This window comes from Pan paniscus, chromosome 18 (genome assembly GCF_029289425.2).
Source record: "Pan paniscus chromosome 18, NHGRI_mPanPan1-v2.0_pri, whole genome shotgun sequence".
NCBI lineage: Eukaryota > Metazoa > Chordata > Mammalia > Primates > Hominidae > Pan > Pan paniscus.
This window is the reverse complement of record NC_073267.2, coordinates 64,902,375-65,046,553: the sequence shown is the minus strand read 5'-3', so window position 1 is coordinate 65,046,553 and position 144,179 is coordinate 64,902,375. Positions and strand designations below refer to the sequence as shown.

Below are 144,179 nucleotides of genomic sequence, written 5' to 3'. Positions count from 1 at the left end.
AACCCTTAAAATACTTCAGAAAGTATTTAGTAATGCAGTTTTTAGAGTCCTTTTTTTTGGAGATTTTTAAAATTAATTTATTTATTAATTTTATTATACTTTAAGTCCTAGGGTACATGTGTACAACATGCAGGTTTGTTACATATGTAAACATGTGCCATGTTGGTGTGCTGGACCCATTAACTCATCATTTACATTAGGTATTTCTCTTAATGCTGTCCCTCCCCCCTCCCCCCACCCCACCACAGGCCCCAGTGTGTGATGTTCCCCGCCCTGTGTCCAAGTGTTCTCATTGTTCAATTCCCACCTATGAGTGAGAACATGCGGTGTTTGGTTTTCTGTCCTTGCGATAGTTTGCTCAGAATGATGGTTTCCAGCCTCATCCATGTCCCTACAAAGGACATGAACTCATCCTTTATATGGCTGCATAATATTCCATGGTGTACACATGCCACATTTTCTTAATCCAGTCTGTCACTAATGAAACAGCATCCCTTCCTTACACCTTATACAAAAATTAATTCAAGATGGATTAATGACTTAAATGTTAGACCTAAAACTATAAAAACCCTAGGAGAAAACCTAGGCAATACCATCCAGGACATAGGCATGGGCAAGGACTTCATGACTAAAACACCAAAAGCAATGGCAACAAAAGCCAAAATAGACAAACAGGATCTAATTAAACTAAAGAGCTTCTGCACAGCAAAAGAAACTACCATCAGAGTGAACAGGCAACCTACAGAATGGGAGAAAATTTTTGCAATCTACCCATCTAACAAAGGGCTAATATCCAGAATCTACAAAGAACTTAAGCAAATTTACAAGAAAAAATCAAACAACCCCATCAAAAAGTGGGCAAAGGATATGAACAGACACTTCTCAAAAGAAGACATTTATGCAGCCAACAGACACGTGAAAAAATAATCATCATCACGGGTCATCAGAGAAATGTGAATCAAAACCATAATGTTTTAGTACCAGTACCATGCTGTATTGGTTACTGTAGCCTTGTAGTATAGTTTGAAGTCAGGTAGCGTGGTGCCTCCAGATTTGTTCTTTTTGCTTAGGATTGTCGTGGCAATGCGGGCTCTTTTTTGGTTCCATATGAACTTTAAAGTAGTTTTTTTCCAATTCTGTGAAGAAAGTCATTGTTAGCTTGATGGGGATGGTATTGAATCTATAAATTATCTTGGGCAGTATGGCCATTTTCACGATATTGATTCTTCCTATCCATGAGCATGGAATGTTCTTCCATTTGTTTGTGTCCTCTTTTACTTCATTGAGCAGTGGTTTGTAGTTCTCCCTGAAGAGGTCCTTCACATCCCTTGTAAGTTGGATTCCTAGGTATTTTATTCTCTTTGAAGCAATTATGAATGGGAGTTCACTCATGATTTGGCTCTCTGTTTGTCTGTTGTTGGTGTATAGGAATGCTTGCGATTTCTGCACATTGATTTTGTATCCTCAGGCTTTGCTGAAGTTGCTTATCAGCTTAAGGAGATTTGGGGTTGAGACAACGGGGTTTTCTAAATATACAATCAAGTCATCTGCAAAAAGGGACAATTTGACTTCCTGTTTTCCTAATTGAATACCCTTTATTTCTTTCTCCTGCCTGATTGCCCTGGCCAGAACTTCCAACACTGTGTTGAATAGGAGTGGCAAGAGAGGGCATCCCTGTCTTGTGCTAGTTTTCAAAGGGAATGCTTCCAGTGTTTGCCCATTCAGTATGATATTGGCTGTGGGTTTGTCATAAATAGCTCTTATTATTTTGAGATATGTCCCATCAATACCTAATTTATTGAGAGTTTTTAGCATTAAGGGCTGTTGAATTTTGTTGAAGCCCTTTTCTGCATCTATTGAGATAATCATGTGGTTTTTGTCTTTGGTTCTGTTTATGTGATGGATTACATTTATTGATTTGCATGTGTTGAATCAGCCTTGCATCCCAGGGATGAAGCCAACTTGATCATGGTGGATAAGCTTTTTGATTGCTTCTGGATTCGATTTTCCAGTATTTTATTGAGGATTTTCACATCAGTGTTCATCAGGGATATTGGTCTAAAATTCTCTTTTTTTGTTGTGTCTCTGCCATGCTTTGATATCAGGATGATGTCGGCCTCATAAAATGAGTTAGGGAGGATTCCCTCTTTATCTATTGATTGGAATAGTTTCAGAAGGAATGGTACCAGCTGCTCTTTGTACCTCTGGTAGAATTCTGCTTTGAATCCGTCTGGTCCTGGACTTTTTTTGGTTGCTAGGCTATCAATTATTGCCTCAATTTCAGAGCCTGTTATTGGTCTATTCAGAGATTCAGCTTCTTCCTGGTTTAGTCTTGGAAGGGTGTATGTGTTGAGGAATTTATCCATTTCTTCTAGATTTTCTAGTTTATTTGCATAGAGGTGTTTATAGTATTCTCTGATGGTAGTTTGTATTTCTGTGGGATCGGTGGTGATATCCCCTTTATCATTTTTTATTGCGTCTATTTGATTCTTCTCTGTTTTCTTCTTTATTAGTCTTGCTAGTGGTCTATCAATTTTGTTGATCTTTTCAAAAAACCATCTACTGGATTCATCAATTTTTTGAAGGGTTTTTTGTGTCTCTATTTCCTTCAGCTCTGCTCTGATCTTAGTTATTTCTTGCCTTCTGCTAGCTTTTGAATGTGTTTGCTCTTGCTTCTCTAGTTCTTTTAATTGTGATGTTAGGGTGTCAATTTTAGATCTTTCCTGCTTTCTCCTGTGGGCATTTAGTGCTATAAATTTCCCTCTACACACTCACTGCTTTAAATGTGTCCCAGAGATTCTGGTATGTTGTGTCTTTGTTCTCATTGGTTTCAAAGAACATCTTTATTTCTGCCTTCATTTTGTTATTTACCCAGTAGTCATTCAGGAGCAGGTTGTTCAGTTTCCATGTAGTTGTGTGGTTTTGAGTGAGTTTGTTAATCTTGAGTTCTAATTTGATTGTACTGTGTTCTGAGAGACAGTTTGTTGTGATTTCTGTTCTTTTACATTTGCTGAGGAATGTTTTACTTCTAACTATGTGGTCAATTTTGGAATAAGTGCGATGTGGTGCTGAGAAGAATGTATATTCTGTTGATTTGGGGTAGAGAGTTCTGTAGATGTCTATTAGGTCTGCTTGGTGCAGAGCTGAGTTCAAGTCCTGGATATCCTTGTTATCCAGGACTGTTATTCAGTATACTGCACACAGTAGACTGAACTGTGTGCAGTACTTAGACCACCAAGCCTCCCTGGATCTTTCCCTTGCTTGTATGTAGCTAATGCAAGCTTCCAGACTCAGTTTGGATTTTGCTTCTTTTAGGAAAACATTACAGGCCTCTCTCACAAGGCCAGACTTAGTAAAAACTAACTATTTTTCTGAAGCACTCAGGGCTTATTTTAAATTATAAATGACCTGAATTCTAAGGATCCCCAAAAGAAACAGATTGAACAGTCAAGTTAAGATAATTTGTGGAGGATTTCAAAAAGGGTCTACTTCATAAAGATGTGTGCAAGATACAGGGAAACCATATAGGATACAGTACTCTGGGACTAGTAACAGTGAAGGCTATTACTACCTTTAGGCCAGAAGGAGGAAGTGGAGGAAGTGGTTATGAGAATTCTGATAGGATAGTCACATTTCGTTTCCTTGAAATGAGTTGTGATCTTCAACAAAGGGATGTAGTCAGCATAAGAACACTCTAGGGAGAAAGTTAGGGTGATAAATATTCTGACTTCATCCTCTTTCCAACCTCTGATCTCCTGCTAGGTCTCCGCATTTGCTGAAACCAATAGGATGTAAGACAGCAAGGAAAATATTGCCTAAATAGCCTCCCAAGACTGAAAGCAGGCTGAGTATAATGGCAGATTACATATAGAGAAACAATAATAAAAATGACAGCCAACTTCGTATGCAAAACAATAGAAGCCAGAAGACAATGGAAATGGTATATTTAAAGTAGTGCCAAAAAGCCCTGTCGATCCAGAATTTTATAGTTAGTAAAACTGTGTTTCAAAACCAACGATTGAATAAAGAAATTTTCAAATCAACAAAGACAGAGACTTTTTCACAAGCAGAACTGCATTACAAAAAATGTCAAATGAAGTTCTGGAGGCTGAAGGGAAATGACACTAGATGGTGACTCAGATCTATAGGAAGGAATAAAGAACATGGGTAATAGTAAATAACTGGATAAATATAAAAGTCTGCATTTATTTTTTCCTCTAAATTTATTTAAAAGAGATATGACTTATTTTATTTTACTGAAGAAAAAACTAATCTGCTTATTGGCAACATAGTATTTGGGAAAACTTCAGGTTTAGAAACTCTAAGGACAAAGAAGAGTGGGCACTAATGTGCAAATGGAATGCCAGGCCAATATCCAAGTGGAAAAGTAGATCCCTTAATGATGGACTGAAATGCAGAGACCCACACTGATCTCAAGGCAGTTATGATTTCCAAATTAAACAACAAGTATATGACATATGATTCTTTACAGCAAAAATTATGAAGAGTTGCTACACTTGTAATAATGTAGGTATATACGTGATAACAATTGCACAAATAATAGGAGTTGTAAATGGAACTATAATGTTGAGAGTTCCTATATTTTACATGAAGTATTGCAATACTGAGAAGATTTTGATAAGTTGTATAATGTAAGCCCTACAGCAATCACCAAAGAATAATACAAAGAGGTACTGTTAAAAATCCAATGGATGAGTTAAAATGAATCTTAAAAGCTATTTGTTTAATCTAAATAAAGAAAAATATATAAGAAAGAAAAGATGGCAAAATGGTAGACCTAAATCCAACTGTATCAATAATTATAATAAATGTAAATAAACTAAGCACTCAAAGTAAAAGGCAGAGAATGTCAATACTGGATACAAAAGCAAGACCTACTTATAGGATATCTAGAAAAGATATTCTTTAAATATACAGACATAAATAGGTTGAAAGTAAATGGTTTTGTGTGTTGGGGTCTAGTGCAGGAGCTCAGTCTAAAACAATGGACTCCCACAAATTTTATTTAACATTTCCTAAATAGGCAATTAAAATTTATACATTTTTCTCTAAGCACTACTTTCATTGCTTTCCACAAATTTTGTATTCGCATTATCATTCAGTTTCAAATATTTTCTAATTCCTCTTTTAATTTTCTCTTTGACTTTTGGCTTACTTAGCAGTCAATTATTTAGTTGTAGAATAGTTGGAGTCACTTGTGCTAAGCGCCACATAATTAAACTGAAATGTTAAGGAAGCAGGAAAATCTCCAAACAGACCGGTTATTTCTAAAAATAGGAGATTCACAGCAACCAAACAGAAAGCCCAGTTAACCTGAGCTGGTATGATAATGAAATCCCCTGCTTTAACCTTTCCAAGGAAAGTAGCCTGTAAGTAACCTGATTTTTACCAATTTGACTTTTGTACTGCTCTGTTTCTTTGTTCTCACTCAACCTACTTTATAAAAATAACCATTCAGCCACGTCCAACAGAGCACTTTTCTATTTTTTTTTTTAATAAATGTGGTGCTTCCTGATTCAGGAATCACTAATAAAAGACAGTTAGATCTTTAAACTCAATTCGTTGAAATTTTGTTTTTGGCAGAAAAGAAATAATGCTTAAAATCAATTATCTTAGAATCCATGTTAAGTAGCTAGAAAAAAATATGAGCAAATGAAAACCAAAACTTGAAGAAAGGTAATAAGAAAGATAAGAACACAAATCAATTGAAAAGAAAATAAGCAACAGTTATAATTAATAAAGTATAAGATATGCTTTATCAATGTTAGCAATAAGAGAGAGGCTATCACTTAGATTCTGCAGATATCAAAGGAATAATACAGGAATATTATGAGCAACTATATTGCAATAAAATAAAAAACTTGGATGAAATAAACAAATTCCTCGAAAATCACAACCTATAAAATTAAAAATAGTGACACCATCAAATGTTGGTAAGACTGTAGAGTGATCAGGGCTCTTATCCATTGCTGATGGGAATTTAAATTGCTAAAGCTATTTTAGTTTCTTATAAAGCTAAACCTACAGTCACTTAATGACCTATCAATATTTCTAGATATTTGCTCTAGAGAAGTATAAATGTAGGCCCACAAAAACACATGCACCCAACACAGGAGTGCCCAGGTTCACAAAGCAAGTTCTTAGAGACCCATAAAGAGACTTAGACTACCACACAATAATAAGTTGGTACTGGCAGTATTAGATAGATCATCGAGGCAGAAAATTAATAAAGATATTCAGGTCCTGAACTCAACATTGGACCCAATGGATCTGATAGACCTCTACAGAACCCTCCATGCAAAAACAACAGAATACACATTCTTCTCATCACCACATGGCACATACTCTAATATCAACCACACTATCAGATATAAAACAATCCTCAACAAATACAAAAAAAATGAAATCATACCAAACACACTGTCAGACCACAGCACAATAAAAATAGAAATCAAGAATTTAAAAATCAGTCAAAATTATTCAGTTACATAGAAATTAAACAACCCACTCCTAAATGACTGCAGGGTAAATAATGAAATTAAGGGAGAAATCAAGACGAAACTAATGAGAACAAAGATACAACATACCAGAATCTCTGGGACACAGCAACGCAGTATTAAGAGGAAAATTTAGGCCGGGCATGGTGGCTCACACCTGTAATCCCAGCACTTTGGGAGGCCAAGGTAGGTGGATCATGAGGTCAGGAGATCGACACCATCCTGGCCAACATGGTGAAACACCATCTCTACTAAAAACACAAAAATTAGCTGGGTGCGGTGGTGTGCACCTGTAGTCCCAGCTACCCCGGAGGCTGAGGCAGGAGAATCGCTTGAACCCAAGAGGCAGAGGTTGCAGTGAGCCAAGATCACACCAATACACTCCATCCTGGGTAACAGAGTGAGACTCCATCTCAAGAAAAAAAAAAAAGGAAAATTTATAGCACTAAATGCCCACATCAAAAAGTTAGAAAGACCTCAAATTAACAACCTAACATTACCATTACAACTAAAAGAAATAGAGAAAGAAGATCAAACCCACCCCAAAGCTAGCAGAAGACAAGAAAACCAAAATCAGAGCTGAACTGAAAGAGACCGAGACACGAAACACCATTTAGAAGATACACAAGTCCAGGAGTTTGTTTTTGGGAAAACAAAATAATAAGATAGATAGGCTGACAGCTAGGCTAATAAAGAGAAAAAGAAGATCCAAATAAACACAATCAGAAATGACAGAGGGGAATATTATCAATGACCCCACAGAAATGCAAACAATCATCAGAGACTACTATGAACACCTCTATGCACACAAACTAGAAACCCTAGAAGAGATGGATAAATTTTTGGACACATACATCCTCCCAAAACTGAACCATGAAGAAACGGATTCCCTAAACAAGTCAATAATGAGCTCTGAAATGGAATCAGTAATAAATAGCCTACCAACCAAAAAAAGCCCAAGACCAGAGAGATTCACTGCTGAATTCTACCAGATGTACAAAGAAGAGTGGGTACCATTCCTACTGAAACTATTCAAACAAATTGAGGAGCAGGGATTCCTCCCCAACTCATTCTATGAGGCCAACATCATCCTAATACCAAAACCTGGCAGAGACACAAGAAAAAAAAAGAAAATTTCAAGCCAATATCCTTGATGAACATCGATGCAAAAATCCTCAACAAAATACTAGCAAACTGAATCTGGCAGCACATCAAAAAGTGAATCCACAACAATCAAGTAGGCTTTATCCCTGGGATGCAAGGTTGGTTCAACATATGCAAATCAATAAATGTGATTCATCATATAAACAAAACTAAGGACAAAAATTACAAGACAATTTCAATAGATTCAGAAAAGACTTTCAATAAAATTCAACATTTCTTCATGTTATAAGCCCTTAATACAATAGATATTGAAGGAACATACCTCAAAATAATAGAGCCATGTATGACAAATCCACAGCCAACATCATACTGAATGAACAAAGGCTGGAAGCATTCCCCTGAAGAACTGGCAGAAGACAAGAATGTCCTCTCTCACCACTCCTATTCAACATAGTATTGGAAATCCTGGCCAGAGCAATCAGGCAAGAGAAAGAAAGAAAAGCCAAGCAAATAGGATGAGAGGAAGTCAAACTATCCCTGTTTGCTGATAACATAATTCTATATATAGAAAACCCCATAGCCTTGGCCCAAAAGTTCCTTCAGCTAATAAACAACTTCAGCAAAGTTTCAGGATACAAAATCAACATACAAAAATTCCTATACACCAACAGCAGCCAAGCTGAGAGCCAAATCAGAAACACAATCCCATTTGCAATTGCAACAAAATGCATAAAATACCTAGGAATACAGCTAGCTGGAGACGTGAAAGATCTCTACAATGAGAATTACAAAACACTGCTCAAAGAAATCAGAGATGACACAAACAAATGGAAAAACATTTAATGCTCATGGATCAAAATAATCAATGTCATTAAAATGGCCACACTGTCCAAAGCAATATACAAATTTAATATTATTCCTATCAAACTTCAATGACATTCTTCACAGAATAAGATAAAGCTATTCTAAAATTCTTATGAAACCAACAAAAGAGCACGAATAGCCAAGGCAATCATCAACAAAAAGGACAAAACTGGAGGCACATTACCTGACTTCAAAGTATGCTGCAAGACTACAGTAATCAAAACAACATGGCACTGGTACAAAAATAGACACATAGACTAACGGAACAGAGTAGGGAGCCCAGAAATAAAGCCACACACCTACAACCATCTGATCTGTGACAAAGCTGACAAAAACAAAAGCTGACAGGGAAAGGACTCCGTATTCAATAAATGATGCTGGGATAACTGGCTAGCCATATGTAGAAGATTGGAAATGGACCCCTTCCTTCCACCATATACAAAAATCAATGCTAGGTGGATTAAAGACTTAAATGTAAAACCCAAAACTATAAAAACCCTGTAAGATAAGAAGTTAGGTAATACTGTCTGGACATAGGAACTGGTGAAGATTTCATGATGAAAATGCCTAAAGCAATCACAAAAAAGCAACAATTGACAAATGAGATACAATTAACTTAAGAGCTTCTGCCCAGCAAAGGAAACTATGAACAGAGCAAACAGACAACCTACAGAATAGTGGAAAATATTTGCAAACTATGCATCTGACAAAGGTCTAATACCCAGCATCTATAAGGAACTTAAACAACTTTACAAGAAAAAAAACAAGCAACCCCATTAAAAAGTGAGCAAAGGAAATGAACAGACACTTCTCAAAAGAAGACATACATGCAGCCAACAAGCATATGAAAAAAAGTTCAACATCACTGATCATTAGAGAAATGCAAATCAAAATCACAATGAGATACCATCTCACACCAGTCAGAATGGCTATTATTAAAAAGTCAAAAAATAACAGAAACTGACAAAGTTGCAGAGAAAAATGAATACTCGTACACTGTTGATAGGAGTGTAAATTAGTTCAGCCATTGTGGAAAGCGGTGTAGCAATTCCTCAAAGATCTAAAAACAGTGCTACCATTCAACCCAGCAATCCCATTACTATGTGTATACCCAAAGGAATGTAAATCATACCATAAAGACATGCACGTGTATGTTCATTGCAGCACTATTCACAATAGCAAAGACTATCAATGGTAGATGGGATAATGAAAATGTGGTACACATACAACATGGAATACTATGCAGCCATAGAAAAGAATGAGATCATGTCCTCTGCAGGAAAATTAATGGAGCTGAAAGCCATCGTCCTTGGCAAATTAACGCAGGAACAGAAAACCAAATACCACACGTTCTCACGTATAAGTGGGAGCTAAATGATGAGAACATATGGACACAAAGAGGGGAACAACAGACCTGGGACCTACTTCAGGGTGGAGGACAGAAGGGGTAGAGGATCAGAAAAAATAACTATTGGCTACTAGGTTTAGTACCTGAGTGACGGAGTAATCTGTACAACAAACCCCAGTGACACAAGTTTACCTATATAATAAACCTACACATGTACCCCTGAACCTAAAATAAAAATTAAAAGAAAGCACTTGTACATGAATGTTCAAAGCAGATTCTCTGAATACTCTTATTCATAATAGTAAAAACTCAAAACAATTCAAATATCTATCATTACGAAAACAGATAAACAAACTGAGATATATTCGTACAATATAATCCTACTCTGCAATAGTATTCATCAACATAGGTGAATCTCATAGATAATGCAAAGGAAGCTGGATACCAAAGGGTGCATATTTTATGTACTTAAAGCATATACTGTATAATTTCATTTACATGAATTTCTAGAACAGGCAAAGCTAATTTGTGGTGACAGAAATTAAAACAGTAGTTGTCTCCGTGGTGATGAGGATTATTAGCTGTAAATAGACTTTAGGGAACTTTTTGAAATAAGAGTGTGGTTTACATGAGTGTTTCCAGATATATTTTTGCATTCCAATGTTTACATATTTTAATTAAAATAACTATAAAAATAACAATAAAAATGCATGAACAAACTTTTCTCAAATAGTCAGAAACTTTATAATATTCCCTCTTCTTTGTGTATTTCCATTTCACAAGTTTTTGCTTTAAAATCTTTTATTGATCACCCTATCACAATATTCTTAGTTTTTGTGTAAATTAAGGCCATAAGCATTAAAACATCTTCTGTATTGAATGTGTTGAATGGAATGTATTATATATTTTAGTACTATCAAATACAAAAGCAAACTTTCATTGGAAGTGCATCTCTTTATGAGATGAGCAGGATTTCTTTCTGATTAGTTCATGCATCTGTTCATGAATATTACTTATTGCTAAAAGGTCATGATTTATCATCAGTATTATTCCTATTTTCATTTTGATAGATAAAGCCCTGAAAAAATCATTTGAATATATAAGAGATGGGAATGGAAGAGTGTGTTATAAAAAATTTATTTGAATTACATTTATTTGCCAAAAATCATATAGTGATCAATTATCACAGATTATTTGTAATTATTCACCAGCTCATGAGTTGATTGATCCTCCTCCAATTTTGTTGAAAACAATGAAAACCACCTGATTTACAAAAGTATTTGTTACCCAATTATTTACCGATTATATTTTCCCACCTGTCACTATTTCAAATTGTTCCTTTGTTTCATGCTCAGGAAATTCTGACACCCCAGGGTAAAATATGATCTTAAGATTCAGAATACATGAGAAATATAACTTTTTCTCTGTAAAATATAGGAAATGTAAATGTAAAACGGGTCTCCTTTAAAGCAAAGCAGATTAATTTTAAGAGATCATTCACCTTCTTATCTCTCTACCTCAACAAACTATATTACTGTGAGTTTCATGAATAAACATTGCTTGTTCCTGAATATTTTGTTTCATCTGAAGAGTGTGTTTCATAGTGTTGGCTTATGATTTTAAAAAAATATTTCTCAATATGTAGTAGTGCCCGTTTTTAGATACTTAAAGTTGTTTTTCTCTTAATTCATTTTTCTAGAAGTTTTAAAAACTCATCTTTTTATTTTGAGATAACTATAGATTCACAAGCAGTTGTAAAAAATAACACAGAGAGATCCTGTGTATCCTTTATCCAGTTTCTCCAGTGGTAACATCTTGCAAAACTACAGTACAATATTACAACCAGATGACATTGATATAGTCAAGATACAACACATTTCCATCACCAGGAGGGAGGAGTCCTCATTTTGTTTGTTATAGCCACTGCCGCTTCCCACCCCTCCCATCCACACTACCCACTGTAGTCTCTGGAAACCACTAATTGGTTCTCCGTTTCTGTAATTTTGTCATTTCAATAATGTTATGTAAGTGGAATCACACAATATGTAACTTTGGGGGATTGGTTGTTTTCACTTGGCATACTTCTCTGGAGGAGATTAAGTATGGTTTAAGGGGGGTCTGTATGGGTGCCAAGGAGTGGAGTTGTGATGATTAATTTTATGTGTCAACTTGGCTAGGTCGAGGTATTCAAATGTTTGGTCAAACACCAGTGTGATGTAGCTGTAAGGACATTTTTTAGAGAAGATTAACATTTAAATCAGTAGACTTTGAGTAAAGCAGATTACCCTCGACAATGTGGGTAAGCCTGATTCAATCACTTGAAGGCCTGAGAAAAAAGACTGAGGTCCCCCAAAGAACAGGGAATTCTGCTTCCAGGTTGTCTTTGGACTCCAGCTGCAACATTAACTGTCCACTGGGTCTCCTTGCCAGCCAACACTGCAGATCTGGGACTTGCCAGCCTCCACAATTATGTGAGACCGTTTCTTAAAAGCTCTCTCTCTCTTTTCATGTATCTATCTATCGATCTTCCTATTGATCCACTTATCTATTGGCTTTAACTCATCATATATATATACATGTATATATGTATATATACATATATACATGTATATATATACATGTGTATATATACATATATGTATATATACACATATATATACATATATGTATATATGTGTATATGTACATGTATGTATATATACATGTATGTATGTATGTATGTATATACATGTATGTATGTATGTATATACATGTATGTATGTGTATATATACATATATGTATATATACATGTATGTATGTATATATACACATATATGTATATATACATGTATTATGTATATATACAATATACATGTATATATACATGTATTATGTATATATATACAATATACATGTGTATATATACATGTATTATGTATATATATACAATATACATGTATATATATACATGTATTATGTATATATATACACAATATACATGTATATATATACATGTATTATGTATATATATACACAATATACATGTATATATATACATGTATTATGTATATATATACACAATATACATGTATATATATACATGTATTATGTATATATGTATATATATACATTATACATATATATACATGTATTATGTATATATACATGTATATACATATATACATATATACATATGTACACACACACATATACATATACATATACATATATATTTTTGTATCTTTCCCACATGTTATTTTGATGTGTTTTGGGGGTTTTTGGTAAATTGCCATGGAATTCTAACTTGGCTAAATTTTAGAGTGTTTCTTGGTGCTTCAGCATGTGGTCAAATTTCATGTATGCTTGAGAACATATATTCTATAATCGTTGGGTGCAAAATTCTATGTATTCTGTGTATGTTCATTAGTTCCAGCTTATTAATTAACTTGTTCTAGTATTTTACAATCTTACTAATTACTGTCTGCTTTATCTATCAATTACTGACAGAAAGGTATTAAAATCTTTCTCTGTGATTACGGACTCTTCATTTTCCTTAATTGTCACTTTTTCTTTGAATATATTTGATGTTAGATCATTAGATGCCTGTAAGTTTAGAATTATGGTATCTTCCTAGAGAATTATACCTTTTACCATCATATAATGACTTCTCTTTATCCCTCCTAATGTCTTTGAAGTTTACTTATTTTAATATAAACTTTACTTTTTGCATGGTATATCTTTCTCTCCTTGGATATTCAGCTTCTCTTTTCCTTTTTTTTTAAGTTTTTTTTTCTTCTATTATTATACTTTAAGTTTTAGGGTACATGTGCACATTGTGCAGGTTAGTTACATATGTATACATGTGCCATGCTGGTGCGCTGCACCCACTAACTTGTCATCTAGCATTAGGTATATCTCCCAATGCTATCCCTCCCCCCTCCCCCCACCCCACAACAGTCCCCAGAGTGTGATGTTCCCCTTCCTGTGTCCATGTGATCTCATTGTTCAATTCCCACCTATGAGTGAGATTATGCGGTGTTTGGTTTTTTGTTCTTGCGATAGTTTACTAAGAATGATGATTTCCAATTTCATCCATGTCCCTACAAAGGACATGAATTCATCACTTTTTATGGCTGCATAGTATTCCATGGTGTATATGTGCCACATTTTCTTAATCCAGTCTATCATTGTTGGACATTTGGGTTGGTTCCAAGTCTTTGCTATTGTGAATAATGCCGCAATAAACATATGTGTGCATGTGTCTTTATAGCAGCATGATTTATAGTCCTTTGGGTATATACCCAGTAATGGGATGGCTGGGTCAAATGGTATTACTAGTTCTAGATCCCTGAGGAATCGCCACACTGACTTCCACAATGGTTGAACTAGTTTACAGTCCCACCAACAGTGTAAAAGTGTTCCTATTTCTCCACATCCTCTCCAGCACCTGTTGTTTCCTGACTTTTTAATGATTGCCATTCTAACTGGTGTGAGATGGTATCTCATTGTGGTTTTGATTTGCATTTCTCTGATGGCCAGTGATGATGAGCATTTTTTCATGTGTTTTTTGGCTGCATAAATGTCTCCTTTTGAGAAGTGTCTGTTCATGTCCTTCGCCCACTTTTTGATGGGGTTGTTGGTTTTTTTCTTGTAAATTTGTTTGAGTTCATTGTAGATTCTGGATATTAGCCCTTTGTCAGATGAGTAGGCTGCGAAAATTTTCTCCCATTTTGTAGGTTGCCTGTTCACTCTGATGGTAGTTTCTTTTGCTGTGCAGAAGCTCTTTAGTTTAATTAGATCGCATTTGTCAATTTTGGCTTTTGTTGCCATTGCTTTTGGTGTTTCAGACATGAAGTCCTTGCCCATGCCTATGTCCTGAATGGTAATGCCTAGGTTTTCTTCTAGGGTTTTTATGGTTTTAGGTCTAATGTTTAAGTCTTTAATCCATCTTGAATTGATTTTTGTATAAGGTGTAAGGAAGGGATCCAGTTTCAGCTTTCTACATATGGCTAGCCAATTTTCCCAGCACCATTTATTTAAATAGGGAATCCTTTCCCCATTGCTTGTTTTTCTCAGGTTTGTCAAAGATCAGATAGTTGTAGATATGCGGTGTTATTTCTGAGGGCTCTGTTCTGTTCCATTGATCTATATCTCTGTTTTGGTACCAGTACCATGCTGTTTTGGTTACTGTAGCCTTGTAGTATAGTTTGAAGTCAGGTAGTGTGATGCCTCCAGCTTTGTTCTTTTGGCTTAGGATTGACTTGGCGATGCGGGCTCTTTTTTGGTTCCATATGAACTTTAAAGTAGTTTTTTCCAATTCTGTGAAGAAAGTCATTGGTAGCTTGATGGGGATGGCATTGAATCTGTAAATTACCTTGGGCAGTATGGCCATTTTCATGATATTGATTCTTCCTACCCATGAGCATGGAATGTTCTTCCATTTGTTTGTATCCTCTTTCACTTCCTTTAGCAGTGGTTTGTAGTTCTCCTTGAACAGGTCCTTCACATCCCTTGTAAGTTGGATTCCTAGGTATTTTATTCTCTTTGAAGCAATTGTGAATGGGAGTTCACTCATGATTTGGCTCTCTGTTTGTCTGTTGTTGGTGTATAAGAATGCTTGTGATTTTTGTACATTGATTTTGTATCCTGAGACTTTGCTGAAGTTGCTTACCAGCTTAAGGAGGTTTTGGGCTGAGACAATGGGGTTTTCTAGCTATACAATCATGTCATCTGCAAACAGGGACAATTTGACTTCCTCTTTTCCTAATTGAATACCCTTTATTTCCTTTTCCTGCCTAATTGCCCTGGCCAGAACTTCCAACACTATGTTGAATAGGAGTGGTGAGAGAGGGCATCCCTGTCTTGTGCCAGTTTTCAAAGGGAATGCTTCCAGTTTTTGTCCATTCAGTATGATATTGGCTGTGGGTTTGTCATAGATAGCTCTTATTATTTTGAAATACATCCCATCAATACCTAATTTATTGAGAGTTTTTAGCATAAAGCGTTGTTGAATTTTGTCAAAGGCCTTTTCTGCATCTAATGAGATAATCATGTGGTTTTTGTCTTTGGCTCTGTTTATAGGCTGGATTACATTTATTGATTTGCGTATATTGAACCAGCCTTGCATCCCAGGGATGAAGCCCACTTGATCATGGTGGATAAGCTTTTTGATGTGCTGCTGGATTCGGTTTGCCAGCATTTTATTGAGGATTTTTGCATCAATGTTCATCAAGGATATTGGTCTAAAATTCTCTTTTTTGGTTGTGTCTCTGCCCGGCTTTGGTATCAGAATGATGCTGGCCTCATAAAATGAGTTAGGGAGGATTCCCTCTTTTTCTATTGATTGGAATAGTTTCAGAAGGAATGGTACCAGTTCCTCCTTGTACCTCTGGTAGAATTCGGCTGTGAATCCGTCTGGTCCTGGACTCTTTTTTGGTGGTAAGCTATTGATTATTGCCACAACTTCAGCTCCTCTTATTGGTCTATTCAGAGATTCAACTTCTTCCTGGTTTAGTCTTGGGAGAGTGTATGTGTCAAGGAATTTATCCATTTCTTCTAGATTTTCTAGTTTATTTGTGTAGAGGTGTTTGTAGTATTCTCTGATGGTAGTTTGTATTTCTGTGGGATCGGTGGTGATATCCCCTTTATCATTTTTTATTGCATCTATTTGATTCTTCTCTCTTTTTTTCTTTATTAGTCTTGCTAGTGGTCTATTTTGTTGATCCTTTCAAGAAACCAGCTCCTGGATTCACTAATTTTTTGAAGGGTTTTTTGTGTCTCTATTTCCTTCAGTTCTGCTCTGATTTTAGTTATTTCTTGCCTTCTGCTAGCTTTTGAATGTGTTTGCTCTTGCTTCTCTAGTTCTTTTAATTGTGATATTAGGGTGTCAGTGTTGGATCTTTCCTGCTTTCTCTTGTGGGCATTTAGTGCTATAAATTTCCCTCTACACACTGCTTTGAATGCGTCCCAGAGATTCTGGTATGTTGTGTCTTTGTTGTCGTTGGTTTCAAAGAACATCTTTATTTCTGCCTTCATTTCGTTATGTACCCAGTAGTCATTCAGGAGCAGGTTGTTCAGTTTCCATGTAGTTGAGCGGTTTTGAGTGAGATTCTTAATCCTGAGTTCTAGTTTGATTGCACTGTGGTCTGAGAGATAGTTTGTTATAATTTCTGTTCTTTTACATTTGCTGAGGAGAGCTTTACTTCCAAGTATGTGGTCAGTTTTGGAATAGGTGTTGTGTGGTGCTGAAAAAAATGTATATTCTGTTGATTTGGGGTGGAGAGTTCTGTAGATGTCTATTAGGTCCACTTGGTGCAGAGCTGAGTTCAATTCCTGGGTATCCTTGTTGACTTTCTGTCTCATTGATCGGTCTAATATTGACAGTGGGGTGTTAAAGTCTCCCATTATTAATGTGTGGGAGTCTAAGTCTCTTTGTAGATCACTCAGGACTTGCTTTATGAATCTGGGTGCTCCTGTGTTGGGTGCATGTATATATTTAGGATACTTAGGTCTTCTTGTTGAATTGATCCCTTAACCATTATGTAATGGCCTTCTTTGTCTCTTTTGATCTTTGTTGGTTTAAAGTCTGTTTTATCAGAGACTAGGATTGCAACCCCTGCCTTTTTTTGTTTTCCATTTGCTTGGTAGATTTTCCTCCATCCTTTTATTTGGAGCCTATGTCTGTCTCTGCACCTGAGATGGGTTTCCTGAATACAGCACACTGATGGGTGTTGACTCTTTATCCAATTTGCCAGTCTGTGTCTTTTAATTGGAGCATTTAGTCCATTTACATTTAAAGTTAATATTGTTATTTGTGAATTTGATCCTGTCATTATGATGTTAGTTGGTTATTTTGCTCGTTCGTTGACGCAGTTTCTTCCTAGTCTCGATGGTCTTTACATTTTGGCATGATTTTGCAGCGGTTGGTACCTGTTGTTCCTTTCCATGTTTAGCGCTTCCTTCAGGAGCTCTTTTAGGGCAGGCCTGGTGGTGACAAAATCTCTCAGCATTTGCTTGTCTGTAAAGTATTTTATTTCTCCTTCACTTATGAAGCTTAGTTTGGCTGGATATGAAATTCTGGGTTGAAAATTCTTTTCTTTAAGAATGTTGAATATTGGCCCCCACTCTCTTCTGGCTTGTAGCGTTTCTGCCGAGAAATCTGCTGTTAGTCTGATGGGCTTCCCTTTGAGGGTAACCCGACCTTTCTCTCTGGCTGCCCTTAACATTTTTTCCTTCATTTCAACTTTGGTGAATCTGACAATTATGTGTCTTGGAGTTGCTCTTCTCGAGGAGTATCTTTGTGGTGTTCTCTGTATTTCCTGAATCTGAACGTTGGCCTGCCTTGCTAGATTGGGGAAGTTCTCCTGGATAATATCCTGCAGAGTGTTTTCCAACTTGGTTCCATTCTCCCCGTCACTTTCAGGTACACCAATCAGACATAGATTTGGTCTTTTCACATAGTCCCATATTTCTTGGAGGCTTTGCTCATTTCTTTTTATTCTTTTTTCTCTAAACTTCCCTTCTCACTTTATTTCATTCATTTCATCTTCCATCGCTGATACCCTTTCTTCCAGTTGATTGCATCGGCTCCTGAGGCTTCTGCGTTCTTCAAGTAGTTCTCGAGCCTTGGTTTTCAGCTCCATCGGCTCCTTTAAGCACTTCTCTGTATTGGTTATTCTAGTTATACATTCTTCTAAATTTTTTTGAAAGTTTTCAACTTCTTTGCCTTTGGCTTGAATGTCCTCCTGTAGCTCAGAGTAATTTGATCATCTGAAGCCTTCTTCTCTCAGCTCGTCAAAGTCATTCTCTGTCCAGCTTTGTTCCATTGCTGGTGAGGAACTGCGTTCCTTTGGAGGAGGAGAGGCACTCTGCTTTTTAGAGTTTCCAGTTTTTCTGTTCTGTTTTTTCCCCATCTTTGTGGTTTTATCTACTTTTGGTCTTTGATGATGGTGATGTACAGATGGGTTTTTGGTGTGGATGTCCTTTCTGTTTGTTAGTTTTCCTTCTAACAGACAGGACCCTCAGCTGCAGCTCTGTTGGAGTACCCTGCCGTGTGAGGTGTCAGTGTGCCCCTGTTGGGGGTGCCTCCCAGTTAGGCTGCTCAGGGGTCAGGGGTCAGGCACCCACTTGAGGAGGCAGTCTGCCCCTTCTCAGATCTCCAGCTGCCTACTGGGAGAACCACTGCTCTCTTCAAAGCTGTCAGACAGGGACATTTAAGTCTGCAGAGGTTACTGCTGTCTTTTTGTTTGTCTGTGCCCTGCCCTCAGAGGTGGAGCCTACAGAGGCAGGCAGGCCTCCTTGAGCTGTGGTGGGCTCCACCCAGTTCGAGCTTCCCGGCTGCTTTGTTTACCTAAGCAAGCCTGGGCAATGGCGGGCGCCCCTCCCCCAGCCTTGCTGCCGCCTTGCAGTTTGATCTCAGACTGCTGTGCTAGCAATCAGCGAGACTCTGTGGGCGTAGGACCCTCCGAGCCAGGTGCAGGACACAATCTCCTGGTGCGCCGTTTTTTAAGCCCGTCAGAAAAGCGCAGTATTCGGGTGGGAGTGACCAGATCTTCCAGATGCTGTCTGTCACCCCTTTCTTTGACTAGGAAAGGGAACTCTCTGACCCTCTGCGCTTCCCGAGTGAGGCAATGCCTCGCCCTGCTTCAGCTCACGCACGGTGCGCGCACCCACTGACCTGCGCCCACTGTCTGGCACTCCCTAGTGAGATGAACCCGGTACCTCAGATGGAAATGCAGAAATGACCCATCTTCTGCGTCGCTCACGCTGGGAGCTGTAGACCAGAGCTGTTCCTATTCGGCCATCTTGGCTCCTCCCCCTCTTTTCCTTTTTTTTAACATTTATTTTAGTTTCAGAGTACATCTATAGATAAATTGCGTGTCACAGGGTTTTGGTCCCTATACCATTTCATCACCGAGGTAATAAGCATAGTATCCAAAAGGCAGTTTTTTTTTAATTCTTACCTTCCTACCACGCTCCATGCCCAAGTAGGCCCCAGTATCTATTGTTCCTTTCTTTGTGCCCATGTGTACTCAGTGTTTAGCTCCCACTTATAAATGGGAACATGTGGTATTTGGTTTTCTGCTTCTGCATTAGTTCGCTAGGATAATGACCATCCATGTTGCTGGAAAGGATGTTATTTTGCTCCTTCCTATGGCTGCATAGTATTCCATGGTGTATATACACCACATTTTCTTTATGCAGTCTACTGGATAATCAATTTAGGTTGATTCCTTTTCTTTGCTATTGTGAATAGTGCTGAAGTGAACATACATGCACTTGTGTGTTTATGGCAGAACAATTTATATTCCTTTGGGTACATACCCAATAATGAAATTGCTGGGTCAAATGGTAGTTCTGTTTTAAATTCTTTGAGAAATCACTAAATTGCTTTCCACAGTGGCTGAACTAATGTATGTTTCCACTAGCAGTGTATACGCATTCCCTTTTCTCTGCAGCCTTGCCAACATCTGTTACTTTTTGACTTTATTGATAGCCATTCTGACTGGTATGAGATGGTATCTCACCGTGGTTTTTATTTGCATTTCTCTAATGATTTGCGATGTTGAACATTTTTTCATATGCTTGTTGGCTGTGTGTATGTCTTTTTTTGAAAAGTGCCTATTCATGTTCTTTGCCATTTTTAATAGAGTTTTTTTATTTTTTCTTGTAAATTTAAGATTCTTATAGATTCTGGATATTAGACCTTTGTCAGATGCAGAGTTTGAAAATATTTTCTCCCAGTCTGTGGGTTGTCTGTTTATTGATAGTTTCTTTTGCTGTGCAGAAGCTCTTTAACTAGGTCCCATTTGTCAATTTTTGTTTTTGTTTAAATTGCCTTTGGTATCTTTGTCATAAAATCTTTAAGAGGGCCTATATGTAGAATGGTATTTTTCTAGGTTTTCTTTAAGGGTTTTTACAGTTTTAGGTTTTACATTTAAGCCATTAACCCATCTTGAGTTAATTTTGTATATGGTGTAAAGAAGGGGTCCTATTTTAGTCTTCTGGATATGGCTAGCCAGTCATTTCATCAACCATTTATTGAATAGGGAATCCTTTCCCCATTGCTTGTTTTAGTTGACTTTGTCGAAAATCAGGTGGTTGTGGTGTATGGCTTTATTTCTGTGCTCTCTACTCTGTTTCATTGGTCTATGTGTCTGTTTTTGTACCAGTACCATGCTGTTTTGGTTACTCTAGCCTTGTAGTACAGTTTGAAATTGGGTAATGTGTTGCCTCCAGCTTTGTTCTTTTGGCTTAGGATTGCTTTGGCTATTTGGGCTCTTTTTTTCTGGTTCTATAAAAATTGCAGAAGTTTATTTTCTAATTCTGTGAAGAACATCATTGGTAGTTTAATAAGAATAGCACTGAATCTGCAAATTACTTTGGGCAGTATGGCTATTTTAACAACATTGATTCTTCCTATTTATGAGCATGGAATGTTTTTCCATTTGTTTGTGTCTATTTGCTGTGTCATCTCTGGTTTCTTTGAGTAGGGTTTTGTAGTTCTCGTAGAGAGATTTCACCTCCCTGGCTAGCTAAGCATTGTTTCTTTTTTTGTGGCTATTGTGAATGGGGTTGTGTTCTTGATTTGGCACTCAGCTTCAACATTATTGGTGTATAGAAATGCTACTGTTTTTCGCACATTAATTTTGTATGCAGAAACTTGGCTGAAGTTGTTTATCAGATCTGGGAGATTTGGGGTAGAGACAATCAGGTTTCCTAGGTTTAAAATCACATTGTCTACAAACACAGATAGTTTGACTTCCTCTCTTCCTATTTGCATGCCTTTTATTTCTTTCTATTGCCTGATTGCTCTGGCTAAGACTTCCAGTACTATGTTGAATAGGAATGGTGACAGTAGGAATCCTTGTCTTGTTTCAGTTCTTAAGGGGAATGCTTCAGCTTCTGCCCATTCAGTATGATATTGGCTGTAAATGGCTCTTATTATTTTGAGGTACGTTTCTTTAATGCCTAGGTTACTGAGGATTTTTAAATAAAGAAATGCTGAATATTATCAAGAACTTTTTCTGCATCTGTTGAAATGATAATGTGGTTTTGTTTTTATTTCTGTTCATGTGGTGCTTCACATTTATTGATTTGCCTTTGTTGAACCAAATTTGCATCCCAGGGATAAAGCCTACTTGATTGTGGTGGAATAGCTCTTTGATGTACTGCTGAATTCAGTTTGCTGGTGTTTTGTTCAGGATTTTTGCATTTTTATTCATCAAAGATATTGCCTGAAGGTTTCTTTTTTTCCTCTCTTCACCAGACTTTTGTATCAGGATGATGCTGGCCTCATAGAATGCATCAGGGAGGAGTGCCTCCTAATTTTTTTTTAATAGTTTCAGTAGGAATGGTACCAGCTCTTCTTTATATGTCTAGGAGAGTTCGGCTGTGAATCTGTTTTGACCTGAGTTTTTCTGGTTGGTAGGCTTTTTATTACTGATTCAATTTTTGAATTCATTATTGGTCTGTTCAGGATTTCAATTTCTTCTTGGTTCAGTCTTGAGAGGTATGTTTCCAGGAATGTATCCATTTCTTATAGGTTCTCTATATGTGTGCATAGAGGTGTTTGTAATCATCTCTGGTGTTTTTTTGCATTTCTAGGGGTCAATGGTAATGTCCCCTATGTCATTTCTGATTGTGTTTATTTGGATCTTCTTTTCTTTATCAGTCTAGCTAGCAGTCTATCTATCTTATTTATTCTTTCAAAGAACCAATTCTGGTTTCATCAATCTTTTGAATTTTTTTTGTCTCAATTTCATTCAGTTCAGCTTTGATTTTGGTTATTTCTAGTCTTCTGCTAGCTTTGGGGTTGGCTTTCTCTTGTTTTCCTAGTTTCTCAAGATGTGATATTAGGTGGTTAATTTGAGATATTTCTAACTTTTTAATGTGGGTATTTAGTGCTATAAAGTTTCCTCTTAACCCTGCTTTAGCCATGTCCCAGAGATTCTGGTATGGTGTGTCTTTGTTTTCATTAGTTTCAAATAATTTCTTGATTTCTGATTTAATTCCATTGCTTACCCAGAAGTCATCCAGGAGCCGGTTGTTGAATTTCCATGTAATTATAGGGTTTTAAGAAATCCTCTTGATATTGATATCTATTTTTATTATACTGAGAGTGTGGTCGGTATGATTTTATTTTTCTTTGGATATGCTGAGGATTATTTTAGCCTGATTGTGTGGTGGATTTTAGAAGATGTGCTATGTGGTGATGAGAAGAACGTATCCTGTGTTGTTCTGGGGTGGAGAGTTCTGTGGAGGTCTATCAGATCCATTTGGTCCAATGTTGACTTCAGGTCCTGAATATCTTTGTTAATTTTCTGCCTCAATGATCACTATTATGGGGTGTTGAAGTCTCCTATTATTATTGTATGGTTTATCTAAGTCTCTTTTTAGGTCTCTAAGAACTTGTTTTATGAATCCAGATACTCCTGTGTTGGGTGCCTGTATATTTAGGATAGTTGAGTCTTCTTGTTAAGTTGAACCCTTTACCACTACGTAATGCCCTTTCTTGTCTTTTTTTGACCATTGTTGGTTTAAAGTCTGTTTTATCTGAAATTAGAATAGCAACCCCGATTTTTTTTTTTCAATTTGCTTGGTAGGATTTTCTCTATCCCTTTACTTTGAGCCTATTGGTATCATTGCATGTGAGATGGGTCTCTTCAAAACAGTATCCAGTTGGGTCTTGCTTCTTTATCCAACTTGCCACTGTGTGCCTTTTAATTGGGGCATTTGGCGCATTTTCATTCAAGGTTAATATTGATATGTGCAGATTTGATCTTGTCATTATGTTGCCAGCTAGTTATTGTGCAGACTTGATTGTGTAGTTGCTTTATAGTGTCAACGGTCTATGTACTTAAGTGTGTTTTTGTGGTGGCTGGTAATGGTCTTTTGTTTCCATATTTAGCACTCCTCATGTAAGGACTTCTTGTAAGGCATGTCTGGTGGCAACAAATTCTGTTAGCATTTACTTGTCTGAAAAGGATCTTATGTCTCCTTTGCTTACGAAGCTTAGATTGATGGATATAAAATTCTTCATTGGAGTTTCTTTTCTTTAAGAATGCTGAATATAGGCCCACAATCTCTTTTGGCTTATAGGGTTTCTTCTGATATTAAACTTTTCTTATATCTGTTACAAACTGCACAGCACTGGGTTAACTTTAGCTATCTTAATAATTTTGTTTACATATAATCAATTTACATCAGTTTGCTTATTGGTTAATTTGGATTTATTTCAGCCATATTGTTTTTGTGATATTTACCTTGCTTTTTCCATGTTCTTTTCTATTTTATGCACTAGTGGTTGCTTGATTTTTAATAAAATTAAAATTTTAAATTAAAATTCCCAAAATAGTTTCCACATTTCACCTGCTATTTCTATTCTTTTAATGGTTCCCTTAAAATCTTAACACAGATAATTAATAAAATCTAAAGAAATCCATATCTCAATCCTACTCCTGACTAAGGCTTTAAACCTGATCATGGTCCTCTCCTCTTTTATATGTTATGATTGTGTAGTATTTTAGTTCCACTTTGTTACTGATATTTATTCACTGTCCACTGTCTTCTCCTCTTCTTCCTCATATTTCTTTTTCTTTACAGTCAATTTTTAAAAAAAGATTTATCTACCACTTATTTTATTTACCATTCTTCCTTGAATTTTGGTCCTTACATCAGGGTTCATTTTCTTTATTTTTGAAGTATATACTTTAGATATTTCTTGAATAAATTTTCTTTGTTACAAACCTGTTTTTGTTTGCCTGAAAATAGCTTTATTTTACTCTCAATACTTAAAAATTAGCTTAGTAAGATATACAATTCTAGGTCAACAGTTATTTTCTCTCAGCACTTTAAAGATACTATTCCACTGTCTTTTGGCTTCCGTGGTTGCTGCTGACAAATCTAGCAGTGCTACTGACAAGTTTGTTCCTTGGTAAGTAATATATTTACTTCTGGCTGCTTTAAAGAACTTCTGTCTTTTAGTTTCTGCAGTCCACTATGTTGAATTGAGGTACAGATTTCATTTTAAAAATTTCCCTGGGGCTCATTACAGTTCTGAATCCAAGGGATTCATATTTGTTGACTCCAGAATAGCATTATCTATTAGTTCTTCAAACAATGCTTTTTTTCCTCATTCTTACTACTCTCTCCTCAAATTCCAATGAAATGTGTGCCAATTATTCTCACTTTATTGTATTTTTTTACCTTCTTTTCCTCATTTTTCTCTCTTTGCCTCTGTATGCTGCATTCTGGATAGTTTCTTCAAATCTATTATCAGTTTCCTAATTCTTTTGTAAAGCTGTGTCAATATTTACAGTTTAACTCATCTATTTAGTGTAATATATAGTTTTATTTTCTAGATGTTCTATTTCTAGAAGCCTTTTTCAAATAGATCTGGTCTTTTTTATGGTACCATGTTCATTTCTCATAGTTTCATAATTTTCTTAAACAGCCTTTAAAATCTTGCTTTAATTTTTATATTCAACAATTCTATAATCCAAAGATTCTGAGATTTTCCTGATGTTTGTTTGTGCTGACTCTTGCCTTATATCCTTGCATATTTCATAATTTCAGAACTTTGGGTTTGGCTGGGCTTTACTTGGCATTCTATCACATGTTAGGTTGAAAATATATCCTTCCAAAGATTTACATTTCTGTCTAGTTGGTATCCCAGGGAATTCTTAATTCCCAGCGTTGGGGGTTCATAGACCATGTCAGTAATTTTCAAACTTCGAACACATGTGAGGTCAGCTCTACGTTTTAAAATGCTTGGGATGGAGGCAGTGAGGACACTCTGCTTCCACCTATGATGGAATAGCTAGTACTTGGTTAGCCCTCTTGCTATAAAGTATTATTAAAATGAACAAAATATATGAAAACTATTTTCAGACTTTGGACAAGAGGCAATGCAGGACTATGATTCCCAAGAGAAGGAAAACAAATGAGGTGATATAATGACCAGTCTGTTTTATTCTGTCTAGAAAATTTTCTGGACTGTTTTGTAGAGTGCAAGAGCCCAAACAGAACACAGAAGTGTCACTTAGCTAAGGAGACAGAGATTAGAGCCTGAGGAGGCTGAGTTGGTTGGAAAGTGTGGAGTATAGTACTGAGAAAAAGGAAGTTGGTTATAGACAGAGCTACAGACATCTCTATAGGAAACCCCTTAAGTCTTTGGTTAATTATTGTTATGAAATGAATTGTGTCTTCATCTCCCTCATCTAAATACATAGGTTGAAACCCTAGCCCTCAATGTGCCTGTCTGTGAAGACAGGGCCTTTAGAAAGGTAAGTTAAGGTTAAATGAGATCATAAGAGTGGTGGTCTAATGCAATAGGAATGGTGTCTTTATAAGAGAAAGGGATACCAGAGCGCGCGCTCTCTCTCTCTCTCTCCAGACATGTATAGAGAGAAGAGACCATGTGAGGACACATGAGTAGGCAGCTGTCTATAAACCAGAAATCTTATCAGAAACCATCCTTAATAGCATCTTGATCTTGGACTTCTAGCCTCTAGAAGTGTAAGAAAATAAATTCCTGGTTTTTTAAAGCCTCCCAGTCTGTGTTATTTTGTTATGGCAGCCTAAGTAGACTAATATAGCTACTAAGCTGCACATGCTCAGCGAAAGACTCCATGAGGACAGATAAAGAACATCTATTGGAGAAACAAAAAGTACTGAGGAAAGAATATCTACAAAGGAAGCTGTATATTGAATAACTACTGAAGCTCACACAAGGTTAAAACACATTTGATTTTTGAACAGCCAGAACGTAGAGACCTTGTTGAATATACAGGAGATTCAAAAGAGACCCTCAAAAAGGCTACACCTTAGGCATAAGGCTAATGTAATCCTAGAGTAAAGAATACTATGGACTCTTTCTTGTAAAACCTTAAAATAAGCTTAGAAAGAACCAGGCTGCTCTGCAAGTAAATTAACTACCTGGCAGAACAAAACTAGACACCCGATTTAAGGATGACAGCCAAATCTAGACACTTAATAAAGTGACATCCATAATGTCCAGGATATAACACAAAATTATCAGACATGTGAAGAAAAAGGAAATATGACCTATTACTAGGAGGTAAATCAGCGATAGAAATAGAATCAGGAATAACATAGATAGAATAGGAAATAAGAACTTTAAAACTACATATAAATATATTCTAGAAATTTAGGAAATCTGTGAACATAATGAGAGAATAGGAATTCTCATTAGCCAAATAGAAACTGAGAAAAAAACTAAATAAAAATTCAAGAAGCATAAAATGTGGTATCTGAAATGAAACATTTATACTGCAGGAGACACAACTGGTGAACTTGAAGAGCAACAAAAAATATGAAAACCAAAGCATACAGAAAAAGGAAGATGAAAAAAATTAACAAAGACTCAGTGACCTATGGAATAGTCCAAATGGGCTAACATATATGTAATTAGAGGAGAGAAATGAGAAAGATTAGGGGCAGAAAAATTATTTGAAAAAAATAATAGCCGAAAATTTTCCAAATTTCATGAAAACTCTAAACCTACAGATCCAAGCAGTTCAATAAACCCCAGAAGCATAAAGAATATCACACCAAGGCAAATCATAATACAGTTTTTCAAAACTAGTAATAAAGAAAAAAATGTTAGAAGTAGCCTGATGATAAATTACATACAACAGAACTAGGAAGATAATAATTGTTAATTTCTCATCAGAGACAATAGAAAGAAAAAGACAATGAAATCTGTAATGTACTAGAAGGAAAAGAAAATCAACCTAGAATTCTGTATCCATCAAAAATATTCTACAAAAATGAAGCCAAAATAAAGACATATTTAGACAAAATAAAGTTGAGAGAACTTATCGACAGAAGACTTGTGCTACAAGAATTGTTCAAGGAAGGTCCTCATGCTTAAGGAAAATGATGAAAAGTGGAACTATATAAAGAAGAGTGCTAGAAACAGTAAATATGTAGATAAATATAAAATACCTTTCTTTATCAAAGTCTTACTTTCTCTCAACGGTAATTGTTTTTATAACAAAAATAATTAAAGTGTCTTGTGGGGTTTAAAACACATAAATAACATATGACGATAGCAGAAATAAGAAGGTAGAGTAAAATGAAAGTATACTGTTGTAAGGTTCACATGCTATAGGTGAAAAAGTATACTGTTATTTGAAAGTAAACTATATTACATTAAAGATACAGTTTAGATGTGAAAGATATAAGCCTTGGAGCAACCATTAAAAATAGGTAATTATATCTAATAAGCCAAAAGAAAATATAAAATGATAAAATGTCAAAAAAAATGATTAATTCAAAAGAAGTCAGAAAAGGAAGAGAGAGTATCCTAGAACAGATGGAACAAACAGAAAACAAAAAGCAAGATAGTAGACTCTGTATGGTAGTAAACCTAATTGTATCAATAATTACATTAAATGTCGGTGGAGTAACTGCTCCAATTAAAAGACAGAAATTGTCATATAGAATAAAAAAATCAAGGCCTGAATGGGTCATAAAACATTCATTTAAGAGATGCATTTAAAAAATAAGGACACAAGTTAATAGTAAAAGGATGAAAAACTATAAACCATGCAAACACTAATGATAAGAGAGTTGGCATGGTTGGAGTAGCTATGGTAACATTAGGAGTATTACTAGAATTAAAGAGGAATATTTCATAATGATAAAAGGGTCAATTCATCAAGACTATATGAAAATCATAAGTGATTATGAATCTAAGGGCAGGACGTCAAACAAACTGACTGCCAATAAAACCATGGTTGCAGTTGACAATTTCAATATCCCCTTTTCAATAATTATAGAATAAGCAGACAAAAAATCAGTGAGGCTATAGAGGGCTTATATAGCATTACTAACTAACTGAACCTAATTTACCTTTATTGAACATTATGTTCAACAAATGCAGAACACATATTCCTTTCAAATGCACATGGGACATTCAAAAAGACTGTATTAGACTGGGCCATAAAATGAGTTTTGAAACATTTTTTTAATTGAAAGTTTTTTGAAAAATCAGAGATTCTTTCCCCCTGCTCCAACCAAGCACCCAGCCCAAGACAGAAAACTTTCCTCATTGTCTTTCTTTGTCAGAAGATGGATTTTTCCAGTTCATTCTTTTACTGAGCCTCTAACCCTTCATCCGCTTTTTCTCCCATGAGGTCTCAGTTCAACATTCCCACCTTATACAAAAAGCTTGTTTTTGTCTTCCATAGCCAAAAAATACTAAGTCCCTTTGTTACTGAGATTGACAAATGTCTTCAGGACGACTGTAACTTTCAGGCTTTTACACAGTTCTGGTTTTCATCTGCTTTCCACTTTTGGCCATTGAGGAGTTCCCTCAGTATTTTGCATGCTCATCTATGCATTTCAAAATATGTTTGTGATATTGTGTTCAGTATTCTAGGGGTTTCGTGGCCAGCAGGTTCTCAGGTTATCTAGTTCCCATGTTTCTGGAAGTTAAAGCCTGGTTATTTTAAGGGTTCAGGTTACTTTGGCCTAATCAAATATCCCCTCATTTAGAGCCGGGCAGCCTTGGGTTTGAAATCTAGCCTCTGTATTCACCAGTTACGTAACTCTGAGCAAGTGATGAAACTTCTCTGAGCCTTAACTTACATGTGAGTTTTAGAGATCGTAAGTCTGGGTTTTCAAGTTTGTTGTAAGGATTGTCTCTAATCTTACACAATACAAGGCAGAATAAGCAAAAAAGTTAATGTTATCATTATTCATTCATTCATCAAAGATCGAGTGTTTGCTATGTGCCAGACATACCTTCTATGTGCTAGGAATAACAGACAATAAATGTATAAACAAGTAAATAGTTTCATGTAAGTTCAAGTGCAATAACAAACAGGTAGTGGGATTGAGAATGTGTGTAGAAACATAATGGGCATTTCTAATTAGTGACTGGAGTTCCTACTGGATGATGTGACATTTGATTTAAAATCTGAATCAAGATGAAAACGTTCTGAAATTAGATTGTGATGGTTGTACAACTCTGTGAATATAGTAAAAACATTAAAACGTATACCTTAAATGGGTAAATTGTATGTATATGAATTACATCTCAAGTAATTCATGAAGCTGTTTGTTTAAAAGTCTAAATGAAGAAGAGAAAGCCAGATAAAAATCTTGGGGAAAAACACTGTACCTAAGAGAACAGCAGCACAAAACTCTGAGGCTAGAATAGGGCATTAGCCAGTTTGAAGAAAAGATTTGCTGGTAGTTTAGTGAGGGAGAAGATTGGAGACAGTTGAGATTTAGACTGTGGGTAGGAGCCAGACTCAACACCCTATTTAAGGGTGACAGGGCTTTGTAGGCCATGTTGAATATTTTGAATTTTTTCCAAAATGCAATGGGGGCCTTTGAAAAAAAATTAAACAGGAAAAGTGATGTCTGGTTTATGCTTTGAAACAATCACTGTGCTTTCCATAAGGCAGGAGAATTAACAGGATAGAAAAAGCACAAACAGGTAGAAAAGCAAAGGAGATAATTCCACAGTAACTAGAATGAAGTCCTAGGTATCACACTTTTGACTTAGTCCTCCATTCCCTCAAACTCTACTTTATTGATTATATTCTTATTTTGAGAACAGAGGTGTGACTGAAAGGGCCAACGCAGCAGAAGGACCAATAAGAAGTAGAGAATTCATGCTCCACCACTACCCACAAAGGAAAAAATTATTGTAGTATCCTGAAGTTCAAATTGTCTGATTTCCAGTACCTGGACTACTCACAGAAGGTTTTGACATTTTTGGCTGACTGAAAATAGGCCATTCTAAACCGCTTCTGTCTTCCATTTAAAAACTAAGTCAACATTTTATATATATCATTCATCGGTAAGAAAATATATGGCAGAAGTTAAATCTATAAATTCTATAAATCAGGCAGCTGCGTTGTTTTATATAAATGATTAAAAGTATGGCCTTTACAATCAGACAAAATTTGGTTTAAGCTTTGTCATTTAATGAGCGACTTAGAAATAGTTTTAAATTTTGTTAAATAAAATAAGGGACAAACATAACTATTCTTCATTGAGGTTCAAATGAGTTGAACTGTAAATGAGATGCCTATACATCAGTTTGCACAATGACTAATACATGGTAGGCACTCCAAATAGGTAGCCATTATAATTATTATTGCTTATTGTAATAATTGTTGTCTGTTACTTTTACAAAGGAAAAAATATTTTGAAAAGATGAAATCTACTCACCTTTAAAAGACATGAACCTGTTAACTTCATGTAAAATTACCTTCACGTTAAGTTATGGTTAAAATTACCATACTCCATGTAATCTATAATAATAATACCAAATTTTTCCTGTAATAAAAGTAGTTTAAACCCAATTTTAATAATTATAAAATCTTCAGCAGATTTCTCAGTAAGTTTTAGCAAACTATTTCTAATTATGAACTACTATGGAATATTGAGTTGGATTTTTTAATAGATCCCAAATGAAAATCAAATTCATATTGAGAGCTGAATCCAGTTGGGCTTCTGCGTCGGGTGGGGACTTGGAGAACTTTTCTATCTAGCTAGAGGATTGTGAATGCACCAATCAGCATTCTGTAAAAATAGACCAATCAGCACTCTGTAAAATGGACCAATCAGGAGGGCATGAGTGGGGCCAAATAAGGGAATAAAAGCTGGCCACCTGGGCAAGTGGTGGCAACCCGCTGGGGTCCCTTTCCACACTGTGGAGCCTGTGTTGTTTTGCTCTTCACAATAAATCTTGCTGCTGCTCACTCTTTGGGTCCGCACCAACTTTAAGAGCTGTAACACTCACTGCGAGGTCGTGGCTTCATTCTTGAAGTCAGTGAGACCACGAACCCACTGGAGGAACAACCAACTCTGGACGCGCCACCTTTAAGAGCTATAACACTCACAGTGAGATCCGTCGCTTCATTCTTGAAGTCAGCAAGACCAAGAACCCACCAGAAGAAATAAATTCTGGACAAAATATGTTTAATATTAGAAGAATGATTACACATAGCTTGTTACAGATTTCCAAAAAACAGTAGGTACAGTTTTTAAAATTTACGTTCACAGAGAATTTTAATGACATTGGAAAATGTGATGCTGTAAGTGAAAAAGTAGGATATAAAACAGCATATACACATTGTTACTTTGAAAATGTAAGAAACTTTGAAAAAAGATGGAGTAAAATATGTATAAAATTGATAATAGTTGATTTAGGGTGGTAGAAGTAAACATAATTTTTTCTGTTTATATTTTTCTCTATCTTTTAAATTTTGCTAATGTGCATAGATTCTTTTAAAATAATAAGAAAATAATAAAGTTAATACGTTATAAAAAATAGGGACCTGGCTGTTGAAGTGCAATGGAGACAATTTGTTAGAACATGTGGCTTGTTACACAGACGCTTGAGAAGTTTGTTGAGAGAGAACGATTACCTAGAAACAAGAGTTACAGTAAATGGGGTAAAAAGGGCAAAAGTTCTTCAGATTACTATCCTATTTACCAAAGTTTGTGATATGTATTTTGAATATATGTGAAGAGCTTCACTTCTATCAAGCCATAGCACTTGTCACTCTGATATAACAATTTAACATAAAATTGAGTTCATTCATTCAAATGAGCCAAAAAGGAAAAAAATGTAAGTATGTCTACTTTCCCGGGAATGGTCTTGTACCAGTATCTTTCTATTCATGTTAGCATTTTCTATGTAAGAAACAAATACCCAAAGACTTTTGTAGTAGAGAGTCTATCTGTTCCAATATAGTCAATACCCTTCTATTTGAGCATCAATTAGTGGCCTTCAATTAACCACCTTGCATTCGGTAATAGTCTGAAGGGGAGAGTTCTTGATTCTGGGAATCAGAGAGCTTTACTGCTGTGCCTCATGCAGAGAGCAGACCAGATGTCTTCTAAAAGCAAGGCAGTCTCCTTTAAATATGCATTAGAGCTAGCATTACTATCACGCTTAGCCTTCCAGGGCTCTAAAAGCAGTGGCAAAGGAGGACTAAACATACATAATGCAAGCAACTTGGTCTATAAGCAGTCAGTATGTCATTATCCTTCAACAGAACTCTTTCAATTGAATTTTTGTGGTTTAGAGGTTTTAGGATATAATATTTCTCACTTCAAAGAGTTTTTTTATATTACTATATGAAGCCATGGTGCATTTAACTGACTTAATAAAATGTAATTCTTACCTTAAATCTTAAGAGGAGAAAAGCCTCTGTGAAAGAAATCTTTGTTAGCAAGGCATATAAGCAGAGTCGTGGTCTGCAATAATATTGATGATCACGACTTGTGTGTTACTATATAAAATTCAACCAGTCAAAATTCAACATCTTTAAGAATATTGCTACTTTGGGCAAAATTTGAGTTTTTCATTAGAGTAAAATCATTTCTGACATTTCATAAAGTTTAATGCAAACAAAAATGATTAATCATATTCATAAATATGTAAACATATGATATTAAAAGGGTATATTACATTTGAGACAAAATGGCAGAATCAGAATTTTTAATTGCTAAGAATTTTATGTAGCAAGTTTGTTTATTCAGTAACATAATCACAAAATAGAAATATCACATTCACAGAAGTGGAAATAAAGAGCATAAAATATTTTTAAAACAGGAAAGCAATGGGGTCACTTTCAAGAGCCTCAAAGAAAACCTTTAATTTACAATGCTATGCTTTCATGATTAATAGGATTAATGTGTGGTTTTTCTTTGATAAAAGTAGTCATGATTTTTTAGTATTACATACATTCATTGCATATGACAGACACTCTGATAAAAATGTACTGTTCTAATTACTTAATTGTTTTGGCTCATTTAACACCTTGTTTAAATAGCTTTAAGACATATAAGAGGCAAATAATTATATATACTTAAGGATAAAATTTTCAGATATTTAATTATCCAAACACACATTTACCCATTAAATTAGAACACTAACTGCTTAATATGTAAAACTAGTTTGAAATCATGACTCTTGATTAAATACATACTTCAACATCTCTCATGAGACTTCCCAACTTCAAAAATGACTTTTAAAAATTAGCTTGGGGGTGAATCACCAATACATTCAGAAACACGGCCAAAACAAGGAGTTTTATTTCAAAGACTGAATTCAGAAAAATGAACCAACTATTTTTGTACATTATATTAATAAATTGGTTCTTTGTTGAAAACCTCAAACATGAATGATATTAGCAATATGCATGTATGAGACCCATTAAAAATGACAATTCAAAAAAATTACTGCTTAACCTAAAGGAAAAATGTTACTGTTGGATTCCTGCCTGGGGCTTAAATTGTGGTCTTGCATTAATAAAGTACGTTTGTTGATTCCCTAGCTTTGGGTGATACCTTGAAACCTTTTGTGTTTTCTGGGAGATAGTTCACACAAGTTCTAAAATTTGAGAGTCCACTTAACAAAATAAAATTCTCACTTACATGATAATATATTAATTCTAATATTATATAAATAGAACAAATCTGATTCATTTATAGGGCAAGTGCTACATTCTGAACTATCTAACTCAAATTAAATTCAACTCTGTGGCAAACAATTCATTTTCTTATTAGGCAATCAATGTTACCTTCAATAAGGCAATTCCCATTTACCCTTTGGCCATAGCAGTTGTCTTAAAACCAAGTTCTAAACCTGTAGTTCATGTAAAAGGATATGATTTCCTTAGCAAGTAGTTAAGAAAATCTACAATAGGCCAGGAACGGTGGCTCACGCCTGTAATCCCAGCACTTTGGGAGGCTGAGGTGGGTGGATCACCTGAGGTCAGGAGTTCGAAACCAGCCTGGCCAACATGGGAAAACCACATGGCTACTAAAAATACAAAAATTAGTCAGGTGTGGTGGTGGGCACCTGTAATCCCAACTACTCGGGAGTCTGAGGTATGAGAATCACTTGAACCCAGGAGGCAGAAGTTGCAGTGAGCTGAGATTGCACCACTGCACTCCAGCCTGGGTGACAGAGCAAGACTCCATCTCAAAAAACAAAACAAAACAAAAAACTACAATAGAGATGTATGTCAAAGAGAATATAAGTTCTTAAGAAGCTGCGTCTAATTAGTGAAGCTCTCCCTTCCCATATTCAGTGATCCAAGAAACTGAAATTTAAATGGAAAAATGAATCTGTAAAGTTATAGATGTAAAATTCTCAGATTCTTCATTGTTATTTCCCAAGTGGAAAAGGATTAGAAATAATAGAATATTATTGATTTTTAGAGGAAAGTAGATTAAAAAGTGTTTACATTTTTAAAACTTTATACAGTGTTGCTCAATGCTCACCAATAGACCATTGCATTCATTTGTATATGCAAATTAAACTGGAAAATCCATAAAAACATATGTATCACCAGTAAATGAATCAGTAAAGTACAATATAACACAAAAGAAAAAGAAATATTGCTTGATTTTTTCCAATAAAAGCAAGGTTAATAAAAACATTTTTAGTAAGAAAATCTATCATTTTTATTTTAAAAATCTTTCAATTTTAAACATCATTACCAACACATTAAAAGTATTATCAATAAGTGCCTTTACAATTTCAAGCAAAAGCTACTGTGTTTTCCTTATTGGAAATACTGCTTTCAGTCATCTTTTTTGTCTGAGGTACTCTCTTCATGCTTTTCAGGGCTGACTTTATTACTGGCGGTGGAGGGGGTTGTCCGGACTTCTTCTGGTAATGAAAACACATGGCACGTCTGGAGGTCTAGGTATGTTGTAAATATCTTAGCATATTCTGGATGCTTTAAGGCAAAACTTTTAAATTCCTCTAGAGGAGAAAGAAAAAAAATCCAATAAGTTGGGGTGAATCTTCCTTTTGGCATGATGCAGATTAATAAATGACTCTAATAATGCAATTATTACAAAATTCTACTACCCAACACACAAACATTGCTGATGAAAATATAAGTTGTACAACCACTTTGGGAGATAGTTTTTCCATTATCTAGTCAAGTTGAAGATATACATACTCTTTGACCCATTAATTCTACTCTGAGGTATATATCCTAGAGAAATTTGTGCATATTGTGCTCTGAGAGACATGTATGAGAATGTTCACAGCAACATTATTTATAATAGATAAAAAATAAAAACAACTTGGATGTCCATCAACAGTAGAAATGCATAAATAAATTGTGTCATACTCATGGAACATAAGGCCATATGGCAATGAAAATGAATAAACAGCTATGTAGAAACAATGTGGATGAGTCTTAAAGCCATAATGTTTAATGAAAAAAGCAAGATATAAAGTAACACATAATTGTATGAGTCTATTTATATAAAGTCCAAAAACTTAGACAAAACTAAAATTTAATATTTAAAGGTACATACTTTAGGGGTGAACCGTTAAAGTAAAATAAAGCAAGGCAAAAATTCCTTTTTAAGTCAGGATAACAACCCCCTTCTTTAAGAGAGAGGTAGGGGTGTGGTTGGGAAAGGGCACACAGGGGTTTCTGGAATTGTGGAAAAGCTCTATTTCTTGACTTGAATGGTAGTTACACGGGTGTTCACTTTATAAAACTTCATTGTGCTTTATATGTTTTATTTAGTTTTCTGTATTTTTGTTCTTTCTAGCAATTTAAAAAATGTTTAAAAAATTATATTACCCACCACTTTCTATAATTGGTTTTTAAAACCATTTGAGCCCTTAACTCTGGTACAGAAAAATACAGTCTTAAAAAGTTGAGCCTTGATTTATAATCAATAATGGATAGGAAAGTGTACAATATATAATAATCATACCACAAGACCTCCAAGTAGAGGAGTTCTTTTTATCTCAAGTGTTTTAGAAGCTGAGATAGGGCTACAGAAGGCTTACTTAGTTAACTATCAGGACTTGAACCTCAATTGTCCAGTAACCTGGAGTTTCTGAAATATTATTCTGTCTTCTATTTTGAAATCCTTCTATTCTCTTCTTTTGGGTGGATAAAACTTTATTGAGCTTATTACAGCAAAGATAGCATGGTCTTTGGATTAGCTTCCATTTGGCTCTATAATAAAATAATGTTAACTAAATGTCCTATTTCTATACATTTACTTTTAAAAAATCCTCTGATAAGCAAGGGTCTGCTTCATGACACATTAGGCTACCTAACTCTTGAATATAAAAATAGGTCTTAGTCTGCAGTGACCTCTGATCATGCCACTGCACTCCAGCCTGGGCAACAGAGTGAGACCGTATCTCAAAAAAACAAATAAACAAACAGGTCTTAGTGATGAGGAAGTCACCAGATTGAACTGAAATCATTATTTGCAATTGCAATGTTGTTTTGCATTAATAAACCACTTTTTATTTCTAAATCAGGCAAACTACTAACTGTTTTTTTTAACTTCCAAAATAAAGGTTCTTGTTTCTAGGGATACATTATAGAAAAAAATAAAAATAAATGAAGTTTAATCTACATGAGTCTGTTTCAATGACAGAGACACATAGAAGACTTAAGTGACTTTGAAGATAAGTGAGCATGACAGTTGATTTACTGAAACCAAGAACTTTAATTTCAAGACTTGTGCTATGGCCAAAAGATCAAGATCCTCTGCTGGGATGTCAGTGGCATTAAAGAGTAACTCATTGCTGGAAGTCCTGTGATTGACTCTATGTGGAATTTGAGCATTAATTTAGATAATGGAAAACTGAAAATAAAGTAATTTAAGGCAGCAGTCCCCAGCCATTTTGGCACCAGGGACTGGTTTCATGGAAGACAATTTTTCCATGGATGGTAAAGGGGATTGGGGAGATGGTTTCAGGATGAAACTGTTCAACCTCAGATCATCAGGCATTGGATTCTCATAAGGAGCGTGCAACCTAGATCCCTCACATGTGCAGTTCACAATAGGGTTCATGTGCTCCTATGAGAATCTAATGCCTCCACTGATCAGATAGGAGGCGGAGTTCAGGCTCTAATGCTCACTCGCCTGCCACTCACCTCCTGCTGTGTAACTCCGTTCCTAATGGCCACAGATCGGCACCAGTCCATGGCCTAAGGGTTGGGAACCCCTGATTTAAAGGATCACATTTAAACAATCTAAATGGTCAAATTCATGACATTTATCAATATCTACTTTTTAAACAAAATTATACTTAAATACTTCAAACATTCTTGAAAAAAATAGCAGATTTGCCTAATATCGGGAAAGGGGAGATATTCTGTATTCTGCAAAGAAAAAGGTTGAACTCCAAAAAACAAAGCAGATTTCCCTGAAAAATTACTTAGATCAACAGGTTATTATGGCTATCTACAAATCATTTTTAGTATTAGCTTCCATTGAAGTAGTTATTCCAAATAGTTTTTCAAAATTTAGTAGTTTGGAGTGATAGTCTTCCTTATGAAAATAGCCAGAGAAGAATTAGTACACTTGAATTTATGACTCATAAGTTTCATCTCAGTATTTATACTTCCCATTTTATCCTGTTTTTTCAAATGAACTCAATAGATTAAGTGCCCTAGGCATTTAATTACCTAAATGACAGTAATTAAAAACAGAGAGTAAGAGAAGTATGTGATCTACTTTTCCCATCCCATGAAAGTTAACAAGCTGAAACTCTTGAACACCATAAGGAAAGAGTAATTAAAGAGGAGTCTCCATCCAGCCTCAGGGGAAAGACTGGGGAAGATAAGCCAGCTTGACATCCATGACCACATCAAACCCAAGACAGGGAAACAATTATCTTGGTCTCTCCACTGAGGTGTGTTTCTCAACAAGTGCACTGTGAATATAGAGAAGCTTCAGTCCAGTGCAACTTGTTTTGATGGGTGGACTTGAGCCATCAAGAGAAAAGACAGTTACTGATGGATAGACCTGCCACTTTGCCACAAGGTCTTTCTCCATGATAGACCCTAACTCACAGGAGTTGCTAACAAGATGGCATGAGACAAGGAATGTGAAAAGTTACATAGGTCACTAATAGTAAACATCAATAAATCGTTTAGCTACTATTATTGTTGGTGCCTCAGTCCATGTTCCTTTACTATAGTTGCAACCTACTTGGTTTACTTGTTCAGTTTTGCCTGGCCACACTGACAGCAGAGATCACTAAAGTGTAGAGTCAATAGTGCAGGCTCCAAAGCCAAACTGTTTTGGTTTTTGAATTGTGGCTCTGATGTTCTTTAGCTAAATTATCTTAGGTAAGTTACTTAAAGTCTTTGTATCTTAGTAAAATAAGAATAATTAAGAATACCGATTAGATAGGCTTGCTATAAAGATTAAATGGGTTAATATATATAAAATGTTTAGAAGAGTGCCTAGCATATAAGTCCTCAATAATTAGCTATGACTATTATGCCATTACTACTATTATTACTGTGGTCATCATTATTACTATTATGTCTATTATTAATGTAATTAGTTAAGAGAAACAGTACTCTTGAGCATCAGTCCATAGTCTGGATGTCCTCCTTGTAAACTAAGTCAGGAGGCCAGACTGCCTACTCACCATAGGAAATTGAGTCCCCTTGGGCTATTTCCTTGAAGAGACCAGAAACATCAAGGTCAGGCACTCCAAGGGAAGCCTGTAGAATGGTGGAGAACTCTTCCTCCGTTATGTAGCCATCCTCATCAACATCAAACAGCTGAAGAAAATAAAATGTAAGAATTAGCTCCCTCAGGATCATAGTGGTAGGGAATAATCTTGGAAAATAAAAGTCTTTAATAATTCAAACATCTACTGTGGCATGGGCTAGAAATATGTATATTAAGAAAGTATCATCTCTACTACCCTCACAACACCTGTAGCTTGGTGTTTGAGAGAGACAGGATTAAAATAGGAGCTATACCAATGGTCCATAGTACAAAGGGACAGGGGATCTCCATGGGGAACATAATGAATCCTACCCAGAGAGGTCCAAGAAGGCTTCATAGGAGTTGACACTTGAGTTGGGTCTTAGAACATGAAGAGAAGTTCCCAGAATATACAAAGAATGGCAAGTGATTGCCTGGGGCTCCAGTCAGGAGATAGAGACAAACAGGAATTAGATCATGGTGGGTATATAATTCCTCACCAAATCCTGTAGGATTATAATGGGAGTGGAGGTGGTGTGATCCTATGAGAACTGAGAAAACTTTGAGGCAGAGTATGGAGGATGAATTGGGAGCAAGAGGTTGATAAAACCAGAGGCAGGAAAACCAGTTAAGAGTCTGGGTTTGAGAAGCAGGAAGGATAGGAAGGGATAGAATTCATGAAAAGCAAAGACAAGACTTGCATATCAATAAGGGGTCTGTAGTGATGGAAAGGTCAGAAGTAAAAATGGTATCTTCTAGTTTAGGCAACTGGGTGAAAGCTGATTACATTAGCCAAAGTGGGAAAACAGAACAAGTGCCAAATGAGATCAAGAATTAGACCTAGATAGGTTAAATTTGAATCAGGGGTGCCAGGAGTAAAGAAGAGATTCAGAATATCATTTTAGGAAACTGATGAGTCTTGAGATACGAATTTGGGTAAGAATGGAAACTATGGTTATGTTTGAGCTTATCTGTAGAGAATGCACAAAGTAAAGCAAAGTCCTGGGAACAGCAACAGCTGAGGTATGAGTAGTGAAGAGGAACTGACAGAAAAGGCTTAGAAGCAGCAGCCAGATAGGAGAACCAAGAAATCAGAGCATGTATCTTAGAAGCTAAGGGGGTGTGTTCAGGAAAGAGGAAGAGATGCTAACAGTGGTAAGGGCCAACAGAGCAAAATGCCATAGGAAGGCCTAGCAAGAAGCAAAACCGTTTGTTGGATTTGATTATTAGAGGATCCTGATGATTTTAGTAAACAATTTCAGGGGACCAGAAGCCAGATGGTAATGGGAATCAAGAGATGAATAGAAGTGAAAAGCAGAGGCAAGAAATATGGACTCTTCATTTTAAGGAATTATGAAACAAAGGGAAAGAGATAATTGGGGTAGTATCCAAGCACAAAAGAGGTTATTTTAGGAAGGGAGAGACTGAATATGGTTTAGGAGGAGGGGAAAAGGCAGCAGAGTGGGGTAGACTGAAAGTCATGCAGCAAAATAAGGATAACTGATGGATAATTAATATTCCATACTCAAAATCCTCTCCTGGGTCTTAAGAATTTTTAATGATATGAGTACTTACTTTTTATAAGCACTGATCAAAAGTGTTCAAATCACTTTACATGTACTAACTCACTCAACCCTCACAATAGTCTTATGGTAGGTGCCACTGTCAGTCCTATCTTACAGAGGGGAAGGCTGAGGCACAAGGAAGTTAAGTAACTTTTCCCAAGGTCACACCACTTGCAAGTAGTACAGGGGGCATCCAAATCCAGGCAGATAATATCTAGAGTTCCTGATGTTGAGATTTCTACTTCTGACCAAATACAAGATCAAAAACAGAGAAAAACAGGTATTAGATAAGGGGTGATAACCATGAAAAAAATAATAAGCAAATACTGAATCATGTTTTAATGGTCCCTAAAGGGTAGGAGGATAAAAAAGTATAATTTGAAGTTGAGATTTGTTGCCCCAGCAGACAAAGCTCTGGCTTCAAGTCCATTTCTTACCACTCAGTGCCTAGTTAGGGGATACAATAGTTGGAAAGTGAAAAGTGAATCGACATCTGTTTTCACAAACTGTAGACCTCAGGCTCTTCATGCGCCTTGGACTTCAACAGTAATTGCCAGGACTCAGTCATAGCTCCCTCCTCACAAGCTCTAAGCTTTCTTCAGAGGCCTTCCATTTCTAAACAGTTTGTGCCAACTCATCTAAACAGTCTAAATTCTTGCCAGGTTTGGTGCTTTGGTGTCTCTCACTTCTGTATAAGTTCCTTTTACATGGTCCATACTAAAGACTTCTACTTCCTCTATATGTGTCCTTTGCCATAACTCCCCTCTCTAAACTCTTCAATTTCCCTCACTTACTCGTCACTCCCCACTACAAAGTTCCTAGATCTAAGGTAAACCCCATGCATGATCTAGACTCTGGTAGAAAGTTTAACACCTCAGTTTCCTTTGAAATGGGGACTGATATCTCCCCATTGCACAGAATAATGTGGAATCTTAATGAAAACATTCTGTCTTTCCCATCACGCACATGACCCAAGACCAGCTGGACCCTCCCTGAAATGTGCATTATGAACAGAGTCGGAGTTTGCTCATTTTAACTGCAGTGGCCAGGGAGGTTGTAAGGCTGTTCCTGCAGCCAGGACCTCTGAAGCTTCCTGGCTGTGAGTTTTCCCTTGAGTCTACTCCCTAGCCTTACAAATAATTCCACTTTGGCGTCAGTCAGCCAGTCTATCTTATTGCTTGCAAATGAAGAATCTTGACTAATATTCTAACTCTAAGTGTCACTGTGAAGGTGAAATGAGATAAAAGATGGGAAATTAACTGTGAAGTGCTATCCAAATAAAAGTATGTAAAAGAATCCTATATGTAAAAGGATACTACTAAATAAAAAGTATGCAAAAATACTTCCAAAACATAAAACACATTTAAAAAGGAGGGTTAAAAAATAACCAGTGTAAAGCATAATTCTTGTCTTACTGAAAAAGAAAAAAGCTAATTATAGTTTTAAGCCCTCCTTTCTTCCCTTCCCCTTCCCCAAACCAAGGTCTAGGCTAGACAAAAATCTCACAGCTTCTTTCAAATCGTAATTACTGTGATTAAGGGCCAAATTTTATATCAGGTCTTTCATTGGTAAACCAAAAATGACCATTTGCTCAACTAAACTGATAATTACACGTACAATCCCCAAACAGAAACAGAAATATCTAGATCAGAATAAGTTAGCTATGTGTGTAATTTTAGGTTTTATGATGAATAAGTCTGTAAAAGCTGAAGGGTTTAAACTTTGGAAAAAGTCTGGCCCTTGCCTTATGACCATCTGCTAAGCATCAACCATTTAGGTTCTTTATAAGCCTAGCAGTTAACTCAGTTTAAACCAATCTGAAATAAAAAGTAAACTCAGGGGCTCTTCTGTCAATGATAGTGCACATGAAAATTCCTAAGGCTTATCCCAATTGGCCTCTAAGACATAAGAAAGAACTCTTGGAAGAAGAAAGTCTTTCTAGATAATAGAGGGGGAAAAGCCTTCTTGGAATTGCAGGGAGACATTCTTCTCCAAGAAAGTCAGGAAGAGATGAGTAGAAAACAGAAACAGAGAAGGTCTGCAGCTCTCCTGCTGGACAAAAGCAAGGAAACTACGTGGCTGTACAACAAGAGCCAATATACATAGCTTAGCAAGACAAGGAGAGAAATGAAGTTTCTCTTTTACTTGAGAGATGACCTTAGAACTAAAAGGGAGTATCATATTTAAACATACTGATTAGATGAAGCCCCTTTACTCTCAGAACAGAACACACATTTTGGGAATGTATTCTTCCCTCTTGTTTCGCACTTGTAAGTAAATGGTCTTCACAATTCAAACTTTCATCAAGCTCTGTGGGAACCAGGGACATGAATTTTATTCATCTGCTCCCAATTTAGATCCCTGTATTGCTGTGAAAATATATGTGATACTACAGGAAGACATGAGGGGTAGGAACTTGGGACATTTATGATGGTGTTCACCTGACGCCACAATGCCAAAACAAATTTTATTAGAAAAAGTACCACTGAAAATATCACTGACATACAGAATGAGAAAATAACGATAGATCAGAACTTTCCAGAGACTGAATTAGGATGACTAGTGACAGGTGGTGTTTATTTATAAACTTCCCTTTGGGGCTTCAAAATGGGGAAGCTGAAAAGAAATAATTTTTTAAGTTAGCTTGTGAAATCTCCTGCTCTTCAATCTTGATGCTGTTAATTAGGCTACTTCTAGAGACTTTTTGCTTAAATAAATGCTTGTGTTTTCTTTATTCTTAGTAGCAACTGACTTAATCACATTATTGTCCTGTACATGTCACAGCAGATCTATAAAATCACGTAATAGATTCACTGATTTTCAAATAATACACTTAGAGTCAACACTTGTTTACAAGGCAGACCAAGATGCTTTCAATGGGGCTGACAGTACCTTAAATGCCACCTGGATGATCTCCTCTGTGTTGGAAGGGTTGCACAAGACAGCCAGGCCAATCACATACTCTCGGAAGTCAATGCTGCCATCATGGTTCTGTGAAAGGATGGGATAAATCAATTAGGAGGGCCACTAGTGGAATTACTATTAATCCTACTACAAGGTAAAATTCAGGTATGTCTTATAGCTCAACCTCATCATTCACTATTTGGAGAAAAGTCTCACTAAGAAGGAACAGCAAGCAAGTAGCCCAACTATTCCCAAGAAGGAAGAAAAACATATTTTCTGTTCAGCAATAAATATAAACTTTTTATGACTGGGGCCATTTATCATGGCTCTATGGCACCCAGTGTGGGTTCTTGAGCTCAGCTTTGCCATGATGGGAGCCCCTCTGGGAGGCAGGACCTATGAGTTTCATCCTTTGTGGAAGTGAAGTGTTCATTCCACCATTACTGGTGGTCCTGCCATAAAGACCAACACCAAAGGGTCATTAAGGGTCCTAAGGGGTTACTAAGCAATCTTCCACATGTGGAAAATGAAAGAAAAGAAAAAGGGCAATAATCACAGCTACATTTTTTCTTTCTTCCAGGCTTAATCTATAGTAAACCAGGAGCAACTGAAGCAAACTTGGGCAACTTTAATAGCCCTGGGGGACATCACCCCAGAAGATCTTACACTTCTAAGCCGATGAAAATAAAGCATAACTAGTATAATATACCTTAGGAGGCATTTCCTGATGGCAATATAAAGGAAGAAATTGATCATTGTAATTCAGGCTGACTAAATACAGAGTTTTCCCTGTACATTAACTGTTTACCTAGACAGGAGCACTAAGAAGATGAAAATGGAGAGAAGAAAGCTTAGGAGAAAAGGAAGAAAGAGAGAGAGAGATAAAGTAGAAAGTAGGGAGGACTGAAGGAAGAGAGGCCAGACAGAGAACTAAAAAAGAAAGAGGGAGTAGAGGAGAAGGGACAAATGAGATGGAAGTGTTAGAAAAAGATAAAGAGGTGGAGGGAGGGGAGGAGGAGGGAGAAAGAAAGAGAAACTGTAAGTAAGTACTTGATTATAATACCAGGTGTTAGAATTATTTTGGCAGCAAAATTTTCAAGTGATAAATTCCCAGATAAACTATGAACTAGTAACAACAAAGCTAGGGCAGTACTTAATTTGATAGACTAATAATAATATTTGACACAACAAGAGTATGATAATCATCTGTGATGAAGTATCTACGCTTCAATCAAAAGTTTCTTAAAAGCAAGGGCTGTTTCCTTTGTGTAACAATGTATTCTCATTCCGACGCACAGAGAGAGGGGCTAAGAAAACAAAAAACAAAAAACAAAAATACACAACTTTTTCTCATCTACCGTTACCTACTACTCTAGGTTCATAGAACTTTCACTTTAAAACACTAAGGCAAGAATTATTTGCTGGAGTTTCATGGATGAATTTGGGGAAGGAAGGGCTGTGAAGCCCCTGAAATGGTATGCAATTTTTATGACATCTTTCTAGAGAAAAATGTAGCTTTTATTAGCTTCTCAAAGCAACCAAAACTTAAAAAGTTAAGAATCATTTTCACCATATTACTTTATCTTACTGCAGGGCGGAAACTAAAAGGAGTAATAATTTAATCTCATTTTCTCACCAGAGAAGGTAGAAACAGAGGTTTCAAGATTTCCCTAAAGGAACAAGGTTTATTCCTGAAACAAACATTCAGGTCATCTGACTTTCTTTTGTCTGATTACCAGTCTGTCAGAGAGCTGTTTTTGTTTTGTTTTGTTTTTTGTTTTTCCTTTTCTTTAATCAGCTTTATTTGTGTTGATTACATTTACATTCAACCAAATGCATCCATTTTAAATGTACAGTTTGATGTGTTTTTTGGTCTTTGGTTTTTTTAAAGATATGCTCTTACTCTCTTGCCCAGGCCGGAGTGCAGTGGCTATCCATAGGCATGACCATAAGCGCACTACAGGCTTGAACTCCTTGTCTCAAGAGTTCCTTCCACTTCATCCTCCAAAGGAGCTGTAACTACAGGCATGTGCCACCACACCCAGATTAGTTTGATGTGTTTTGACAAATGTATACACCATGGTAACCAGCACCAAAGTCAATATCTACATTTCATCACTCCAGACGTTTCAGAGAAGGCAGAGTATTAAAGGAAATCATTTCCTTCTTTGCCACCACCATTTAATTTTCTTATGCACTCTGGAGGGCTGTTTTTACTGAACCTTAGAGGTTGAGGAGCTTCTTGAACCATGGCTTTATTGCTCAACATAGATACATTTCTTCTGCAATTAGCTTTTTCCACTAAGCAACATAGAAGTCTTAAATAGAAATTCTTAAGAACAGATCCAAGAATGATTTCTGGACACTGAAGTTACTATCATAGATTGTCTGTATAATTGGAAATACCCCTTTGAATTTATGTTGTATCTTTATTGTGAGATATCCAGTTTTTATCTATACTACCAAACCCTATGTGTAACACTTGTCAGGAAGCATCATTACGTCATTTTGCAGATGGAGAAATAGAAATGTGACAAACTCTTAACATTACCACTAGTCACAGAACAAGGTAACATTCTGGACCCCTAATTTCATTAACATACGAGTGGTTTTGAATGACAAAGAATCTTGATGATCACAAGAGAGGGTATATGAATCTTTTCATCCTAGTAATGTGAAGGAAAAAGCAGCATGGAAATTACTCTGAGAGATTATATTATTGGATTAGTAAATCAATATACTGTTAAGATTCCAATTTCAGAATAACAAAATTAAGAACTGGAAGGAATCTTATAAATCATCCATTCAACTTCTTCATTTTACCAATGAAAAAAATGAGACAAAAGTTTCTCTTGAGGTCACAAAACTCACTATTGCCATAGCTGCAATTAAAATTTAGATAATCTGGCTGCTTACTAAAGCAAATAGCTTGATAAAATGTACCCCAAAACAGATAAAAATTATACAGCAAAATATACTATTTTTTTAATTCTTAAATGTCAAATCAGTATCATGATAAGAATTATTGCACAATCTTTGGTTCTTTTCTTTAAAACCTACTGAGGTCCCCAGGAAGAATTATAAACTTAATAAAAAAAAATCCAGACTTGAAGATATTTCAGGGCCACATTTCAAAGGAGACCAGCTCTTTGGAGGGAGGCCGTAATCCCTCCATAACCTGTCCTAATCTGGAGCCTAGAGAAGTCCAGAGTTAGAACTAAGGAGTTACATTGGGTAAGTACAAATAGAAAAGATAATGGTCTCATGGAAACTCCAGACAGTGGGCCCCATCCCTTTCCTGGAAGTCAGCAGGATCAGAAAAGCATGGAAGTGTGTGTGAGGGGAGGTCACTGTGAGCTCATGGCCCCCCAGCACCTTTCATCTGCTTAGTCACACAACACCAGCTTTCAGGGCCAGCAGGAAGCTCTAGGCTACTTGTTCAAATATTGTCCACTTAAAACTCTTGAAAAAATAAGTGGTGATTCTCATGTGTCTGATTCTCAGGTATCAGTTCCTTCCAGTTGTTTCATAGTTGAATTTATTCAACATCTTTATTCATGTGGAATTAGATACTCTTTATAACTTTTTATGTTTAGTAAAATTTAAGGATATGGTTTTGAATACATTTTGCAATGATAAACTCCCAAGAAGAGGGACTATTTTTCTTTCTGATGTTATAACTGAAATATATCATCCCTGTAAATGAGAGATAATCAGTGTTGTCAAAATAATTTTAAAACGTTTACATAAAACAGAATTTACTTGGCAGCAACCAACAGAAAAAAGTCTTCACATCGTCAGAGATACTCTATAAATCCAAAGGAGTATTATTATTAAAATACAGTAAATTCTGAGCTGTACAGAAGAGTACAGGAAGAAGTATTCGATTTAACTGAATATTCTAAGAGCATATTTCTACCCATATACATAATTGAATCAGTTTCTAGGAATAAAATTGTTTTAATATACTTAAATATTTTTAAAAAGCAATTCTGAAGGTTCTTCAAGATCAGTAGACACATTAGATATCCATACTTTGTAAGTGCCTCCACAAATATTTTTTAAGTCCCCACTATATGGGTAGTTGTTTAATACTACTGATAAGATTTTTTAAAATAATTGTTTTTTCAAGACAGGGTCTCCCTATGTCACTCAGGCTGGACCCCCCGGGCTCAAGCGATCCTCCGCCTCAGCCTCCCAAGTAGCAGGGACTACAGGTGTGCGCCAACTTGCCTGGCTAGTTGTGGGGATTTTTTAAATTTTTTTGTTGAAACGGGGTTTTGCCATGTTGCCCAGGCTAGTCTTGAACTACTGGGCTCAAAGCAATCAGCCCACCTCAGCCTCCCAAAGTGCTAAGATTACAGGCATGAGCCACCATGCCTAGCCAGTACTGATAAGGTTTCTGACTGGGGTAGCTAGATAAACCAACTTTTAAAAACACATGCACCGCTACCCAAAAATATTTTTAAAGTGACCTTTAAGATCACATAAAAATTTTGAATGTTTCTGGAAGTTTGCTGTTCATAGTTACAGAGCACATGATTCTTTTTCCTTTTTTATAGGTTATAAAATGTAGTGGATTATATCAAGATAAAGTTACTTTTCAAAATCACATGGGATCTTTTGAAATTTAAAAATGTAGATGTATAATTTCACATATTTTTATCACTGAGTATGATTTTCAATTTACATTGATTAAATTACTTAATGTCAGAAATTTGAGAATAATGGCATGGAGTTATATGAATTATATAAATCTTAGGCTATAAATAGTCTTGCATATAGAGCAGGCAAATTTTTAAAAAGGTGTCAAGTTAAATATTGCTTCTAACATTAAAAATGTGCCTTTAAAACATCAAATATTGAATGAAAACTAAGAAATTCAATCACTTGCTAGGCTATTGGTTCTACACAATGCTAAATATTTGGTTACTTGGAAAAAGTCCAGATTTTTTAGTTCTAGTATCCACTCTGATGTCTGAGGTTACTTATACAAATTCAGAAGAGAAAAGGAGAGAAACTTAGGTAATTTCAGGATGTTTTTCCATGAGCATGCTGGAAGAGAATTGTAAAAGTAGGTAATCCCTCAACTTGAGAAGCAAGGGCAATAATACCACTCCTAGTGTGAGATGATTGTTTTAACTTTTATGAAACATTTACAATAAAGTGAGGAACAAAAATGTGGTTACATTGTTCTTTCCACAACCATCCTATGGAAAGGTTAAATTATAAACCTAATATTCTGAGACTCTAAAAGATGTCTGGCAGCTTTCCCCTTTCTTGGCTACTTTACTACATCCATGCCTAACATATTCCTGGACTTATTCTAAAATAGAGAGATTGTTATTAATGTGTGGTTGCTGGCAGCAGCCTCCTTCTTATGTAACCACACCTGGTCTAAGTAGCACACCAGACCAAGGTTAAATTACAAGTCCCTTGAGGAAAGTGGATGTGATCTCTGTGCTTGGCTCAGTTCAGAATTATATGTGTGTGGTGTTTCATAAATATTGTATGATGGTGATGATGGTGAACACAAAGGTCAAAAGCCAACCTCTCCACATTTCACTGGGGATTTCTAACAGGAAGCTGAGGGATGTTAACAGGCTAGTTACATCATTTCCATAGTTACAACTTTCTTCTAAATGAGTCCAAAGAGGAAGGAAGAATTTATCTGCAAACTCGGGATGACCCTCCAAAGTAGCCTGGGATAGAGACAATGCATTAAAAATCAGAGAAGCAGAATGGGTAGAGACCAATTAAATAGCAGACAGAGGAACCGAGCACTTGCAAATGTAGCCTCTCTAGCTGTGTCTACTGGCACCGGAATTCTGGATTCTGTTTGCTCTGCTATATTAGCCTATTATCAAAATTATAAAGCCAAACCAAGGTCTGTACGCAAGAAAGGCACAACTACCCCAGCTTTTGGGTGGCATTTTCTTGGTATTTCTATCTTCCTTCTCCTGAATGCTGGCAACACTGACTCTCCTGCATGGCCTTAGTTTTGGCTGAGACAGGCTTGAAAAATACTGTGAGGTGGCCCTACTTCAAAGCAATCAAGGCTGTCAACCTTGGCTGATCATTAGAATCACTTGGGGAGCTTTAAACATATTCATCTCTGGGCCCCACCTCTAAAGAGTCTTATTTAACATATTTGGAGACTCAAGTATTAGTATTCCTAAAGAGCTCTCCCAGTGATTCCAAATTGCAGCCAGGGCTGAGAATAATTGCAATAGTCAGCAATATATGTTCTCTATATTGGTTTACATTCCATTTAACTGATTACTGTTCATGTGTTTTTCTTTTTTTTGTTTTTCTTTGTTTGCTGCTTATTTCCTGCCTGTAGTTTTCAAAGGTGAACAAAAGAATTTTCCTTGCTCTAAGGCAGGACAAGACACGACAAGAGCTGGCTGACATCAACAGGGCATGCCTGATTTTGTATGAAGTACGTGTAAGAGCAAACATTTTGATTCATTAAGGCAGCTAGAGACATTTTTGAACTATGAGCATATTGTTTTATTCCTCAATGTCTTTGACTCTCTTTACAAATGTATCAAAACAAAACAAAATTGCTATGTGCTTTTTTTTTACTAAAGAAACAGAATTAAAGAACTTTAGAATTTTAGATAGTAGCTCCATCATTTAAAAAAATGCTACCCTTATATAAAACTGCTTAATTTCATTGTCTGAACCTGTTTCTTTATGGTTAAATAAGTTTCCTAAAAAGCACTTTTCATTTTTTTACATAATGGAAAAACCAGGTATAAAATTACAAGAAAAACAGATTTTGAACCTCTCTCCTCAACTTTTTAAAATGGAAAATGTATCTCCTGAGGGCTTTCTTGATTTATTCTAGGATTAAAAAAATTCATTCTTAACAACAATAACAACAATAATAAAGTTCCTACTCCTTGGAATTTATTCACTAAATAAGCAACACCTTTTAAAATCTACTCCATTAGAACTCTACCCCACAACCTCCCCACCATATATATGCAAGTCCATATAAACCCAAATCTCAAAAAGCTGATATACAAACCACTCAGAACATTTTTCGTGAAATATCTGTTTTAATTCAGCAGTAAAAGGCAGCACATGATCAGAAATATGTAGGGTTGTGAAAGAGCTTGCCAGGAAATGAGAGCTGTTGCACAGGGTATCAGCAACTGTATACAGCTTGGCAAGATTTTCAGTCCTGTCCTCCAGGGAGGATCTTGACTTCTCAGTTCCCACTTCAGGAATACATGGTCAACTGCAGCCATTCTTTGATAGACACTTGAATCAGGCCATCTCTATCTCTATCCAGAGACTTGAAGGCACGAAACATGGCATCCAGGCGGACCAAGCAGCTGATGAAATTGTTAAAATCCATATCTCCATCTTCATTAGCATACCGGCGGACAATCATTTGGTACAGTTGTTCATTTAGCTGGAAGCCTGCGGCCTGCAGAGCTCCCTGCAGCTGAGAACTTCCCAGAGACCCAGAATGGTCCCTGTCATACTGCTTATAAACACACTGCCATTTCTTGATGTTGTTCCACAGATACTTAAATTCTTCAAAGCCCAGCTTACCAGTCGTGTCACTGTCCATGACAGACACAATGCTCCGGCAGGTGTCAAGACTAAAACCGTCAGTCTTCAGATCTTTGTGCTTAGAAAGGACTTTGTTGAGAATATTCATCAGATCAGTGGCACCCACCTCCATGTCTGGTCCAGCCAGCTGTGTAAATTGTTGCCGAAATCGCCTAACTTCCTCACTTTCTGAGGCCTCCACACTGGTGAAATGCTGCTGAGTGGGAGGCGGTTCTGGAGTATACTGAGCTGCTGCAGCCTCACTGATAAAATTCACAATTCCTCCAACTATCCCTCCAATATTTCTTCCTCCTCCTTCTCTTCTCTGACCACCTCCTCCAAAGAGGCCTCCAAGAGCTTCTCCAAGACCTCGATCTGCTCCTTCCAATAGAGCCTTTGCAAGAAACATGCTTTCAGTTTAACAAGCAAATGCAGCAGCAATCTTAGAGATGGTATGAAAAAAGATGAAATGGAGTTCAAGTAGTTTACATGTGGAAGAACTGGCTTTTCTTTACCTGCTTACACTGCACCACGCCCCATGATGTGATGTTTCACATCCTACTGAAGATACCTGAGTTCCATGAGGTCCTAGCACCTGCCATATTTTACAAGGCCTCAATAAAATTGTTTTCACTCTTCCAGATATTTATAAATTATAGTATGTAGGACACCTTAAGATAATAGTTTTAAAGAAAAAATATTAAAGTATGCATTTTTATGTCATTGATTTCTTAGTCCTCTGTCTCAGCACCTAAAAAATGATGTGCATTTTCCTAACAGGAAGAAGGTAAATGATGCAAGGAAATCAAAAATTTCTTTTCTAAGAAATATTTATTGTTAGAATAGAATTGAAGAAATCTTGGGCATTGGAAGAATATTTAATCCTCTTCCTTTAGCAAAGATTCTCAAAATCCAGTAGTCTTAAGAAAAATTTAGAAGGGAGATTTTTAAAATGCAAGGTCCTGAATTTCCACTCCCAGAGATTCTGATTCCATAGGGCTGCTGTGGTGTCTGTGATCGACATTGCTAAAATCTTTTTTGAAGTGTAACATTCATGTAAAAAATGTATCATATAAATCACAAATGGATAGCTCAAAGAATTTCACAGACTGCACACATCTCAGAGGCCTCTTCATACTTCTTTCTAGTTACTTCCGTCTTCCAAGGATAACCACTGTCCTGACATCTAATACCATAGATTTATTTTTGCACCTTAAATAAATTAAATCAGACAGTACAGACTCTTTCATTTATTCCTTTTTCATTATAAAAATGTTAAATGTTTTAAAATTGTGATAAAATACACATGCCATAAAATATACTATTTTAACCATTTTTAAGTATAGAGTTCAGTGGCATTAAGTATATTTGCATTGTGAAACCATCACCACCAGCTATCTTCAGAACTTTTTTCATCTGGCAAAACTGAAGCTGTACCCATTAAAGAATAACTCCCATTCTCCCCTTCCCCCACCCCTGGTAACCATCACTCTATTTTCTAGCTCTATGATTTGACTACTCTGCATGCCTTATATAAGTGGAATCATACAGTATTTGTTCTTTTGTGACTTGCTTATTTCAATGAGCATAATTTCTTCAAGATTCATCCATGTTGTATCATGTGTCAGAATTTCCTTCCTTTCTAATGATGAATAATATTGTATTGCATTAATATACTCATTTTGTTTTTCCATTATCCCATTGGTGAATACTTGGGTTGCCCTTTTGGCTATTGGGAATAATGCTGCTATGAACATGGGTATACAAATATTTGTTTGAGTCTTTGCTTTCAATTCTTTTGGGTATATACCAAGAAGTGGAATTGCTGAATCATATGATAATTCTATTTTTATCTTTTTAAGGAACTACCATACGCTTTTCCTTATTGACTGTACCACTTACATCCCCACCAGCAATACACAAGAGTTCCAATTACTCCATATGCTTGCAAACACTTGTTATTTTCTCTTTTGTTTTGTTTTCTAATAATAGCCATCCTAATGGCTGTAAAGTGGTATAACATTGTAGTTTTGACTTGCATTACCCTAATGATTAATGATGTTGGGCATCTTTTAATGTATTAATACTTACTGACCAAAGAAGATCTTTGGAAAAATGTCTATTTAAATCTTTTGGCCATTTTAAAATCTGGTTATTTGTTGGGTTTCTTGTTGTTGAGTTGCAGGAGTTCTTTAAATATTCTAGATATTAATCCCTTATCAGATATATAATTTGTAAATATTTTCTTTCATTCTGTAGGTTACCTTTCCACTCTGTTGTTAGTGTCCTTTGATGCACAAAAGTTTAAAATTTGTATGTGGTCATATTTATCTATTTTTCTTTGGCTGCCTGTGCTTTTGGCATAATATTCAAGAAATCATTGAGAAATCCAGTGTCATGAAGCTTTTCCTCTGTTTTCACTGAAGAGTTTTATAGTTTCAGCTCTTATGTTTAGATCTTTGATCCATTTTGAGTTAACTTTTGTATATGTGTAAGTTAAGGGTCCAACTTCATTCTTTTGCATGTGGATATATAATTTTCCCAGCACTATTTGTTGAAAAGACTGTCCTTTCCCCATTGAATGGTTTTGGCATTCTTGCTGAAAATCATATGACCATATACACAAGGGTTTCTTCTGGGATCTCTATTCTATTCCATTGGCTTATATGTCTATCTTGAAACCAGTGCTGCACTGTTTTGATTACTGTAGGTTTGAAGTAAGGTTTGAAATGAGGAAATGTCAGGCTTTCAACTTTGTTATTCTTTTTCAAGATTGTTTTGGCTATTCAGTGTCCCTTGAAATTCCCTATGAATTTTAGGATTGATTGTTCTATTTTTGTAAAGAAACATTGGGACTTTGAAAAGGATTGCTTTAAATCTGTAGATCACTGTGGGAAGTACTGACTCTTAATATTGTCTTCTAATCCATAAACATGGAATATCTTTCCATTTATTTGTCTCTTCTTCAATTTCTTTCAGCAGTGCTTTGTAGTTTTCAGTGTACAAGTCTTTAGCTTCCTTCTTGAAGTCTATTCCTAAGTATTTTAATTTTTTCTATGCCATTGTAATGGAATTGTTTTCTTAGTTTCCTTTTCAGAATTGTTCATTGTTGGTGTATAAAATGCAACTGATTTTTGTGTGTTGATTCATATCCTGTAACATTGCTAAGTCCCTTAATTAGTTCTGTGTTTTGTATGTGTGAGGGGTAATCTTTAGGGTTTTCTACAAATAAGATCATATCATTTGTTAACAGAGATAATTTTACTTCTTCCTTTCTATTTCATATGCCTCTCATTTCTTTTTCTTGCCTAACTGTTCTCGCGATGATTTCCAATACCATGTTAGTAGAAGCATGAGAGTGGGCATCCTAGTCTTATTCCTGATCTTAGAGGAAAAGCTTTCAGTCTTTTCATCACTGAACACAATGTTAGCTATCAACTTTTCATATATGGTGTTTATTATGTTGGGGCACTTTCCTTCTAGTTTGTTGTGTGATTTTATCAGGGAAGAGTACTGAATTTTGTCAAATGCATTTTCTGCATCTGTTGAGATGATCATGTGATTTTTCCCCTTCATTCTGAGAATATGCTGTGTTACATTAATTGATTTTCATATATTGAACCATCTTGCATTCCAGGAATAAATCCCACTTGATCATGGTGTATAATACTTTTAATGTGCTGTTGAATTGTGTTTGCTAGTATTTTGTTGATTTTTGCATCCATGTTCATATGGCATATTGGTCTGTAGTTTTCTTCTCTCCAAGTGTTTTTATCTGACTTTGGCCTCATGGAATGAATCAGAAAGTATTCCCTCTTCTTTAATTATTTGGAAGAGTTTGAAAAGAACTGGTGTTAGTTCTTCTTTCAATGTTTGGTGGAATTTTCCAGTGAAGCCAACTGGTCCTGGGCTTTTCTTTGTTGGGAGGTTTTTGGTTACTGATTCAATATCTTTGCTAGTTATAGGTCTATTCATATGTTTTACTTCTTCGTGATTCAGTCTTGGTAGGTTGTGTAGGAATTTGACAATTTCATCTAGCTTATGCAATCTGTTGGCATACAGTTGTTCGTAGTACTCACTCATCATCCTTTTTATTTCTGTAAAATTGGTAGCAATGTCTTCTCTTTCATTTCTGGTTTTATGTGTCTAGCTTTTTCCCCCCTCAACAGTATATTTTTGAGATTTGATTTTATATTTTTAATAAGCATCTTCAGAAGTCAGTCTGTAACAGGTAGCCTGGATAATACTTTGAGAAATCCTACCTTTAATACTAGTTATAGTCAGAGTACAGGTCCTCCAGAGGTTATTGGAAGTTCTACTGGGGAACTTGGGGAAAAGTAGCTAGGACTTAATGATTAAGTCATTATATTACTTAGCATTTGGGGGTCTCAATTTCGAATCTACAAAATGATAATAATAATATCGCCCTTGCTTACTTCAAATGATTCAATCTGATTTATTATGTATCAGGACTTGGGCTCAGTACTTAGGTTACAAAGGTGAATAAAGCAGGATGGCTGTGCTCAAAAATCAAGTAGAACTACAGGAAACTGGTATAATTATAATATGAAGTCTGTGTTCACATTTCTACTATCAATACTAATCTATTATATTTGTATATAATATGTTTTAGTATTTAGGTTTCATTGAATTCCTCTGAAAGATACAAATGTGTTTTAGATAAGGTAAGAAAAATTCAAGAAAAGTTAAGCTAGTTATCCAAGGTTATGCAGCTAGTACACTGTCCTATGATATCAAACAAGTATAGGCACACAAAAAGGGATCAATGAATTCTACTGAGGCAAAGGAAAGGAGAACATTTACCTATAGAAGAGATCATGTGTAGGCCTGACTACAGGCTGAGTCTCAGAGTTCTCCAAATAGATAAGGGATATAAAAGGACAGTCTAGCAAAAACACAGAAGAGCTAAAGGATATGAGGTATTCAAGAGATGGTGAATAGTACAATGAGATGAGACTCTATTGCTAGGAGTGATGAGAGATAAAGGGAGATCAATAAAATGGAATCAGATTGGAAGGGGGTTTGAACTGCTATGTGGCAGAGTCTCTCTCACAAGTAATTGTAGAAACTACTGACAGCTCAAATGTAAAGTCAAAAGGAGATTAGATGTGAAATTACTTTGGAAATTATGTAATTCTAGAACTGAATAATGATTATTCTAGCTATTATTAGGGAGAGAATAGTAGCCAAGGGACATCGCTCTGTCTAGAACATGAGAGCAATGTCCTGTCTTCTGCCACACTGAGTGGTTTGTGTAAAACTTTCCAACAACTGATTTTATTTCTCATAGGCACAATGAAATGGCCTCTGTGAACACCAAAAACCAAATGTCTTCTTTAACTACTCAGCAAAAGTATCACAAAAGAACTGTCTTCCTTTTAGGGAATCACAAGGGGCCATCTGGCTTTAGACAGATTTAAACCCATTCATATAAGCTTCTCTCAGTGAAAATTACATGAACTTTGTTTTTATAATATTGCAAATTAACTTGATAATATCGACTGTCATATAAAATGTGCCTCCTTGTGCCCATCTGAAGTGTTTTTTTGCTGTGGTTTAAATCCAATTCTTCTCATTTATTTTCCGTGAAGATGGAGGGCATTTGGCTAACAGTTGCTCATAAGCCATCATAGAATAAAAGACTATTATTAGATTAACAAGCTTTTTCTCCTCTGGATGATTTAATCCCCTATGGCTATTTATTAGAATATTACTAGCAACCTTAATTGCTGTCTGTGGGAACTCTACCATCCATATCTGCAAAAAAAAAAAAAAAGTATAGGAGGGGAAGAAGCCACATCTGATGGATAATTTAGTCCCAATTTGGGGAACAAAGTTATTAGACTTAAAAAGTACACAATGAGACACAATGTTATTAAAAACATTATTCAAAATAGTCCAAAAATGGAAACAACCTAAATGTTTACCAACTGGCAAATGGATAAGCAAAATACGATATATCCACATAAAAGAATACAATTTGGCAATAAAATGATGACTGATACATGCTACAAGATAGATAAACCTTAAAACATTATGCTAAGTGAAAGAAGCCAGACACAAAAGACATACATTATAGGATTCCATTTATATAAAATGTCCAGAAAAGGCAAATCTATACAGATAGAAAGTTGATTGGTGCTTGCCTAGGGCTAGGGGATAAGTAGGTGACAGGAACTAACAGTTAATGACATAAAAAATCATACTGGGGTGATGGGAATGTTCTAAAACTGCTTGAAAGTTGATGACTGCACAACTTGGTAAATTTACAAAAAAAAATTATTGAATTGTATACTTGGGTGAATTAGGATATGTAAAATATGCCTCAAGAGAATTATTTTTTAAAAATAGTGACAGTTTGTAGTAAAAAAGAATACCAAACTAGGAATTCTAGTCTCAGTCCTGCAATTAACCAGCTGTGTGGCCTTGGGCATGTAACTTCCTCTCTTGAGCTGGCAATCTTCTGCAAAATGAAGAAGGTGGGCAATTTGATACCCAAAGGTCTGTTTAGCTCTACAATTCTGTGAATCTAGATTTGTGACAGCAACATCATTCTTGTATTTAGTTTCCTTCTGGTGCCTACACCTTTTTATGCTATATGTTAATTTAATTTAATCTTTCTTTATCTGGGTCTGGTTCTACAACTTTTAAAGACATGCTCACTTACCCTTATTCCCACTTTGACATATTGTGTGGTGACTGCAACCTATTAAGTATGTTGCTTTCCAAACAGAATTCCAAGGGGAACTGAACCTCGTCTAGAATAACACAGAAGGACTCACAACTCCCACTTTAGATGAAGCCTTTCTGTCAAGTGGGGCCTTCATCTAACTGCAATATGATCTGGACCAGACCTTCCTAATTTGTTGATAAGAATGTCATGTTGGATGAAATCAAAAGCCTTTCTAGAGTCCATACAGATGAAATCTATTTGGTTTTCCTTATCATCTTGGACTGTCACTCTGTCATAGAGGGAAATTAAATTGGTCTGACACAATTTTCTTTTTACAAAGCCTTGTTCTTTACTTCCTTGTGCTCTTGGAGGAGGCCACTAATTACTCCCTTGCTCTAGTTTAAAAAGTTACATTTTAATTTTACAGTCTCCTTTCTGTTTCCTCTGTGCATCTCCCAAGTATACTTGCATTGAGAAGCCAAAAGTAAAGCATATAATTCTCATGTCTAAATGGACATTTTAGTTAACTACACTCAGACATAGAAAATACTGTGATGGACTAAATGGAGGAGCTAAGTGAACCTGAGAATTGAATAGGGAAATACTCAGACATATAGAACCAAACTTTCAAGGCAGCTTATACAACTGAATAGAAAAGTTTATGTGTCACACTCAGAAAGTTGCAGCCTTTTTTTTTTTTTTTCAAATTGTATCATATAAGTTGTGGAATAGACTTCATATAGCAAATCCTGATTAACTGGGATTGGAATCAAAATGGTTCTTTTCATGTGAATTATGAAATACTGTATTACATATAAAACGTTAACTGGAAACTTAAAATATAGAAGACTTTACTGTTTGTTTCCAGTCATTTAAGCCACCTAAGTGCCCTGTCCTAACTCTCAGCATGAGCAGAAAACCTGCACACTACAGCACCCTACATTCTCTAACAGGAAGGGGCAGGCAAGGATGTTTGTTATTATTGGCACTCAAGATTTAACACTTGAACTAATACCAAGAACAAGAACAGGGCAGACAGGAAAAACTTGGAATAAAGAAATACATTCATTCCACATAATGTGAAACAGTAATAAAACATCTACAGAAGTTTACAATAGCTAAGAAGGCTGGATTGCCGAAGTGCTAAAGTATACACAAACTTTTCCTGTCCAGTATTTAAACAAAGTACATAGTAATGCCAGAAGAACTAAGTACTTGTTAGGAGCAGAAATGGGAAAAATCATGACCGTTGTTAAATTTCTTACAGAATGGAAATCATAATCACCTATCTAAATTTTACTAAGGAATAATCTATGATGCACATAATGGTGTTGGTAAAAAGAGAAAGTGAGCTCATGCCAGGCTACAGCTCAGAATTAGAAATCCATTTCCTCACTCTTTTCCTCTCATCTGTGAAGATGAATGATACACCACTACTTACAACTATGGGAGGATAGTAACAAGAGCTAGACAGATTAGTCAATAATAAAGAGTCTTAGTGATCCCTTTAAATCAGATGTAGAATACCCACAAATTAATAACAGTCACTATAAGTCAGACTTATAGTGACTTGTAGTAATCCAGTTCTTAAACCTATGAGCATGCTTTGTTTTCATCAGCTTAGGAAATACAGTAGGGACCAGCGAACTACAGCTGGTGGGTCAAATCCAATCTGGGCCTGTTTTGCAAATACAGTTTTATTGGGACATAGTCATGCTATTCATCTATGTATTTTTATGGCCATTTCTGCTCTATAATAGTGGAGACGAATAGTTGTAACAGACACCATGTGGTCTGCAAAGTCAAAAATATTTTCTATCTGGTCCTTTACAGAAAAAGTTTCCTGACCGAAATATAGCTTTGCTGCTAGTGAGTATGGTGACAGTGTTAGATAGAAAATTAAGATGAATGCATCTTGAGATGTAGTGTGGAAGAGATATGACTTGCTTGTGGTAGGAGGTAAGAGGCAGATAATATGGTATATTGGCAAGTTTGCAAAAAAAATTATGTGCTTACAGAAATATGTGAGAACTGTTTTATAGGTACAGAAGATACCGCTGCCAAGGCAGCACACAACTGCTGAATAACGTGGTGCTGAAGGAGGATGAAATGAACAATGATGCTGTTTGGACATTGCAAGACATTGTTATAACTGTAAAAATGATTGTGCTATAATTACTTCTGATTTAGCCAGTGTAAAAATTTCCTAATCTTGTTAAGTGTCTTTGAATCCCTTCAAGTGTGCTGGCATAACGTCTACTCTTAATCTGAATTATAAACATAAAAAATGTTGAGAAGTCATTGTTTTAAACCATTGTTTAAGCTCTTAGCTCTCACTCATCTGGACATTTAACTAATCCCCAATGAAACTCTGAAGCAGAGAGTTAAGAACACGTTCATGAAAATAAAGAAGCGAAATTAAACCCAAAGATGGAAAGGGTCTTTTTTGTTTTTCAAAGATATGAGACCTTTCCAAAGGAAATTATCCCAAACTAGTGAACTATGCCATGCTTTGGATCATGAATACCACATTTTTGTTGGGCCTTCAAACTGTCTGCCATCAAATATCTGAGAATGTAAAGACATGTTAGAAGGAGCCAATAGCATATTTTTGTAGGATAAATTGAGACAAAAACCATTATGAAGTTTTTGTAGACTAACCAAGAATGCAGGTGGGAAGAAAAAGTAAAGGAATGGTGGAGAGATATTGAGGTTTTCCCTCCGTCCCCCAAATGCCAACCACAACAGCACTAGACTTGAGGAAAGATGAGAAAAGAAAAGAAGAAAGGGGGAAAGGAGGATAAAGTGGGAAGGGAACATGGGAAGGGCTTATGGGAGCATTTTCCACTACAGGAATTTCTAGCTGCTGAAAGAGCAACAGGGACACCTTACCTTTTCTCTTTCCCATCCTTCCTCCCATTGTGTACTTAGTTTAGCAAGATAAACTACCCTGAGAGAAACAAACTATGGAGCTGCTGAAATTTCTTGCCTTTCCCATCAAACTTCCCTCTGCTAAATCACTCACAGAGACTGAGAAAACAAGCCTAGCATGGAAAGTGTGTGTGTGTATAAGGTGTGGCATCAATTGCACAATTCAGCTTCTCAAGACAAAGTAAATCTTCACAGGCACAGACATTCAGGTGTGTTCAGAACAGAAAGAGAGAGAGAGAGAAGAAGACAGAGAGAGAGACAGAGACAGAGAGACAGAGATAGAGGAAGGAAAAAAGGAAAAAGGAAGGAAAGAAAGGTGAAAATGCATTAATCATTAATTCTCCAGACTATTTTCTCTATCTTCCAGTATGTTGGAGATCAAAAGAAAAGTGCTTTGAAGAACAGTTACGGTTTATATCTAAACCTCAGACATATCATACAAAGAAGTAAAACAAACAAACAACATCAAAAAAAACCCCACAATTATAAAATAATATGTCAGCCTACCAAATCAGTTCATGCGAAAATGTGGTAACCAAATAGGCTGCAAAGGCTCACCAGTCTTCCAACTGCCTGGGCCAATTGTTATCTCTAGTCTGAGTTAGTCAATCAGCTAGCTGGCAGTTATTTTAATCTTTGGTTTATATCCCCTTCCCCACTCAAATCTTCCTATAGTTAACAGTGCTGTACAAACAATGAGGGTGTTGGCAGGTATCATCAATCATCAAAAGACAGAAATGGTGTGATAGTAATTCTTTCTCTTTTTTTTTTGAGACGGAGTCTCGCTCTGTCGCCCAGGCTGGAGTGCAGTGGCGCGATCTCGGCTCACTGCAAGCTCCGCCTCCTGGGTTCACGTCATTCTCCTGCCTCAGCCACCAAGCTCACCTAATTTTTTTTGTATTTTTAGTAGAGACGGGGTTTCACCGTGTTAGCCAGGATGGTCTCGATCTCCTGACCTCGTGATCCGCCCGCCTCGGCCTCCCAAAGTGCTGGGATTACAGGCGTGAGCCACCGCGCCCGGTCCTGGTGTCATAACAATTCTGTAACTGCTAGCTATAATAGTTTGACACCTGAAGGACAGGGCAAGCTCTACAGATATTATTTTTAATTTTGATTAAAAATCCTGATGAGCACAATGTCTAAGATATGCTATAAACTTCGTTCTTTGTCCCTGTTTCATGTCCCTTCCTATTTCGCTATCTCCTGTCCTGGTTTGTACATCCCTGCCATATTCTTTCCCGTCACTAGTTTCATATATATATACATTTTATTTAAAATTACCTGCATGGTTTCTAAAACCATAGTGGAAAATGTTATATAAATCTCAGAAATATTAGTAATCATATAAGTAAAAAGGTACCTCTAATTTTCCAACTTGTGCAGTTACATCCAATAATCTACTTGTGGCTGGTGTGGTAACTCATACCTGTAATCCCAGCACTTTGGGAAGTCAAGTTGGGTGGATTACCTGAGGTCAGGAGTTCAAGACCAGCCTGGCCAACATGGTGAAGCCTTGTCTCTAGTAAAAATATAAAAATTAGCCAGGTGTAGGAGCGAATGCCTGTAATCCCAGCTACTTGGGAGGCTGAGGCAGGAGAATCACTTGGACCCAGGAGGCACAGGTTGCAGTGAGCTGAGATCACGCCACTGCACTACAGCCTGGGTGACAGAGTGACATTCAGTCTCAAGAAAAAAACAAATAAACAATAATTTACTTCTTTCTTCCCCTAAATCTTCATTGCACTTTATAGTAGTACTGTTGCAGTCATACATTAGTATTTCATAGATGATGACAGATTATTTGTATGCTGCATGCAAGCCCAGAAGAGAGGTCCAGGCACTACACCTAAAAGAAGGTTGCTTAACAGCATCTTGTTAAAGAATAGTTCATCTATGAGATCACAGAATAAGTCATTAGAAGAATTTAGTGTGCTCTGGGAAAAAAGAAAAAAGCCCTGGTTATTTTGGTCATCAAGCCATGTTTTCTTTACAAACTACTTTTTTTCCCAATAGTAAATATAAAACTGGAACTGTTGCTACACACCAAGATGGATGGAATCTTTAGCCAGCCTATCATTCTCGACTATAACTGGAAACTTTGAACAAAATACAATAAGCAACTACCTCTGGACAAAATACCATAAGAGGAGGATTGGTGAGGAAAGTCAAAACTTGAAGAACAGCTAGTAAGGCTGCGAAACCATGGAGGCCACTTAAAGTAAGACATTATTAAACTGTTAAAAGAAAAGAACAGTCAACTCAGAATTCTACATACAGGCATATCTCATGTTATTGTTCTTTGCTTTACTGCACTTCACAGACAATGTATTTTTTGTAACAATTTGAAGATTTGTAACAACCCTGTATGAGCAAGTCTATCAGTGCCATTTTTCCAACAGTACGTGCTCACTTCATGTCTTCATGTCACGTGTTGATAATTCTCCTAATATTTCAAAAAATTTTATTATTATTATATCTGCTTTGGTGATCTATAATTTGTGATCTTTGATGCTACTATTATAATTGTTTTGGAGCACTACAAACTCTGCCCATGTAAGATGGCAAACTTAATTGATAAATGTGTGTGTTCTGATTGTTCCATGGACTGACTGGCCATTCCCAGTCTTGTTCCCTCTCCTTGGTCCTCCCTGTTCCCTGGACACAGCAATACTGAAATTAGGCCGAGTAATAACACTACGATGGCCTCTAAGTGTTCAGGTGAAATAAATGGTTGCATATTTCTTACTTCACATCAAAAGCTAGAAATGATTAAGCTTAGTGAGGAAGGCATGTCAAAAGCCCAGACAGGCCAAAAGCTAGGTCTCTTGCATCAAACAGCCAAGCTGTGAATGCAAAGGAAAGTTCTTGAAAATTAAAAGTGCTACCCCAGTGAACACACAAATAATAAGAAAGTGAAACAGTCTTATTGCTGTTATGAAGAAAGTTTGAATAGTCTGGATAGAAGGTCAAAGCCACAACATTTTGTTAAGCCAAAGCCTAATCCAGAATAAGGCTCTAACTCTCTTCAATTCTGTGAAGGCTGAGAGAGGTGAGGGAGCTGCAGAAGAAAAGATTGAAGCTAGCAGAGGTTGGTTCATGAGGTTCAAGAAAAGAAGTTGTCTCCATAACATAAAAGTGCAAGGTACGGCAGCAAGTGCTAATGGAGAAGCTGCAGCAAGTTATCCAGAAAATCTAGCTAAGATAATTGATGACAATGCAGATGAAATGGCTTTTTAATGAAAGAAAATGCCATCTATGACTTTCATACCTAGAGAGAAATCAATGCCTGGCTTCAAGGCTTCAAAAGACAGGCTGATCCTTTTGTTAGGGGCTAATACAGTGGGTGGCTTTAAGTTGAAGTCAATGCTCACTTGCCATTCTGAAAATCCAAGGGCCCTTAAATATTATGTTAAATCTACTCTGTCTGTGATCTATAAATGGAACAACAAAGCCTGGATGACTGCACATTTGTTCATAGGATGATTTAAAGATTATTTTAAGAACATTGTTGAGACCTACTGCTCAGGAAAAAAAGATTCCTTTCAAAATATTACTGCTCACTGAGAATGCACCTAGTTACCCAAGAGGTCTGATGGAGATATAGAAATAGGCTAATGTTGTTTTCATGCCTGCTAACACAACATCCATTCTGCCATCCATAGATCAAGGAGTAATTTCAACTTTGAAGCCTTATTAAGAAATGCTATAAGGCTATAGCTGCCATAAGAAATGCTATAAGGCTATAGCTGCCATAGCTAGTGATTCTTCTGGTGGATTTGGGCAAAGCAAATTGAAAACCTTTTGGAAAAGATTCACCATTCTAGAAGCCATTAGGAACATTCATGATTCATAGAAGGAGGTCAAAATATCAATATTAACAGGAGTTTGGAAGAAGCCAATTACAACCCTTATGGATGACTTTGAGGGGCTCAAGACCTCAGTGGAGCAAGTAAATGCAGATGTGGAATTAGCAAGAGAGCTAGAATTAAAAATGGAGGCTGAAGATGTGACTGAGTTGCTGCAATCTCATGATAAAACTTGAATGGATAAGATGCTTCTTATAGATGAGCAAAGAAAGTGGTTTATTGCAATGGAAACTACTCCTGATGAAGATGCTGTGAACATTGTTAAAATGACAACAATTGATTTAGACTGTTACATGAACTTAGTTGATAAAGCAATGACAGGGTTTGAGAGGACTGACAGCAATTTTGAAAGAAGTTCTACTGTGGTAAAATGTTATAAAATAGCATCGAATACTACAAAAATAATTTTTTTTTTGAGATGGAGTTTCGCTCTTGTTGCCCAGCTGGAGTGCAATGGCATGATCTTGGCCCATTGCAACCCCTGCCTCCCAGGCTCAAGCAATTCTCCTGCCTCAGCCTCCCAAGTAGCTGGGATTACAGGCATGTACCACCATGCCCAGCTAATTTTTGTATTTTTAGTTGAGACAGGGTTTCACCATGTTGGTCAAGCTGTTCTCAAATTCCTGACCTCAGGAAATCCACCCACCTTGGCCTCCCAAACTGCTGGGATTACAGGCATGAGCCACTGAACCCAGCCTACAAAGAAATCTTTCATGAAAGGAAGAGTCTATCAATGCAGCAAACTTCATTGTTGTCTTATTTTTTTAAAGTGCCACAACCAGCCCAGCCTTCAGCAACTACCATCCTGATGAGTCAGCAGACATCAACACTGAGGCAAGACAATCCATCAGCAAGAAGATTACAACTTGCTGAAGGCTCAGATGATTGCTCACATTTTTTTAGCAGTGAAGTGTTTCTAAATTAAGGTATACACATTGTTTATTTAGACATAATGCTATTTCATACTCACTAGACTACTGTATATTATAAATAAACTTTTCTATGCACTGGGAAAACAAAAACTGCATATGGCTCACTTTATTGTGATAATCCCTCTATTGCAGTGCTAGAACCAAACCCCAAACATCTCTAAGACCTGCCTGTACAACAAAAATATCCTTCAGAATGAATGCAAAATAAGGTAATTCTCAAATAGGATAAAACAAAGGGTTCTTACTCTTAAGTATTTACCCAAGTAAAATGAAATGAAAACCTACATTTATATAATAACCTATACACAAATTCTTAGAATGACAGCTATAGTCATATTTGCCCCCAACTGTACACAAACCAAATATTCCTCAGCTAGGGAATAGATAAAGTAACTATGGTACATCCATACAATTGAATACTACTCAGCGATGAAAGGGAATTAATTATTGATCTATAAAACACCATGCCTGGATCTCAAATGCATTATACTTGGTGAAAGAAGCCATACTCAAAAAACTATATACTGTATGATTCCATTTATATGACATCTGGAAAAAGATAAACTATATTGATGGAGAACAGATCACTGGCTGCCAGGACTTAAAACTGGGGGAAGGGCTTGACTACAAATGGAATAGCTGCAAGAAAATATATATATATTTTCAACTCCTGTGTATCTTGAATGCAGTGGTAGTTACATGCTTCTGTGCATTTGTTAGAACTCATAGAACTGTAATCAAAAGAGTGCATTTTACTATCAATTTTTTTTCGAGAATAGGGTCTTGCTCTGTTGCTCAGGCTGGAATGCAGTGGCATGATCTTGGCTCATTGCAACCTCTGCCTCCTGGGCTCAAGTGATCTTCCCACCTCAGCCTCCTGAGTAGCTGGGATTACAGGTGTGCACCACTATGCCTGGCTAATTTCTGTATACTATCAATTTTATATATTAAAACACAAATTAAAAAATAGAAAACCTGAAGTTGTGAACAGTTTTCCTAGGGAAACTTTTTGACAATTCAATTATCTAATTGCATGTACTTAAATATTCATAAGCAGCAAACTGTATCCCCAATATAATGGCAAATGGCCAGATTTTAATTAAAATCTTTGTTACAAAATGTCACTTGAAAATAAAAATCTATTTGGTCTTCATACAGGTTTGTGGAAGTCTAAAACCTTCAGAATAAAATTCTAAACACCCATGTCATCAATGTATGAGTTTTGATATAAATTTTAAAGTTCCTGCCAATGATATAAACTCTTCCAGTTCCATACCACAAATGTGGTTATATGGTCACAATATTTATTTCTGACCTGGTATTTAAAATAATAGATACATATATTATATCATATTACACTAAAATAATAGATACATATATGATATGATATGATATATGATATTTTATTATATATGCCAGTATAATAAATGTTACAATACACACACACAATTATTAATATTACTATTAAGGAGAAAAAAACAAAATCATGCAATTAAACCATAGGCTCAGCCTTGATTCTTCTAACACTGACCTATCAAGTTTTTCAAATTGCTTACCATATTGATTTACTCACTGTAGGACTGACAGAGTAAAAATGTGAAAGATTAAATTTTAACATACCCTGTCAAAGAGTGCAAAAAGTTGTCTCAAGACATCTGAAACAGGCAACTTTAAATACTTGGCGAATTCTTCAATTCCAATTCTTCCTCCTTTTGAGGAACTCGCAATAGATGCATATTCATCCAAATGCTTACGAACACCATCCCAATCTAATCTAAACAAACAAAGAATTATAGATACATGTTATTAGCCCTTTACAATTCACATGCACATTTTATGATCATTATTTTACTAATGTATCTGAGAGAAAAATATTTTAAGTGTTAAATTTGTAAAGGAGAATAAAATAGGTACTTAAAAGCACATATTCAACATATATGCAGGCATTTAATCTTTTAAAGGATACTTGTATAACTGGCAATTATCTCAAATATCTCAGGGAAAGAAAAGTATATGAAAAGAAGAACATTGTAGTGGAATAATAAATTATTCATGAGAAGAAAATAAGAAAGCAAATATTTTAAATCTAAACATTACTTAGTGAGTCTATAGTATGTATTAAGTTTTTAAAGATGAAATAACAATTCTTGCTTTCAAGAAGCTTTCAGGCTGATAATGAATTCATATTTCACAAAATGTTATGATAGGGGGATTCATTAGACTATACACATGTCCTCCAAGATTAGTTATGAAAAACCACGGTGATAAAACACTGGAAAATGTACTGTAGCTTACATCATAGCCTATCTTTGCTTTGTTGAATTAAACAAATGACCTAACATATATTCTTAGCCCAATTTCAGTGACTAACTAAACTTTTTAAATCTACAGAACATTGTAACTATAATATGCAAACAAAAGCAAAACATTTTTATTATCTTACAATATAAATAATATTTTCTATATCAGTTATCAAAATATTATACTTTAATACTGAACTTTGATATAGTAACTGGTTCTTCAGCTCCTTCATAGACAGGATGTTAATTAATAAATTCTGCAAATTCCAGTTAGGGCTGAGAACAGAATGAACTGCAGTAAGGGTAGAGGGAGGTTGAGGGTTACACCTTTTATAGCAAAAAGCTCAACAAGAATGTTCTCAATGGTTTAAACTAGATCAAAAGAGCAGGAAGAAGATTTTTGCCTTTTTTTTAAAAAATAGGTATCCAGAAAAAAAGGCAGATCTAGGGCAAGTATTTAATGTTCAGTGGTGGTAAGAATTGCAACTATACAAATCAATTCATGTTTCACATGTGAAGTTCTGACTACCACATGCCAGTATCATCTAATGATGCTGTCCTTGTAAGAAGGTGGCAGGACTAACTTCTCTGAGCCACTAACTCCCTCTGAGTAGGGAGGCAGATCTGTGTGGATCCACATTTATTATCCCTTGGTCTCCTCCTGTGACCAATGCACATATCTCTGAGTTAACTGTTCTTGAAAAAGCAAAAGTAGATGAATAAAATGTGAGATACATTCACAACTCTGACTTTCCTAATATACACCAAATGGGAACTAGAGCTGAGCATTAATAAAGCAGGAGAAAATAAACAGGATTTCAGATCCCTTTTGGACAACTTTATGAAAGTGTAGTCATTTTAAAATACACTTACTTCAATTTCCGGCTAATTTTAGTAAATTCCACCAGCCCAGCTTCCATAGGCAATGTTAGCTGTCCTGCTGAAATCATCAATCTGCAATCTTCATAGGTATGATCTGTTACTGGTATTCCCAGAGCTCTAAAAGTATTAAGAAGCAAACTAAAATTCTTTTTAAAAAAAAAAAAAGTAATCATATTTCACTAGGCTTTAACTGGTTCCAAACGACAGCAAATGAAAAAGTATTTACTACTTTTTAAACCAGTAACTCTCGCTTTTCTTGACAAAGAGACATGTTTCTCTATTTCTTCACAGACTTACTAAGGATCAAGTTAATCTCCTTATATCTACATGCTTCTGTATGTGTAGCTGATAATTTTTGCTTTGTGTTTTAAGTATAATAATAATAATAGTTGCCTTCAGTCTCATGGAAAGTAATTAGAAGACTTAGGTTCAAGTCCTAGTGGAGTTTTTCACCAGCTGTGGATGAAGCCTCACTTTTCTCATCTGTACATAGGAGTGAATACTATCCTTATTCCAAATGGTTATAGTAAGGACAAAAAAAGAATGCCTGTGGAGGGTACTGTTTAAACAGATAAATGGAGCCGAACACAGTGCCTCACACCTGTAATCCCAGCACTTTGGGAACCCAACACAGGCAGATCACTTGAGGCCAGGAGTTTGAGACCAGCCTGGCCAACATGGTGAAACCCCATCTCTACTAAAAATATACAAATTACGTGAGGCACACCTGTAGTCTCAGCTACTCAGGAGGCTATGGCAGGGGGACTGCTTAAACCCAGGAGGCAGAGGTTGCAGTGAGCTGAGACTGCACCACTGCACTCCAGCCTGGGTGACAGAGGGAGACCCCGTATCAAAAAATAAATAAAATAAAATAAACAGATAAATGGCATTTGTATATAGTGTAAGTAAACAATCTATCCAAATTGCTAGCTGTCTATGTTTTTCATCTTTTATAGCTAGAGATCACCTTCTTGCTACATAGCAATCTTCCAAAAATACTGAAGCAAAAGATATTTCTTCTAAACCTAAACATCCTCCATCCTTAAGGGAAAGTATAACTCCTAGTTCCTACTTCACTGCTCACAAATTAAATGATAGTGAATTAGATTTGAAAAAAATACATATTTATAAGAACTGGAAAAACACTGAATACCAAAAAAAAGGTGCAGTACATGAGATAAACATTCCTCTTTACTAAATTTTTATTCACAAATATTCAGTGAAAACCATAAAATTATGTCTTTAAGCTGTACTGGATTTTGTTGAATCATTGCTAGAAACATTAAATTTTGAATGAATACAATCAGAATAAAACATTTTTTTCGGCCAGGTGCGGTGGCTCACGCCAGTAATCCCAGCACTTTGGGAGGACAAGGCAGGCGGATCACCCGAGGTCAGGAGTTCGAGACCAGCCTGGTCAACATGGCGAAACCCCATCTCTACTAAAAATACAAAAATTAGCTGAGCATGATGGTGGGCGCCTGTAATCCCAGCTACTCGGGAGGCTGAGGCAGGAGAATCACTTGAACCCAGGAGGCGGAGGTTGCAGTGAGCCGAGATTGCGCCATTGCACTCCAGCCTGAGTGACAGAGCAAGACTGTCTCAAAAAAAAAAAAAAATTTCTTTCTATCTAAAATATTTTTTCTACGCTCTTTGATTAATAAGTGTTTTGGTATAAGAATATATAAGATGGAAAATTAAATTTTAAAATATTTTGGGACTTATAATAATAAATAGTACAGTATAATAGTTAAGAGCTTGGGCTTTGGTAACAGGAAATGTGGATTTGAGTTCTAGCCCAGACAGTCACTACCTAGTGTGACTTTGGGCAAACTACTCACCTCCTCAAGTCAGCTTTCTTACTTATATCATAGAGTTGATGTAAAGATAAGGTTAAATAACTTGAGGGCCTACCACAGTACTTGTGTTTTCCAATGCTTTTATCATATACTTTCCTACTTGAGTCTCCTAATAATCAAAACCATGAGAAAGACAAGGCAATAATTTTAACTCCCATTTCACATGTGAGGAGAAGGGGATTTGGAGGAGACTTGTCCAAAGTTGTGCAGCTAATCAAGGTTTTTCTTACTCTTTATCACAAGTCATTATTACCTCCGCACCTTTGAATTCAGAAAAAGGCTGTCTAAACAAATCTCTTCGCTTGTTTCTAAGCACAATTTGGGAAGCCAAAATATCTGATATAAGTTCTCTCAATTTTTTTTTTCTTTTTTGAGACGGAGTTTCGCTCGTCGCCCAGGCTGGAGTGCAGTGGCATGAAAACTTGGCTGACTGCAACCTCTGCCTCCCAGGTTCCAGCAATTCTCCTGCCTTAGCCTCCTGAGTAGCTGGGATTACAGGCGCTTGCCATAATGCCTGGCTAATTTTTGTATTTTTAATAGAGATGGGGTTTCACCATGTTGGCCAGGCTGGTCTTGAACTCCTGACCTTGTGATCCACCCACCTCGGCCTCCCAAAGTGCTGGGATTACAGGTGTGAGTCACCGCGCCCAGCCCAGTTCTCTCAATTTCTAATAATTATCTTGCTTTCTACCTTTTGGATATAAGCTGGCATGAAAACATAAGAAAGGAAGAGAAGAAAACATAAAAACTAACTTTGTAGCTGATCTGGAAACTAGATAAAACAAGCATATCTATATACACTTAATAGCAAACTTTTTGCCAAACATTTATTCTATTTTCAAAATAGTTATTCTGCAGAAAAATATTAAGATACATATATTAGAATAAAACATATACTTATAGAGACACATACATATACATATATACATGGCTGGCTATATATATGAAATCTGGCTATAAAGCTAAATTCAGCTATGAAGCTAAATTCAGAGTTCTCATTGAATTTTTACTAAGAGAATAAACACTGCTGGTCTATTAGCTCCAAACCTACTACTGGGAATGACGGAGGTGGTGTGTGGGAAGAGGATGCACACCTGGAGGGCTCTGAGGCTACCTGGGTGGTGGTATAGTATAATACATTCTTTCATTACAAGATAGGGGGTGATTTATCTAGTCAGAATAATGGCCAGTTAGAACTCCCTTATGTGCAGGAAAATATTAACCTTATGTTTTATAGTTTCTAAATCCTATTTTATAGCCATCCATGAAGAGGTGACTTTTTCCATCTTCTATGCATCTCTTTTTGCATTGCAAACTTTCTCCTTTTTGGTGCTATAGTCAGTAATGCCTTAGAAACACTCATCCTTGGGCAGCTATATGAAGGTCGAAGGGATAGAAGGTGGCCCACGGCAGGAACCACTGAGATCATCACAAGGTTCATCTGACAGTGGCGGGCCAGCTTAGGAGAATCCACCCTGTGCAAGGCACTAACTGGTCTTTTCTGGTTATTGTATCCTCTCCAGTCTTTCTGGTAAAGATATATTTCCTTATTTGTGGTATGCAGCTGGGGAAAATATTTATAGATTGTTATACTGACCTCATCCCTGGGCACATTATTTTACGTATCAAAATGAATTGGGGAACGAGGCCTCCAGGGGTTAAAAAAAATCCTTAAAATGAGTTAAACGACATGCACAAATAATTTTCAAATTATTTATGAGTTATAATCAAATATAGACACTTACTCTGCCATTAAATTCCGGACTTTATTGGCAAAAAGGACAGGATCATTTTTTTCTTCATCATTTGGTACTTGAACTGGCATAAACTGAAAGACAAATATACCTTTCCATAACAATGTCTTAAGCCTAAGACATTAAATGCCAAGTAAATTAATTTATACATTATCAATATATTGAATCATCTACCTTTCTAGAACATAGGTTATATGAGGTAATGGGGCACTGGGCTTGTACTCAGGAGATCTGTTTCTAAGCCCTGGGTCTGCTTGTGTGTTAACTAGTATGTCATTTAACTTTGATGAACCATTTCAACTCTAAAAAGAGGGCTAAGATCACTACTTCCCTGGTGATTGTGAGGGTGAAACAAGTCAGTGTCTGGAATTCTGGAAGTGTAAAGCTGTAGCTACTAAGATCTTTCTCCTCAAGCTGCATTTTCTACTACTCCCATCCCTTTATGTGAAACTCCCATCCCTTTATATGAAAACCTTTTTTTTCTTTTCTCTTTGCCTTTCATCTTCTCTATCCATTCTAATGTCAACCATATTTTTACTATTTGTTTGAACTTTATGTTTTGTCATTTATTCTGCTTTTTAAAAAAACTCTTAGTATTGGCTTTACAGCTATTTTGCTTAACACCATTTTTTGCTTTAGCATTTTTAATTCTACTTTTTCTCCACTTGATGTTCTGTGATGCCTCAATTGTATTGTTCTTGTTTTTATTTATGGTTTCCTAACATTAACAAGGTTTTAGTGCCATATTCAAGTTATTACGTATTTTTCAGCACCTACTATATACCAGGCAAGATTAATAGGACCCTATTTCCTGCTCTAAAGAAGATCAATATTTTAATAGTATAGAACAACACATTAATAACCCCATATGCTAAGTGTCATTACCCTTATTACCCCCAATTATAGATGGGGCTCAATAGCTTAATTAACTTACCTAAAGGCATGCAAGTCACATGGCCAGAATTCAGCCCAAGATTTGTCAGATTCAAAAAAAAACCTTATTTTCTCCACTAACTATCCTTCCTGGAGTATGAGAACAAGAGGTAGGAAAGGATTAATTTTGTCAGGGGCCAGGGAAATGCAGCCAAAGAGGAAGGTGGTGCCTAGGGAGAGAGTGCACACAGGAAAGCTAATTCTGTTAAGGGTGCTCTATAGAAGAACTAATACTTGATGTTGGCTTTTTAAGAATAAGTGAGATTTTGCCAATAGTTACTGTTTATTGAATTATAACTACAAACCAGGCATCATGCTAGGTGTTTTACATATGTTATTTTATTTCATTAATTTTTCCCCCATAGTAGGTGCTCAGGCACTGCACTAAGCCCTACAAACATGACAGCAAAGTCCCTGCCCTCAAGAAGCTCTCCATTCAGTAGGGTAGAAATTTATGAAACACTGAGCTAAATCCACCAATAAGAGTTACCATCCATTAAACATCTACTGTGTGCTGGGTATTTTATATTAGGGGCTTTATATGATTAACTCTCTAAACAATTCCTTGAGGTAAATCTTACCACTTCCATTTGATAAATAAAGAATGCAACTAGAAGTAGTTAAAAATACCATTTTTTTTCCAAATGGACCTGTTTTCAAGTCTTGTCAATCATATTAAGAAAACTGTAAGCATTGGTATCTCAGAGGTGACATTTAAGCAAGGGAATGACATGACCAGGTCCAAGTTTTTAAGTGGTAACTTCAGCGGTAAGGAGTGTATGCACCAAAGAAGAGACTAAGAGCAGGGAGAATGTCTGGAAGCAGCTGCAATCATGGGAGAGATAATAAGACCTTGAGTAGAGGGAGTGAGGATGTGGATGATGGCATGGATGCAAGTTGCCTTTTTAAGATAAAATGTATGGAATTATAGAATAATGTGCTACAGGATATTTACTTTTCACATTTATCTGATTATTTCCTCTCTAAGGGGACAGCTGCAAGCTGCAGAAAGTGTTCTTGGACTGGGTTGCTGCTTGAGATCTGCCGTGTGATCCTGGAAAAGTCATTTAGCCTTTATGAGCCTCAGTGCCCTCTCCTGTCAAATGAAAAAATTTAACTAAACGATCTCTGAAGTCCTTCCCATTGGAATTCTGTGTGTGGCTCTCTATTTTGCATAGTTGTTTTTTAAGATAGAAAAATAAACTAAGCCACCAGAGGTCCCCACATCCTTATATATCTAGAATAACTATCTTGGCAAAGAAATATTTCTAAAAATTCCCTGCATCCTGATCTAGTAAAATTTCTTGTATTTGCTTAGTATAAAATCCAAGAAAAAAACAGTAAGTTGAAATTAATGTTCATAAAATCTCTAACAAAACAGTGTAAGAAATTAAAGTTTTTAATTGCCATATAATTCTTCATTTTTTAAAAAAGTCAAACAACCATTTGTAATACACTTGATTTAGGTCATAAAAGGTCATACTGAAAACCTTGAAAAATAAATTGCTGCTACACTGTTAACCAAACATAATACAATGAAATACAGGTTTGGTTTTATATTAGTGCAGGTAGTATTTTTCATAAAATGATTTTTAATAACTCTCATATTGGCGTGACATCTTATTCTTAAGGAATAAAGTTCCACTGAGAGTACAAAATAATTAAAATCCTAAATTTGACACCCATGGGCCTTGGAGGCCCCATTCCTCCTAAGAAGCAATTCAATGGAAATTCTAATAAAAAGTCACCTCTCATAGAATAAGACCTTGCCCTCTATATCACATTTCCATTTTGTACAGTCATTCAAGGCTCACAGTATGAATGTATCCTTTATTTGGAAAGGAAAATCAATCAAAGAGAGGGGAACATGATTGCCACTATCTTTTATGGTTCCCAACAGACATCTATATACCCCAATGATTCAAGCCCCCAAGTTTTCCTTTCTAACTTCATCTTCTCTCAGTATCCTCAATACTCACATTGATGACTCACTTGACATCTTGCCACAGATATTCTTCTAGACTCTACCTCAGCCATGGAAACAAACTTATGACTCTAATCTCTGCTAAGTTCTTCAGTTTCCCCTCATTATCCATTAGTGTTTATTTCTTCCCTAATCTGGTCTTGCATAGACCATGACAACCTAATGGTCACATCTGGATCAATCATCCCTCTTTATCCACTCCCTCTGGCAACATCTCCCTGACTATCTACACTGGACTTGGGAGTCGGATACTTCTGTATGACCTGTTACTTAGAATCTTTCACTTCTGCCATGCCCACAGTGCCAATCACACATCCTCAGCCACCTCTCCTGATCTTGCCTTCATATTCCTGTTAGGGACCACTGAGAGATGCTAAAAATGTTACATATGTTCCATGCTTTTCAAGTTGCAATTCCACTTTTACCTCACTCTTGTGAGGTACAAATGGTACTTCACTTTCAACTTTATAAAGAAGACAGCTTATGTGAATGCATTCCCTTCTATTGCACCTTAAACTGGCTTCACAGCTCCACTCCCCTCTCCTTTCAAATACAGTATTCTCTGTACCTTCCCCATACTTAACTTTGCACCATCCTGTCCCAGATGAGGAGGAGACTAAGCGACATGTTTCTCAGGTTAACATCTCATTTGTGCTTTTGGTCCCAGAGTCCCCCACTTCCTCTTGGTCCTTAGCATACAAGCAATATATAAAATTCTTCAGCCTACTATTTAAGACATCCATCAACCAAAGCCAGTCACTTACATAGATTCTCAGTATCACTAAAGCTAGTTTATTCATTTTTTCTTGACTACATCAAGCACATTCCTTTCTACTAAAAAAATGATGAGGAAGATTGAAGAATTATGACACTATAATCAATCTTTTATTTTTTCCTTGCAACAGAAAATAATTTTAAAAGGACAATCTTAACAAATGTGCAGTTCTAGTTCTTTGTGTAATTCTTCTTTTAAATCTTCGAAGAGAAAAAATGCAAAAGAAGGAAGATATTTTTAAACAATGCTTGCTGCTTCCTTCCCAAAAGAACAGAAACATCTAGATGAGACAGAAAGTAAAAGTTAGTGCTTATTGAACACTTACTATGTGCCAGCACATAAGTAACTTTATTACTCCTCAAAACTCTATAAATTTTCTGTCATTATCCCCATTTTTGTCAGTGAGAATGCAGGCTTAGAAAGGTTTAATTTTCTCAAGTACATACAGGTAGGTAGTAACAGGATTAGAACAAAAACTCTAGTTAATACTCTTTTTATTTCTCTATTAATATTCACAAATTCCAGAATTTTACCAAGTTCCAGAAGAAATTAGCTTTGTTAGAACAAGTATATATGTAGGGTGTGTGTGTGTGTGTCTGTGTGTGTGTGTGTAGTTGTGTGACTGAGGTTTTCTAAAAGGCTCATTTTAGATTAAAAACTACAAATAATTGTAGTGCATTTGGATACTTAAATAAACTATATAAATGTCTTTGAATCTTCCCTAAGTAATTAGCTCTCTAAAGATCTTAAAAGTGATATGTACATGTAGCTGTTGATCATAATACTCATTATTAATTGCAATCTTTCCCTAAATCAGAAATTCTTTTTAAATTAAAAAAACAAACCTTTCTATTACTTTAAGGAAATGAAACGCCCACAACAGAGTATTTTAGGCCTAATGCTAGCCACTATAAGCTCACTATAAGCTTTTAAAGGAATTTTCCTAAAGAAAACACAATAGCCTCCCTTATCTGGGATTTTGCTTTCCGTGGTTTCAGTTACCAACAGTCAACCATGGTCCAAACACATTACATGAAAAATTCTGGAAATAAACAATTCATAAGTTTAAATTGCATGCCATTCTGAGTAGGGTGATAACATTTCATGCTATCCTTCTCTATTCTTTCTTCATCATAAGGAGAAGAGGGATGAATATAGTACAATGAGATGTTGACAGAGAGAGAGAGACCACATTCACATTCAACTCTTATCTATATTGTTACAACTGTTCTATTTTATTATTAGTTATCACTGTTAATCTCTTATTGTGCCTATTTTATAAAATACATTTTATCAGAGGTATGTGTGTTTAGGACAAAAGTTAGTATATATAGGGTTTGGTATTTCTTGCAGTTTCAGGCATTCACTGGGGGTCTTGGAACATATCCCCTACAGATAAGGGGGGACTTATTATATATCTAATATGCCCACTACAGACAATTTTTATTTATCTATAATATATACTAAATGGCTTCTAAAGTCAACATGCTTTTAATGCAAACTGAGATATAGCCTATGAAGGAAACTGACTGCACAGTCAGTGTAAATGGCTTGTTTCCATTCATAAACTAGCTGCGGCCCACTTAGTGCTTTATAGTGTGACATAGCATGTATTCTCTCTCATGAGATAAACTAACAGACTCTTAATTCATGTCACATTTTGCAATGTTTCCTACTAGCTATTTTATTCCCTATGCCCTAAGCCATATCCTTATAAAGGGATACTTGTGAAACAGCTGGTTAATAAAAGTATGACTAAAACATACTTTAAGAACACCCATTATGCCACATTAGAATTCAAAGAATAACTTTTAGTAGAACCATTCTGTAGACAGACAACTTCATCATTGTTCAAGGATGCCAGAAGAACAATTACACAGGACATGAGGTTTAGAACTAACTATATTTTTAAGATCCAAGAGTTGAGAAAATAATAACCTTTTCAAAAATACTGTATGTCTCTATGTTGGGAAGCAGAGAGGGCCGGGAAGAGGTGGTAAGAAAATATTCCTAAATATTAGACTCATTATATCTTAGATATCTAATGATTTTGGTAATTAAAGACTTTGGTAGTCATCATTACTGAGGGGAGACTTGTGAAACTAAAGGATATGGCAGTCAACATAATGGGGTGTCATGTGACTCACAAAAGCAAGACTGTCTAAAACGGCACTTTGATAATTCATTCAAAGTTCATTTGAAAAACCATAAAATTAATACCATATTCTTGAATAATATATCTTGAATTAGGTTTACCTAATATTCAAGAAGTTCTAAAAACATGTTTAAAATAAGATAGTAACAAGGATTTCCATCAATTTAAAAAAAAAGAAAAAAGGGGGTTACTTGAGAACAGCCAAGACAATTGAAACTGGAGCAACTAAATGTACTGAGACCACAAACCAATCTCAAGCTGGGCCTCAGCAGACGTAGTGGAAAAGCTGGAGCCTCAGAGATGGCCCAGCTCTTACAGAGCTTCAAGCCAGGGTGTGGTATACTTAGTGCCTGAAGGGCTGCTGGGATACATTTTCAGTTAAATCCAACAGTGAGTATTAAAATATTACAATATCATAAAGTATTTAGGAGTCACCTGGGTGAAAGGGGGAGTCATAAATTTAAAGTAAACATCATTAAAATAAGAATATTTGTACTAAATTTGAAGTCCACAAATTCCCATCCTCTTGTTCTGCACTATGATTCTAATTCATCAAATCTCTGTCGATGCGGCTATTTTCAAGCAGCTGAAAGTCATTTTATTTGTGAAGTTATGGAACAAAGAATACATTGTTTTCTTTGCCAGAAAAATATGATCCAAACAGGTCTCAGAACTGGCTGGAGAATGCAAATATTGTAATTAAAAAAAAAAAGACAGAAAAAAAAAAAGAAAGCCATGACACAGAAAGGAAATGTGGTAATAATGGTCATGACAAAAAAAAAAAAAAAAGAGGAATCTGAATACCTCTGTTGTAATGCAGTTTGACCACTGACATGCTATGGCAAAAAAGACAGCTTTGTATACATTTCTACATGTGTTGCTAGATCTTGTTTTAGCTACAGAGGGGTACATTGAGAGGAAGAGACAATATCTTGCAGAGAAGATAGCATGGCTTTTTTAAAGTATGAGTTTTCTTGTTTTTTTAGAAAAGTGAAACAGGCCTAGACTACCTGAGCAGCTATTAAAGAAGCAAGAGCAGTGCTCAGAGTATTTAGAAATATTATGATATAAGGCTTCCTGAAGTGTATTCTATAGAACACTGGTTCCGGGAGATATCCAGAGAAAAAGGTTCTGTAAGTCAGACATTTCAAAGGCACTGAGTAGTCTTGAGAAAAAAAAAAAATTCATTTTGTTTCCCTTGATACTTCCAAATGTTATTAAATTAGTTTTTGTTCCCCAGGAACCTCTAAGAAAAACCCAAGAACAAGTGTGGGTTTTCTTTTTTTCTTTTTTTTTTTTTTTGGCCACAGTGAGAGATAACTGAACTGGTTTTAAAAGTGGGGGTGTATGCAATATAATTAATAAACAGATATTTTCAAGACAGGCAGAAAACATGCAAATCTCAAGAAAATTTCACAAAACTCATTCTGAAATGTGATTTGCCCTCCTAAATCATTTGGTATTACTGACAGTCTCTAAATGGCCAAATCACTAAGCTATCTAGCAAAGCAAAATAGTATTCTTGTGAATTAAATTCCACAGTCCTGTCACTTAGGCACTAGACCCCACTCAGAACTCTGCATGACACAGGCAAACTTAAGGTTTTCGTTACACAATCCATGGATGCAGTTAGAAAATCTAGGAGACCCACTATCAAACCGTCTCTCTTCGCAGACTACCTGAGGGTACTGCTAAAACCGACTGGATGCTGAATTCAGGGGTCTATTCTACATCATATCTAGAAACTAAGAATAGCTCTGGAACCAACCTTTAGAGCCTTAAAAACCTAGTCGAAATTTTCAGAATGTTGTAATAACTCCTCTCTCACTACCTGCCACTGTAATTCAACCAAAAGACTGTCCTGTGGATGATGATATGTGCTGCCTCCCAGACAGAATTTCCTTGGGCTTTTCATGTGCAGGGTGATTTCACAGTGAAGGCTTCTGACCTCTATGTCTCTCCCCTAGACCCCAAGTAGCATCTCTTAGCTTTTACAAAACATTTTCTTTAAGGAGGTGTGGGGCTCTATCAGCTATGGTCAGTTCCTTTTGTCAGGATGTGAAAATATATCATTCAATTTGGCAGAGGTCAGCATTAAAGGAGTAAAAAGATGAGAGCAAGGTGATGCCCCTCTGGCCAGCCAGGGTGGTTACATGTTTCAAGTTCCCAGAATCTAGAGGTGTTTTCTAACATGATTTCAAGGGCTAAATCTGACAGCCTAGGTTTATATACACAATTTGTAAAACACCTGGTGATGGACCTTTATATCTGGTTTCTCTAGACTAGAAGTTCAAAATTAAAGGAAAGGCCAAATCTCAAGTTCCAAGGCTGCATTTTGAATGACTTACCTCAACTTCTACCTTTGTGAAGAGCTGGCAGAAAGTAAGCATACAAAGCTGAATGCTGAAGAGAAAAAAGAAAAGTCTATCTTTATACAGTCATGCAAGTATCATCTTATATCATTCAACAATCATTTCTTTATACACAAATACCCTCACATCACACTTCATATATATTTTGCATTTATAAATGCTACACTGCAGCTATAACACTTTTTGGGCCTAGACAACTATTCTTTTTTTTTTTTTTTTGGGGACAGGGTCTTACTCCGTCACCCAGTCTAGAGTACAGTGGCATAATCACGGCTCACTGCAGCCTCAACCTCCTGGGCTCAGGCGATCCTCCCACCTCAGCCTCCCAAGTAGCTGAGACTACAGGTGTGAGCCACTGTGCCCGGCTTAGACAAGTATTCTTGACAATTATTATTCAAAAGTTAAATCATCAAATGAATACCAAATATGTATTTCAGTCAGAGCCTCAGCTCAACAGACTAAACCACAAATTTGAAGTTTCCTTGACAACACAGACTCAAAGGCCCAAGTCCCTAGAGAAACTACCCAAGGCCACATTTTAAGGTATGTAAATGTGTTTATAAAACTCCTAGGTAGATCATTACATTTCTGAACTGTTTTTTGACATTAAAAAAAATCAATGGGCCTTTCCTTAAAAGTGGAAGCTTTATCAAAATTGTCCCAGTTATTAATAAATGTTTTAGTTATGAGGAAATCTGAAAAGCTTCAAATTTCATTGTAAAGGCAGGCAAAGGCTGTCTTTAAAGTGGTTAAGCAACCCTCTGAAAGATAATGTTTGAAATAGTTGTTCCTACTTATAGCTTTCCAGTACATATTTAGACTCTCTGGATAAGATTTCTACTGGATTTTTAGTTTAGTCTCATTAGACAATTGACCCAGAAACCAGGCAGAATGGATTAAACTACACATTTAAAAAAAGAACCAACTAATTTCTTTTCGCTGTTAAGAAATTAAAACATAATTTATCTGTAAAAATTACCTGAGGGAACTTATTTAAGGAATGTAGGAGCTTAAGAATTTAGTTAAAAGAAATAATTTAGAAAGTAGATATATCACTTTCATAATTAATTATAAATTGTTAATGTGTCAGTTCACAAATCTTCCATTTGAAAGAAAAAAATCTTTTACTATCTATAAACTCTAAAGTCAATCCACACTATCTAGCATAAGTTGTTTTTAATTATTTAAATGGAGCTGTGGAATTCAATTACTTGAATAGATGCATTCTATTCTGAAAATTCTGAATACTGTAAAAAATATGAAACCACACATAAAATCTCATTTAACCTGTCTTGTCCACCCTACAGACAGACCAAATACTTCTTAGTCTGATACAAAACTTCTCTAAGTTTATTCCAAGTCTCCTTTTCCTTGGGATATTTGTTTTGGTATAAAATCTGTTTCTTAGAATCCGTATCTGGAGTAGCACTTTGAGCAAGGACAATTGAGAAAACAGATTTAGAAGTAACAGACACAGTGCTAATAATATTAAGTAGATGAGAAGACAAAAGTGGACGTGAGATTTGCAATAGATTGAACAAAACAAAGCTGTGCCTTTTAAAGATTTTGTGTTTGTTTAAAAGTCCTGAAAAATTTTTGACTCTCAAAATATTTTTTCTCCCTTTCATTCCTGAATTCTTTCTCCTAATTTCCTTTTCTTCTTCTCACATACTTCTCAGTTGAGAAGGCTAGATTAACTAAACCCGTCTATTATATTTTCTATCCCCAGTTCCTCTTCCAGAAAAGCTTTCTCCTATTTGAGAAAATCACATTAACCTGGACTGCTGGGCAACCAAAAAAAGTCCTATTGGCCACATCACTATCTCTGTAAGGAACTTAACCTGTAAAGGCCCAAAGGATGGCACACCTCAGAAAGTGGAAGTATGCTATGCATCCATTCATTGTTAAGGCACTTCGTTTTCCCAAATACTTTCATACTACCTGTTTCTCCCAATTCTCCCATGTCTAAAAGCAATCAGGAATTCAAAATAAGTAATGGCATGAAACATGTATTTTAGTCAAATGAATAAATTGATTTCCTGGTAAGTGAAAGATAATATGCTGTTTAGATATCCTTTACAATTTATGTTCTTTATTTTTGGCGTTATTTGCTTATGTTCAATTATCAAGGACTGAAGCATAACAAGAATATAAGTGTTTCATATGTGTTAATATTTATTCTACTGTCTCATCAGTTACCTATTCTGATTTAAATTTATTATTTCAAAGCAATGTATATATACACAAAATGGAGAAATTATGCAGTTTTGATTTCAGAAGTTGGTTGGATTACGTTGAAGTTATCTAAAAAAGCCTACAATGTGCTTAAGGCAACTGATGATTTCCTTAAATATTTCCAAGTGATTGTCACCTACCCATCAACAATGTTATCTGAGCTTTGTGCTTAACAATATGAAAACTGGGTAAGATCCTAAGGGAAGTCTTCAAATTCAGGTATTTCATATGGCTCTCACCAAAATTTAAACAGGCTCAGACTTATTCAGAGGGAACTAAACAAACGATCTTGAGAGAAACCAAGTTTCTACATGTTCTGTTCTTTTTAAAGGCCTACTTCACATCAGCTTGCTTAATAATGAAACTGTATTCCTCTTCTCTCTTAAGTAAAGTGCTTATAGAAACTGCTGATTCCAGTGCTTTTCAAATCCAAGAGCAGAACTGAAATCTTGGTTAGCTATTTTTTCAACTCATATCAGACACATCATAGCTATTTCAGGCCATATGACTAAATTTTTCTGAATGGCTTAAACCAACATAGTAAGTAAGGATAGAGACACTAGATAATGCCAAATCTGCAATGGAAATAAAACTACAAAATTAAAGCTAACTATGATGCAAACTAGGTCACTTACGAACTAGCAAACACTTGAGACCCATTTGAATAGGACAGATGACTAGAATTTTGCACACAGAAGACTCCAGGGGTTAGTGGTCGAGATAGTGATGCTCTCTACAGAGACTTATCAGTTATAAGACTTAGGGCTCTGATCAGAAATCTTTATGTTTTTAAATATAACAATATTTTTAAAATAATACTTTTTTAAAGAATGAATAAATGATCTTTCTTTTTCTTCACTAAAATAAAATTTATATAAACTAATAATAGACATAAGTGACTTACAATGTATATCCTTGCCATGTCCAGGTCACAGTATCCTATAATAACAAAATTATTTTAGCTGTTGGTCTGGAGGAAAAATACTAAATAAAATAAAGATCTTATTTTAATATGGGGATTCATGTATTTTTTCTGAAATTAAAAGCAACATGTTGAGAAGTAAAATAAATACATTATTGTTAAAGAACAGTGAACTGATCTATGAATTCTTGGATTACATATCTACATAGCAAAGATCTTCCTAATGTCAACAACTTTTGATGAAATGACTTGTTCTAATTTTTTAAAAACTATTTTACATGCTTAGCCACTTTTCTCCTAATATGAACATATCTGGATAATTAATTTGATTACAAAAAACTCAGAATATATCAGTTTTCAAAAAAAAAGCTTATTTGGGGGAAATAAAATAATATGAACATACAATAAACTCAAACCTATAGGCAGAAGTACAACAAATAAAAGTTTGATAGATTTTAATTCTTTTTTCAACCATAGATGTCCAAGGTTGAAAAACCAGCCTCTAAATAGAAAACTGATTTGATTAATAACCCTTAATATTAAATAGTAGAGATAACTAATAATTATATCCTGGCTCTTAATATAAATTCTCTAGTAAAGAAAGTTCCTCTCAGAACCAAAACATTCCCTCAAAAATCTTTCTTTAGGAAAATGGTGGTACAATCAATATCTAGAGGACAACAATGTACCCAACTGGAACAGAAGAGACTACTTCCTGAGTCAACTCTGGACTTTATATGTTAAGTTAGGCCAGATGCAGTGGCTCATGCCTGTAATCCCAGCACTTTGGGAGGCCAAGACAGGTGGATTACTTGAGGTCAGGAGTTCAAGACCAGCCTGGTCAACATGGTGAAACCCTGTCTCTATTAAAAATTCAAAAATTAGCCGGGCATGGTGGCACATGCCTGTAATCCCCACTACTTGGGAGGCTGAGAAAGGAGAGAATCACTTGAACCCAGGAAGCAGAGGTTGTAGTGAGCCAAGGTCACGCCATTGTACTCCAGCCTTGATGACAGAGCAAGACTCTGTCTTAAAAAAAAAAAAAAAAAAAAAAAAACCCGAAAAACAAAAAAAGATGTTAAGTTTTCTCAGGTATTTTCTTATTTAATTAAGTTACCTACTACCAAGGCTCACACAATTAGTAAATACTGAGGCAGTAATGAAAGACCAAGCCTCTTTAATATTTATCCTGCTATTTCAATACTTCTTCACTAGTAATGACCACTGAGTCAGGAAAAATTTCCTTCTAGAGTTAATGAAAATCACAGATTTTTAACTATTCATTCTAATGAGACCCTAATCTGGGAATTAATCACACCAACATGGTGACAACAGAGTAGAGGCTAAGAAAATATCTTCCTGAAGTTCAGTAATAGCAAAATAATATTTAATATTGGTATCAATGGATATGTGCCTATCTTGCAAAATTTTAAAAACTAGATGTGGCGAGCAGAATGAGCTCTCCCATTTGCTTCCACCATTTATCTGTTCACAACCTTATTTATATATTAAAAGGGGTTCCAGAGAATCTGTGCTACTTGGAATATTGAAATTCTTCCTGTGGTAAAATACTGTGCTTACCAGCTTGTTTGGGTATCTGAGGAGGACTGGCTGCACTGGAACTCCTGGAATGAAGGCTCCTGCAACCACATTGAAAGTTTATAATGTGTTTTTATGTGAATAAAAGTTTTATGATAAAGAGAAAATTAATAAATAGTATAAATAGACTGAATATTTTAAGAGTATGTGTAACAGAAATCATTTGCTAAATGTTGGTAAATCCCTAGTGCTTACCAAAATGAGGGATTTTTTTTTTGAATTAAGAACTACTGAAGCAAAATATTAAATGCTGTGCCTATGCCACTTAAAATATTTGTTTATTCATTGATTTATTTCTCCACTTTTTTTCATTTTCCAAGTGTTAATATTCAACAGAATTGTTTTAAGTAATGATAAAATCAAGACAAAGAAAAAATAAGAAGAAAAGCTACATGAAACCAAATGCTTGAAGCAAGAACTACCACACTTGCTAGAAGTGAGTCATAACTTTGCTGCTGAGCATTCTAGCAGCTAATACAAAAACATTTTAAAGTATTAAAAATTATAATGAAAGCCGCATTCACTGACTTCTAATGTTAAAAAAGAGGTGAACCTTAGAAAGCATCTGAAGACATTATAATGATAATGAGATAGGTTTTCTACTTGATGACATAGAACCTTACGTGTCCGTGAGGGTTCCCAAACACACACACAGCCACACATCCTAAGTGCACATGCATGGAGTGGACACTCCAAGGGGAGAGGAATTATGACCCCAAAAGAGAAAGCAAAGCAGTAAGTTCTGTGGATCCACAATGTTAAAAAGTTGCTATCAGAAAAGAAAAAAATGCTCAGAGCAAGCTAAAGAGTTATTTTGTGTATTTCTATAAAATCATTTGCAAAATCTCACATATTACTTTGTTAGAATACATAATTTAATTTTTCTCACCTGGTTTAAAAGTAATCAAACAGGAACGATTAGTACAAGTACCTTCTGGGAAAACTAGTATCTTGGGAAAAAAGGAATAGATTTAATATTTCAATCTAATTAATAAATTACCTCTTTACTCGCTTTCTTATGACTTCACAAACAGCTGCCAATGCTTAAAAAACAAAAACAAAATAAAAGGCTAACATTTGATTCTAATGAAAGCTACTATCAGATTATTCAATTTTCTTGTAAAGAAAGTGTTGTCTAATTTAATTAGAAAATGGATTTAAGCTTTGAATAAAGAATATACTTAACAAATGTCTCTTAATGATAAAACTAATGATCTGAATAAACTTAAAAGATGTAGAGCATAATTCATGGTCAAAGTGTGCATTAGGCTACATTAAATTCTTTCTTCTGCTATATATCCTTAACCAAATAATTTCCAACTTTGTTTCAGTTTTCCCATTAATATTTACTCCCACAACATATAGTTCAGGCATGTCTTGAGGACAAAGGAAAAAAGATATGTGTACAATGTGCTTTATGTTTACTTGAATTAGTGGACATATGGAATACAACTTAATATCTTTTTTCTTTTTGAGGCAGTGTTTTTAGCTTTTAACATACTTCTTCATGTTTTCAAAGTAAAAGATATGCAGTACGTTAGTTTCCCCATTAAGTAAAATAGCAACTTAATTTTCTGATGCTTTTAAAATTTAGCCATGAATAAATTGCTAAGTGAATAAAATAAAATAAAGTAAAATCCTGCACTCACAGCAGTTAGCAAAGTGTTTTTATGATAATTAGATAGGGAAAATATTATTGGGCTACATTGCCACAATAACAGGTTATTTATAAAATAAAAATTATGAATAGATATAATTCCATTCTCCACTTTAAAAGTGGGTTTCCTATGACAACAGGATACAATATCAAATATATTTTATTCAATGAAAATTCAACAACTAAACTACTAACGATTAATGGATATACAGTGAATCGTAAAATCTCAGAGCTGGAAGGGCCATTAAAAGTCACCTAGCATATCTAATGCTTGATTTCTTTCTACAATAGTGGTAGTTCAGCCAATGCCTGAAAATTCTAGAAAAGGATTCCACATCAGACCATTCCACTTCTGGACAGAAAGTTGTTCCTCAAGATGAGCAAAATGAGCTGAAATTTATATATTTGTTATCTCCCATCTACCAGTCTTAGATATATTCTTTGGATCCACAGAGAAAAATCAAACCCTACTCCCAATGCCACCTATTCTCAATCCTCTTTTTAATCATTCCTTACATGCTTTGGTTTCTAAAACAACCTGTTTGGTCACATACTTTTTCTTGGACTTTAACATCTTCATGTCATCATGTGTGGCTAGATAACTGTAGGACTATTAGTCTGCTAGAGATGAGTTGTTTTCAACTGGGCAAAGATAAAGGAGTGACTATTAGAATCACCCTTGGCTTATTTTGCAGTAAATGTTACCCCCCCACCCCCGCATTCCAGGGAAGGGAGTGGTGAGATGGTAAAGTTTGAAAAAAGGTTCTACAAGTGATTTTGATATGCCCCTTGAACTGAAAAGCACTATCTAAATATACTTCAGGTGAGATTAAAGATCTTAATCACTTACCCACCACAATATTGAGTATAATTGAGCTTATATAATTAAGCTTCTAAAATATGAAATAGGAGATACTTTAGTATAATGGTAATAGATACTAAGGTATCCCCTATCTCATCTATAAAGTGGTAATTAAATTTAGAGTTAGAGAATCAAATTTTTATAACACAAAGAGAAAATTGATTCAAAGAGTTTGGAGAATAAAAAAGAATAATACATTTAATTCCATAGAGTATCTCATGGGGAAGAGGACTTCTTAATACTTGCTACTGTATTTATTCTGCATCTATTATGCTAACGATACCTAGTATAGGTGTCCACAGATATTGCTATCTGTGGATCCAAATGAGTAAGTCTACATACATACAATTAATAAACTCCCACTATATTTAAATTAACATCTACCATGTTTTACCTGGGGCCATTCTCCTCCTGATGTTGTTCGCTTTATTATTTCATTTATTGTGTTTTTTCGGGAATCTGGATCTACACGGGACACCAAAACTGGTTGCACAGCCCGTAACAGTCCTTTAAAACAAATGAAAAGTCACAGGCAAGCCATTTTTTGGCTAAAGCAACCACAGCAATAATACTGGATATATAACATATTGTATGGAAAATTTAAATGAGTAAATCAAAGAGAACAATTAAAAAACAATTTATTAGAACTTAGCTTCTAATTTTGAAAGGAGAAGTGGATATTTACAACTAAAAACATTTCATTAATTTAACAGAACTAAGCAGCAAAAATACAAAAGGAAGCAAATGTAATTTTCTCCCTAAAGGTCTTCTTCCTCAATTGACATTAAACCTTTGGGATATGCTACAAGATTATTGTTTTATTTTAGGAATACCTTGAAAACTGATTACGTGAATTCATAGTACACATAAGTAGGAGTAACCATTACTCATAATACTGCAATTTTCAGTAGAACATTTTTTTAAAATAGCTTCCTAACACACGAAAAATCAACTTCAATTTACCAAAGATCTATTGCTACACAATTTTTCAGGAAAAAGCCATATTACACAAAGCATGGTAGTTACATTAAAAAAAAAATGTCTTAGCTGAATGACAAAGCTGCAAGAACTACTATTACTTCTGCAGAGCACTGAGGCAACATCAGGGAACTTTCACACTCTCTCATCATCTGATGTTTGCAATAAACTTGGGACAACAGGGAGTAGTTACATGGAGACAATTCTTGAGGGAGACCAAAGCATCTGGTAGGAAAAACACTTCACTTGCGTCATTATTTTTTATGGCAGGAAGTACCTATTGTTCCACATCATAATTTTGAAAGAGCTACACATAGGTCCCTCATGGAGATTTGGGGGGCAATAATGAAGAAAACAGAGTGAGAAGAAATCACTTACTGCATTTAGCAGCCTAATATCCTGAAGATAAATTCATGAAACAGCATATACCTGTGTTTTCATAGGTTCTCTCAAATCAAACATGGGTTAAATTCTCTCAAATCAAGCATGGATAGTATCTGAAAACTAGTCTTTCTGGCTATACATAAGAACAGAAAGACAATGACATAGTGATAAAAAGTTTTAAAGAGTTACGAAGCTATAAAAGGGAAGTCTCTAATCTTTTTTCATAAATATACTATTTCCATGTAGTAACTTATTACAATAAAGTAAATATGTTTGAAATGTTTATTTTAAACTTTTTAAAAAGGTTATCAATGAACTATATATGATTATTTTAATTTAAAGCATGAGCATGAAAATATTTTATCTACGTTACCTTACAAGTACTTACTGCCAATCAGAGGGACTTGTGCATTCTCATTTCGAGATACCATAGAAGGTAACCCAGCTACAATACAGGCAATTCCATCAAAGAATGTTGAATGAGGGGCAGCAACAAAAACTGGTGCTTCCAAAGGACTTGCAATCTTTCCTTTTACAGCAACTATAAATCCCATTGAAAAGAACATAGCACGACCCAGAAATTTCAAAGCTGTTTGAGTAATTTTCCTTTGAAAATATAGAAAAGACATAATTAGCTTTGTTAATTAAAGCTAGCAGCAGGGTTTTACTCTATAATACAATAAGAAAACCAAAACATGTCAGAGTATTTCATATGAAAATATGAGCTGAGGAGAATAATAGCTAACACTTACATGGAGCTGTTTCTGCCAGGTGCCAGGCACTATTCTAAATGCTTTATATATAGATTAATCTCTTTAATCCTCAGCCTAATCTTTTGAAGTAGGTATTTTGAAATTATTACTCCCATTTTATAGATGAGAAAACTGAGGCACAGAGAAGTTAATTCACCCAAGGGTATGTGTGGCTAAGAAACAGCTCCATCATTCTGAGACTATAAAGTGTTAAACATGAATTCTCAACACACATCCCCTACTGAGATATCCAAATCAGTACTGTCCTTCAAAGTGGTTATCTTGGGAATCCACATTTGTGTAATGTAGATGCTACTATCTCCTAAAACACTTTTGGAGCTCTCACACTGAAACTGTTCTCAGAATTATTTTAGGAATTTTTTTAAAAGTCTTGTAATCCGTATTGTTACAGTTTTTAGATATCATCAACAATCTTCAGAAGTGAGTTCACCATCTCACTTCCCTGGAACAGAGATGCACTTAAGCAATTCCAGAGACTCCTTTTTTTAAAAACCTTTAAAAAAGATTCTGCCATTATAGATTAGTTAATTTATCAAACTGTGTCAGGAACTATGCCAGACACACAAGACAAGTAAGATCCAACTGAGTAGGGAAACAAAAATGTATTCCTAGAAGTGCAAACACAGGAGGGATATCTCAGTATGTGAATAAGCATATAGCTTTTTATGAAAAATAAAATATGTACATCATCCAGGAGGTATCTAATGAGAGCTTTTTTTTTTTTTTTTGAGACGGAGTTTTGCTCTGGTGCCCAGGCTGGAGTGCAGTGGAGCAATCTTGGCTCACTGCAACCTCTGCCTCCCAGGTACAAGCGATTCTCCTGCCTCAGTCTCTCGAGTAGCTGGGATTACAGGCGCCCACCACCAGGCTTAATTTTTGTATTTTTAGTAGAGATGGGGTTTCATCATGTTGGCCAGGCTGGTCTTGAACTCCTGACCTCAAGTGATCCGCCTGCCTCAGCTTTTAAAAATAGGATTCTCATCTAATTTTCTCCACATTTTTGTAATAATATACTGAGGAGCTATTAGCAACTAGCTCCGAAGAAGTTTCTGTGACTTTTATTTCACAAGAAGGAGGTAAAGAAAACCACAATACTTTCCCAGAGGGCACAGAAACTGTACCTCCCTTTCTTCTTTAGTTTAGAGATGAGATTTCTACTCATGTAATGATACGAAGTGTATTCGTTTATCAAATTTCCACACCTCTTATTTTTTATCCATAGTGATATAGCTTCTGATAACTATATTTATCCCATATTCTGAGCCATTAAACACTCCTATTTAACATGTTTAAAGAATGGCGCTAAGTCTGGTCCCACATAATAACTTCAACATTACCTGTTTGAGAGGAGAAAGAGATACTAGTTTAATTGACAAAAGTAAAACTTTCTTTTCTAACATTTATTATATCTATTGTCTGGATTATTTAGACTATTCCTTCTATCATCCTAGGTTTTCATAAGCCACCGACAATAAAAATCAAAGAGGTAATCTGAAAAGAATTGGTGAGTCATAAAAACGTTCCTTGAAGCATTGCTTTATACTACACAACCTTGAGTTTAAAACAAAGGAGTATGATTTGCAAGAACTGAGATTTCTCTGGGGCATTGCCAGCATTGAATTCATTTCCACTTTGATAGTGAAATTTGTTCACTGGAACATGAACTGAACAGCAAACTATGTATTTCTTTAAAAGTTTCTAGAACAGTCTTTCTCAAAATTTTTGGAGGATGCATTCACATTTGAGATTTAAATACAAAAATATCCTTGCATATAAAAATTTGGCAACAATTTCAAAAGGTTTGACAATGCCCTGAAACCCATCTACAGATTTGGAATTCACATGGAATCCATGGAGTCCACATAAGAGGCTGCACTTTTAAGGCATACAGATCACAACAATTTGGTTCTGTTCAATAAGAATAAACTTTTACCAGTAGCTTTGTCAACTCATGATCAGTTTCTCCTCTATTACCATCTTAATTAGATAATGCCTGAAAAGCAGTTCCATTCTGCCTTATGCTAATGTTTAAAATAACAAGACTGTACTGGTTAATAATTGTTATTAATAATTGTTTTAATAGAAATTACTACTCAAGTAATTAATAAAAATAGTATAACTCATCCACTTATGCCACTGCAGAAAGCTGTAGAGGGAGAAAAGCAAATGTGAAAACTGAGAGCAAGGTATTTTGTAGCTTCAGTGGTTTCAAGTATAGTAGTTGGGTATCTTTCCGAACTAGGGATGTATCGCATTTGGCAATAACTCAGAAAACAAAATATTTTAACATTAGGCAATTATAACTTTTAGAAGATTATCATAATGTAGTTGGCATTTGGGCAGTAATTTCTACGTATTTCATATGAGAAATAAAAATAAATTATTTATTATTGAGTAGGCAGATAAAACTGTAAAATTTATTATTGAGTAGGCAGATAAAACTGTAAAATTTATTATTGAGTAGGCAGATAAAATAGTTTTATCTAACAGCAGTTAGATCACTGACTAAACTATGATGAACTCTTCTTATATTGATTTAGTATATCTTAATTTAATATTATGTCCTAATATTTTGGACAAAATTATTTCTTACCTCCTCCAACCAGTTATTGGGTGGGTCAGCTTTTCAGGACAGCATACTGTTGAAATTGCAGCAAATGGCCATGCAAGTAATAAAATTAATGCAACCAATAAGACACGAATTGGAAGCAAGATAATCCCAAGAAGGAAAATCTGAAAGTCAAAGTTGGTAAAAATAAATGAATGGACATTATTTTAATTCATGGCTATCAAACAGAAACATGTAATAGGAAAGTTTTATGGTGTTCATGCATTCAGTCAAGGATGAATTGACTACTAGCCTATACCAGACAAGGATTTAAGCACAAAGAAAAATAACAAATTATATCTGACTTCACAAAGCCTACTGTGTAGCAAGAGAAACGCTGAAGAAAACCGTAAGACAAATGATCTGCATACCAATGAAAGCGAATAGAGAATGCTGGGGGAACAAAGAAAAGGTGTATATGATTTAGCAGCCAGGGAAAGCTTCCTGGAGGAGTTGTAGCCTGAACAATCTTGCAGTAAGCAGGAGCTAGCAAGGTAAGAAGGGGAAATTGTTTTTTGAGAGCTTTAGGTAGAAAAGTGAAGGCATCAGAGTGTGAAGAAGTAAATACATTGTTTTATACACCTGCCAGAACTTTATAACTAATAACAATAAGGAGATAGATGAGAAAGTAAAAATAAATAATAAGAAGAAATGAAAAGTAAATAAAAAAGAATAGCAAATAATACATGGATGCTTACTATGTAATACACCAGCCATTCTAAGCACTTGGCATGTAGTAACTTATTTAGTTCTTACAACCTTAAGTTTCAAGTTTTACATACCAGAAAGGAGTAACACAGAGGGAGTTAAATTGCTTAAGATCACAAGTGGTAGAACTAGGATTTGAACTTAGTTTGGTTATAAAGTTTGTGCTCTTAATTCTTTTACTGTACTGCCTTTTGAGTAAAATAGACTGTGCTTATGTATGACACATTGCCTTTTTTTCTATAAGCTAATTATATTACTCAAATAGTAGCCTTCTTTTTCTGTCTCTGCTGGTCCTTATCTGATTCTGAGCACCACAAATAATTTAGAAAAAATGCCAAAATATTCTAATTATCTGATCTTTAGAATATTAAACAGTAACACAAGGAAATGTACAGATCTAAAGTATACAATTCAATGAGCTTTGATAAATATATACTCATGTAACCACTACCGCAATTAAGACACAAAACATATTTACCACTCCCAGAAAGTCATCTTGTGTCTCTTCTAGTCAAACCCTATGTTCTTAGGCAACCAATGCTAGATTTCTATTGCCATAATTTGACTTTATCTGTTCTTAAATGTCATATAAATGGAATCATACATCATGCATTCTTCCACTTAATACTTTTTATTCCACTATGTTTTTTCATACACCAGTAATTCATTCTTTTTAATTGCAGAGTATTATTTCACTATGTGACCATATGACAATATGTTTATTGATTCTCCTACTGATGAACATTTGGGTTGTTTCCAATTGTGGGCTATTATGAATAAAGCCCACTATATATTATGAATAAAGTCCACTACTATGAACATTCTTGTACAAGCCTTTATGTGAATATGTTTTAATTTCTCTTAAGTAAATACCTAGCAGTGGAAATGCTGGCTCATAGATGTTATTTAACTTTATAATAAACCACCAGTTTTCCAAAGTTGTGTCATTTAAAAGCATCAGTGGAAATGTGTGAGAATTTCAGCTGCTGTACATCCTTGCATTTGGTTTGGTAGACTTAAAAAAACTGTATTAAGGTACAATGTACATAAAAGAAAAAACACCTATTTTAAGTTCATAGATCATGAGTTTTTCAAATGCATACCCCTATGCAATGACCACCACAATCAAGATATTTACATCATCTCAAAATGTTTTCTTTTGCCCTTTGCAATTACTACACCCTCCCCAAACCTAAGCAACCACTGATAGGCTTTCTTCCACTGTAGTTTTACCTGCTCTAGATGTTCATATAAATAAAATCACTAGCATTTATTTACCCTTTTATATCTGGCTTGATCACTTCATATTTTTGAGAGTCAACCATATTTTCATATATATCAGTATTTACTCTTTTTAATTGGAGAGTACTATTCAATTGTATGAATATATCACGATCTATTTATTTACTTGTTCATGGGCGTTTGGCCTATTATAAGTTTTCAGCTATTATACCTCATATGAACATTAATGTTCAAATCTCTGTGTGACCATACATTTTCATTTCACTAAAAATAAAATTATTGGGTCATAGGGCATGTTTAACTTTGTATAATACTATAAAACTGTTTTCCAGAGTGGCTTCACCAGTTTACATCCCCAGCAAGGTATGAGAGTTCCTGTTACTCCACATCCTCACCAACATATGGTATGGTCAATTTTTTAATATTTAATGTTAGCCATTAAAGTGGGTATAAAAGGATATCTCATGTGGCTTTAATCCACATTTCCTTGATGAACAATAATGTTGAACACATTTTTCATATACTTATTGGTCATTCCTTTAACTTCTAATATTAGTGTCTGTTCAAGTCTTTTTGGCCCATTTTTACTGGTTTGTTAGTCTTTTTCTTATCAATTTGCAAGAGTTCCTTATATAAATGTATACAAGCCCTTTGTCAACATATGCATTGAAAATATTTTCTCTCATTCTGTGGCTTTCTCATTTTCTTAATGGTATCTTTTGATTAAAGTAATTTTAATTATGTTGAAGTTTAATTTATTAATTTTTATTTTATGTTTAATTCTTTTCTGTGTCCTTCTGAAAAAATCTTTACCTCAAGGTCCTGAAGATATTCTATATTTTTTTCTTCTAGAAGCTGTATGATTTTCACTTTTACATTTCAATCTATGGTCAATCTTAAATGACTTTTTTTGTGTGGTATGCAGTATGGATCAAGGTTCATTTTTAACCATAAATTTATCCAGTTGTTGCAGCACCAAAAGACTTGACATTCCTCAATGAATTTTCTTGGTAACTTTGCAAAAAATCAATTGAATATTAATGTATGGATTTTCTTTCTGTTGCATTGATCTGTTGATCTATACTTCTGTCAATACTCCACCACCTTACTTACTACAGGTTTGAAATAAGTCTTGAAATCAAGTAGTGTGTGTCTGCCCATATATTCTTCTTCATCATTTTTCTGAAGGCTATTTTAGATACTCTGCATTTCCATATAAGTTTTAGAATTGTCAGTTTCTACACATACACAAAAACCTGTTAGGATTTTTACTGAGATTTCAAAATGAATCTACAGATCAATTCGGAGGAAATTGTCATCCTAATAATATTGATTCTTCCAGTTCATAAACATGGTATATCTCTCTATGTAAGTCTTCATTAATTTCTCACAGCAATATTTTGTAGTTTTCAGTGTAGTGATCTTATATGGTTTTTCCTAAGTATTTAATGTCATTTTATTGCTGTTATAAATTAGATTACTTGATTTCATTTTGCAATTGTTTGCTCCTATAGTATATAAATGTATGATTGACTTTAAGTTTTGATCTTTTATCCTATGACCTGGCCAAGTTCACTTATTAGTTCTAGTAGTTAGTTTTTCTGTTGATTCCTTAGGAAGTTCTTCATATAGTCTATATCATTTGTGAATAGGACAGTTATACTTTTTCCATTCTAATCAATATGTCTTTTATTTCTTTTTCTTATCTTATTGCACTGGCTAGGATCCCTAGCGTAATGTTGAACAGAAGTGGTGAACAAGATATTTGTCTTATTCCAAACCTTTGAGGAAACAGATTCAATATTTTACCATTATGATATTAATTGTGGGTGTTTTGTAGATGCCCTGTATCTGACGGAGAGAGTTTCTCTTTATCCCTATTTTACTAAGAAATTTTTTTTTATCACTAGTGGGTATTGATTTTTGTCAGGTGAGTTAATGAAATTTCTGCATCTATTGAGATGATCACATGCATTTTATCATATGTTCTGCTTATATGGTGAATTACATTGAAATTGGAATTTTATATGTTAAATCAACCTTATATTCCTCATATAAGATAAATTTAGAAGTGATATACACAGTATCATCCTTTCTATACAATGCCATTTTTGACCTGTTAATGTTTTGTTAAGAGTTCTTTTAGCTATGATCATGAGGAATATTGTTCTATAATTTTCTTTTCTTATAATGTCTTTTTCAGATTTGGTATCAAGGTAATGTTAGCCCCATAAAACTAGTTAGGTACTGTTCCACACTTCTCTACTTTCTGAAAGAGCTTGTGTGAGTGATTTTATTGTATTCTTAAAAGTTTGACAAAATTTACTAGTAAAATAATCTTGGTGAAACGTTTTCTTTAAATGTATATGTGTGGATACAAAGTAAATTCAAATTCCTTCATAGATAAAGGGCTATTCATATTTTCTAGTTCTTGTGTCTATTTTTGATACACTGGATTTTTGTCCATTTCATGTATGCTTCAAATTTACTGGCATAAAGTTGTTAATAATGTTCCCTTATTAGCCATTTAGCCTATAATGATATATGCTGTTTCATTCTTGATACTGGTAATTTGCATTTTCTTTCTTGTTTTCTTATCAGTCTTGGTAAGGATTTATCAATTCCATTAATGTATTCTATTAATCTATTAAACAAATGTTTGATTTTAATTTTCTATGTGGTTTGTTTTCTATTTCACTGATTATTGCTCCTATCTTTATTATTTCCTTTCTTTGACTTACTTTGTGTTTAATTTGTTCTTCTTCCAGCTACTGAAGGTAAAAACTTAAATCATTAATTTTAAATCTTTCTTCTTTTCTAGGTATTTAAATGTATTGGTTTAGTTGCAAACACTGCTTTAACTGCATCCTACAATTTTGACACATTGCGTTTTGTTTCATTTAGTTTAAAACATTTTGTAATTTCACTTGTAATATATTTTTGACCCAAGGACTATTTTAAAGTATATAGCTTTATTTCTAAATATGTAGATTTTTATCAGATATATTTGTTATTGATTTCTAATATAATTTATTGTGTTCAGAGAACATTCTCTGTAATATTTCAAACTTTTGATATTTATTGAGGTTTTTTATGACCCAGCATTTGGTCTATGTCAGTAAGCACTAAATGTGTACTTGAAATTATATGCTGGTATTTTTGGAGGTAGTGTTCCATAAATGTCAATTCAGTAAAAGTGGTTACCAATGTTCAAATTTTCTATATTATTAATCTTTGGTTTGATTGTTCTGTCAATTACCAAGAAAGGTGTGTTACCATCCTCAATTATGTTTTATTTATTTCTTTGTTTAGTTTTCTCAATTTTAGCTTCATGTTTTCAAAGTTCTGATATTATGTACATGAACATTAAGTGCTGCTAAGTTTTCCCACTGACCGTTTAAAGAAATGTTCCTCTTTATATCTGATATCATGACATGTCTTGAAGTCTACTTTATCTGATATTAATACAGTCATATCAGCTTCTTACACTTACATTATTTCCACATTATCTTTTCTCCCTTCTTATCTTTGTATTTACATTTATAGTGCATGTATTGTGGATTAATGTACAGCTGGGTCTTATTCTTTTGTCTAGTCTGAAAATCTTTGCCTTTAAGTTAGAATGTTAATTAACGTATACTAAATGTAATTATTGATGTATTTGGGTATAAATCTATTGTTTTGCTATTTCTTTTCTATATATCCCATCAGTTTTGTTTCTGTTTCTCCTTTTCTGTTTTCTTCCTTGAGTTCATGAAATTTTTCTTTAGTGATCCATTTAAATTTCTTTTATGGCTCCTTCGCTATACCTTCTTGTACTTTTAGTCAGCAGTTGGTTTTAAGATTACAATGTGTGCTTAGCATAAGACAATGTACTCAGAGTTAATACTGTACCACTTCACAGAAAGTGTAAGAAAAGTACAATTCCATCCCATTCACCACTCTTTCAGTATTGTTATGTTTTACCCCTACATATATGTAAACCCAAGAAAATAATAATTTTTGTATTAAATGGTTACATTTTCTAGCTCTTTGATGAAATTAATATAAAGAAAAAAGTTTTATATCATTCTTTCCATATTTACCATTTCCAGTGCTCTTCATTCTTTCCTGTATATCCAAGTCTCAATCTGGTGTTATTTTCCTACAACCCAAAAAACGTTCTTTACCATTTCTCTTCTTTCTTTTTTTTTTTTTTTTTTTTTTTTTTTTTGTGATGGAGTCTCGCTCTGTCTCCCAGGCTGGAGTGCAGTGACGCGATCTCAGCTCACTGCAAGCTCCGCCTCCCAGGTTCACTTCATTCTCCTGCCCCAGCCTCCCAAGTAGCTGGGACTACAGGCGCCAGCCACCACGCCCGACTAATTTTTTGTATTTTTTTTTTTTTTTTAGTAGAGACGGGGTTTCACCATGTTAGCCAGGATGGTCTCAATGTCCTGACCCCGTGATCCGCCCACCTCGGCCTCCCAAAGTGCCGGGATTACAGGCATGAGCCACCGTGCCCGGCCTCTTTACCATTTCTTGAATGCAGGTCTGACAACAAATTCCCTCCATTCTTATCTGAAAATGTCTTCATTTTCCCTTCATTTCTGAATAATATTTTCATTAGATATAGGATTATGGGTGAATAGTTGAGTTGGGTTATCTTTTTATTGGTGAGTTCTAAGAGTTATTTATATGTTTTGAACACTCTACTCTTATCAAATGTATAATTTGCAAATATTTTCTCCCATTTGGTAAGTTATCTTTTCAATTTCATGGTAGTGTACTTTGAATCACAAAGTGTTTTATTTTGATGAAGTCCTCTTTACCCATTCTGTCTTTGGTGGCTAGTACTTTTGTTGTATGTCTAGAAAACCACTGCCTAATCCAAGGTCATGAAGATCTACACTTATGTTCTCTTCTAAGCGTTTTATGATTTTAACTCTAACATTTAGTATTTTGATCTGCTTTGAGTTAATTTTTGTATATGCTGTCAGGTAAGGACCTAACTTCCTTCTCTTGCACATGTCAATCCAATTGTCCCAGACCATTTGTTGCAAAAACTACTCTCTCCCCATTTTATTGTCTTGGCAATCCTGTGGAAAATCAGTGGCCACAGACGTATGAATTTACTTCTGTATTGTCAATTCTATTTCATTGATCTATATGTCTGTCTTGTTACTGGTACAACACAGTCTTGATTACTGTAGCTTCACAGTACGTTTTGAAAATGAGAAATGTGAGTTCTCCAATTTTGTTTTTATTTTTCAAGATTCTTTTGGTTGTTTGTAGTCCCTTGCATTTTTGTATGAATTTTAAAAATAGCTCATCAATTTCTGCAAAAAAATAAAGAAGCCAGCTGATATTTTGATAAGGGTTATACTAATCTGTAGATCAGTTTGGGAAGTGTCATTTTCTTAACTATTTAAGTTTTCCAAATTTATGAACACAGGATGTCTTCCCATTTATTTAAGTCGTCTCTAATTTCTTTCAATGATATTTTGTAGTTTTCAATGTAGAATTCTTCTGTTGCCAAAGTATTTCACTCTTTTTGATGTTAACTTAAATCGAACTGTTTTTAAATTTCATTTTTAGATTGTTGCTTGTGAAAAAATATGCCATGATTTTTGTATATTGATCTTGTATCCTGCCACCTTGCTGAACTGATTTATTAGCTCCAAGTGTTTTTGTGCATTCCTCAGGATTTTCTATGTTTAAAAAATCATGCCATCTTGATGGTTTTACTTCTTCCTTTCCAATATAGATGTCTTTTCTTTTTCTTGCCTAAGCGCCCTTGCTAGAACCTCCAGTACAATGTTGAATAGAAGTGATGAGAGTAGATATCTTTGTCTTATTCCTGATCTTAGAAGAAAACTGTTTGGTGTTTCACTATTAAGTATGTTAGCTATTTTTCACAGATGCCCTTTATAAGGCTGAGGAAATTCCTTTCCATTCTTAGTTTATTGAGTGGTTTTTATCATGAAAGTGAGTCAAATCGTTTTTCTGTGTCTATTTTCTTGTGCCCTTTATTCAATAAATATGGTGCTCATGTTAGTTTTTCTATGTTGAACCAACATTACATTTTTGGGCTAAATATGACTTTGCCATGGTATAATTCCTTTTATTAGTTGCTGGATTCAGTTTGCTAGCATTTTATTGAGGATTTTTGCATATATATTCACAATGGATATTGGTCTGTAGTTTTCTTTTATTGTGATGTCCTTTTTTGGTTTTGGTATCAGAGTAGGCCTGGCCTCACAGAATGAGTTGGGGAGTGCTCCATCTTCTTTTATTTTTTGGAAGAGCTTGTGAAGGATTGGCATTAATTCTTCATTAACCCTTTGGTAGTGTTCACCAGTGAAGTCATCTGGTCCTCAACTTTTCTCTGTGGGATGTTTTTAATAACTAGTTAATCTTTTTATATATTATAGGTCTATTTGATTTTTTATTTATTCTTGAATCAGTTTTGGTATTTTGTGTCTTTCTAGAAATTGGTCCACTTCAACTAAGTTATTTAATTTGTTAGCATGCATTTGTTCATATAATTCCTTATAATCCTTTTTATTTTGGAAAGGTCAGTAGTATTGTCCTCTCTTAATTTGAGTCTTCTTTTATTTTTTTCTTGGTCAGTGCAGACAAATATTTGTCAGTTTTTTTTTCAGAGTACCAACTTCTGGAGTTGTTATTTTTCTCTATTGTTTTATTATTACTTTGGAATCATTGGTTATTTAGAAGTAATTTAATTTTGACATATTTGTGAATTTCTCAAATTTTTTCTGTTATTGATTTCTAGTTTCAATCCACTGTGGTCAGAGAACATACTTTGTATTATTTTAACCACTTTATATTTATTGAGAATTGTTTTATTGTCTAACATACAGACCTACCTTGGCAAATGTTCCATGGGCACTAGAATAATGTGTTTTCTGCTGTTGTTGAGTGTTCTACATACATATCTGTTAGATCTAGTCTGTTTATAGTGTTCCTCAAGTCTTCAATTTCCTTATGATACTGTCTCATTGTTCTACCTTCTATCATTATTGAGTAATTGAAGTCTCTAGCATTGTTGAAAATCTTTCACCCTTCAATTCTGTCACTTTTTCCTTTGTGTATTTCTGGACTCTGCTGCTAGATGCATATATGGTTATAATTATTACATCTTAATGAATCAACCCTCTTATCATTATAAATGTCTTTCTTTAGCAACAATTTCTGTCTTGAAGTCTATTTTATCTGATAGTAATACAGCAATTCCAGCTCTCTCCTGGCTACTGTTTGCATGGTATATCATTTTCCATCTTTTTACTTCCAACCTATTTGTGTATTTGAATCAAAAGTATGTCTCTTGACCAGGCATGGTGGCTCACACCTATAATCCCAGCACTTTGGGAAGCCAAGGTGGAAAGACTGCTTGAGCCCAGGAGTTCGAGACCAGTCTGGGCAATATAGGGAGATCCCATCTCTATAAAAAATACAAAAATTTGTTGGGTGTGGTGGTGCATGCCTATAGTTGCAGCCACTCAGGAGGCTGAGATAGAAGGAACACTTGAGCCCAGGAGGTCAAGGCTAGAGTGAGCTGTGATTACACCACTGCACTCCAGCCTGGGCGACAGAGTGAGACCCTGCCTTTAAGTAAATAAATGAATAAATAAAGTGTGTCTCTCTTAGGAAGCGCACAGTTAGGTATTTTTATCAATTATGTGAATCTTAATTTTAATTGGATTGTTTTATCAGTTTATATTTAATGTAATTACTAATAAGGTAGGATTTATATATGACATTTTGCTATTTGTTTTCTGTATGTCTTAGGTCTTTTTAAATTTCTCTATGTCTACATTGCTGCCTTCTGTGTTAAATATTTTCTAGTGTATCATTTTAATTCCCTCATTCTTTCTTTTGCTATATTTAAAAATGTATTTGCTTTGTGATTGTCCTAAGTGTTGCCATCTTAACTTATAATAATTTTCTGGTTCGGATCAACCAACTTAATTTCAATAGTATACAAAAACTGTGATCCATTCCCTCCTTTCTCCTATTTGCTATTATTGTTATACAAATTGTCTTTATACATTGTATGTGCATCAACACAGATTTATAATTATTGCTTTATGTAGATGTTTTTAAAGTTGGATAAGAGAAAAAAAGATTTACAAACAAAAAAATTACATTTGTACTGTCCTTTATGTCTACCCATGTAGTTACCTTTACCACTGCTGATTATTTCTTCATGTGAATTTGAGTTACTGTCTAGTATCCTTTCGTTTCAGCCTGAGAGACTCCCTTTATTATTTATCTTAGGGCATGTGTGCTAATGACAAATTCTCTCAGTATTTGCTCATTTATACTTCATTTTAAGGATAGTTTTCTAGCTATACAATTCTTTGTTGACAGTCTTCTTCTTTCAGCGCTTTGAATATGTCATCCTGCTACTCCCTTCTGGTCTCTGTGGCTCTTGATGAGCAATCAGTCATTAATCTTGTTGAGGATTCTTTGTACATAATGTAACTGTATATATAGGTATCTTTGAGTTTATTCTTAAGAGTTCCTTGAGCTCCTTGGGAAGGCAGATTAGTGTTTCTAATCAAAATCAGCAAGTTTTTGGCCATTATTTCTTCTAATATTCTTTCTGCATCTTTCTCCTTTCCTGGGACTCCCATTACGAAACTGTTGGTAAAGCTGATAGCGTCCACAGGTCTCTGAGGTTCTGTTCATTTTTCTTCATCTTTTTTTCTTTATGTTCCTCAAACTAGATAATCTCAGTTGACCTGTTTTCAAGTTTGCTGATTCTTTTTTTGTTTGATATAGTCTGCTGTTGAGCCCCTCTAGTGAATACACACACACACACACACACACACACACACACACACACACACAATGCATTCCATCTTTATTGATATTCTCCATTTGGTGATACCCTGCTCCATACTTTCTTTTAGCTCTTTACACATGGTTTCCTTTAGTTATTGGACCATATTTTAAATATCTGATTTAAAGTCTTTGTATAGTAAGACTAAAGTCTGGGCTTCCTCAGGGAAAGTTTGTATTGACTGCTTTTTAAACTATTTATAAGCTATACTTCGTTTTTCTTTACACACCTTGCAATTTTTAAATGAAAACTAAACATCTTAAATAATATAGCAACTCTGGAAATTATTCTCATCCCTTTCCAGGGTTTGTTGTGGTTGCTGTTTGTTGTTGTTATTTGTTTGTTTAGTGTCTTTTATAAACTAATTTGTAAAGCTTTTATTCTTTGTCATTGTGGCTACTAAAGTTAAAGTCTCTGACCAGTTAGCTTAGTAATCAGCTAATAATTAGAGATTTTCTTAAGCACCTGAAACCAGTAAGTTTCCTGATGCTTGCAAAGGGTCTCTGTGTACATGTTGGGGCACATCATAAACAGTCAGGTGACAGATGACAACTCTGCCTTAGCCTTCACTTTCTGCTTGTACAGTCCCTCAAGATTAGTCAGAGGTGACAGCTTAGGGTATTTTTAGATATTTTCAGGACATGTGCATAGCCTTGAGAATTAACAAAGCCTTACTCATGTGGACAGCCTTCTAGATTCCTAGGAATATGTCAAAGCTTTTAAAGTCCCCTATGATCATCTCATCCCTTAGCTTTTCTTTTAAGGTTTTTGGCTAGCCTACTGTTTGCTCCAACTGTTACTCCCTGTCTCAGGCAGCTGTGATGTTAAGCAATTGCCTCTGATTTTTTTATTTTTATTTTTTAAGAAGCAGTCTCCCTATGTTGCCCGGGCTGGCCTTAAACTTCTGGTCTCAAGCAATCCTCTCACATGAGCCTCCTGAATAGCTGGGACTATAGGTGTGCACCACTGCACTCGCTTTCCTCTGATTGTTTTTGACAAACGCCCTTGAGAGAAGGCTATTTGCACTGTGTAAGCACCAAGACAAATCAAATAAAGACAGTCTTCCAAATGAGGCATTCCAGGCAGCCACCAGTCTGACCAGTAATGACAATTCCTTGGGAATGGGGCTTTGAAAATGCTCCAACACTATTTTTCCCCCTCTAGTGGCTGACAGGTTGCTGGTTTTCATTATGACTGTAGGCCGTTGGTTTTTAAGGCTACTACAGAGCTGAGGATGAGAAATTAGAATAAAATTAAACTGTAACGAAGCCTACTATTCTAACTAAGAGTCAGCACTCTTAAATAAATGCTCCTTGGATTGTTGAAAGCCTTTGGTTAATTTTCAGAGCTAAGACAAAGTTGATTCTGATTTTTTTTTTGTTTTCATTGCTTTTATAGAGAAGATAATTTTCAGAGGCCTTTACTTCATCAGTTTTGCTGATGTCTCATCTCAGTTTTTTTCATTCTGCTTTTTAGACTGAATAATTTCTAGTGATCTATCTTCCAGTTCACTAACACCTTCTTCTACCATCTTCAATGTGTTGTTGAGCCCATCCAGTGAATTTTTCATTTCAGATATAACAGTTTTCAGTTTTGAATGCCCATTTGGTTCTCTTTTACATTTTCTATTTCTCTGCTAAGCTCCTTCCAACTATTCATTCATTATGCCATTCTTTACTTTTAAGTCCTTGAGCATTTTTATAATAGCTCCTTTCAAGTATTTTTCTGCGAAGTCCTACATTTGATCATCTTAGGGTCTGTTTTTACTGCCTGATTTTTCTTTTGATCACAGGTCACATTTTCCTATTTCTTTGAATGTCTAGGACAGTTTTTACAGTATTTTGGCCATTTTGGGTGATATATTACAGATATTCCGGATTCTGTTATCCTTTTCTAAAGAATGTTGATTTCTGTCCTGGCAGGTAGGTAAAATTCTGGCTGATTGCATTCACTTTGTGAAGGCTTAGTTTTATACTTTTTTAGGGAAAATTTGTTTGAAGCTAGCCCTTAGTCTTAGACTGAAGCCTTAGTCCTAGGGTATAGGACTAGCTTTTCTCCTATGGTATCACCTTTGTGAGGTTTCAGTGTAAAGCCTGAGATGTTTGCCAAGGCCCTCTTAATTGGTGGGATTCTAACTGTGCCTTCCATGTGGTGTCTATCAGTTGAAATGTCTGCTCAGTTTCTTCTTCCTTCCAGCTGTTACTCTCCTCCAGGGTCCTTGAAGGCTCCTTTGTAAATACACAGCTCAGGAATCGGCCAAGGTTTTGAGATCATTTATATGCCAATTTAGGGGCTCCCTCATTTCTAGGTTCCTCCTTTCTGGGACTTCCACCCTCGATTTTTAGTCACTTTGATAGTCTTGAACTTTGTGCTCTGATATATCATGTCAATAAGGCTGAGGCTTTCTAGCAATCCTTTCATGTGGTGTCAAGTGATAACCTTCAGGGAAAAAAAGGGGCTGGGGTAATGTTACACAGTATAGAAGTATTATTTCAAGAAACAAATCCCTCCAGTTTCTGTCTGATTTGTGTTGCTCTATAGTGCCGTCGTGTAGTTTTTCATATTTTGACTAGGGTTTATAATTGTTTGTCTACATTGTCTACATTGAGCTACTCCACCATTCCTGAGACTAAAACTAGTCCTGTTAAATTATTATTATTCACTTGAAAACTGACTTACAAATATAATGAAACTTATGCTATCAGTCTTATTTCCTATAAAACAGAATACATATTAGGTAAGATGAGTAGGAGTTTCAGAACTATAATATAGAAGGGATCTTGGATCCAGGAGATTTTTCTTGAAGCTCCGTGTACATGGTAAGCACATTATTTTTAGCTAATGTTATATTTATTTGAATGGTGGTGCAATGAAGTATGGTGGTATACTGGGGAAGAGTACTGTGGAGAAGATGAGACGACTCAAATTCCCAAGTCACTCTGGTAGGTCACTGGCTGAGATTCTCTTCAAAGAGGTATCATTATTAAAAAACAAGAAATAATCTTGACTGATAGAAAGGACCATATAGCATAGACCCTGAAGAAAGAGTTGGAATGAGTTTAAAGTATATTAGCATAAGAGTCACTCATGTCTACACTGAGCAACCCATATGGATTTTAATTGAACAAGGTGCAAAATATTAGGCAACTTTTTTTTCTGTGCCATCTTCAAGGTTTGCAACAAATAATAGTGCCTAATAGTAAATCAATTTTGAGTTAACTCATTGACAAATTAAGAGAATTCATCATATTTCTATTTGGTAATATGTCCTCTCCATTGGGTGGCCTTCTCTCGGTGTTATTCTCTGGTTTTCCTTCATTACACTTACTAAAACATGAGATTATATATTTTTGTACTTGTTTGTTTAACTATCTTAGTGAAATGTGAGGACGACAGTCCTTAAGCAAGACATTGATCATCATTTAAGATTAAATTTAGTCTAAATTAATCATACTAAGCCATACTTAAATGAAAGTGTGTCCACCTTTTAAACTGGATAATATGGAGATTGTTTTTCTACCATGCCTATTCAAATCTTCCCTTTACCCAGATGATTCAAGCCACTGAAACCTCTTTGGTATCTCTTATCTATATAAATTTAAAAAGTATTTTTAATATCCAGACTTTGTTAAATCCCGTTTAATCCAAGTAGTAAATTTTAAGTACAGTATATACTTTGTAGAAAATATATAGGATAACTATCAATATTATCAATATTAAGATCAACAAACAATAATAGATTATTTCACTTAATTGTAGCCCTCCTTTGAGTTATTAATATTCCAATGTAATAGACGAGAAAAGTATAGTTCAGAGAGGTTAAGTGACTTGGCCAAAGTCATACAACTAATAAATGACCAGTTCCTATAACTGACTAGCTATCATTCCATTATACTATAACTCTCAGAGAGTTATTTGGAAGAGATCTTTAAACAGTAACAAACCAGGTGATGGAAAAACTTAATAATTTATTATAGGTGCAATATAAATATTTGTCAACATTCCATGCTGTTTCTTTCCAAAATATGAAGTCAAATAGATGGGCATATTTTCATTTAAGTACGATTTAATTAAATCAGACTAAATTTAATCTTGAACAATGGTCTATGTATTTACAAATGTTTCAGAATGTGAAGACACAAAAAGAATATCTATTAAAGACATGAGGATCACATTTTTAAACGTTTAATTTCCTCACAAAGCACTATTACTACATTCTTTATCTTCTTCCTCTCTCACACCCCTCTTCAACCAGACACCCATCTACCATTACTCAAGCCACCACCTGTGTTGCTTAGCTCTGCACTTAACCTTCCCCCACTGTAGAGGACAATGGTCTTAGTGCATACAAGCTGATTGCAAATATTATACTGCTTCAAATCCAAAGTAATGTGTGAGATGGACATGAAAACTTCAAAATTGTTCCCCCACCCCCCCAACCCCCGCATAACACACAGGACAAATGTGGTTAGCAGGGTCTATCTTGTTCTCTGATCACTAACTTCAACAAAGAGGAAGTCCAAAGAGTGCAACTGCCAATGGTAAAAGGAACCCTTTACAAGAAAAAGGAAAGGAAAGGAAAGGAAACTTCCTTTGTGCATAACAGTATAGCCATTTTTAACAATGGAAAACAGCCTGGGCTACTACTTCTCATGCTTCAACTTAGGAAACGTTTTTAGGTGAAGACTGATTCTGGACCAAAACTTCTTGAACATCCTAAGCTGACTCAGTTGTCCCTTTTCTTTGATTCTGACTTCCCACCCTCCATCATGCTCCTGCTCAGCTAAATCTTTCCAGCCTTACCTGTTGTTCTAACCACAGACCTAGGCTCTCTGCCTTCTGCCTCACTCTTATCCATCCCATACTGACTCCTCTCCTTCCTAAGGCAAAAAAAAAAAAAAAAAAAAAAAAAGACTTCTTCAAATCTACTCTCCCGTGGTAGATCTGCCTCCCACTACACTCTCATAAACTCAAGTTGAAGCTTCTGTCACAGATTCACAGATTCTTTCAACCTTCTGGGGCATGGAATGTAGCCTGCGCCACCAGCCAGCTCAGTCTCTTCCTGTTTTGGATTCTCCTCTCAGGCCCGCATCTTCCCAGCATCTTCTCTCCTCCCGTGCCCGCTCAGACCATCCTCTAAATGTCCTCAATTCTCAGGCACACATCTCTGCCCCTTTCAGGCTCACGGCCCCGCAAAAGTCCTCTCCTCTCAGATCCACTGCTCTTTCTTCCTCTGATGCCTTTGCTTCCCAGACCCACAACGCCCCTCAGACCCACGCGCCCCTCGACCGCCCTCCCCCGTCAGACCTACACCAGTCACCTGGACCCGCCCCAGACCCTGGCTCCCCTCGGGCCACCTCCCTCCTCAGACCCATGCCCCCTTCAGGCCACCTCCCTCCTCAGACTCACGCCCGCCTCGGACCACCTCACTCCCTCAGACCCACGCCCCCCTCGGCCGCCCTCCTCTCTCAGACCCACACCCCTTACCTGGACCCCCCTCTGACCTAGGCCCCCCTCAGACCACCTCTCCCCTCAGACCCACATCCCCCTCAGACCACCTCCCCTGTCAGACCCACGCCCCTCACCTGGACCCGCCTCGCGGAGCCGATCTGCGTCTGCTGCACGAAGGGGTTCGGCACCGGCGGCGGGAAGAAGGACGCCTGACGGGGCACCATGGGCGGCCGCAGCCCCACGTTCCCAACGCCGGCACCTGGCACTGTGGCCGCCACTGCCGCCGCCTGGGCGGACCGGCTCATAGTTGAGCCGGGCGTAGAACCCGGCCGAAGCGACCTACGCGGGCGCTGCAGCCAAAACTGAGCCGAAGACCTACTAGAGTCCCAGCCTAGGGCGACGCTGGGGAGCCTCTGCGCAGGCGCTGAAGTTACTTAGACGCCTGCTGCTGCCGCCCTGCCCCTTCGGCTGTGACACGCCCCAGGCTCTGGCCACACCCCCTCAGGCATCTGGCTCCACCCCCTTGGTAATATAGTCCATCCCCTCGGAGGGGAATGCTTTTCCTTCCGAGCCAAGACCCTGAAGGGTACCCCAGGATCCCTAACATTCCACAGCGAGACACTAGGCAGAGTTCCCTGCTTTAGGGTCGGACGGACCTGGATTTTCAATCCCTTTTACTGGGCCTGTGACGCTGGCCAAATCACTATCTCTATGAACCTCAGTTGCCTTCCGTAAAATGCAGATAAATGTATTCTCAGATAATCCTAACCTGGATCCAGTAATGCCATTGAGCAACCACTTCCCCTGGGCTGTTCCATTAAGTGAGCTAATATTAATACACCCATGATGGCACTAGGAGTGGAATTTGTTTCACTCAAAACATAATGGACTGACAGGGGAGAGATGGTTCTCCAGAGGAAAACTGAGCTACTATTACCAGAAAAGGCAAAAATTACAGTTGCCCTCCACGCTAGATGAGGAACCTGACCCAGAAAAGGGAAATGTATTGGGCTGTGGCTCCATTTCACACTGAGGAAGTTCAAGCCTGTTTGGACCTATGTGGGTGCTCGTGGGGGTGGGAGGGCAGGGGTTTGTCCCATTATCTGAGGACAGTTGATCAACCCTGAGTGGCTGAGAGTTAAAGGAAGATGATAATCAACTCATCCCAACTGATCAACTCTGCTCACAGCAGGTAGGAAGGCCAGGATGAAAATCTGAGTCTGAGCCCTGGGGTTCTCCAAAGTTACCCTCTGAATGTCAGAATCTTCCAGCCCTACCACATAGATGTGTGGCCTTGAGTCAGTCACTTAACCTGAGTTTGCTTCCTTGTCTAGGAATGGGAGATTCATTCTAACTCCATAGAATTGTAGCAAGGATTAAATAAAATAATGCATGTGTAGTGTTCATAGAGAAACACTGAAGAAATGGCATGTTTTAAGCATTATTATGTTGTGGAGCCACTGACTTTTCTCTCAGTGTAACAGGGAACATTAATAACAGTGCATTACAGCCATGATAGAAGATTCCCCAGTCTAGGGGGTCTTCAAGTTGGGACTGGCAGACCCTTGAGACTCTTTAGCCAGATACCTGCACAGAAAGATGTCTTTCCAACTGTCAACAACCTAAGCCAGGCCAGGTGCAGTGGCTCACGCCTGTAATCCTAGCACTTTGGGGGCTGAGGAGGGTGGATCCCTTGAGCCCAGGAGTTCGAGACCAGCCTGGGCAACAAAGAGAGACTCCACCATCTCTAAAAAAAATTAAAAATTAGCTGGCTGTGCTGTTGCATGCCTGCAGTCCCAGCTACTCAGGAGGCTGAAGTGGGAGGACTGCTTGAGCCCAGAAGATCAAGTCTGCAGTGAGCTATGATCATGCCATTGCACTCCAGCCTGGGTGACAGAGAAAGACACTGTCTCAAAAAAGAAAAAAAAAAGAAGAAGAAGAAACAAAAAGAATCTGAGTCAAGGGGACAGGCCATGGGAGGATAAAAGATAGAAAAGATGGGGCCGAGAGTGGTGGCTCACACCAATAATCCTAGCACTTTGGGAGGCCGAGATGGGTGGATTGCCTGATCTCAGGAGTTCGAGACCAGCCTGGGCAACACGGTGATACCCGTCTCTACCAAAATACAAAAAAAATTAGCTGGGTATGGTGGCGTGCACCTGTAATCCCAGCTACTTGGGAGGCTGAGGCAGGAGAATCACTTAAACCTGGGAGGCAGAGGTTACAGTGAGCCGAGATTGTGCCATTGCACTCCAGCCTGGGTGACAGAGTGAGACTCCATCTCAAAAACAGAAAAAAGAGATAGAAACAATGACATCAGGCTCACTGAGGAGGTCACCTGTAGAGTTCACTCCTTACGCACCTTCCTCACCAGCCCCATCATAAGAGGCCAGAAGCAATATATATATACTATCAATCAGACTATCGGAGCCAGAAAGGGCCTCAGAAAAACCCCAGGCCTTCAATTTCTGTGCAGCAGTAGCTCCAGAATTTCTATGTAGGAGATTAGGGGTGGGTAGACTGGTAGGAAGGAGTAAGGAGCTTATCCATTAATACCAGCTGTGTTTAGAAGCAAGCACAGTATTTCTCCCTTAGCTGTGTTTACCCAGCGTGGTTTTGGGGGTGGTGGAGGGTAGCAGGAGCGGTTTTGAAGGTGGTGGGGGTGTTTTTGAGGGTGGCGGAGGGTGGTGAGATTCTGGTTTGAGAGCTAAAGCTCCTCTGCTAGGCTATCCTTTGGCCTTGTAGGTCCCTAATAGCTATGGGACCCTGGAAAAATCACTTCTCTTGAGCCATCAGTCTCTTCTTCAATAAGATTCAACTAATAATGGCCTCTATTTATGTGGTTGGAAAGGTTAAAATTAGTGACATATGAAAAGTGCCTTGCACATAGAAATCACTCTATTAATTGAGGGGGATATTATTGTTACTGTTCATTGTTAGTAGTAGCATTAAAACTGATATGATTGCTAATGAAGAAACAGACTTAAAGAGGAAGCAAACCTCGAACAGATGCCACAATAAAGCAACAAAATTGCTGATTCTTCAGGGCTCTTTCTACAGGACAGAGGGACTAGAGCTTACTCTCCCTGAGGTTCTCTTGCTGTTTACTTTGGAAGCTCTGACCTTTCCAGCAGACGCCATCACCTGTGCCCTGCAGGGAGCAGAGATTCGGACTTTTTAAGTTTCCGCTTCTGGCTGGGTCTGTGGCCCTTGTCTAGGCTCTGCTAAAACAGATGGCAAACACGGCCACTCAATAGGTGTCTTTATTCATACTTGTTGACATTTCCCATGGGGAACGGTTGAAGGGAGGGGCAGGGAGGGCTGAGCGGGAAGCCACGGCTTGGTTTTCCTCCATCCAGTGGAGAAGAGACTCGGTAGGGACATGCTAAATAGAGTGAACAGGGGAACCATCACTATGTGGGCTGAGATGCACTGTGCAGTGACTTCAGACAACCTGAGTCCTTCTGTCAGGAAATGCAATTTCTAAGTGGAAAAAAAAAACAAGACCCAAAGAAAAAAACAAAGTGCATACAAAGCAAACTGCTAATGTAAGAAAGGTTCTAAGGCAGCCAGCAGTGAAAAGCCAGGGGTCTGGAGTGGCCACCTGGCCATGCCCCTATCCCACTGCCCTGTGCCAGGCTGTCGGGCCACCAGTGCCCTCTTGAGACAGTCTCCATTGGCTCCAAGGGTGCCGTGAGCCACAGAAGGTTGTGAAGGGAGAAGAGCCTGAAGTGTGGCAGCACCAGGGCAGCCCAAAGCAGGGCTGCGTTGAAAATATCAAAGTATCTCTTTAGGGGTGGCTCTGAGGGTTGGTGGGATTGGAGGGGGAAGGGGTGCCTGGGAGGAGTACAGTCAGCATCTATTATTGGGCACCGGGAGGAGCCACTCTCTGGAATCTTAAATTACCAGGTAGGAGTGAGAATGCTGATTAGCTGTAGAGCTGAAGGCACGGCTGCCAGGCCCCTCCGGGTCCTTCTCTAGTTCTCCAGGCCCGGTGTATCGAAGGCAGTGGAGAGGAAGGGCCCGTGGGAGCCAGGGCCAGCTCAGCAGCCTAGCCAGTCGGATTTGATGCTTCCAAACTTCACGCTCTTCAGACTTTGGTTCTCCAGCTTCAGGTAATAGGCACCCTTGAAGAAGTAGCTGTGACCTGGGATAGAGAAAGAAGAGACCATGACCCCCTTATCCTGACATTCTGGCACACAGAAGGTTCCTGGGAACTTTGAATTTCTGCCTGGCATAGGGAAGAAGCTTTTAAACCAGAAGAGAGCTTTGAAAGGCTGAGGCAGGAGGATTGCTTGAGCCCAGGAGTTCGAGAGCAGCTTGGGCAGCATAGAGAGACCCCCATTTCTATGAAAAAAATATTTAAATTAGCTGGGTATAGTGGTGCATTCCTGTAGTCCAAGCTACTTAGGAGGCTGACGTGGGAGGGTCGCTTAAGCCCAGGAGTTCGAGGCTGGAGTGAGCTATGATTGTGCCTCTAGCCTGGGTGATAGAGCAAGAGCTTGTCCCCCCCAAAAAAAAAAACTCAACTGTGGCGGGGCGCGGTGGCTCACGCCTGTAATCCCAGCACTTTGGGAGGCCGAGACGGGCAGATCATGAAGTCAGGAGATCAAGACCATCCTGGCTAACATGGTGAAACCTCGTCTCTACTAAAAATACAAAAAATTAGCCGGGCGTGGTGGCGGGCGCCTGTAGTCCCAGCTACTCGGGAGGCTGAGGCAGGAGAATGGTGTGAACCCGGGAGGTGGAGCTTGCAGTGAGCCAAGATCACGCCACTGCACTCCAGCCTGGGTGACAGAGGGAGACTCTGTCTCAAAAAAAAAAAATTCAATTGTTTCAACCTGAGATGATTGAAGAAAAGAAAACAAAACCAAAACCAAAACACAACAAAAGCCCAGAAGAGCCCCCTCTGGGAGTGGAAGAAGGGAAATGGCTGTGAAATAAGCTCTTTTATTCCCTGTTTGCTCATCTCTAAGATGAGGATAAAGATTATCAACCTTCTAGGGCTTGCAGTGAGCATTAAGTCAGATAACATATGCTATTATTAAAAACAATAACTCCACTTAACATAAGCATCAAACTAAGCACATTCCGTGTACCACAGGTGGCAAAACAGGATATATCCAGTCCTATCAGGCCCACAGATGGGTTTTATTTGACTCTCACAAAGTTTGTTTTGTTTTGTCTTTAAATCTGAATAACTTGCCAACATGTAAACATCCAAAAAGTCACACAGAAGTACAGATTTCTGGCTTCCTTTAAAAAAACTAGAATATCTAATATAGAATATCTAACACCACCAGGCCCCATTCTTTTTTTTGAGACCAGGTCTCACTCTGTCACCCAGTCTGGAATGCAGTGGCATGAACACAGCTCACTGTAGCCTCAAACTCCTGGGCTCAAGCGATCCTCTCTGCTCACCCTCCCCAGTAGCTGGGACTACAGGTATGTGCCGTCATGTGTAGCTAATGTTTTTTAACATTTTTTTGTAGAGATAGAGTCTCACTATGTTGCCCAGGCTGGTCTCAAACTCCTGGGCTCAAGCAGTTCTCCTGCCTTGGCCTCCCAGAGTGCTGGGATGACAGGTGTGAACCATGGCAGCTGGCCTAGGCCCCTAATCTTGCCCGCCAATAATTATCTGAAGGTGAGAAGAAAGTGTCTCCTGTAAATGAGGCATGTGCTCTGATTCCGCACAGACTCCACAGTTCCCCACTGTCTGCCCCTGCCTGCTTTACTCATGTGTGCTACCTGCCTGACACATGGAGCTGTTGGAGTTTGTGACTCCTGACATACATAATCTCATTTACTATTAATATGCTAGCATGTAGTAGGTGCTCAATAGATGTTTATTCTTGAAGATAACTCCTAATCTAGCATCTGATTGTACACTGCATTTTCTTGGACATGTAAGACCTTCAGCTACTGGAGGTCAGGGCCTGTGCTTAGCATACAGTAGGTGCTCAAAAAAAAAAAATCTGTAGAATTTAGTTAAAATCTCCTCTAAAAAAGCCAAACTGGACCCATTTCCAGGACCCTAGAAAGCTCACAGATGCCTCCTCAAGAGTATGATTTTCAAACTCCAAATTCTATCCCTCGCTGCTACTGGTTGTGTTTTAATCAGCAGAGGGCCAGGGGCAAACTGGTTGAGCGGAGGATCTTTGCCACATGAGCAACAGAGCATGACAAAGTTTGCCTTGTCTCAAATGGAGCCATCCTTCTGCTAATGGGAGGTGGTCACAGGCCTCCTGCAAAACCCAAAAGGGCCAGGATCAAACCCCAGAATGAATCCACGGCACAGAGCCCATGTTCCTTCTCCCCCGGCCCAGGCCTTCCGCCTTCCCCTGCCCTGGCTCCAGGCCCTGCAGCTGTGAGAAGTCTTTCTGGGTCTTACTGCCTGGAGCCAGGCCAAGGAGCAGAGGTCAGGGATCTGGAAACCTTCCCAGCACTGGGATGAAGGAGTTGATTTGTTTTCCCGGGCGCCGCCTGCATGCCTGCCCTGCACAATGAAGAAGTGTGTGTTTGCAAGGAGCTGGGCCCTGGCTAGGGGCGGGGAGTCCTAGAAAGCGGAGACAGTCCTGGGTGGCTCACCGCTGCCCTGAAGGTCCACAACGGCATCCAGGTTATCGGGGATGGCATTCCAGGCATCTGCGATGAGCTTGGGGAAGCCAGGATCCATTTTCTTCTTCACCTCATTGTATCTGTAAAGAAACAGACACAGTGAACCAGCAGGGCCTCTCTAAAGGACACTTCCCCCCTGGCCTGGATGGGAGCACCCAGCTGATGGCTCCTGGATAGGCCTTGGAAACTGGACCTAGCCCTTCAGGGAAGCAACCAGCTGCAGTGGAAGGAAGGGCATGGAATCAGACCTGAGTCTGAGCCTCAGATCTACCACTTTTAATTATATGACTTTGGATGACCCCATAAAAACAATCTCATGATTACTGCTAACATTTATAAAGCACTTACTACATGCCAAACAGTGTGTTAACCACTTTCCATACAGCCACAGTTTTACCAGCTGTAAAATGGGGTTGTCTAATTTAGTGTATTTAATTTAATGCATGCATTAAATAAAACAGCACATGCAGAGCCTCTATCCCCATGTCTCATAAATATTTAGTAGGTACTTAAGAAATGTTAGCTCCCTTACAAACAAATCCCTGCTGTAATCCGAGGAGTGCTAAACTAGAAGCCCAGGGATGGGAATCTGCCCCATGATTCTTTCACTTCATGGCTTGGAAAAATTGCTGCTTCTTCATCTGCCACAGGGAGATGACAGTCCCTGCCCTGGGAGATGACCATGGCTGGGGCAGTGAGGTTACAATGCAAGGTGGAAGGTAAGTGTGAGTCCAAGTCCTGTTAGTCACAGGGTGGGCCACATGCCACCTCAGTTCCGGCGGCAGCAATCCTGGGCCCCGCCTTTAATTCAGGTAAATACTTTGGGCATCGGTTAGTATGTTCTTCTCCCTGGCTAGCAACCCTTCTGTCTTTTAAGATTTTTGGAGAACTTTTTAAATGCTGCTATCATGTTGATTCCTTTGCCTCTCCACTTCATTATTCCATAAATATTTACTGAGCTCCCACTATGGGAGCTATGGATATCCTAGTAAACAAGTCTTGCCCAAGTGGAGCTGTTTCTAGATGAATCTGTGTTCGCATCCCATCCTGGTAGCAGCCACCCTTTGCTCCACAGTGCCTCCTAGTGGGCTCCCTTCCTTTCTGCAGCCAGCCTTGACCACCTCCACCCTGGACCCCAACAGCAGCTTTCCCTATATGCTCCCTTCTAGAGGAGACTTCTCCCTCAAAGGGACTTCTCCCTCAGCCATCACCCCGAAGAACTAACGCCTTCCTTAATCCCAGCTGCAGCATAAAACTCATTCTTACAAAACCTGGCATGCTTCCTCATGCCCTGGGTCACCAAAACCAAGTTCCCTAGCTCAAAATCCCAACTCTCCCATCCAAGGCACCTCCACTGAGCCCTCAAACTACATTCCCTAGCGTTAGGATAGTTTGGAGATGTGTGTCCCACACTTGAACTGGCCCTCATTTCTTTCTCATTCTACCCACAGAAGGTGGGGATGGCAGAAGTCAAGCCCATTTTACAGATGAGGAAACTGAGGCTCAGATAAGAGAATTAGTTTGCTTCCAAGTTCTTTTCATCCAGAAAGAATACAAGCACTGAGGTGTCAGAAGATGTGGTACTTCTCTGCAGCTGTAGAAGTTGCCATGTATAGCAGGTGTTAAGAACACAGATATTTGTGTCCCAGCTTTTCCTTGAGCCACTTTAGCCTCAGTTTCCACACTTGGGAAAAGGAGCTAACAGTATCTACCTCAACTGAGAAATATAGGTGACATGCATAGCCTCAGGCTGGGCTATGGTAGAGGCCCCATATTGAGAGCCATCATTATCTGATTCAAATGTGTTTACATAATTTTCCCTCATTCTACTATAAACTACATGAGGGCAGGGTGTGATGATTTCTTGACCCCCGTCTCTCCAGCAGCTAGCTAAGTGCCTGGCACACAGCAGATGTGGAACATATATTTGTGGCTTAGTGAAAGCTTCTACAAGCAGGGCCTGAGCTCTTCCTGGCATGCTGAAGACAGCTGCTCAGCCTCTGTCACTCTGGGGCTCTCTCTCCTTCTCCAGCAAAGATGCCTCTGGGGCCTCTGCAGACTCCACGGCAGGGCCAGTGTCACAAGCTCATTCACCACTTCTCTTGAAATAGAGATCTGTCTCCTTTGGAAGCCAGCCCAGAGCTTCTGATAGGCCCTTCAGCTCTGCCCCTTTTCAGGAAGTCTCAGGGTGGTTCCTCTGTAGAGCACGCTGTCTGTCCTGGCTCTGGCTTTAGGAGGTGGGCTTGTGTGGAAAAGGACTGGGAGGCAAATAACTCTGCCTGGAAATCCAGCAAGGCACTGCCACAACCTCCATGCCTGTCTATGTGTGTGTGTGTGTGTGTGCGCACATGCGCACACAATCATGTTCCTATATGCTAGGAACAGGTCTGTTTTTGCATGTTTACATAGATACAGTGCATGGAAAAGTGATTTAAAAAGTTCTTCCAACACCATAATTGGAAAACTTCAGAGCTTTAGGATTCTAAGATTCACGTTTCTGTGGGTCTGTGCGGCTCACCAGCCACAATTCTAAGACTTGGAGATTCAGGGCTCCTACAATGCTGAGATGCCATTCGCAGTACGTGTGTGTGTGTGTGTGTGTGTGCGCGCGCACACACGCGCGCGCGCATGCACACTGTCTGGGGCTAGTGTCTGGAGCCGGTGGGTGGAAAGCCCGCTCTGTGGTTTCCTGCCTGACTGTTTTCTTTCTTGAGGCTTGAGATATCAATCAGCTTAGGTTGCTAAGTGTCTTAGCAATATGTCTGGAATTCCACCCTCACATGGGCAGGCCTGGGATATAAAGAGTTTCTGAATGCAGGGCAGCTGGGGGGCAGAGTAGTGGGGAGGAGGAAAGGGAGAGAAGACAGAGGCCTTAGGAAGTAAGCAGGATTGTTTTGGGGATGGCAGACAAAGGCCTCAGGAAGTGCCCTCTAAAATTCTTGGGGAGGGCCCAGATGCAGTGGCAGCCATGGAAGGAATGTGGGGATACCAGGAGGGAGGGGATGGAAAGACACACCACAAGTCTTTGTGCCCCGACCACTCTTTCCTCACTAATCAAATGGAGTGGCAGGTATATTGGAGGGGGTACTCAGTTAGAATACAAGAGAAGTAGCTATAATCCTGGCTTTGTGCAAACCCACATATCTCAATAGCTTGGACAAGTTATTTAATTTCTTTGGACCTCCGTTTCCTTTTCTAGAAAGTGTGAAGAATTACAGTCAAACTCCTGAGGTTTGGGCTACCTCTCACCAGCCACTCCTGGATATTAGGTTCCCTGGTCATGACTATAGCCCCTCAGAACTGGACCCTTTCCTGTAGATAACCTGGAGCACAGAACCATCTGCTTCCAAATTGTTCCCCTGCCTACCTGCACCCACAGCCACGGGCCTGCTGTGAGCATGACACAGGGCACCTGCTCCTTCCACGGGGTCTGATTTGGATGCTGGCTTCTATGGATGACCGGTGCACCCATCTCTAAGTCTTCTTCATATTTTGTCCACTGCCTTCATGTTCCCCCATCTCTTGGAACCCCCATTCCACCATCTCGGGTATAGAATAGTAGCGAAGAGTGAAGACTAACATGTTTTCCCAGGAGACAGGATGCCAGGGTTCAAATCCCAACCTGTCCCTACCTGGCTATGTGACTCCAAGCTGGTTACTTAACCTTTCTTTTTTTTTTTTTTTTTTCCTTGAGATGGAGTCTCACTCTGTTGCCCAGGCTGGAGTGCAGTGGCGTGATCTCAGCTCACTGCAACTTCTGTCTTCCAGGTTTAAGTGATTTCCCTGCCTCAGTCTCCCTAGTAGCTGGGATTGCAGGCATGCACCACCATGTCCAGCTAATTTTTTTTGCATTTTTAGTAGAGATGGAGTTTCACCATGTGGCCAGGCTGACCTGGAACTCCTGACCTCAAGTGATCCACCCATCTTGGACTCCCAAAGTGCTGGGATTACAGGCGTGAGCCACTGTGCCCAGCCACGGTTACCTAACCTTCCTGAACCCAGGTTTCCTCATCTGTAAGATGGGAGGAATAATAATTCCTATCCCATAGAGCCCTTGGGACAGTCTCTGGCACATAGTGTCAATAGGAGCAGTTATTATCTTTATTTTTATTACCCCCTTCTTCAGTGAGTCATTTCAAAATGTGAGAGTCCAGACCAGACATGGGCCAATCAAAAGAATTCTGCAAAGAGAAAGGATATTCCAACCAGAATTATATCAGCAATGTGTACAAGAATGGTTCACCTTTGGCAACATCTCAGAGGTGCCAGAGACCAAAGAGGTTAGAGACCAGACAGACGGCATCCAGAGCCCACCGACCTCTGAACTCAACCCAGGAGGCTTGAAGCCTCAGGGCAGCTTCTCTGTCTCTCGCAGCCAACTGTGCTGCTGTCCTACCCACCGCCCTCCCTTACCTCCAGAATTTGTCTCCAGCAAAGATGTATGTCTTCTTGTTTTTGCTCCAGTTAAAGGCGGCATCCACTCGCTGGACATCAGGGGGCAGTCCCAGGCTGGTCAGTGGCTTGGGGTACCCTCGCTCCAGGGTGCTGGCTGAGTAGATCCAGTATTCATTCCCTGGGGTGGAAGCAAAGGGTGTGTTGGCTGGTGCTGACATGCCCTAGGCCAGCCTGTTCCTCCCATCATCTGTCTGTCCACGGGCCCCACTGCAGCCATTCCCAACAGAGTGCAACTTCCTGCTCACTCCTGGTTGCAGTGCCCAGAATCAGGGCTCACACAGAGGGCTTTAGAAGTCAATTACAGAAGGTGCCTGGTCAAGGACGTGAGTTGGGGGATAAATCCAGCTCACACTCTGCTCACCAAGTCATGCACTCTAAGGGCCTTGCTGCCATGAAGAGGCACCTTTTGTTAATTTGCAAAAAGGTGCCCTAGGAGCCAGCAGTTGTCCTCTCCGGGACCCATGATTACGGTGGATTGGGGGAGATGGGAGCCAGGTGGTAGAGACAATAGTCTTGGCTGAGCCTTTATCTTCTCTAGGATCCCACCTCAGACCAGGACAGGGGCCTCCTAAGTCCTTCTTTACCCCTCATAACAGCCCAGCTGTCTGTCTTCCTGAGTGGTTTGTGAGCAACGTGAGGGCAGAGCTTGTATCCCCAGGGTCTGGCAAAGCCCAGCACATGGAAATGCTCCAATAAATGTTAAATGAGTAAACCTTAGCCATACAGACCTCACCTTGATGATTTCTACCACTTCTAGGGGCTCCCTGTACTATTATTTACTTAACATTCTGCTTTCAGTGAATTCATTTTGAAATCTTTAAAAATAAATTTATTAAAAAATGTTTTTTGACTGTCAAAATATCAGTTACTGAATAATCCGTTTCTGTCCTGATTTGAAACTCCACCCTATTATAACTAACTGCCTCTGTTAAAACCAATTTATGTCTAAAAGTAAAAATGAAAACAAATATTCTTTAAAACATTCGAACTAAAACTGTTACCTGCCAAAGACTGTATCACTACAAAGGCGTTAGGGACACACCAGCACTAAACTGAGACTTTTTTTCTTCTAGAAAAGAAATGAGACGGATTGAAAAGAATTAAGAAAATGAAATGTGTACACTGAGGGTTAATGCTATCTGATGTTGGGTGTCGGAACCAATCTCCCAGAGGAGTTGCGCACTTCAGGAAATAAAGTTGAAAGAATGAATCCATAAAGGAAAGGGAGCACCCACGGGTGCATAGGAACTGTGGTTTGAGAGGGGGAGTGAGCCTGGGACACCCAGGAGCCCTGGTGCAGAGCCCTGTGGAGCTGAGGGCCAAGGAAGGGTGCTTCCCACACACCTGCAAAGAACACAGCCTTCTCCTCCTGTGGGGCCTCGTATACCGCATCAATCTTTTCCGGGAGCTCAGGCCAGAATGTGGCCACCAGCAGGGGCCCCATGGGCTTGTCACGTGGCGTCACAGTCCGCCAAATGAACCTGGCAGGAGGCAAGGGGGCACAGGAAACCACATCTTCAGTCACCCTGCAGCTCGAACCACACACACCCCAACAAACCCACCCAGAAACATCCCAGAGATGATTCCATGATGGGAGTGGGAGGCAGGATCAAAGGAAGGTTGGAGAAGGACTGGAGAACGGGCAGAGTTCCTGTCTGCAATCTGCTGGAGCTGAGAAACATCCTCCTACCCTGTTCTCTCCCTCTACCTCCTCCAGGAAGCCTTCCCTGACTACCTCCATCCATATTGTGTTTTCCCTCTCTAAGCCTCTCAAAATCATCAACTCTGAGTGCCTGGAACAGTAGTGTCTGTTTGTCTTAACTCTCCTATTTGATTAGAGGCCAATTGGGGCAGGAGCTGATGACACTCAAGTATTTCCTGAATTAAAATGAAATGAATTTGTGTACTTTGTCAAGAGTAAGAGTTATCATTTATTGAGGGTCCTACTAAATGCCATGTGCTTTATGTGCCTTGTAATTTAATCCTCACAATCTTTTAAGACAGCATGCACTCTGGATGGTCTACCTAGCATTAATTATCTATTTCCCCACCATCCTTCTTCACAAAACTCCACATTTATGATCCAGCCATCACCTCCTCAGACCGTGTGTCCCCAACCCCCATTCTAGGGGTAGATACTGATGGGTATAAGCCACTGGTTGTCAAAGTGCAGTCTCCTGACCAGCAGCATCTGCGTCACCTGAGAACTCATTAGAAATGCAAATGATTGGGTCCTTACAGAGATCTACAGATAAGAATCTCTGGGCTTGGGGCCCAGAATCTGTGTTTTAACAAGCCTTCCAGATGATTCTAACGCATGCCAAGGTTTGAGAACTACTGGTCTAAGCCAATCAGAGTTCAGCATTCCCTAGCACTGTTACTGGTTCAGCAGTTGCCATATGACTTACAGTGGTGTAAAGACGGAACACACAGACTTGTATTTCACATCTGCGGGTCTGTGTGTGTGTATCTGTGCGTGTCTCTTTCTCTCTCGCTTCCTGGGAGAGGGCAGGGATTAGAGCCCCAATTGCCACTGGTAACCTTCTTGTGACCATGAGGGGGAACCGGCCTTAGGATGAAGTCAGTGCAGAGGCTAGCAGTGGACAAAGACATCAAGTCACTGACCCTCTCTCTGCCCCTGCAGGCAGCTCTACCCCTGGACTTTGTATCAAATGAAAGCAATTTCTCTCTACTGTTTAGGCTGGATTGAGTTTGCAGAGGGATGGTCTCTGTTATTTGCAGAAAAGCATCCTAGCATAGGAAGGTGTCACAATTTTTATTTAGCAAATGAAGCTCAGAGAGGTTAAGATTCAAATTACTTAGTTATTACTACGTCAATGACTAAGTAAATTAGTTATTACCAAGATTCGTATCCAGATCTGACTCCAAAGTCTGAGTTTAATCACCCTGCGACACTGTCCTTCATGACCCCCACCCTCACCAGTGCCTAGCAGCAATTTTTGCTCGTGGTTGAAGTTTAATATTTACTGGTTAATCAAATAAACCCATTAAACACTCATCAAGTTCCTTTTGAAAGAAAACTGTGATGTGGTAGGCCAGGGATGGCTCCAGCCTGGGTCTGGGCTCTGCATCCTTTCCTAGGCCCCACACATCTGAGATCTGCATGTGTGGTCAGGGCTTTCTTAGTGGAAGGAGCTCCAGATGAAGGACATTGCCAGATCCTTACAATGGGAACTGCAGAGCAGTGCTGACATCTGCTGTTATATATCCTGATTTGGGCATTCGAGGCCTGATGGGACCTGATTTCTCACTACATTCTAAGTCTCATCTCTCATTGCATTCTTGCCATTTCCCCATTGGCCAGCAGACCCTGTGAAGGGCAAGGCATCTGCACCCCAGAATCTGGCCCAGTGCCTAGCATAGAGGAAACTCTTCCTTAAAGTTTATGGAACATCTAGCCTCACCAGATTCTCACTGGCTAATCCAGAAACTTTCACATCACTATGGCTTGGCTCTGCAGGTCCCTCTGTCTCAAAGAACCTCCTAACTTGTCACCCCCATCAGATTCTTGCTTCTCCTTTGAAGGCTCTGCTCAAATGCTGCTGCATCTGTGAAGCCTTCCTTGACTGGGACGTGCTCACAAAAGCACCTAACACCTCTGCGATCACTTTTCTTTCATCTTGCCATGTCAGTTCTCCATGCCTATTTCTCAAACTGGACTTGTGATGCACAAACTTTAATGTGCATCAGAATCACTGGGAGAATTTGCTAAAATGCAGATTCCTGGGGCCTAGCCCCAGAGTTCCAGTCAGGAGGGTCTGAAGCTGGGGCAGAAAACCCACCTTTTAATACCCACACTCTAGATGGTTCTGTTATAGGAGGCCCATGCGCCTGTCTTTGAGAACGCTGATCTAGCAGCCCCCCACCCCGCTGTCCCGAGAACATCATTCTTCCTCCTCCAGCTACTAAAGCCTAGCAAAGTATTTGGCACAGTAGATGCCAAACAATTATTTGTCAATAACAATAGCTAATATGAATACACTTACTCTGTGTCAGGCATTGTTTTTGTTCTCAGCACTAAGTTCATCTAATCCTTACAACAGCCCTAGGAGATAGGTTGGAATATTAGCCCCATTTTATAAATGAGGAAACCAAGGTACAAAGAAGATACTTAATTAACTTGTCTATGATTATATAACCAGTAAGTAGCAGTTACAGAATTCTAACCCAGAGAACCTGGCTTCAGAGTCCATTTTCTCAACTACTACACTCTATGAATGAACAAATGGATGAATAATGAATAATGGATGGCTGGATCATAAATAATGGATAATAGATGGCTGGCTGGATGGATGGATTATGGATGGAAAGATATAGGTATGGATGGATGGACAGGTAGATGGATGGATGATAGAAGAATGGAAGGACAGACCCTTTAATGAGGTCCTAGATACTGCCTGCCATTCTCCAGGGAACTAGGGCATTAGGGTAAACCTCAGTCTTTAGTCAACTGAGTGATGATCTTTATCTATAGCATGAAGAATACCACCTCTTTCTACTCTGCAGTCACTCACCACCCATACACAGAGCAATTTGGCCATTTGAGGGCAACGCCATTCTAGAAGGCCTATGGTAGACTGAATTATGGTTCCCAATTCTTCCCTCCATTTCGATTTTAGGATTATGCATTTATATGCATTTCCATGTGACTTTGCAGTACTACCCTCTAGGGTAGGTGTTGGGATTGGCCATGTGACTTATTTCAGGCAGTGGAATATTCTCAGACAAGATGTGAGTGGAGGCTTTAAATGAGCTTGTGTAGTTCAGTTTGGCCTCTTGCACCCTGTCATCTGCCATGAGTAGCTGCTAATCCCATGAGAACAACAGGCAGAGCACACCTGAACCCAAACTGTAGCTGAAAGTCAACATAACTAGTAGACCCACAGACTATGAGAGAGCAAACAAAATGCTTGGGTGCAAATCCACTGAAACCTGGAGGTTGTTTGATACACAGCAGAAACTGCCTAATTCAGGTCATTCTGGGAAGCACTTGGTGGAGTCTTCAGCGAAGAGTGAGGGAAAAGAATAATGGTATAAGAGCAGAGGACAGGAGACAAGGAGGACAAGAAGCAAGCTCCTGCACTCACCGGTCCTTGAAGAAGAAGATCTCACCACGGATCTGAGCGATGCCATCAAAGACAATGTCCTGTTTGCAGATCTCAGGAGTGACAGGGCCCAGCGTGGGGGTGGGGCCGGTGCCAAGGTCAATGTCAGGAGAGGCCCCTGGGGAGAACACCTGACCTTAGATTCTCTGCAGCTCCAGAGGATCTCCCCACTAGGGTGAGCCCCCAGGGGTGCCCACCCAACCATCTAAGAGTCAGAAGAAATTGCCTTCTGGCCTTAGTGTAAGCTCCGTAAGGTAACAAGAAGATGCCTGGACTTGGGGAGTCCCGGGGCCCTTTGTACTTTATATATGCTTTTTACTGACATCACCCAAATCAGTCCTCTCTATAGCCCTGGGAGTGGGGTATCATGATTGCACCATTTCACAGGTGAGGAAACTGAGGCCCAGAAAAGTTGAGTGACTTGCCCAAGGATTCAAACCCAAAGCTCAGATTCTTATGCCCACAAGAGTCAGGGCAGTCAGGGGGCCGCTGGTGTGTCCAGAACTGACAGTATGGCACTTTTCATGATAAGCAATTATTTTAGAGATGAGGAAACTGAGTCCAAAGAGGTATAAAGACTTACACAATATCTTGCAGCTAGTGAAGGGCAGAGGCCACATTTGAACCCAGCACCCCTCACGGCAGACCTTGGGCTTTTTCCTGAGTCTAGCAGTCCCCAAACTTCATCACTCAAGCACCATTTTCACTATTTTGGCCTGGCTCAGATATCACCAGGACCATTAAATATTTTTTTAAAATGAACTGACTTTTTAAACTCTAGCCTCACTGTAAGAACCAACAATAAATAAATAAATAAATAAATAAATAAATAAATAAATAATTGGCTTAAGGCACTGGTTGTTCTGTTTCTACTACATACTAAAATCAAAGCTTATTATGAAAACTAGAAACTTCCACCCCCGTATTGTTAAGGTCATTCCACATGATGGAAAATTCTGTCCTGTACTTGGCTATTCTCCTGGATTCTAAACTCCACTGGGTTGCTCAAACCTGTGTAACCTTGCACCAGGTGACCTTACTCACCTAGAAAATGGGAGAAACCCAGAAATGGAGCGCTAAGAGTGACATGGATATTAGCATTGTTCGGATAGGGAAGAGTTATCCAAGTATCCCCTTGGAGAGCTGCTCTGCCTTCCCAAGACCAGGTCAACACTCCCATTTCCTGCCCTCGTCTCCAGCACTCCTGGCTGGATGAGATCTTGCTGGTCCCACCCCCTGGGCCTCCATCCCAGGCTACATGACCTCCCCTCTCCTCACCCTCCACCCCCAACCCCCGCCCGGAGGTTTACCATAGAGCTCCTGAATGCCCTTGATGTCATCCTGGGACAGACGGAAGTTCTTGGTGTAGGTGTAAATGGGTGCCATCAGGGCCCCAGGGTCTTGGGAGTGCTCCAGCCCCATGGCGTGGCCAAACTCGTGGGCTGCCACGAGGAACAGGCTGTACCCTGAGGGTTGCAGGGAGGAGAGAGGGTTGAAAGACAGGAAGAGAGATGAGAGAGAAGTCAAGACCTGACCCAGTGATGCAGACTTTTGAGGACAGCCCCACAGTAAGGCTGAGAACCCTGGAAGCGGCATGTATTGATTTTTTTTTCTTTTCCTGAGAATTCTGGGATCAATATACAATTTTGGGATTAGTGCCTATTGTTTCCAAGTGGGGTCAGCCAAAGTCTTCTTGTCTCTTTCCAAGTCAGTATCAGGACAGGTGTGCTATAAAGGAACAGAACAAGTAGTATCTGCGAATTTTCTACTTAAAACCCCATTCATTTTAAAATCCTGCTTCCTGGCTTTTTATGTCTCTCTATAAAAGATGAGCTCTACAAACCCAGCTCCTCAGCCTCTCTGAAGAGGTAAGAAGAGTGGGGATAGGCTGGCCCCATGTTGCCACCATTTCTGCCCAGGTGAAAGCAGTAAAAACCATTCACACTTAGCGTGGTTGCACAGGTTGAGCCACAGCCAGCGAGCAAAACCTGTGTCACACCCTGTTGTGGTTAAATGCATCCCCCCAGAAAAGATTTGCCCAAGTCTTAACCCTAGGGACCTGTGAATGTGAACTTATTTGGAAATAGGCAGGAGAATCACTTGAACCCAGGAGGCGGAGGTTGCAGTGAGCCGAGATCATGCCACTGCACTCCAGCTGGGCAAGAGCAAGACTCCGTCTCAAAAAAAAAAAAAAAAAAGAGGAGGAGAGGCAGGCAGAGGGGGAAGAAGGCCATCCATGTCATGACAGAGGCATAGACTGGAGTGACGCATCCTTCAGAGGGAACATGGCCTTACTGACACCGTGATTTTAGACTTCCAGCCTCCAGAAGCATGAAAGAATACATGGGGTTTGTTTCAAGCCATCAGTTTGGGGCACTTTGTCATGGCAGCCCCAGGAGACTATAATATTCACCCTGGGTGAGCCACTGAGCTCTGGATCCTTGAACCACTCAGGAAGGTGGAGAATCCCACCTTTAGGCTGGTAAAATCAGACTGTGTCCTAGCAAGGAATTTAGCAGGGGATAAGAAAACTTCCTTTGGCCAGCCTCTGTCCACTGACGTCTGCCAAGTTCCATCTCATGATGATTAAAAAGAATGAAAGCAACATAAAGACAGGCTTGCCTAATTCTGACAGGCCCTGGACCTGCCCACTGACCTGGCCATTATGGGCCATCAGGGAGCTTTGAGCAACCCTGCAACCCTGGGCCCTGTAGCCTAGATTGGGCACAGGGCCCCAAGCACCCTGCTCACTGCACTGAGCACATAGTAAGGTCACAAGCTGTCTCCTGGTCACTCTCTCCCCTGAGCTTGTGAGTCCTAGGGGGCAGAGAGCTGTCCCAGTCAGCTCCATCCTCAGCACCCAGGACTGACGAGGACCCACCATTTACACCCTGGTAACAGATGGTGCTGACTGATGGGGGAGGGAGGGCTCTGGGGGCTCCCCCAGGGCTGCGTGGACCATGGGGTCAGATCAAGCATGAGGCTCTTCCTTTTTTCCTTTCTTCTACTGCCTACCAGCTCCTTGAAGGCACCTCTTTGTGCAGTGGGAATGTCTCTTAGGAGAATTGTCTCTCTGGTAATCTGTGCTCAGAATTCAGCCAATTTTGGTAGTCACAAGCCCGCCTGGAGGGTGGCTGAAGGGGAAGGCAAGAGCAGTGACCCCTCAGGAAGGCCAGTTCTTAGCCAGGAGGTGGGTAGCAGCATCTGGTCTACCAGGGTCTGATTTTGGAGGCTGTGCCTCCACCTGGATGGGCAGGATCTAAGCAGGGACCTTGGCTCCACCAGAGATGGGCATTGTCTCAGCCCAGGTGCGCGGGTCTGGGTAGGTGGGTGTCTGGGGGGCAGTGTCTATGCTTGAAGTGGGTGAGGTCTCAGGAAGGTTTTTGGAGCAAGTTTAGGGGCAAGGGCAATGTCCAGGGTCTCTGTCCAATGACCAGGGCTTCGTACCTTGGTCAGGGCAGAAGCCCCACTTGCGGTCGTCATCGTAGTTGGCTGTGGTCGCACACCACATCTTTCCGTCACTGCGGCCGGCGCTGGTGCAGCTCTCATATTTGTTGCCCAGGAAAGTGAAGGGGAAGACACAGGGGGCACCTTCTGAGTTCCCACCAACAGTGGACATGGCTGTGGGGTTAGGGATACGGGTCAAGGCGCAGCAAAGAGTCTGAGGCTACCACCAGGAAGCAATGACATGACGCCGACCTTAATGAACCACACCTAAGTTAGACTCAGTCCCAGGCACTGTATCTTTAGACTCATCTCACCCACCCCTGACAACAGCCTTGTGCAGGAGGGACTGAATAGCACCGCATTTCATGGATGGGAAATAGATCAGAGAGATGACGAAATTTCCCTAAGCCAACACTGCTAAGAAGTATCAGAGCTGCAATTCAAACCCCGGAAGCCAGATTCCAGAGTTCTAATGAGCCTCCCATGGAAGGGGGCAGATGGGCTAGGGGCAAAGGGAGTTGGATGAAGCTGATGGCACCAGCACATGCCCCTCAGCTGTGAGCTCCCTTGGGCAGGGCTTTGCAGAGACCAACCTCTGTGTATGCTGCACAAAGCAGGTGCTCAGTAAATTCCTGTTGGAGGAAGGGAAGAAGGAAAGGAGGGAGGGATAGAGAGGAGGGCAGGAAGGAGACAGGGAGGAAAGCAGGGAGCTCTTAATAAAAAACAGACTAAAAGGTGGAGATACAGACCAGGAAAGGCAGGGAAGAGAGACTGCAGGGTCAGAGAGGGGGAGAGAGAAGTATCTGCCAGAGAGCCTGAGAGAAAAGCGATGCAGGTCGGTCAGAGGATCCTGAGCAGGCCTGACATTTAAGTGTCACCAATTCAACTGTTGATGCCCAATGTCCGTTCTGATTTCAGTGCCCAGGCCATACCAGGTGACAAGTATCCTGACTAGCTACACGGACATCTTGGGTGTGGATGTCATTCGCACAGATGTCTTAACACCCCTGTCTTGGGGAAAGGAGGTGGGCACTCGGAGTCTTATGGGTTTTTTTTTTATCAGACAGCAGGTGCTGGGCCCTGAGGGAGGGAGACGGAGTGGCACCCACCGGTCTCAGGGCAGAAGCCATACTTCTTGTCGCGGTCGTAGTCCTCAGTGGTGCCGCACCAGCGGTAGCCATCCGTGCGGCCCTCAGTGGTGCAGCTGTCATAGGATGTGCCCTGGAAGCGGAATGGGAACTTGCAGGGCTGTCCTTCAGCGTTGCCGCCCATGGTGAACAGGGCTAAGGGTGGGGGAGAGAGGGAAGGATGTGAATGAGACATGCTTCCATGGGCACAGGGCTGGCTGGCTGCCCACCTGCCGGTTCACACCAGTGAAGTTGATGCATTGTTAAAATATTAAGAAAACATCTCTACTGGTTGGTAAGGAGCTGCTTCTCTGAGCTCCCAGAGAGAACCCCTGCTTCCCTGGTTATCCCAATCCCTCCCGTGGGACCTTGTGGACCACCCAACAACAAAATGATTGACACCTGGCACAGAGCAAGGGCTTCTAGAACCCTGCCTCAGCCCCAAGGGCACTGTCCATTCTGCCTGGTCCACGCCTGTACCATGCAAATTTCATGTAATAATGATGTATGACATGAATATATCAGTCATGGCAGGCAGGACCACGAGAATCTCTCTCCATTTGATAGGTGGAGAAATCAAGGCTAGGACAAAGATGATTCTCAAACTGCTCATGGTCACAGAAATGAAAGAAGTGAATGAAGGTTGTAACTAAAAACTACAAAACACACTAATCTCAATCTCTCTTGCTTGGTCTGTCACTCTCATACGTGTGTGTGTGTGTGCACACGCATACACAGAAAGCTTGCTTTACCTCCTGTCAACCCCAGGCCCCTTCCTGGATGGCCTTGTTGCAGTCTCTGTAGGAAGGAGAGAAAGAGAGAAGAGGAGGAGGGAGGGAGAGGGAGGTGGTGCCTTCAGGTCCCTTTTACTAAACACTCTGGGCTCCTACTTTGACATCTTCAAGACAGGGGCCATAAATGGAGAGTTGGAGGAGGGAGTGGGGTTCAGAGCCTGGCCTGTCTGTCTTGGATTCTCCCCATCCTCCCCTCATCCACCCAAAGCTAAAAAATGGTGTGTCTCTGGAATTGCCAACCAGCAAAACCACAAGTCCATAACAAGGACCATCTGTGCACAACGGCGCCAGAGGTGACCTCACCAGCCCCCGTTAACTCCACCATGGCCGGAATGGAGCCCAGTCCCTGGCCTCCCACCACAGAACTCGAGGCCCTGTATCCTCACCACTCCCCTCTCTACCAAAAGACCTTGTCCTGCAATGCCAGAAACAATGGCACCTAGAGAAAAGGCAAGACTGAGTCCAGATACCTTAGTGGCCTCAGAGTTGAGAAAGGCAAAGCGTTAACTTCGACCAATGCCAGCCCCCTGCCTCTGTCCTCCCATTTCTACCACCCAGGAAGCCCCTGTCTCCTCCCAAATTCCCCTGACAAGGATGGCAAGAATCAGACACTGACTCAGCCATCAGCAGGGGCTGAGTAACAACAATCTCTGCCTCGAGACCCAGACACGTGCGTGTTGTGCGTACTTGCATCTGGCTAAGCACAAAGTAAATGGCTAATGTCCAATGCAGGGAATAACCCTTCCCAAATTTATGAAATACAGCTGTTTCCACATCTAACTATCACCAAAGCATTCTGTTCCTATCAGAGGGGTGACACAGGGAAGGGTTAACGCCACATGTAATCCCTACCGGGAAACGCAAGATACAAAAAATATTTTTATTTCAAAATTTCTGACTTATTAATGGTGAATGGCTTAAACTCTTACTTAATATAAAGTTTAGCTCTGGTAATAAAAGCGTAAACAGGAAGGGAATTAACTAGCTCTTTGTTTCTTTCGTTCTGTCAAGACGGTTGGTGCTTAGTTTTCAGTTACAGTGGGGTTAGGGAGATTCACAGACGTAAAATTACAGACAAAAAGACAGTCTTTAGTCTATGTAGACTAAAGAGTCTTTGTGACATGGGAAAGAAGATAGTGTTAAAAATTTTTAGACTTTTTTCCATTTTCGCCAGGTTTTCTGGGCTTTCAATCTGCAGAATTATCAAATATGATGACTTCATAGAGTATGAAGTTACGTTGTCTTTTTGTGATTTATGACTATTAAGTGTGTCAAGGATATTTTTTAAAAGGATTGAGTGTGTATGTCAATATCTGTACCCCATTTTAAAAGATTTCCCCCATGTGTCTTCAAAATCTCTGAAATGTTGCATCTCAGGCACTGACAAGCACACAAACACAAATACTGAGTCAAGCCTAAAGTCTTTATCAAGACACAGAAATGCAGACACAAGCTAGACAGGAGACAGAAAAAGACAGTGCCCAAGAGAGGCAGATAGTATAGCCCCTGTGCCCAGACACACACACACACAGGCACACACACACACACACACACACGCATTAGCAGAGGTAGCATCAGGACCAAGGCAGGAGCAATAGCTGAAATTCCTCAGTTGGAGTACGCAAACCAGGTTGAGTCCAGCCCTGGTCTGAGTCCTGCCTCCCTATCACACTGCTAGGTTTCCAGCTACCAGCAAGCCTTTCCTCATGCCCTTGAAGTATCAATCTTGATTGAAGTGTAAAGACTGGTTCTAGAGAGAACCACTGGGCATTGTAATAGTTCTAAGTTCACTCCAATATATATTAGAAATAAATAATTAGCAAATCAAATCTGTGACTTCCTAAATGATTGCTAATGGTGAAACTTAAAAAAAATCAACTTGATTTAATTAGAGTACTACGTTCATCATGGTACTGGTGGGAGAGAAACAGCAATGGCTCAGATCAGGATGGGGGGGAACTGAGTGAAGGACGTTGGAGGGATGCTCATTGACTGGCAGTGCCAGCCAGTCCTGGAGAGTGTGGAGGGCAGAGCACAGTGGAGAGCCTGGGAAGCTGGAGGCTTGGGGTGGAAAGTCTTGGGGGCTAGAGTGGATGCTCACCTTCATGGGGACAGAAGCCGTACTTGCCATCCTTCTCAAAGTTGTAGGTGGTGGAGCACCAAAGGAAGCCATCGCTGCGGCCGGTGTCAGTGCAGCTGTTGTACTCCTTGCCATTGAACAAGAAGGGGAACTTGCAGTACTCCCCATCGGCGTTCCCATACTTCACACGGACCACTAAAGAGTGACATGGAAGGGGGAGGTTGGACTTCTCCAGGCCTTCTTTGGAGACCAAGATTCTGACTCACCCAGATGTGTGACTTTCCTCCCCTCCCACCTCTCTGGTCCAAGCAGATGGAGTGGAGAAAGGACAGGAGAGAAGGTCTGGGGCATGCAGAGGGCCCCTTTCTCACCTTGGCCTTCTCCCAAGGTCCATAGCTCATCGTCATCAAAGTGGGAGTCTCCCCCAACACCAGTGCCTGGGGCGAAGGCATGAGCCAGGAGTCCGTCCTTACCATCAAAGGGGTATCCATCGCCATGCTCTGAAACACACACTGGGTCTTAGCTTCTAGCTGTGCCACCTAGACCCTGAAACCCCTCCACACCCCATCTACATGTGGAGCCTGTCAGCCCACCCAGCATCTGTCCCCTTCCCTTGTCCCAGTGGGGTTATCCAGGACTGTGAACAGGAGCTCAGTAGAGATCTGCTGACCTGGTTGTTACCATCCTATGGTCTACACTGCTCTCCCAGGTTTACATGACTCCCAGTATCCATACCCTCTACCTTCATTGTCTACTCTACCACCATGACACTATATCTACCACATACCCACATTGCCACACTAGTGTCCTCACCCCATCTTCATCATCCCCAGTGTCTATGCCATCCTCCATCCTGTCAATACTGCCCTCTTAACCACAATCCTGCCTTCATGTCACACTATCACCAATATCTGCAACATGAATCCTCACGCCCACCTTGTCACCAAGGCCTGTACCACCCACCCACTTGTCTACATTGTTTCCCCTGCTCTTTGCCTTCATCACTTACCACTCAGTGTCTATACCACATACCTTTATGTCTGTGCTACTGGCAGTGTTCACACCATAAACTCACATGGCCACCTGGCCCCAGGTTCTACGACCCTTCCTCTCATGTCTACACTGCTCCACTGTTTCCAAACCACTCTCATATATCTACAGTTCCTCAGTGTCTACCAGCATCATCCAACAGAGCTTTCTGTGATTAAGAGGAATATTCTTTGTCTGTGCTGTCCAAAATCAATAGTCTCTAGCTTCCTGTGTCTTTTGAGCACTTAAAATGTGCCCAGTGTGACCAGGAAACTAATTTTAAATTTTTAACTAATTTAAATTTAAACAGCCATGTATATTCTACCTAATGGCTGCCATATTGGACAGCACAGTAGACCACTTGCTTCGGATTTAGACGGCCTCCAGGTTATACCACAACACACCATCTGCCCCCATGTCAACGTGGCTCTCCAGTGTCCACTCCGTGTTGTGCTGCCCCCATCTAAACCACCCCCAGGGCCCACACCATCTACTGTCCTATCCAAGCCGCCCTCAGGATCCCCACGCCCCTCTAATGTCCATCTCACCCCCTCGTCTCAACACTGATCCCTGCTGGCCCCTCTTCTGCCCCATCTTCTGCCTACCCCAGCGGCCAAAGTTGATCATGATGTCTGCCTCTCCATCATGGATTCGAGAAAACCGCAGTGGGGTCACATCGCTCCAGACTTGGAAGGCACGAGCAAAGGCATCATCCACCGTCTCTGGGTCCAGATCAGGTGTGTAGCCAATGATCCTGGAGGTGGTAGAACTGCATGTGAGTGTGTATGCATGTACATAAGTGTGTGTATATGCAAGTATGTGTGTGTGCACAGATATATGAAAAAGTTTGAGTGTGTGTGTGTATGTGAACATACAAGTATATGCACAAGCATGGGAAGGGTGCACAGGTGTGTGTATGTATATGTGAGCATGTGCCTGCGTGTATGTGTGTGTAGGCTGGGCAGGGCTCACTGCCAAGGACAACCTTCCCAGAATGCCTTGAAGACCCAGGGAGTCCCAGGCCAGCCAACATTTTTAGGCCCCAGCTCAGGAGTTCCATCTGTCACTTCTGGCTGGTGGGGGAGGGCCATAAGTAGTGCATTATGGGGCACAGGGCAAAGATCCCACCATTGGAACCCAGCACCACCCATACAGAGCACAGCTCTTGGCCCAATTAGCAACCAGTTATAACCCAATTGGGCTGCTAAACCCAATTAGCTACCAATCATCACGTTCCTTCTGCCCATCCCAACGACCTCATCTAAAAACAATAACAATGACTAGCATTACTACACTCTTGCTCTGTGTCAAAAATCATAGAAGCCGTTTGTATTAGTTCAGCCTAGCTTAGCTCCCCAACATACCATATAAGGGCATTTTTTAAGCCCCATTTTGTAGATTGGAAAGCCAACATTCGCAGCACTGAAAAGTAACCCAATGTCTCATGGCTAGCAAGTATGAAACTCAAGTCTGTCTGACTTCATTTTCTAAGAACTGTGTATTGAAACTCCCTAAGATGCCAAGCCTTCACAAAAGACACCTCATGGATCCCCTGAGTGGAGAGAATGCATGGGTCAAGGAGACTCGTGTCCCTCAGCCCCATGGCCCTGCCTCCCCAAGCCCTGCCCCGGCACCTGTATGTGATCTGGTTCTTGTCCCACTTGGGCTTGCGAGGGAAGAAGTTGTAGTTGGCCACATCTGGGTTGCCGCAGCGTGGCTTCCGCATGGTCTCGATGGTATTCTGGTCAAGATCACCTGTCTGGGGCAGTCCAAAGAACTTCTGCATCTTCTTTAGTGTGTCCTTCAGCACAAACAGGTTGCAGCTCTCCTTGGGGCAGCCATAGAAGGTGTTCAGGTATTGCTGAAAGAAATGCACACCCCCAAGGCAATTAGCCACATTAGGATGGCACAGTATTGACCAAAGCAGGCTGTAGCAATCAGCCCCCCAACCCAGTGCCATAGTCCAGACAGGATATAAGCCAGGGGTCCCAGAGCACTGGGTGGAGTACTGGGTTCCCAAACCAGCACGGTCACCCATTAGTTGAGCGACAGGACATACAGCTATAGAGAGCATGACTACCACTTGTTGGTGCTGGGTGCTGACTATATGTCCAGGCACTAAAGTCAGAATATGTTAACTCATTTAATGCTCAAAACTCTGTAATGTAGATATACTAACCCTATTATACAGAGGAGGAAACTGAAGCACAGAGAGGTTAAGAAACTTGCTTACGATCACACAGTTCACAAATGGTAGATCTGGATTTGGGACAAAGCAATCTGGCTCCAGAGGCTGTGATATGGAATCATTATACTCCAGCATCCTTCCTTTACCTCTATCAACTCATTTATCTACCTTGCGGCTGGTGACTTGGGGACTTTTTTCCTCTTGTTTTCTTCTAAAGAGATTCAAGGACTATGTGCATGGGCTCTGGCAGTAGACAGACCTGGGTTTAAATCCTGAATCAGCCACTTGCAAAAAGAAAGTAGTCCTGTCCTTCATGAGCCATACAACTGGCCCTGCCCAAACTGAGGCCAAAACTGAGCAGGTCCCTGCAGAGGTTCAGGGAGCAACCGACTCATTTATTTATTCAACAAATACTTTTTAATACCTACCATGTACCAAGCCCAGTGCTACTGCTGAGGAAAAACTGGTGAACAAGATAGACAATTCTGTCTCTAAGGTTCAAATCCTAGCAGGGAGGCTGATAGATCACAAATAAAACAAAATGAAGTATGTGATAAGTACTGTGTTAGAATGGTGAAAGGAGCCAGGAGATCTTCTGACAACGGTCCTAGCCTTGTTGGAAGTAGTTAGGAAAGGGGAAATGGAGGACATAACAATAATAATAATAGAATAGAATAATGGCTAGTGCTTATTGAGTACTTACCATGTGCTAGGTAAGCACCTAAGATTACCTCTCTTTTAACCCTGAGATAGGAAATTTCCCAGTTTGCAGATGAAGAAACTGAGAAGTCACTTGCCTAACATCATCACTAGGCCAGCTGGTTGGTTCATGCACTCTTTGATTTGAAGCCAAGCGGTCTAAGTCCAGAGTTTTCTCCTTAAGCCCCCACTGCATTGCCTCTGGACAACACAGACTTCCATTTGTCAGAGGTGTTCAAACCAGGCACCTCCATCTTGAGTGGGGGGCTGGGTAAGATGAGGCTGAGACCTGCTGTGCTTCATTCCCAGGAGGGCAGGCATGCATTCTTAGTCACAGAATGAGACAGGAGGTTGGTAGGACTGATTTCACAATATACAGGTCGGGTCACAAAGACCCCTATGATAAAACAGGATGCAGTAAAGAAGCTGGAGAAAGCCCACCCAAACCAAGACGGCAATGAAAGTGACCTCTAGTCGTCCTCACTGCTCATTATATGCTAATTATAATGTATTAGCATGTTAAATACATTAGACACTCCCACCAGCGCTGTGACAGTTTATAAATGCCATAGCAACATTGAGAAGTTACCCTATATGGTCTAAAAGGGAGAGAAACCCTCGGTTCCAGGAACTCCCCACCCTTTTTCTGGAAAACTCTTAAATAATCCACCCCTTGTTTAGCATATAATCAAGAAATAACCATATGTATACTCAGTCCAGCAGCCCATTCCCTGCTCTGTCTATGGAATAATCACCCTTTTATTCCTTTACCTTCTTAATAAATTTGTTTTCACTTTACTCTGTTGGCTCGCTCTTGAATTCCTTCCTGTGCAAGCCAAGAACCCATGTGGCCCCCAGGCTGAACCCCAATTTAGGGGTTCATCCTGTGACCCATTGGCTGGAAAAGGTGTAGGAAACCAAGTAGCTTTGTCATTGTCCCAAAGCTCCACTCTCACCCCCACCCAACAGCCACATCATTATGCCAGCCAGCTCCAGATCCTTGAAAAAAGTAGCCCTCTAAAAATGTATGGAGGTTTCCCAACCCATCTATCCAGAGGGGGCTGAGACCTAGCTGTTTGGAAAGGGTGAGAGTTGGGAGAGGGTAGTTGTCACCTCCTGAAGGAGTTCCTAGGGTGACCAGAGGGCATGGGCGTCTTCTCCCGGACAGGTTGAGGGGGAGGCTGGAGGGCAGGGTGGCTGAAGCAACAAGGGAGCAGATATCCCCTGGACTGGAAAGGACATCTTGATGGGTCCCTGGCCTGCCTCTCTCCTCAGGCCCTACTTACGCAACACTGCGGCCAGGCTCAGTGCCCCTCCAGCCAGGCGCGCGCACGCTCACAAGACAACATCTGAACCGCGGTTTGGGAGCCCAGCCAGGAAGGAGGGCTCTCTGGCCGCTCTCCGACCCGAGCGGAGCGCAGTCCGCCCCCGCCCCACGCGCCGGGCCCTCCAGCGCCTGCCCCACTCCTCCTCCCTCCTGCCGGGCCAGCTCTCTCCTTCTTTTCTCCGACCCTTTGGAGAAGTTCGAGGAAACTTTCCGAGGCCCAGCCCTTGACCAATTTGTCCATTAAGCCAGGAGAAAAAAGATGCGCTCTCTGCTTCCCTCCTGCCCCAATCACTTCCCAAATGCCCCCCTCGAGCTGTTTGTTTAAAGGTCCCTCTCCGGATCTGTGCCGAAGGTTCCTAGAAATTTGCCAAGCCCCGCTTTGACCAAGCTCCCTCCCATCCTTTATGCGCGCATAAGTTTACCCAAATTGTGTGCCAGAGCCCCGTTCCCGAAGTCCTACATTAGCAAAAACGACCCCTTTAGCTGTTTGCCAAAGGCTTACCTAGACGCTTGGCAAGAGCCCTTAGCAACTGCCCAGATGTGTCCAAAAGTTGTTTACAAAGACAGCCCCCCCCCCTTGCCAAATGTCCCAGATACTAGAGGATGTCCCCGCTATTTACATAAGAGTCCCTTTCCAGTAGTTTGCCAGGTCACCCCTCTCCCACTCTCTGGCTTGTTTTTCGCCCCGCTGCTGTATGCTGAAGGTTGCCAAATTGTTTATCAAAGGTTTTCTTTGCTTACAAAAGATCCCCCACCGTTTGCAAGAGATCACTCCAATAGCTTGCCAAAGACCCCCCAAGCTGTTTACGGAAGCCCCTCCCCCACGCTGTGTGCCCACCGCCGAGGGCAGGGGGAGAGACACCCCCATCCTTTGCCTCCGAAGTTTGTCTAAACGTGGTTCCTTGAGGCCAGCGCAGCAACTCACCACTGCCAACTCTTTGTCCGTTTTGGGGGCGACATCGCCGGGGAACTTGATGATGGGCGACGGCGCGGCGGCGGCGTGGCTTAGCAGGCAGCCCAGGAGACAGAGCGCCCTCAGGGGACCCGTGAGCGCGCCCCGGGCCATTAGCGCCTCCATCGTAGCGCTCCCTGGCCCCGCGCGTCGCCCGGGGGTCGCTGGCTCGGTGCGTGTGGCCGCGTCGCCGCCTGGTTGGAGCCTGCTCCGCGGCGCAGGGCTGCGCTCCGAGGGTCCGCTGGCTCGGTGGCCTGGGGTTTGCCTGGCTCAGCGGCTCATGGTCCGGCCCCCGCTCCCCAGCCCCCGCCGCCGCCGCCGCCGCCGCAGGTCCTGGCAATCCCTTTGTATGTTTAAAGCCCCAGATGCGCAGCCTCCAGCCACCGCCTGAGGAAGTCTGGATGCAGCGGAAACAAGGGAGGGCAGCCGCCAGATGTAGCCGGCTGGGCTGGGAGGGAGCTGGCAGAGCGGGGCTGGGGGCGGGGGGCGCACTCGGGCCCGCCCCTCTCTGCCCCACCCCCCTACTCGCCCTCCTCCACTTTTCTCCTCTTTTTTCCTTTCTCCACCTCTTTCCCCCGGCCGCCTGCTACTCCTGGCCTCTACGTCCACCCTCAGTGCACCACCTCGTCACCCCACTTGCCTCTCTCGCGATCTGGGCGCACAGCCTCAGAACCCCCTGCTGGGAAACATCTGGCGCTGTCGCTCTAGGCCCTTGACGTCCTGAGGTTAGAGAGCAGCGGTACTACTAGGAGGGACGCCGGCTTGGCTAGGACACCCTGCACTCCCTGGGGTCAGGAACGGGAAGGAATGGTCAGAAACAGATGATCAGCCACAATGATAGATGGTCAGAGACAGAAATTTTCGATATTTAGGGATAGGGACAGAGAGATTCTGGGATGAACAGAGATGGAAAGAGAGAGATGGAAACAGAGACAGTGGAAGATCCCAGGTTGCTTCCTTACCTCTTTCCTTCTGCAAATGTGTAAGCCTTAACTTGGCCTCTCATAGTGCGAGATGCTAGGTACACCTTGGGAAATAGAGCAGTCAGGGGTCCCGCGTTAGAGACGTTGGAACCAGAGCGACTCCATCTTGAACAGGGGGCTGGGTAAAATGAGGCTGAGACCTGCTGGGCTGCACTCCCAGGAGGGTCCGCATTCTCAGTCACAGGATGAGATAGAAATTGGGCAAGACTGCTTTAATAAGATAGAGGTCACAAAGACCCCACTGATAAAACAGTATGCAGTGAAGAAGCCAGCCAAAACCAAGATGGCAAAGAAAGCGACCTCTGGTCATCCTCACTGCTCATTTTACGCTAATTATAATGCATTAGCATGTTAAAGGAAGCACCCACCAGTGCCATGGCAGTTTATAAATGCCATGGCAATGTGGGGAGGTTTACCTTATATGGTCTAAAAAGGGGAGGAGCCCTCAGTTCCACGAATTCCCCACTCACTCTTGAATCCTTTCCTGCGCCAAGCCAAGAATCCATGTGGCCTCTCAGGTCGAATGCCAATTTTGAAGTTCTCCCTGTGACAACCGTCTCTGAGGAATGTCTTCTCCCTCTCTCAGGAAAGACAGTTGAGAGATAAGCTGTGATGGGGAACTCCAGCAGGCTGTTGGGAACGCCTGACTTCAGCCCCTAAACTAGTAAAGACAATCAAGGAAGGCTTCCTGGAAGAAGTGACTTCTGAGCTGAGACCTGAAGAGCTAAAGAGGTGGAGTGCTGGGTGGGGAATATGGGGAATGTTTTAGGGAACATTGACAATGGCCCAGAGATGAAAAACAGCAAGAGGCACTGGAGAAGAAAGTTTTTTCTATCTGAAAAAGGTGGGGCACAGGGTGAGAGGATGGAGCTGGAGGGGTCAGTAAGGACCAGCCTAGGAAGGGGGCAGATAGGACTGGGGGTCAGCAGGGAACAGTTTGAGAAGTAAAGTCAGGGGCTGAAAGAATCAGGAGCAATATGCTTGTGGGGGGCATTGGAGGTCACGATTATGTCTTGATCATCAGAGCTGGAAAAGTCTCTGCGGCTTGGGTCTCAGTGGGCTTCAGACAAGTTCAGGCTTGTCTGGTGGGTGTGTGCTCTGACTTTCCAGAGTCAGTTTTAAAGGACCCTCTTGGGAGGGACCTTGCCCTGCAGGAGGGAGCCAGGCCCTTCAGCCTGACCCAGTGAGAAACCTTGGCCGTTTTGGAGAGGGCGAGACTGAGGTCAGTTGGGAAGGGGGATTGCCTCCTGGCCCAGCCCCACTGGGCTCATGTCCACGTCCTGTGGATAGCCAGAGAGCCAAGTTGGAGAGCTGAGAGCTGAGAGTGAAAATGGAAAAAGTTATCTCACTAAAGCAGGGGCTGCAAACTCGTGGCCTGTGGGCTAAATCCAGCCTGAACAGCATTTTGAAATTTGGGAAACTTCATGTAAAAATCTGACTTTCTGGTTTTCTTTTTTTAAAAAAATTTCCCCCAAATCTGGCAATACTGGATGCCAGTTTCCATATGGCAATAATTTGCTGAAGTTGAGTAGTGACTGCTCCCTTTAGATGAGGCACATACTTTGGTTTGCCACAGTCCTCACCACTCTCTATTGTATTGCCTTGTATGTGACTCCCTTCACTGGGTGTTGTTCATTTACACTTGCCCAATTTGAGTTTTAACCTTTTCAGAAAGTCTCTGGAGTCTGCATAACATGCTTTGGAGCTCCTCTGGCAGAGGGTAGCTTTGACTGTACCTCTTCACAGCCTCTGTGGTTTTGGCATTCCAAGGGTATCGGTTTCCAGTGTGGGGCTTGGTGCCCATTCAGAGATGGCAATGGCTGCAGAAGCAGCACTCAGTGAGAGGGAGGCTTCTGTGCCCAGCAATGACTATGTCAGAGGCATTGGAACCAGAGCAACTCCATCTTGAATAGGGGTTAGACTAAGACCTGCTGGCCTGCATTACCAGTAAGTTAAGGCAATCCTAATCATGAAATGAGATAGGAGGCTGGCACAAGATACAGTTCATAAAGACCTTGCTGATAAAACAGGTTGCAGTAAAGAAGCTGGCCAAGACCCACCAAAACCAAGATGATGATGAGAAAAACCTCTGGTCAGCCTTACTGCCACACTCCCACCAGTGCCACGACAGTTTACATATGCCATGGCAACGTCAGGAAGTTATCCTATACGGCCTAAAAGGCAGAAGCATGAATAATTTACCCCTTGTTTAGCATATAATCAAGAAATAACCATAAAAATGGGCAACCAGCAGCTTTTGGGGCTGATCTGCCGATGAAATAGCCATTCTTTTATTCCCTTACTTTCTTAATAAACTTGCTTTCACTTTATGGACTTGCCTCAAATTCCTTCTTGTGTGAGATCCAAGAACCCTCACTTGGGGCCTAGAATGGCCCAGGGGACGAGGAGAGAACAGGCAGTATCTGATGATAATGGGCTTGTTGGTGAGCACATGCAATATGCTCCAGGGCCCCTGTGCACTCCTGTATATCTCTCTTCCCCTGCCACGGTAACCCTGGGAGCCCTGTGTTGATCTAGCAAAGTCGTAAAATGAAAGCAACCAGACCCATTACAGACTTCGTAAGTGAAAAACAAACTCTTAGGCAACGAACCATGGAGCTTTTGGGATATGTTTGTTACTGCAGCATCTTTTAGTCCTTCTTAATATAGATGCAAAAATGCTGTTTAGTGGATATAATTGTGTTGCCAAAAAGATATGTTCAAGTCCCAATGCCTGTGACTGTGCCCTCACATGGAAATAGGGTCTTTGCAGATACAATCAAGTTAAGATGAGTGGGCTCTAATCCAAAGCCTGTTGTCATGATAAGAAGACAAAACTTTGGACACAGAGACACACAGCAAGAAGAACTCCATGTGACCATGGAGGCAGAAATTGGAGCAATGCCTGCAAGACAAGGAATGCCTGCAAGACAAGGAGTTGCCTGCAACCCAAGGAGTTGCCTGCAACCCAGAAGCTAGAAGAGACAAGAAGGAATTCTTCCCCCAGAGGCTTCAGAGGGAGCGTGGCCCTGCTGACATGTTGGTTTTGGACTTCTAGTCTCAGAGCTCTGAGAGAATAAATTTCTGTTGTAAGCCACCCAGTCTGTAGTGCTTTTTTACAGCAGCCCCAGAAAACTACGCAGGCTGTGATTAGAAGACGTCGCCATATGACATGAATTCTGTCATTTATTCGGGAAGTTTTTGATGAACACTGTTTTTGGTGCTGGGGTACAGTGGCATTAAGGTGGTGTTTTATTGATGAAGAGGCAGAAATTACAGTGTGGGACACTAAGCAGGGGACAGAGCATTGAGGGAGGTAGTGGCCATGTGCCATGTAAGCCTTCCCAAGACCCTGTCCTCCTACTTTTAGTAGCTGCCCCTTAGTTTCCCATTGGGAAGCTACTTCTCCCCAACTCTAGGTCTGAGTTCAGCAGATGTGACCCACCTCCTGGCTCCACAGTGGCAACGTGACCCAAGCTGGGCTAAAAGGCAGATCCAGGCATCTTGGTGAGGTGATGATTCAGATACTGGCTTGTGAATCCATTGGAGCCAAGGAAAGTTAATTCTGGGACTTTAGCTGGAGGTACAGGTTACCTCATTTTATTCACACTTTGCCCTACTGTGCTGTGCAGAGATAGCAATTTTGCAAATTGAAGGTTTGTGACTACCCTGCGTCAAGCAAGCTTATTGATGTCATTTTTCCAATAGCATGTGCTCACTTCCTGTCTCCGTGTCACATTTTGGTAATTCTTGCCATATTTCCAAATTTTTCATTGTTATTATATCTGTTATAGTGATCTGTGATCAGTGATCTCTGATCTTACTAGTTAATTGTTTGGAAGTGCCACAAATGTCAGGCCTCCAAGCCCAAGCTAAGCCATCATATCCCCTGTGACCTGCACGTATACATCCAGATGGCCTGTTCCTGCCTTAACTGATGACATTCCACCACAAAAGAAGTGAAAATGGCCAGTCCCTGCCTTAACTGATGACATTACCTTGTGGAATTCCTTCTCCTGGCTCATCCTGGCTCAAAAGCTCCCCCGCTGAGCACCTTGTGACCCCCCACCCCTGCCCGCCAGAGAACAACTCCCCTTTGACTGTAATTTTCCTTTACCTACCCAAATCCTATAAAACGGCCCCACCCCTATCTCCCTTCGCTGACTCTCCTTTTGGACTCAACCCGCCTGCACCCAGGTGAAATAAACAGCCTTGTTGCTCACAGAAAGCCGGTTTGGTGGTCTCTTCAGATGGACGCGAGTGAAAACAAACTGTGCCCATATACAAGGGTGAACT

The 144,179-nt window shown here is 38.9% G+C and overlaps 3 protein-coding genes across 5 annotated transcripts; all 3 read right to left on the bottom strand.

Moving 5' to 3' along the window:
* Positions 1–33,305: 33,305 nt before the first annotated feature.
* On the bottom strand, positions 33,306–110,115 carry LPCAT2 (lysophosphatidylcholine acyltransferase 2). 2 transcript variants are annotated; one of them, XM_034940191.3, is made up of 15 exons: positions 109,193–109,328; positions 98,848–98,906; positions 92,798–92,937; positions 89,820–90,037; positions 88,464–88,576; positions 86,440–86,500; positions 85,533–85,591; positions 83,934–83,968; positions 80,771–80,825; positions 72,567–72,649; positions 68,954–69,079; positions 67,401–67,554; positions 43,777–43,875; positions 39,255–39,390; positions 33,306–35,585 (listed from the first exon to the last, which is right to left on the bottom strand). In XM_034940191.3, exons 2-15 carry the CDS (start codon positions 98,848–98,850, stop codon positions 35,401–35,403), a joined length of 1,467 nt encoding a protein of 488 aa, XP_034796082.3. In that variant the 5' UTR covers positions 98,851–98,906; positions 109,193–109,328; the 3' UTR covers positions 33,306–35,400. The 2 variants fall into 2 exon arrangements, with proteins under 2 accessions (XP_034796082.3, XP_008962125.4); XM_008963877.6 differs by lacking the exon at positions 98,848–98,906 and having other exon boundaries at positions 109,193–110,115.
* CAPNS2 (calpain small subunit 2) lies at positions 48,334–62,229 on the bottom strand. Its single transcript, XM_063598013.1, has one exon. The coding sequence runs from the start codon at positions 51,764–51,766 to the stop codon at positions 51,020–51,022; it is 747 nt and encodes a 248-aa protein (XP_063454083.1). The 5' UTR covers positions 51,767–62,229; the 3' UTR covers positions 48,334–51,019.
* A 2,188-nt stretch (positions 110,116–112,303) lies between the features above and the next one.
* Positions 112,304–142,206, bottom strand: MMP2 (matrix metallopeptidase 2). Of its 2 annotated transcripts, XM_008963879.5 has the most exons (14): positions 139,863–142,206; positions 138,874–139,685; positions 135,369–135,595; positions 134,340–134,488; positions 133,077–133,205; positions 132,727–132,900; positions 129,814–129,987; positions 128,705–128,878; positions 126,568–126,723; positions 125,240–125,375; positions 121,476–121,612; positions 120,090–120,249; positions 115,647–115,756; positions 112,304–113,205 (listed from the first exon to the last, which is right to left on the bottom strand). In XM_008963879.5, exons 2-14 carry the CDS (start codon positions 139,024–139,026, stop codon positions 113,102–113,104), a joined length of 1,983 nt encoding a protein of 660 aa, XP_008962127.2. In that variant the 5' UTR covers positions 139,027–139,685; positions 139,863–142,206; the 3' UTR covers positions 112,304–113,101. The 2 variants fall into 2 exon arrangements, with proteins under 2 accessions (XP_008962127.2, XP_054956781.1); XM_055100806.2 differs by lacking the exons at positions 138,874–139,685; positions 139,863–142,206 and adding an exon at positions 136,626–137,112.
* Positions 142,207–144,179: the final 1,973 nt, after the last annotated feature.

Bases quoted from the DNA above. Each gene is read 5' to 3' on its own strand.
- CAPNS2 (XM_063598013.1), bottom strand. From the start codon at position 51,766: ATGTTTCTTGCAAAGGCTCTATTGGAAGGAGCAGATCGAGGTCTTGGA.
- LPCAT2 (XM_008963877.6), bottom strand. From the start codon at position 109,363: ATGAGCCGGTCCGCCCAGGCGGCGGCAGTGGCGGCCACAGTGCCAGGT. The intron at 86,501-88,463 runs GTAAAACATGGT...TTTTTTCCCAAG, and splicing joins CAGGAGGAGAATGGCCCCAG to ATACTAGTTTTCCCAGAAGG. The intron at 85,592-86,439 runs GTGAGAAAAATT...ATGTGGTTGCAG, and splicing joins TTTGATTACTTTTAAACCAG to GAGCCTTCATTCCAGGAGTT.
- MMP2 (XM_008963879.5), bottom strand. From the start codon at position 139,026: ATGGAGGCGCTAATGGCCCGGGGCGCGCTCACGGGTCCCCTGAGGGCG. The intron at 120,250-121,475 runs GTGTGTGGGAAG...CTTCCACCCCAG, and splicing joins GAAGGCTGTGTTCTTTGCAG to GGAATGAATACTGGATCTAC. The intron at 113,206-115,646 runs GTGAGCCACCCA...TCTCTATCCCAG, and splicing joins TGTGGACCTTCAGGGCAGCG to GTCACAGCTACTTCTTCAAG.